Genomic DNA, 144,179 nt, shown 5'->3' on the forward strand with positions numbered 1-144,179 from the left:
TTTCCTGCCATTTCTTCTGTACTGTTATGGTTTTGTTGAATCTCTGCCATTCAAATTACAGTTTTGAATACTGATAAATTTACCTAGTAATTCATATGGTAATTAACATTTTTGTTCATAAGAATTTCCACTTTTAAGTCAGCCTAGGGGATAGTAAACCTGAAAATATTTCTGGTATATTTTTCTTAACCAGAGAAACTATCTTAGTAGGAGCTTCAATAGTTTTAAAAATATAAATGTTTAAGTTTTATCCTATACTTCGAATTACATGTTTTCATGTACCTGACCTCCCTTTGCTAAATAGAGCCATGAATATTCATAGAGATAATTATAAATTTAACATCACAAAAGTTTCCAATATTTAATTCTATTCATTTTCACTGTCATAAGTATGAGGAAGCCCTCAACATTTACCAAATAAAATTTAAGTTATAAAAAATATCAATTAGTTTTGAGTGCCTAATATGTCTTATAACTTGAGTTATAATAAGAAAATTATAAAGGTCTCATTTTTGTGTGCATTGTCTATTTGCAGTAAAAGTGAGACTAGTGAAAAGGCAGGAGACTTTCTAATGCCCACAGGGATCTTTCCCTATATGAAGACACCTTAAAACTTTCTGATACTTTAAGGAAATAGAAATAATTTTTTTAATGATTATTCATGGATTACTAACAAAATAAAACAACTTTATCTGCTTGTATTCTAGCAAATATGTTTTTCTCTTCTAGTACCAGATGTTATTGAAGAACATTATGTTAGTATACACAAATAAGAAAATTATAATATAATAATAAAAAATTTGGCAAGGTTAGTGAAGTAATAGGTGACCATTTTGGAAAGTACAACAAGAATTCAAATGTATATGCTCTATTTTATGTTTTAAATATGGATTGATTTTATTGGCACAAATCTTAAAAGTCCTAGTGTATTTTGAATAAATTGTACACGGGCTCCTGCCTTACTGATATTTATCAAATAACTTATTTAAATCATAGGTAAGGAGAAAAAAGAAAATGTTATTATATTTATTAAAAGTCTAATAAGTTAAATTCTTCACCACCTTTTTTCATATAAACTTATAATTAGTACACATGCTAATAAAACTCATGAATACATTATTTGGATTGGACTGTTCTTTCACCTTATCTCAACCCTTTCTTTTTTTACAACCTATTCCCAATACCAAATATTAATTTAAATACAGTGTGACCATGGTGAATTATTTTTGCCCACCTATGGGAGAAAAATAAACAGTCTGTGCAAAACTTTAAAAAATAAATAAATAAATAAAACCCAACTTTATAGCTACTGTTATTTGAATCTGCAACTGAACTCTTTAGAGAACTTGAAATTAATTGGATTTGCTTATGACTCAGTTATGAGCTTCAGAGGCTTAGCTAATATATACTTCTCTCCAAAATTTTATTTTACTAAAACTCGTACCTCATCCTAATTTAACAAAGCCTCTTTCTTGCCTTCTTCCTTAGAGGGCATGTAAAAATTATCTGTTCAATTGACATTGAGCATTAGAGGAAAGTGAAGCATAACAGTCAGACTATCAAAAAGTACCGGTCTTTACTCATTCTTATGGAAGGTATCAAAAAAAAAAAAAAATGGTACTGCAAGGATAGATAAGGCAAAACGGGACTGAGACATCTGGAACCAGAAATGATAGATAATAAAAGATAATAAACATGCAATCTTCCTTTACTTCATTGCAACTCTCTTTTCCAAAGTATCTGTTGCGGTGCCCATGTCTTGGAATAAGGTTATGAACAGTATTCAATGGTCAAATGAAAAAAAAAAAAAAGTTGTATAATATCCCTGTGAAAATGAATAAAGGAAAACCTCATTCAAAATGGAGTTGGGAAATCCTGAAAGGGGAGCACTCATGCATGTATTACTCCTCCCAGTTGCTTTATATACACCAGCAGGAAGAAGAAAGATATTCTTCTTTCTCAGCAACAACCCAGCTGCTTTTCTGGAATAAACTTGATTTTGCTGGCTAAACTGCTTACATTTTTGTTTTAAAGATTGACAATCCCCTTGTTATAGTTTCATAATATATACCCACATTATGAAGACCCTGAGAAGTAGTGCAGTCAAGAAATATATTTTTCTTTGTTTAGGTAGGGGATTCCCAAATTTATTTAAGACTAGAATATTTCTCCTTCCAACTCACCCACTAAACTATGCACCTAACACAGCTCTGTAAGACACCAGACTAGAAAAACTGATTTTCCTCTGAACTTGGCTCACACCTCTCATACTTTACACCGTTGGGTTGGGTGTTGCATCACTGCTAGTTTCTTAGCATGCCCCAGGACTTGAATGCACCCTTCCTAAAAGAAAAAAACTGTTCACAGTGAATGAGTCTTGAATACATGAAAAAGAGGTTCAGCTCAAAGCAGAAAAGTTTTCAAGTTGGAAATCCTTGCCGACTGTAAGATATAAATTGACTACCATTGCCAGAACATTCTAAGTGTAAAATTAGAAAATAAAAATAATGCTTCTAAAAATAAAAGTATATAAAAATCACAAACTTACAAGTCAGAATTTAAGTAACACTTTTATAGATTTTTATTTGAATTACTCTATTTTAAAACTAATATTGACTTTCTACTTAAATATTGGTATTTTTAATTGTTGATTTTGTTATTGTTTTTGAAAATAACTCAGTCAAGGCTTATCAAGCTCTGATGACAAAGCTCTTTCAGAGGACAAGATAATCACTTCTTGAATGGCAGCATACAGAAAATGAACATTGGCCTGGACGTTAAGAGATGTGGATTCCAGACTTGCTTTGCTACTGAAAACTTAAGTGACCTAAGGGAAATCAGTTAACTTTATCTGGCATTTAATATCCTCCCTTGAAAAATGAAAATGCTGAATAACCAGAGTTGTTGCTTTGATCTGTAATATCTTATGATTCCAAATGTAAATAAATCATATTCCAAAGCATATTTTAAGTAATACATGGAACTTCCACACTAGGAATGTAAATTGTCAAAGTGTGAAATTCCAATGTGGCTTGAATTTACAACTAACAAAAATTAGCATGTGTTAAAAATGTTTTACAGCTTATGCAAAAATTTTTCAAACCTCACATCAACTCCTAGAACAACCCTGTGTTTATGATATTACCATCCCCACTTTATGGACAAGGAAACAATAGTGCAAACAAGTTAAATTTCTTGTTTGTTGGTCACAGAGGGAGAAAACTCTGAGCTAAAGCTCAGATTTAAGCATCTTATTCCAAAGCCAATGGCTTTTCCACACGGCTAAAGGAGTTTTTCATTAGTGCATGCAATTATTCAGTTGTGTCAAATAGCACTGTGATAACTGTTTCTTGCTTACCTTTCTAATTATTTTTAAATGGAAGCAGTTGCATTTAGCAGGAAACGTGTTAATCTCTCTCTTTTCCAAAGAATAAACTGTACGTTTAAAGCCTTCCTGAGGTTTCTTGCTCAAGGTGGAGGCTTCTTTTTTTTTTTTTTTAAATATATCTTCATTGGAGTATAACTGCTTCACAATACTGTGCTAGCCTCTGTCGCACAACAGAGTGAATCAGCCATATGCATACATACATCCCCATATCCCCTCCCTCTTAAGCCTTCCTCCCACCCTCCCTATCCCACCCCTCTAGGTGTTCACAAAGCACCGAGCTGATCTCCCTGTGCTATGCTGCTGCTTCCCACTAGCTAGCTATTTTACATTTGGTAGCGTATATATGTCCATGCCACTCTCTCACTTCGTCCCAGCTTACCCTTCCCCATCCCCATGTCCTCAAGTCCATTCTCTATGTTTAGGTCTTTATTCCTGCCCTGCCAGTAGGTTCATCAGTACCATCTTTTTTTTTAGATTCCATATATATGCGTTAGCGTACGGTATTTGTTTTTCTCTTTCTGACTTACTTCACTCTGTATGACAGACTCTAGGTCCATCCACCTCACTCCAAATAACTCAATTTTATTTCTTTTTATGGCTGAGTAATATTCCATTGTATATATGTGCCACATCTTCTTTACCCATTCATCTGTCCATGGATGATTCTTTTGTTCTTCACAACTGATACAATCTTGAACTACCAAATTCCACTGCTGTAAATGTGTTAAGCACACTGCAAGGCTGGAAGAGTGCTACATTATTATCTTTGGATTGCTGTCATAGTATTAGTACTTATCTAATTATAATTATATTGCAAAATAAACCGTTTTTCTTTATAGTAGGCATTTTTATGTGGTAAAAAAATTCACTCAGCACTGTGTCTTGTTTGAGTATAACCTGTCCAAATCATCTACAAAATGTAGTTGAGAAACCTATGACTTTTACCAGCTACTAAGAGTTCAGTGATACATAGTCAGTGCACATCTGCTATGAATGTCAACCCAGTACACTCAGTTCTTCACTTGAGTTCTCCTTGGATACCAAGAGAGTGCTTTTAAACAGCCACTAATGAGTACCGATGCATCCCCTGAGACTGGATTTGTGCATACATACAGGACAAAGTAACCATTATATAAATACTTCAGTTACTGGAAGCACTTCAGTATTATTTAATCCACAATTTCAATACATTAATTACATGACACCCCCATGAAGTATGCAAGTGCTTTTATTTCCACAGGCAAACCAATGTAATTAAGCTAATTCTAAGTAAATTAAATGAAATGAGGTTGCAAGGGGAAGTCAACAAAACATTTGCCAAGATTGGAATTAAGGATATTTGATACCCATTTTTAAGCTCAAAATGTGGTTTCATAGACTATGCAGAATCCCATGAATATTATTCAGTTAGAAGACAATCAGAAGGCATAATCTGTTTTATAGGATCATCAACCTCACCTTTACAGAAGACTATTGTGTAGTAGCATCAATATACTGAATAGATGAACAGGATACTACTTGTATTTCAGAGAATTTATTTGGGGATTCATCCAAATATGTTTGTGAACATATGGGTGTAGGATTAAGTGAAAAGGAGTCTTACTTTTAAAGCTAAGGAATTAAGCCTCTATTAAAATGAAAGAAAGATTATTTCACAATAAATTTTTACAAAAATGTTCCTGAGTAGTTTCCTTATATAAAATTATTTTCATGTTATCATCATAATCCTGTTAAAAGAGCAAATTTGAAAGCCATCTGGCTATTGGTGGTGAGCATTTTAGAGCACAATATTTGCATAATATATATAAATGTATTTTGTTTATACTGAGTCTATTATGAAATGAAAGACTACTGTAGGGTGTGAAATTTAAACACTTTCATAGCATTATTTACAATCTATAATTTCACCCAATTATCAAGTCTTATTACGTTTGTTCAAAAAAAACAAATGGAGTGCCGAGAAGGACCTAAAGATGCAGACACACTAAATATAAAGAATAAGCTTAAGTGAAGTGCAAAGACAAAATCCATGTTGTCATTTAGTTTGGAGAAATGAGTCCATGAAATATTCTCAATTAAGTAAACCTGAATGGAAGCCTCCAAAGAAACAGGTATGAACTTGGCTGTAACGAAGATTCAGAACAGCATATTTTAGTCCTTTCAAAACAAGTACATACAAATCTTTGAAAAGAATATATTTTGGTTACAAATGCACACAGGGAATAATGATTTCAAAAATATTATCAACCAAAAAAATGTCTTTCTATATTTCCAGTTATTTTGTTCTGTTCTAAGTAATATTTCCACTGCTTCTACCAGTACTTAAGTGAGTTAAAGGTTATTGTCAAGAAATGTGAGCTCAATTTCTACCCTTAGAGACTCAAATGCTTTGTTCAAAAGAGCTAGTGATTTCTGTATGGTACCAGACAACTCTGAACGGCTCTGCTAAAGATTCTGAACCCATGCTGAGAACAAATGCCAAAAATCTCAAAGTTGACACAAGCAGAAGATGCAGAAGTAGTAAAACAAACAAGCTCAATTTTTTCAAACTCTCATCCAAATAAGAGTGAGGGCAGTGACTTCTCAATCAGATCTCAGTCTTGGCAAAGGAGTCATTGGTTTCTTAGACTAAGCAGAAAGAAGAAAACAGGGTAAAAAAAAAAAATCATACTCATTAGGCTGTCAGGATATTTGTGGTGAAAAGATAGTTGCTTGAAAAGAAGTAATAGATTGGGAAGATGAACATCTTTCTAAGCACCGCTCAAATTGTCTCTGGTCCTAGCACATTATTTTGCCTGTCTTAGGCCACAGGGATGTGCTGTAAAAGCAGACTCTATTTTTCCAAGGAATGGAATTGCTTTTTAATTATTTCTGGCTCAACAGAAGCACAAATCATAGCTAATTTTTTTATTTGATCAAGTGGCTTGAAAAATGGTGATTAAAATAGAACGATCTTCCAAACATATAGGTAAAAATACATAGTTATTCCAGAATTAAAACAGTATAAAGAAAAACACTTTCCCCTCCTCTTACCCCTCCACATCTTCCCCGCCGTGTTTTACTTTTGATCAAAATGGCTAAAGAGCAGACGTCTAAAAAAAAGAAAAGAAAAGACTCCCAAATATACAGCTAAAAATATAGATATCCAAGATTTCAATAAAAGAGGAAAAAGATAAACTCCCTCTGCAACACTATATAAACTTGTTTTCCCATGTAATTTACATTGATTCAAAATGGCTAAAGAACAGATGAATTAAAAACAAACAATAAAAGATATAAAGGTATTCCAGGATTAAAATGAAAAAGTGTAAAGATAAACCCTCTTACGCTTCCCCCAACACCCTATTTCTCTCTATGGGCTTTCTGTGTTCATATCCATGACGCTTTGAATTAATTCTTTCCCCTGAGGGATGGATTACCTTATCTAGTCTGGGCATTTCAGTAGTTGACAATGAACCCACAAATTAATCTGAATATAGAAACTAATTACAATAAAACCTGCCCAGTGTTCTCACTTAAAACATTTCCTCTCTCTAAATGTTAATCTTTAAAAGACCAAGGCAATTGGCACAGAGGCAATGTTTCCCATTTAAGGAACTTTATTCTTCCTATAACGACATGTGTTATTTCCAGTGAGAGAGTCAGTGAGGTGGCGTTATGCTTGAAGGTTATCGGTGCACTGTTTGGGTAATTGTATCCACATGGTCTAAAAGGTCAAAATGGCTAAAAGTTTTAAAGAGAATTTGAGGAAAAATGTAGAGAGAAAGTGGTTGACATAATAGCAGGAAAAGTCATTAAATTGAAAAGAAGTAATTGAAGTCATCTATCCCCCTGGGTGTCTCTTCACATTTTCCTGCAAATGGAGAAGTGTGTATATGGTTGATAATTCATTAGGAGTGCATATAAATATTTTGAGACAAATGCATATATATGTCCTCAAAATAGCATGAAAAATTACTGAATCCTTAGAATGAAGTTGATTTTTCAAAAGACGCTAAATATTGTTACCAAACTTTTTATAGCGTTAGAAAAATATTCTCTATGCATATTATGACTCTCATGTTTTTATTTCCAAGACCTTGTAATGCTTCGATAGTCATGGCCTAAGGAATATCAAGCTGTCAGCAGTAAAAAGTGATTGGCTTTTTTCCTGCAGAATCCCAGAATATAAAATTTACAGGAAATTTACAGTAGCCTTCTCCAATCCTCTCATTATGTAGATAAAAAAATAATTGAAAGTACAATGGATGAATTTTTCTATCTAAAGATCCTATGACTGAGACTTAAATTCTTTGTCTCCAAACCCATTCTTCTTCCCACCATGTCTCAGGATCTCACATAGTCTGATATACACACAAGCAGTGCAGATAATTATATCCAGGTGGGAGTGGATTTGTCTTTACTTCCATGGAATGTTTGGACTGAAGATGGTTCCAGGTGTAGGCCCTGCTTCAGCTCTAAGCCTGGCAAGGAAAAAAATAGTCATGGAGGAAATGCCTAGAGACTCCTACCCAGCTACTGATAAACTGCTCTCCTAAACCTGAGGGCAAAATAGAAATCACTATTTTAATTACTTTAAGCAGTTGCAGGAGATTGTGTGCATTAAAGCTCTGTTACATCATGTGTATCTTTGTTAGTGGTAGATAAAAGCAGCTCAGATTTTTTTTTTTCAATTCACAAATACTATCTAGAAAATTTAATAACTAACACAATGTTCTGAAATCGGCCTTCTGTTGCCACTAGTCAAGGACAGCTCTTGCTTTCAAGTCCTCTGTTCCCATGACCTCTTTTAAGGTATAAAAGTATTTGACTTCTGTATAACATTTGATATTGTTAAATAATAAGAATCTTGATATTTTGCTTCACTACTTTATTCCTCTCTTCGTATTTTGGAAATGCCTTTAAAGTGACAAATCTCTAGGATGCACTATGGATTTTTTTTTTTCCAGTTTTAAGGTATTATTAGTCACTTATACCTGAGAGTGAATGAGTTTATCAGATCTCTCCTGAGAACAGGTTTTCAGACAAAGCCTTGCTCCTGTCCTCAAGGAGGAACCCCTGATGGAGCATGTGTCCAGACTCTCCTTGCTCCTACTGCACTTTTGACAGCTCAGGTCTCTTCTCTCACTCCTTCATCTGCATCTCCCATTGGAAAGAATCCGAGCTCTGCCCTCAGAATAATTCTCTTCCCACCTTGTGATCATTCTTGGCATTGTTGTATATTTCCATGGTTTCAGCAAGGACCTATGTTGATTATTTCTAGGCATCCGTTATTGTTTCTGATTTTAGACTCCTGAATCTATGATTTCAACACTTACCATTGTTTGATCTTTACTTCCAAGTGTCCATTCAGACTTTGGAAATCTCTCTCTACTCTGGTGATTCCTCAGTCTTTCAAATTCACATCCCTAATAACATTTGATATGTTTCCTCTGAGGCTTGTTCATCTTCCTGAATTTCCTTCCATCCTCCATTGGTTATCTAAACCAGGTAATTCAGTCATTCTTGGCTAAACCTACTTCCTTAACCTTTTACACGCAATTGGTCCTTTAGTCCTGCCAACAAACCTATCTCTGGAATCTATGTATATTTATATATACTTCTAAATATAAGATTCTTAGGGGAAAATAAAACTCTCAGAAAGAATATATGCAGGGGAGTCAGCTTCCTTGTCAGAGAAATGGTGGAAATAATAATACAAAATAAATAGACAAATCCCTGACACACTTAAATAATTTAATAGTCATAATTAATTTTGACAGTGCTAGAATCAATTTTTCTGGATTACTGGAAGTAGTATTTATAAGCTAACATTGCATAAGCCTCATCTGCTCTGGTTAATGTTCTCCATTAGCTGAATACTCACTTATGTTGCTCATAGATTTTAGTATGAGTTGGTGTTGTTTATATTACTAATGTGGTATATACATAAATAGGGTGTTGAGTACATTAACTTAGACCTTAACCACCTAAAGGAGAAAGAAGTATTGAAAATTAAATCTATATTCTTGTTTTAGTTTGTCTAGTCTATGAATACCACATTTTACTTAAAAATTCTTCTTTCATGAAAAATAACTCTCATTCTTCGACTCATTCTGAAAGGACAAAGACAAAAGCCAAAATGATACTGTAGATAATTTTTATTGGAAAATTTCATCCAAGATTTAAGTTTGAAAAAGTTTAAAATCTCTAATAAAGACTGGAATCGAAACTTCTAAACATTTCACTAAATGTTGAGCCCTTAAAGTTTTCTCACTCTCATCTCAGAGCTCCCTCATAATGGCGCTAGTAATTCGTGTCAGAGAGGGTGGGTTGAGAGGCTTGTCATGGTTCTGCAGCGTCTCTCTTCAACTTACTCACATGCTCACAGTATAGTAAGGAATAAAGTCTTGCAGGTGACCACATTTGACCCAGAAAGCCAGTTCAAGAAACAAGTTTTTAACAGAAAAATGTTTCTGGTTACATATCTCTAGTCATAGATACTATATATTAAGTACAATTATCCCATGCCAAAATTTAAATAACTGTGAGTCTTAACCCAGTACATGCCAGCTTCTAGTAATGCTAAAATTGAAATTTAAAGTATAATTATATTAGTCATTTAGAGATAAAGATCCATTAAAATATGCATTTTAGAACATATTGCTTGATGTTTAACCACCTTCATCAAAAGTCTCCAGAAATATTTCAAATCCCTATTTCTTCTCAAAGCTCCTCCTCCAACACTTATTTAGTTAGGACAGCATTATATCACTCTCTTTTTACCTCAAGTAATATAGTTTTGGTCGAACTTTGCCATATTTTATTAATATACCTTACATCTAGTTTTGACTTTTCACTGTGACTTTCAGCTTATGAAAGAACTTAAGGCAGCAATCGGAGTGAGAACTTGAGAGGAGTTATTTTCCAGATCTCCCTTTGCTATTTGGAGGTCATTTGGAGGCATTATATCTGATCATAGGTATAACAATGCATGCTGTTAGGAGAGTGATATTAAGAAGGAATGGAGAGAAATTTTTTTTTTTTTAAAAAAGGAAGTAGAATACTATAAAGATTTGAAGGTTCTCTAACTAAAGCAACTACCCTCATAGACTGTAGGAATGGCTTAACAAGCAAACATTGACCTGGGGTGTCTGAAGTTTCAGATGTTAACCCAACGTGATTCTGAATTCTGGAGTACACCGAAGGGATCAATCCTTCTAATTTTCCTGTGAAGAAATAAGAAACAGGCTTTTTTGTGTTTCAACAACCTTGCTCATTAGGGAAGAGTAAATGAAATCCACATATATGAAATGATTTCACTCAGTGTTCCCTTTTTTTTCTCATGTGGATTTCTTGTCAACTGTTGTCACATGTAGGTTATCAGGATACCATTTAGCATGAAAAAAATTTAATGCATCATACAGAGTTAATTATCAACTAAGTAAGATGTCAATTAGAAGATCATGTCTTAAAAACCACAAGATAAACACATTTTAGTTACTATTTTTGTTATTTTCTAGATGGTCTTATTTATGTAAGCAAAGGAAAAAGATGTCCAATATCATTTTACTCATGCAAGATGGTCAAGAACCTAAAATGGGACAAGTCATAGAGAAGATGAATTTTCTTACTGAAACGACAAACAAAAATCAGAGTTATGAGTATTGATTTCTACTAGATTATTCTAAGCTAAAGAGAGAAATCTTTAACACATTTTTTTTTTTTTTTTTTGCTATTAGCATTTTAAGATTGAGAATTTCTGAGCACATGTAAGCATTTTGGGGGAAATTTCTAAAAAAAAAATCTCCAGAAAAGTTTCCCCCCAAAATGTTTCACTTTCATCCTTTTCTATTTTTCATTTTTCCAAATGCAAAACCCCAAGTGTTGGGCTGCAGCCCAAAGGCCTACAAGCCCTGTGCTTGCCCAACTTCAAGACCGAAGAAAGAGCCCAGAGACAATGACAGAGACATCAACAGTTTAATGGATGGGGGAGTTTACACATCTGAAGCAAGGTCCTGGAGCAACACCCTACTGTGTGCATTGGAGAGCGAGCAGGACATGGTGGCCGTCTTCACCTGGGGGGGCGAGGGGGTAAGGGGAGATTACCAGTTATAGGAGAATTGACATCAGGTGGGCTCATTAGCTACCAGGGAAACCAGTAGAGGGGCATGCCCCTCACCGCCCTTTTGATAAGAACAATCACTAGCTGGGGCTTGGGGCAAGTAGTAGGAAGGTCAGTCATGTGCTTAAGGTATAGGTAAAGCAGGCACTCGTCGGTAAGGGGACGTACAGAGAGCAAGAGAACAGCCATCTTGAGTGGCCTGACCATACACCAAGATAAATGATAAGATTTAGATAATGAATATTGTTATTTCCTTAGATTAAATCTAGGAATTAGAATTTTTGAGTCCAAATGTAAGGAAAATTTGGACTTTTATTATATATTACGATATATGCATACTCCAGCAGCATGTTTTTCTTTTATTCTTGCCTTTGCAACAAACAAAATTTCTTACTTTGTTTTCTTTATTTTTACCAATTTACTAATTGAAAGTGGTTTCTCACTGACCCAAGTCAGGAACTCTGGTATCATGGGTCATATCTTGTCTGTGACTTTTTTGAATAAAATTTTATTGCAATACAGACAGACCCATCCATTTGTGTCTTATCCCTGGCTGCTTTCCTGCTACAATGGCAGAGTTGAGTGTTAGGACAGAGACTTTATGGTACACAAAGCCTAACATCTTTACTATCAAGAGCTTTACAGAAACATGATTTGGTAACCCCTCATGTAAATGTAAGTTTGTTTTATTTTCTGAAAGTAGAATGATTTCATCTATTTTCACTTATTCCATTGTTCATTTATACAAACTGTATATTAAGGCATTTATTTGCCTTTTAAAAGGCAAATAAATTATTATTGACGAAGATTTTGTCATATACGAGTTTTAAGACAATATGTATACTCAATCTACCATTGCTTTATTGATTTATTAAATTTGTCATATTAATTTCTGGATATTTTCCCTTTGGCACCATCAGTTTGACTCTATGTACTTACTATAATGTATGTTTTCATTATAAGGGGGTAATTGCAATACATTTTAATATTTGCATCTATATTTAGAAATTTTCTTGGGTTTTCATTCATTTATTTTTTTAAATAGTAATTTTATGTATTAAAGTTTGTCCATTCCAAAAATTGTTCAGTTTTTTTTCTAATTCATTAATTGCAGAGATTAATTTTAGGGAATATAGCTCCTAATTTTTCAAGTTTTCAGGTCTTTGTGAGAATTATTTAAGGCAATGCATTAAATGTACTTGTCAAGTCCCTGATACATAGTAGGTTCTGAATAAATATTAGTCATTACATATGAGATATATATACTTATATATCACCAAGATAGATGTTAATTAAATTAAGACAATATAGTCAGATTAATCTGATTAATCTGTCTTTTTCTATATTTATTAACTGTGACTTTGGGCAAATGACTAGTACTCTCTAGGTCTTAGTTGTGTTCATCTAGAAAGTAGGGAAAATAAATACCTACCATGTGAGTCATTATGAAGACTAAATACAATGACGCTATTTTTAACATCATGAAGTGTTATAAATTATGCAAATATTCTTTATACTTCTGACTGCATATACTTTGTTATACTTAATATTTTTGTACTTAACCATTTTATCTTATTTTTTGATTAGTTTGAACCTTACCAGAAGTCTGGAAATTAACAAAAGACTTGTATAAGGAACATTTATTCAAGAAAACTGGCTATATCATGGTAAGGACAGTGAGCTTAGTGGTATTTTAACTTGTCCTATTCCCATCACCCTAACCCAAATATTTAGTAACCTTGAAAACCAATGGCCTTACGAGCCACTGGAGAGAACAAGATAACTTGGAGCTCACCCCAACACTGCATTTCCAGAAAACCACCACTGTTTGACCTGTCTGGCAGCTCCCTGAAAACCTCCATTTTCAGGACTCATTTTATTTTATTGAACTCAGATCTCTATCTGTGAGAATAGCCATTTCTGTATATAATTTGTTCCAAAAAAATCAGAGAAAATTGTTTAACATCACAATTTCCTGAGGCAGTTATACAAGTTAGGGTTGACAAGAGCCTAACCAAAAAACTTACAATGAAACACTGGGGACTAAAATGTCCAAGGTGGGCTTTGAAAAAGTCAAAAATATGTCTGGGAATCTAGAAGGCCACATGCATATGTTCAAGCATGGAACAAGATTCTGAGTTTCCCTTTGATTGGAGAAACTTAGCTCATGTGTCTAACTTTCAATAAAACTACCTTGACTGTTTTAGGGTAAGCCAATCAGAGCCCACCTTTTTAGCTAGGTTTAAAGGTAATCCAGACATATACAATGGAAGAGGTGTGGTTTGGATGCCTATTTAAATCACTAATAAGTTGCAAGCCATGAAAAAAAAAAAAAAAGATCCCATAGAATAATTCACACAGAGAACTTAGAAGTCTATGTATGGACCTAAAACAATTTTAAAAAGTACAAGATCTAAGGATGTAAAGTAAGATGAGTATAAATTTAGTTTCATCTTTCAGTTCCTCTCTCTGAATATTTTACACAAAATTAATTCTCTTCTGTATTTCCCTTTTTCAAAATGTATCTAGCAGCTTAAATTTGCTCTATGAGACACTAACACTTGATCAGACTTTATATGCTTCTCGTTTGCTTCATACACATAAGGCTTCCTGTTCATCTGCTCAAAAACATATTTTTCTCTGGAGAACAAAATCTATACCTGGCAAGTGTGCTCCACAGCGCAGCAAAACATTGGCCACTTCCTGAAGCTTAATAAATACTTGTTGCTTTGAGCTACGGCACCCAGCTAAAGGAAATACATAGGTTTACAGAGTAAGAGAAAGGTAGATTCCCCACTAGATTTTACACACTGTTTTTCTCTTTTTATATGTAACAATGCAAATTTTGCAAAATTACGAAGTCACCTAGCTTGCTCTTAGTGACAGTGTTCTGTATTTTTCCAAATTTATTTCAAGAGTTTTTAAACTCAGTGACTGAAAGATGTGAGAATAAAGAATATACACTAATTTCCACTTTGTGTATCTAAAATCATTTGAAGTGAGGCAATGCTTAAATATCTGTGTGTGTACATACATACATATACATTACACACACATTACTATATGCTAGATATGCTACCATATGGTCTTTTATTTTCATTTTTAGAAACATGTCTAAATCAGGAATCTAATAAGTAGCAGAGTCTAAACTGGAACACAGACTCACTCTACTGTATGATCACATATGTGTCATTTTGCTCACTCCCACCCCCGGGACCCATGAGTCCTACTCATTTATTTGCCAGATGAGGAACATGAGGACCGCAGGTCACATCAGGCATGATCTTACATCTAGGTTTCCTTACACCTAACTCATATATCTTTTAGATTTGTCCAAACCTCTTCACAAATATTTTTGAGTTATGAAATGTTTTAGAATCTTTTAGCGAAAATTAGCCTATGACTTAATCAAGGCCTAACAGTATAATGATTACATAAACTTTGAAGATGATTTTTTGTAAACTCAAAGTGAAAATTATTTTGCAAAGAGAATGCTGGATAAAAGACAATGGAAACCATCAAAGGTTTGGCACATTTTATTGCATTCTATAATTTTGTTGTGGGACAAACAGTTACCATTTTAAGGACTATAATAAAATGCATGTACTTTGGTTAAATATGTCACGCTATCAAACACAGACTCCACTTCATCTTTTTTACTCCAGAAGAGACATCCATGCCCTATAGTATTTTCAATAGAATTACCGACTATAGTTTGTTTTCACCCGAAATATGTGACTTTTTTCAAGTTAATGGATAAATTTGCTCATCTCTTTATTTATTATAAGGCAAAGATAAATAAGTCTTTTTCACTCAATCTGCTGAGGTAACTTGTGCCCATGCCGAAAGGTGATCTGTTCTAATCAACTTCACGAAGTCTGATGGAATTACACTGAACATATCTCATACCTGACACAACTACAGAATGATACAGTTCAGGACAAACATTGGTGACCTGAATAATACATGACAGACAGATGACCGGGTGAGAAAAGTAATTTTTCACCTACACCACTTGAGTTTCTTTATTAAAGGCTGAGACGTGTTTGATGGAAAGAAGGCTGCTTTGCCAGCTAAAAGCTGGTGTGTTTTATTAATAGCTCGGTCAGTATTCCCCTGCCATTTTACTATTTGAAACGTTATTTCGGCAGTAAAATACAATAGACATCTACTCTGCCTGAAAACTCGACATTTCAAAGACATTTCATAAGAATGTGAAATTGCTGGTAATCAGATATTACTACTTAATATACTTATATGGTCAGGAATATTAAGTTTACTGAATAGAAATATCAAATTTTAAATTGGGGGATAGATTATTTGTGAGTTGATGGTTCATAGTTGCTTATGTTTCCATTTTGCAACACAATTTATACAAAGAAAATGCATGAGAAAAAGTGGAGTCTATCATTGATAATAATCTTATATATTTCTAATGCATTATTTTAAGCAAAAGGAAATTTAATTACTTTAGAGGGGATTCTTTGACAAATACCCTGGCATTATTACTAAATTGTACAATTTAAAAGAAAGATATGATTTCGTGAAATGCTGAATCTTATTACTAAAAAATGCAGTTTTATCACTTTAAAGAAGGTAAATAAAACCATTTAATTCCAAAAACTGGTCTTGATAGACATATTTAAATGAAGAAATATGTCATTTATAGCTACAATATTTATCTCGCAGCATGTAGTAAATATACATAGTTTTTTTAAATAGCTTTTTTGCTCAAATTGATGAATGGTATGTCTCCCTTGTAATTATTAATTTATACAGGTATCTATAAAATACTTATTATGTTATAAGCCTTCTTTTAGGATCTGAGACAGCAGAGAATAAAGGATTAAAATGTGCTTCAGTGGGATATACATTTCAGTGGGAGAAGACAAATAATAATCAAACAAGTAAATTTTATACTGTGCCAGTTGGAGATAAGTCCTATGAAGAATAATAAAGCAGAGGAGGAGGAGGATTGAGGTTGTAACAATAGAGAATAGGGTGGTGAGGGAAGGTCTTAGAGATAAGACCATATTTAAACAGATGAAAATTAAACTAATCGTGAGATATGTGTAGAAAGAACATTTTAGACATAGATAACAGCAAACAAGTAGGCTCTGTGACGTATGTCATTGGAGTTGGGGAGGAGTTGGTAGGAGGTGAGGTCAAAGAGGTATGGGAAGTGGTAGGAATTGGGGAAGAAAAGTAAAGTAGATCATAGAGACCCATCTAGACCACGTTAAGGATTTTTGCTTTAATTCTGTCTAATGTGGAAAGCCACTGTAGGATCTTGAGCAATGAGAGACATGGTCTGACTCTGTTCTAACACATTTAGGATGATACATTCAGAATGCACAGCAGTGGGTGAAAGATGAAGGTGGTAGACCAATTAGAAAATTATTTCAGTAATCCAGATGAGCGATGGCAGTGCTTGGAACTGAGTGGTGAAAAAAGAGGTGTATAACATGGTTAGATTTTGGATACATTTAAAAGGTTAAACCCTTAGGATTTGTTGATGGTTTAAATACGGTGAATGTGAGTCAGAGGAGTCAAAGATGAGTTCTAGGTTTTGGTCCTAAACACCTGGATGGATGGAGTTACTAAACTGAAGAAAACTAAGGGAGGAGAAGGTTTAGGGAAGATAGAAAATCAGGAATTAGACTGCTGTATTGTTTTCCTAGGACTGCTGTGACAAAGTAACACAAATTGGGTGGCTGAAACCAAAGAAGTTTATTTTCTCACAGCTCTGGAGGCTAGAAGTCTGAAATGAAGGTGTCAGCTGGGCCATGCCCTCTCCAAAACCTCTGTGGGATCCTTCTTTACCTCCTTCAGCTTCAAGTATTCCTTGTTTGTGGAAGCATAAGCCCAATCTCTGTCTCCTGGCACATGGCATTCTCCCTGTAACTCTGTGACTTCACATGATCATCTTCTTATAAGGAAACCAGTCATATTGGATTAGGGGCCCACCCTATCTCTAACTTAACTAATTTTATCTGCAACCATCTTATTTCCAAATAAGGTGACATTCTGAGGCTTGCAAATATATTCCATCTTTTGTATTTTTTAATCACCATTAAAAAATGTGTATGTAGTCTCATATAGTATATACATAAATACTTTGGGACTTCCCTGGTGGCACAGTGGTTAAGAATCCGCCTGCCAATGCAGGGGACACGGGTTTGATCCCTGGTCCGGGAAGATCCCACATGCTGTGGAGCAACTAAGTCTGCGAGCCACAACTACTGAGCCTGTGTGCCACAACTACTGAAGCCCACTCGCCTAGAGCCTGTGCTCCACAACAAAAAAAGCCACCTCAGTAAGAAGTCCACGCACCGCAACGAAGAGTAGCCCCCGCTCACGGCAACTAGAGAAAGCCTACTCGCAGCAACAAAGACCCAACACAGCCAAAAATAAATAAATTTATTAAAAAATAATAATAAATAAATACTTTAATGAACAACTCTTTACACAAATATTGTTCTGGTATTTGGGAGTTATGGCAAAGATATAGCAAAAGAAGGAAAAAATTTATGCAAAAATTTATGAATATTTTTGTAGGTTTGCCAAAAAATTATGGACCAATTCATAGAAACTTTTGCAAAGGGTTTGAACTCCACTTTTATCATATTCACACCGGCATAAAATTTTGTGATTGGGGATTACAATTCAGTATTTATAATAAAATTGCATTTTGTATTTTTACATATTAGTACAACTAAGCTTTTTTTTTTTTTTTTTTTTTTTTTCAGCCATGCCATGCAGCTTGCGGGATCTTAGTCCCCAAACCAGGGATTGAATCCAGGGCCATGGCAGTGAGAACACCGAGTCCTAACCACTGGACTGCCAGGGAACTCCCAGCAATTTTAGAGTACTTTTTATATTTGTGGTTTCTCCATCCACATCTTTAATACTGATATGTATTTGTCTTAACTATATAAAATTGTGGTATTATTTTTTGCACAATTTGCTGGATTGCACTGTCATAACATTACATTTTCACTCAAATTAATAACCACAGTAAATTACACATTCCTCTTCATGTTTTTTCTTTTACAAAAACTTGAAATACATTTCTTCCCACCTAGATTTTAAGTAATCTATTTTTATTCAAAAATTATATAAATTAGTAAATCGGTGGTAATTTCTCAATTAATTCCAGATATCACATTAATATTCTAAAGCATCTTTTAGATACATGTCTATGTAGTTGTACCTATCGATGGTTGTACAAGGCATTGTCATGAAATGAATAATTTATATAAAATAAGTTAATTAACTCATAAGGCCAATTTATAACCAATTCAATCTCTTCCATTGAAGTTTTCTTTATTGAAAAATACCTTAGTATTTTTGGATACATTCTATACACACCTCAGAAGGCAGTATAGTCTATATTTCCCATATTTAGAATTTTAATTGATTAGAACCTTCTTTATTTTTAACTTATAACTATGTATTAAAATATTATAATACTTCCAGGGCTTCCCTGGTGGCGCAGTGGTTGGGAGTCTGCCTGCCAATGCAGGGGACACGGGTTCGAGCCCTGGTCTGGGAAGATCCCACATGCCGCAGAGCAACTGGGCCCGTGAGCCACAGGTACTGAGCCTGCGCGTCTGGAGCCTGTGCTCCGCAACAAGAGAGGCCGCGATAGTGAGAGGCCCGCGCACCGTGATGAAGAGTGGCCCCCCGCTTGCTGCAACTAGAGAAAGCCCTCGCACAGAAACAAAGACCCAACACAGCCAAAAATAAATAAATTAATTAATTTAAAAATATATATATTATAATACTTCCAGTTTCCTATCAGTTTTTTCTAGCACTTAATATTTAGTTTTTATTGTTATTTTTGACAGGTAAATGTTTAGTACTTGTAACAAAGAAAGATAGTGTTCACTAATATCAGTTTTTTCCTTTTCTCCCTAAGACAGTGCTTAGCTGTACTTATCCTGTCTGGCTTTTGGTGAGGCCATATGATGAGGCTCTGGCCAGTGGAATATGTAAGGAAATTATTAATGCCATTTAGGACTGATCTCTAAACTTCCTCTTGTAATTCTTGACAGTTTCTCTTCACTTGTGCATTGTTCATATTCTGAAATTTCAGTGGAGAATAGCAAGGCTCTAGAAAATAATAGACCAACTAAATTGTAGAGTATTTCCTAGAATGGAATGAAGAACTCCCAGAACCTGCAGTGAAGTGCAACATTAAAGACATTTATTGCATTAAACCATTTAAATGGTTTGTTATAGGAGGTGAATTATCATGTATAAAATAGGACATTCCTTTTCTCACTGCAATTGAATATTTTAGGAAGATAAAAAAGATTCCCTTTGTTCTGTTTAATGCCTTATATTTTAAATTTTCTATTATTTCTGCACTATCTAATAATTTATTTGCTTTCAACCATCTTGCTACAAAAAACGTTTGAGACAATTAATACTGCTATTTTTGCTCTTTTGAAGAAAATCTGACTCATGAAATTTTTCTCATGCTTTCATTTTTAATTTCTTTAGGTCTCTAATATGTTTCCTTTAAAAGTTACTTATTTCTACCTGGATACTTACAAAAGTTTTTTTTCTTTATTTTTGGAATCCTAGTCATTATTTTTCAAGAACAATCTGTGTAGATTTCCTTTCAGTAATTTTTCCCAGATAATAATGAGCCTTTGGGTAAATGGCCTTAATACTTTAAAAATTAATACTTTTTTATTATTTCTTCTTTTATATTTGTTTTTTCCTTCTTTGAGAAGAGTCATTATTTGTAGGTTAGACGTCCATAATTATCCTCTATCTATGTGATTTTCTTCTTTATAATTTTCTGTGCTCTGTGAATACTTATTGTTTGTCTTTTCTACAGATGATTCACTGTGTTTTATAGTTAAGCATACAATATATTGGTATTTTACTTATTTTATTTAATTGCACCTTCTTTTCACATTCTATGTTGTTCTTTTTTTTTTTTTTTTTTATGGCTGTGTTGGGTCTTCGTTTCTGTGTGAGGGCTTTCTCTAGTTGCGGCAAGTGGGGGCCACTCTTCATTGCGGTGCGCGGGCCTTGTGGTGCGCGGGCCTCTTATTATCGTGGCCCTCCCTTGTTGCGGAGCACAGGCTCCAGACGCGCAGGCTCAGTAATTGTGGCTCACGGGCCTAGTTGCTCCATGGCATGTGGGATCTTCCCAGACCAGGGCTCGAACCCGTGTCCCCTGAATTGGCAGGCAGATTCTCAACCACTGCGCCACCAGGGAAGCCCCCTGTTGTTCTTTTAAATAGTCCTCTCTTGCTTAATACATACATTTTACTGCTTGATTTATTTAACAATTAAAACACATATCTTCTTTAAATTTTTTTTCATGAATAAATTTGTATCAAAGGAGACTCTCCATTGAGTCCTGATGATATTCTTTTCCTTTCCATTTATCCATGCATGAAAGGAAAGCTCTTAAGGTTTAGATTGGAGAACCAGCAGGACTGGGGATTGACTTCAGATTGTTCACAAGTCTATCATACTCAGCTCAAGATGTGTTAGAATATGTCTCTGTGAAACGTGAAATTGGAGGACAGGTTGAGAGAAGTTTGCAGAGGAAAAGCTGACCTGCACAATGCTTATCAAATTTACAACTTACATCAGCTCTTTCAAAGCCCTTCATGATATGTAATTCCATTTCAGTCTCCCAGGCAATTGAAAGTGGTGTATTTAGTCCAACCAGAAGGAATATTTCCTTTCTCTAAGGTAGTGTTAAACATAGCAAGAAAAAAAAGAAGAGAGTGGACACATTTTCACTGTTGGCGAGTTTCTCAAAACTTCATTATAAAAGGGCAAAAGAAAAGTGCATATAGAGACTTCATAATTTAGTACTGATTTAGAATCTCTCTATTCCATAACTAAAAATCACTTCCCTATTTGACTTAGCTCCACTGTTAGTTCTTTGTAACTGGAGACATCTCAGACTTAGCTGGGATTCATTCACATATGTGTGGTGAACTGGTGGTCAGATTCATTTTTCAGAGTTAATTTACATAAGGATGTTTGGACAAATAAAGGAGGAGCAGTGAGCATGTGTAACCTGAGGGACAATATGGCATTGTAAGATCAACCAGGGGTGACAGTACAGGTTCTCCTGGTCTGTGTTGGGGAATCTAATGGCTGAACTTTATCAAGAGAGAGACTTCAGGTAGAATTTAAGAAGAGATTTTAGGAAATCAGGGAAAATAAGCAGTGATGCTTTCAATCTTAAATGAAAAGTGCAAATCAGAGCAGGAAGAGGAGCAATCTCTTCACTACTGTGGGAAGTATGTTAGAAGAGTCTTGTGAGAATAATCTTCCATTGTCTCCTTCTTGGCCTTTGTGCTGTTATCATACATTTTACTTCTCAATAGGTTGAAAATCCCAAACTTCATTATTATTATTATTATTGGTTTTAAATGGTAGATTATCATTTAAAAATATTTAAAACGAAGAAGCCTTTTATATTTACTCATATATATACCATTCCAATGCTCTTCATTTCTTTGTTTAGATCCATAGTGTATCTTTTTGTATCTTTTATGTCTTAAAATATCTCACTCAATTTCTTCTCTATTTTCCTGAACATATGGAATATGGTTATAATTGTTTTATCTCTTTTTCTACTAATTATATAACCTTTATCATTTTTCACTCTGTTGTTAGCAATTCAAATTTTCTTTATTGTTGGTTGTATTTCTCTGTTTCTTTACATCTCTGGTAATTTTTGATTGGGTGCCAGGCATTTTTAATCTTGCATTATTGAGTGTATTTCTATAAATATTCTTGAGCCCTGTACTGAGATGCAGTTAAATTGCTTGAAACAGTTTGATCCATTTTTGCTTTGCTTTTAAGTTTTGATATGCACGACCAGATCAGCCTTTAGTCTAGGACTAACTTTGTTCCACTACTGAGGCAATATCTTTCTGCACACTCTACCTGATGTCCTGTGAATTACTAGGTTTTCTGCTTTGGCTGGTGACAATATAAATTCCCTACCTTTAAAGAATTATGGGGGAATTCTTTCCTTTGTTGCTTCTGTTTGTTTATTTGTTTCCCAGCCTTGGGTAGTTTTCTCACATGTATGCACTGACTCGTACTCAGCTGAAGGCTTGAGGGTGATCCCCTACTGATCTCTCAAGTTCTTTCTATGTGCAATCCTCTCCTCTAAGATAATCTGTCCTGGGAATTCTAGGTGCTATGGCCTCCCTGGACTCCCAACTCTATCTCCTTAACTTAAGAAAATGGCTGAACTCCATGTTGGTGTCCCTCCAACACTGTGTCCTGGAATTTCTCTCTAGGAAGTAAGCTGGGACAACTTGGGGGTTTGTCTCAATTGCTAATCCTGTTTCAGTGGTCACTGTCCTATGTTGTCCAGTGTTCAATGTCTGTAAGCCATTGTTTTAGATATTTTGTCTGGTTTCCAATTGTTTCAGGCAGGAAGGTATTTCTGGTCTCTATTACTCTATGTTACCTAGAAACAGAATTCTCTCTCTCTCTCTCTCTCCCCCTATATATATACTTCTCTTATTAATGTGAAAAGTTGTCTTTACCATATTCTGTTGTTTAATTTCTGGACTCTTTTGTCTATGGATTGAATTGCCAGAATTACATGAATTTTGTGAATATCATGATATCTATTTGTTAGGCTTTACTTTATATCATTTGCAATCATGTGATCTTTTTTCTTTTTTATAATCTTATAGTTTTATTCTTCCACATAAATTTTACAGTCTTTGCCAGAGACCTTTAGAAATTTTGTTTGTTTTTCCATTAATCTTACATTTAGTATATAGATTGATTTTGAGACACTTGACATCTTTATGCTATTTTTCTTCCTTTTTTATAAAATTGTGTTTCTTCCAAAAATAGGGCATATCTTTATTATACTCTATTATGTCTTTCTAGACTTACCTCTCAATAGAAATGTGCAGTTTTCCTCACATAGTTCCTCAACATTTATGATGAGGTTTTACGTATTTTATTTATTGCTATTTTTGTCTATTTTATTCAATGATATATTTTAATTAGTCAGAATTTGTATATAGAAAGGTTTTGTTTTTGACACTTAAAATTTTAAATGGCTGCATGATCTATTATCTAGTGGTTTCTAATGGTTTCTTTGTTGATTCCCTTGGATTTATAAATTATGCTACTTTTAAGTTCTCCTTTCTAGCATATAAAACTTATAGTTTATTCTCATGTCCACTGCATTAAGTAGCCCTTCAAAATGATATTAAAATATATCATAGATAGTATGATAATGTATGAAAAAATCTGTTTTCTGATTTTCTTGGAAATTCTGCTATTTCACCATTACACATGATGCTGAAATTTGTTTTCTGATATATATTTGGTTATTTTCATATTAAGAAGATATTCACCCATTCCTATATATTTAGGGGAAAAAGAGATCTTACTAGAGGCCTAACTATTTTTCAAAGCTACAGTATCAACTAGAAAAAGCAGTAGGTAAGGAATAAATATATTTTAAATTATTTTTGGCTATAAATCTTTTTGCACAATGAAATTTGCATTGAAGCTATATAAAAAAAACAAGTAAAAGTTTATTTGCTTTACAGAGAGGGAAAAAAAAAGACACGCTTAACCAAGCTTTAAGGCTCCATCTCTCACTTGTTTTGCTGTCTCTGGGACATATTGGTACACTCTGGGGCCTCTCTATGCACACTGAAACCTGACAGTGATGATCAAACCTAACTATGCACAAGCATCTCTGGAGAATGTCTTTGTAATGCAGAGTCCCAAGACTGACTTCCCTGAGATTCTGATTCTGCAACTCTGGGGAAGAGAATGGGACTACATGTTTAAAATGTTCCCCAGGGAATATTGTGATTGAGTTTCATTTGAGTCATTGCTCTGGGCCATATGAGGTCTATACTGTATTATATGCTAAGCCTTGTTGAATTATGCTATCCTGTGAACATTAAGAATGTTGACATATGGAATTCCCTGGCAGTCCAGTGGTTAAGACTCGGTGCTTTCAGTGCCATGGGCCCGGGTTTGATCTCTGGTCGGGGAACTAAGATCTAAGATCCCACACACACACAAAAAAATATTGACATAAATATAAGCGTACCATCCTAATGTTTTGAATGCAAACTATGTAAAAAGTGAAATAAAATCATCTATATTGAGGTGGTCTACTATGTAATTTCTTTTTCTTACCATATGAAGATAAAATTGATGTATAATTTGGTCAGTGCTAATTTTTGGCCAGGGTCTCTGGGAAAGCTTTGGAAAATTACTCTAAAAGAATTTAGATTGTTTTATAAATCTTGACTCAATGTGTTCTAGAGAATTATGATCCATTGTGGGTAAGCACATATATCTTTTATTGAAGAGAGAACCAACAGTAATGACACTATTATTCAAATGCATTGTAATGCTAAAAGTATTCATGTTGCACAACTTTTTGCCCAGACTGTATATATGAATGACTGATTTATTTTGCCACAGGGAATAAAGGAACATTTTTTACTTTACTATGGGCTGTAAGAAGCCCTGTCATAAAATGTTGCTGGAAACTAATGTAATTAAGAGTCATTAGTGGAACTTTTCTTTCTACGTATCTTTATAAGATAGAAAAGAAATGGAAGGAACATATCTATTGAAAGTTTTATTTAAAATAGTAAAAGTACAGTTTGAAATACATGGAAAGACTCAAATAAGTTACTCACAGTCACTCAACAAGAAAGAGAGGCCAGAACAAAGAAGATTGGATTAAAAATATATCAAAATGAAAAATCAGTAAATCTTTTCAAATTCCAGTGGTTTAACACACTAGAGCTTGTCAAAAGCTTTATTTTTTATAAGAACTTCTATACACTAATGCCTTTTTTTCCATATTTCAACACATATTTGTTGCTGAAAATTATAGTAATATCCAAATTCAGCTACTCCACTGTTAATGGCATCAAGAATTGGCGTGATGAAATCCAGGCTCTCTTTTTCTCTTGCAAGATGTGGTAACTAAACTTCCTGCTGCATACAGAAGCTTACTTTTCTTATTTTTATGACAAATATATTTTCTAGTAAATGTGGATTCTTTTTATGTAGATGTTTTACTCAGCCAATCAACAAATATTTAATGAGTGTCTAAAATATGCCTGATATGAGTCTAGGACTTTTCTTCTAGGAGCTCTTATTGAAGAGGATCACACATGTTTGTCTGTTGTACTTTGTATCTCATGAGAGGACATATCAACTGTATAGATACCAATAGATGTAGAAAAGAGAGGCACAAACCTCACATATTTATTACTAGTTTCTTAGCTCCTATGTATCTTTTTTTTTTTTTTTTCAAACTTTGGGTTTATTTATTTATTTATGGCTGTGTTGGGTCTTCATTTCTGTGCGAGGGCTTTCTCTAGTTGCGGCAAGTGGGGGCCACTCTTCATCGCGGTGCACGGGCCTCTCATTATCGCAGCCTCTCTTGTTGCGGAGCACAGGCTCCAGACGCGCAGGCTCAGTAATTGTGGCTCACGAGCCTAGTTGCTCCGCGGCATGTGGGATCTTCCTAGACCAGGGCTCGAACCCGTGTCCCCTGCATTGGCAGGTAGACTCTCAACCACTGCGCCACCAGGGAAGCCCCCTATGTATCTTTATATATGTTTTCACAGAAGATATTTTCCAAGTAAAGTTATTAAGCTAACTTAAATAATCCAAAATTAATTTTCAAAATATATTCTGGATGAGTGCTTTAGTTTTCGGATAGTTATACCTTTTGTAAAATGAAAACTAGACACCATTTCCATAGTCAGCCAAAAAGGAGAGATGGATTTTAGGTTAACTATATCTGGTAGTTTAGGAGTTTAGGAAAATTCAGGAGCTTTCAAGCAACAAACCAAAGTAAGGGATGTTAAAATAGCAAAGCTTTGATCATAAGAACACTTTGAATTTTCAATGGTAATAACATAAACTCTACCTATTTAGAGAAAATATTTATTGAGAGACATGGTAAAATTCAGCAAGCCCCAAGAAAGAAAGCAGTTTGGGTGATAGTCCTCATGAAAATTACTGCCTTGATTCATTGATTTATGACTCAATTATTTTCCATAATACATGTTTTTAAAAAAGTCTTTATATTTAAATGACTTACTCCATACATCAAAACAGATCAGGACTCAGCATTCTGTTAAAACAACAATCGTATGGAATATACCTGCTTTAACCATCACTTTATTTAAAGTCTTGGAGGAAGTACTTCACAATTTCTAAATTATCACATATTCCAATATGATGTCTGTTTTGATTTCAATGTGTTACTTAAGGTTTGGTATTAAATTTAGAAAGTAAAATATTTGCACTTAGAGGACTAAAATTCTCAGCTGGCTAAGTGTCCACCTATACATATCCTGTGACAAATATATTTGAGACAATATTTTGCAAACTTTTATGTCTGGCTTTCTTACTCTGGCATTTTCCTGCAATTCACAACCATGACCTTAAATTGTGCAAATGTAGACATCGAGTATACATTAGTTATTTAGCACAAAACTGATGACATAGCAGAGTCAAGCCCATTAGAAAGAAAAATGTTTGCTGAAGAGAGATGCAGATTTAAGTGATATTGTAAATTGTTCCTAGTTACAGCAAAGTTGTGTGTTTTTATTTTATCTGTGGCATTTAGTTTCAACCAAAATAAGGAAAAGTGATATACAAAAGTAAATAATTGATAATAACAACAGCATTATCTACGAGCCTTAAAATTGTTGACGGCAAAATAGCTCAAATGATTCTTAATGCCTTTCAGGCACATCTGAATCAAATAAGGTAATTATTCTTTAAAATGCTTACACAAAGTCTGATTTGCATGCTAGTAATTGCTATGCCTTGTGGCCTCTAGCAATTGACACAGCAATGATTTTAATTATTGTAATTTCATCAGTATAAATACTTCAAAGTTATGCAAATACTCTCATAATCCACATAGACAGCTCAGAGTATTTGATTTACTAGTCTTCTAAGTTTCTTTGTCTATGCAGTTTACTCTCAGATGTGACTCTGCATTGCAATTGAAGCCTTTCACTCACATCAAAGCTCTAAATCATAACAAGATGAGCTAATTTTACAAAGACTGACACTTCAAACATTAAGTTGCAAATACAATTATAAGATGAAATATAAAAAGGACTTTGCTTGGATATCATGAAGCACAGATACCTGCAGCTAATCATGTCTAATGTTTTCTCTGACATGAGAAAGATACAACTCGAACAAATGCCTTTGAATGAAGAAGAATGGAAAAGATCCTCCCTGTTACCTGATTAATTTAAATGATACAATAGGAAAATATTACTGTTATGCAATAAATTATCATCAGTATTACAGTCACTCAGACCCTCAGCCAGTAGAGGGTACTGAACTACAAATAAGGCTTCCATGATGATAAATCTACCCACAGTTAGTAAATCTTAGACCCTGACTCTTGAATTCTCAGGGAGTGGAAACTCTAACAGTTGAATATACCTATCAGTTGGGAAACTGTGTTTTCTCAGAAGTGCTATTATTGTGGAAACTTACCCTATTATAGTCTTGGCTAAAACGAAAGATATTTTGCAGAAACAAAGCACATAAGGTAATGTTTAAGAATATTTTAAAACCCACCAGCACTCTTACTTTATATATACACATTCTTAAAAACTTATTGGTAAATATGATTTTAAATGTTTCAGAGTTGAAGACTTTTTATTCTTATACTAAAAAATATATATGCAGCTTATTTGGCACTAATTGTTACTTTTTACAATGTATTCACATCATCAGAAATGCATTAGTTTGCAAGTAGAAGAGAAAGAGCAAAAGGTGATGGCAAGATAAATTTTCAACAGAGAATAGTGAAAAGTGAAGCGAAAGCACCCTCAGCTATTTGCCATAGATGGACAAGGGAAAACTTTATTCTCCTCAAGAAACTCCTCTGTGTCAGATTCTCTACTAACTCCTCTGTGCCAGATTCTCTACTGTCAGTTAAGTCATTTTTCCCATCAGCTTAAATGGAAAGAGAAGGTGACACTTATTTTTTCCTCTTAGAAAATTCTGCTTTGTGAATTGATACGTTAGTCAGAATATAAGATGATTCCCAATCCATCATGTCCTTTTATAATCTCCTCTCCTTGACCGTGGGTAGAATTGTGACTTAACCTGTAGGCAAGAGAATATGGTAAAAGTGGTAGGGCAGGTGCCGTCTTGATTAGGTTACGTTATACGGCAAAGGTTTGAGGATAGTCACTTTGTAGTTGTGTTACATTACATACTACTCTGTCTTAGCAGATCAGAGTAAGAAATCCTCCTGCCAGCCCTGAAGAAGTGAGCTGCCATGTAGTGAGAGGGCCTGAGAAAGGGCAGCATGGCAAAGGAATGGAGGTAGCCTGGAGGGGCTAAGAGTAATCCTCTGCTGACAGTCAGCAAGAGAACGGGGACCTCAGTCCTACAACTGGAAGGAACTTATCTTTGCCAACAACCACATCAAGTTGCAAATGTGGACAAAGAATGTCACCTGCCATTTCAGTAAACAAAGGATGTGGCAGCCATCAAACCATCAGCCACTGCAGCTGTCCCCTACGATGCACTTTGGGGGGAATTCAGGATGGAGAAAAACAGGAGTTTAGGATTGACATATACACACTGGTATATTTGAAATAAAATGCCTTTCCATGAAAAATATAAACAAATAAACATGTCAAAAAATACATTTCTTACAGCTGAAATAATAATAATAAACAGGAATAACTTCAGTGAGCCCAGACTTTTGCATCTTCCCATACATAGGAACACTTAAATCATTAACTTGAGATGTCTGATTTGTGTGATTAGCAGTAATCTTTTGATGTCTGAATACATGTTGATTTTTTTTCAGCAAAAACTCCTATATATCCTGGCTCTTCCCTTACCTCTTTGGAACAGTCCCTCAGAGCTATCTGAGAGGCTGCATTCTGGGCTTAAGTCCTCAGTAAGTCCACTGAATAAAACATAATTCTCAACGTTTAGGTTGTGCATTTTTCTTCAGTTGACGCAAGACAAACGCAGGTCCAGAAGGAAAAACAACCCAGCTGACACTTTGATTGCAGTGTGGAGATCTATGGAGATCCTGAGCCGAGGACCCAGATTAGTCCTGCTTAGCCTCCTGATGCACAGAAACTGTGAGAAAATGAATTCACATCGTTTTACACTACTAAGTTTATGGTAATTTTTCCATAGCGATAGAAACAAATACAATTGATATCATTGAAATGTGACAGGTTGGACTTTGAGCAATGTATGTGTGTACATGCATGTGTTTGTGTGAGATATTCTGATCATTTTGTAACTATCTCAATCTGCATCTGGCCTCAGTGGTCACTTGGAGGTAGATCACTGTACATGAGTCCAAGTCACTGATGTGGTCACAGATTCCCTGATGCAAAAATAAGTATTAGAGAAGTGGATTTAGAGAGAACACTACCTGGCAGTTCTGCTGGTGATATACTGTAACTTATTTTTCTCTTTTCTTCCTTTTTAACTGAGTAACAGTTGTAAAATAGGTTTCCTAACTATAAAACAAAATGGTACTAAAGAATTTATCTAGAAATTATGTTGTTTAGCGCAGAAAAAAAACATACACACGCAGACAGATGTAGAGCAAGTTAAAATGCAAGACTCATGAGAATTCCCTGGTGGTCCAGCAGTTAGGACTCCCTGATTTCAGTGCTGAGGGCCCGGTTCAATCCCTGGTTGGGGAACTAAGATCCTGCAAGCTGTATGACACAGTAGAACAAAAAAGCAAGAGCAGTGCTTTTAGTTCCTGAGATAATAACTTTGGACATGTTATTAAAACTCTCTGACACCGTCTTCCTCGCCTATAAATTGGGATTAATTAGACTTGGATTATAGGTCTGCTGTAAGAATGAGAAATAATGTAAGTATGGTGGTTGGCAAACTATAGCTGTTATGATAATGGTGATAGAAAATATGAATGATTTTTTTATTCAAAGTCATTAAGGCAGGTACATACTATACACACTTATATCAATGGTTTTAAGTTTTGGTGGAAAAAAGCAATGAATTATGAATAAATATAGTGGACCTAAGTATTCCAGTTTCAATTCTTTTCTAGCCATGTGACCTTGAGAATGTCCAAAAACTTCTGGAAGCCCTTATGTCATCTATAAATAGGTGGAACAATATCTGCTTTACTTACTTCACAGAGTTTATGTGAATCTCAAAGAAGATGATATATGTGAAACTTTATTACAATTCTATATGAATACAATACATTAGAATTATTTTATAGAAGTACATATTTATATATATTGAGAAATCAAACAAGTATTTCATGAGAATTTAGCAGTACATTTGTTAAAGCAATGTCTTGGTTCAGTTATCTATTTACATGAACATAAATTTTGCTTTCAAAAATATCTAAGGAAAAAACTCAAAAATTTGGCACTTGATAAAAAGAGTTGTCAATATCATATGTTTCAACCTCACAAGTTGCAACTCATACTTAGAAAAATATTGCAAATTCATCTTGAACAAGGTGCAGAAAAAATAAAGACTTTAAAGGCAACAGGAACACCAGAAAACAGACAGCAGCATGAATAGCTAAATACATTCCATGCAACTAACAATGAAACACAGAAAGATAACATCACTAAGCCACCTTGCACCGTTGTCAAGTGACAGGAGTGACATAACAATGGAATCACATGCAAGAAATTGAAAGCACTAAAAATGCAGAATTAATTTTGCACTACCTGCTAGCAAGGTTATGATTTCTCCAAGGTCTTCTCAGACAAGCTTTCATTTACTGGACACACATCAAACCTCTACTCGTTAGCATTGGAAATATATCTGCCACAGAAAATTCTAGCTACCCACACGAATCACTTCCAAGCCTAGAATCTTTCTTTTGCCATGTATTTTATGTTATATAAACATTTATGTTCTTTACAAATATACTATCTACCTCCTTTAATCCACCTTGTCTGTATCTTCTGAAAAATAGTCATTTTTTATTTGGAAGAGGGGAGATTGGATCATAGCCAGGAGGAAGTGGCAAGGAAGGAAAGAAAAAAATAGATATTAGAGGAACTAAAGGCAGGGACACAGATAATAGAAAATGAGAGACAAAAAAAGAAGGGGAAATAGAGAATGAGGAAAATGGTCAAAGACGAAAAATGCCTAGAAAAGCATGGCAGAGTTAATGGAGAGTTGACAAACAAAGCAGCTATGGGAATATTAAATTAGCTAATTTAAGAAGAAGAACCAGATCTTGAGATTTCATAAATAAGATAAAAAGAATTAATATAGAGACAAAGGGGCAAGATATCAATCTTAGAATAATAAAATCTCTGCACTGGAAATGTATTTGGAGAGGACCAATGCTCAAATAATATATGAGAGATCGGTGTCTACTGTACAGCTGAAAGGGTGGATTAGGAAGAGAATATTTTTTCCTGTCTAGAAAAGAAACAACTACTGTTTTCTAAATAATCAGCAAGCAACCATGACATCGTGTTGGCAAATGGCGCTTGAAAAGTTAGAACACAAGAAGTTAAATGCCCTTTTTTGGGTCCCTCTGGATATCAAATTACATGTAAATTTAATAACACTCTTTCAGCTCCTAATAATAATAAGACCTGACATTTGCATAGAGCTTCATACTTAAAAAAACAAAGATGAAAGGAAGGAACCAATATCTATTATCTACTGTACACTAAACATTGTACATATTCTACCTGGATATCCCTTGTTTACGATATAAGAAAACTAGTTCAGATGGTAGAATAATGTCCCCAAAGTCACATAGGTTGCAACAAATTGGAGCCAGAAATTGAACTTAGACATCTATTTTACTCTTTCATGCCAGAGAAAGAAGATGGGAGGGGAAAAAGTAGAAATAAGGGAGGGAGAAAAAAACAGTAATAAAGTAATTTGCAGCTTTTAGTGCCAATTGCTGGGCAGCAGCTATGCTCATTACTGTACATCACTTCTGGGAATTTGGCCAGGATTAATTTTATATTTACAAAGAGGAGGAAATTCAGATTCAAAAAAGTAAAGCAACTTGTCCAAGTTTGTGCATTTAGTAAGGGGGCTACATCCACTTTGACTCGGAAAACAGGACTCAATTTTCATAAATGCTGTGTCACGTAGTTGAAGGAGAAACCAGAGTTTATATAGCAGATCTGCCATATCCTAGTTGGGTGACTAAGGGTACATCATCTATCTTCTCTAAGGGTACATCCTCTATCTTCTCTGTCTTAGCTGCTCTCTTATCTATGTTGGATGACACATGCCTCACTTACAAGGTATTGCAAGAATTGCATCTACTATAAAGTATCTTGAACATAGACATTCACAATAAGGAGTTGCTCTACTTAGGTGGATGTTAACTAGATTAGAATATGCTCAATTGACAACCAGAGTATGTGAGATCAACTATGTGTTAGAAGACTTATTTTGACCTACTTGGTGTTGCCAGTAAATAGGAATAACAAAATGAGTCAAGTGTTCTAACTAAAAGAGAAATTTTAAAAATATCATCATCATCATCATGGTGAATTGAAAAACACTTTATTAACTATACATTATGTTGTAAATTTTAGTTGATATTATCAGGGAGATCAGATTTCCTCTTGTACTCAATGAAAACAATAAATAGAGATATTTCAGATATATTATGACCATTTAAAAAAAAAAGAGTGCAAATAAAAACATAGAAAAACCAATAAAAGACCAGTAGGGAGAAAATTATATAACCACATTAATCAATGTAAAGTGAACATAGTAATGCAATTTCTATACTAACACTGCTTTGGAGAGATGGAAATTAGCCATTTTAGTTGGTAAACAATCCCAGAGTTTTTTTGTTTTTGTTTTTGTTTTTGATGTATAAAATTCTTATATGAAGTTTATCCATACATTCATTCCTGAAATTCTGCCTTAACTTTTCTTCAACAATATAAAAACACACTGAGATTTGCTTTGGAAATATTTTTTTAAAATATATTGTAATAGAAAAAAAGGCTGCATCTTAATATCCTTCCAGAATGAGAAAGGTAATTACATATTTGAGCCAGATAAAATTAAATGAAAAACTTAAGTTTTCCTACTGATCACAGCCCATAATTTTCTCAAGTATATTAATGAATTCACTTTAATTCCTACGGTGACTGTTCCAAAAGGCAACAACAAACCCTAAATAATGATTGGCAGTGAGACCTCTATGTTTAGATTTCCATACTGTTGTGGGCAAGATCAGGGACCTTTAATGAAGGCTGACCATGACACGTCTAGAGATAAGAGTTGTTTGGCACCGTAGTTTGACACCTCTCACAACCTTTCACAACCTAGTTCTTCCGCAGTTTGAAAAGTAAGTTCTGATATATGGAGACATGTCAGGTAAAGGTGTCAAATCAGAATATAATCCTGATTTGTGTATGTTTACAACCTTTGTCCTTTGCAACTCTTCAAAATGCAAAAAAAAAAAAAAATCAAATATAATGTTGTAGCAATTGAAGTGCTTTGCATATTATCATATGCAGATCATAATAGAAATGAATTTGCATTTTTATAATCTGCCTTTAGAATGACTATTTATAGTCATATCTGAAAAACTTAAATAAAGCATATTAAAACAATAAAATTTGCAAATTTTGCATCATAAATTGATTTGCACCATGGTATTAAACAATACTGGCAGACAATCAGAAGCCATTAGCATCCATTGACTTGTTAATCAGTTAAACCTACTTGACGCATTGTTGTTGAGTAGACAAGGTACCTTTATAGTGCTTAAGCAAAACACACTTTTAAAAAATGTATAACCTCTTTCAAAAATTAAATATAGAACCTAGCAAAAATCATGTAAAAGGAACTTGTGACAATTAAATGTACATATATTTGTAATTAAACTATCTGGTAAAGACTAAATTATTGATCATAATACTTAATTTAAAAAAAATTGAAGATTAAGAGCTAGCAATGAATGTTTGCTAAATAATATGTCATCTAATCCACACAACAAAATTCAGAGATAGGTGATATTTATATTTCCATTTAACAAATAATAAAATTGAGGAATGGAATGTGTAAATAGCATGCCTAAATTCACTCAGCTAGTAAGTGCAAGAGCTAATCAACTAACTCAGGTAGTCTGACTCCAAGCTTTTAACCCCTATGCTGTGCTGCAGGAAGGTACAGAATGCAAATCATAGTGCAGTAATTCAGCTTCACCCGTGGTGCTCCAAGAAAAACTGGGAAAAGGAGGTAAACTTATGCTAGATACCAAATTAGGAACCATTCCAATGGTGTGTTTGATTTTCATTCTGGTAAATTTTAGTGTCACATTATTGAAACTTATCCTTAACCAGAGTTTTTAGGGGTTTTTTCCTAGGTAAAGGAGAATTTCTTCAATTATTTAATTTTTCATATCTCATATATTTTCTGACCCCCAAAGTGATTTTAGAATGTTACTAATTTGAATCAATGTTTCCTTGCTTATCTGAATCTTATTTTCTAATATATAAAATAATTTTATTAACCTCACAGTTTTGAGGAATAAACTAAATGATATACAGAAAAAGGTATGTAATATATAGTGATAATATGTAATATATAGTGATAAATTTGTTGAATGTGCATATTACACAGTTTTGTTTTACAATATTAAATACCCGTAATTTAGAAACAAACTAAATAGTATCCTATCCAGAGTACAGCTCTGCATCATGTTCTTGCCAATAATTTATGGAATATTAGGGACAAATGAAATGCCACTGATTGTCATATTACTTTCCATAGTTGAGAACTTGAGTAGTTTCCTCACAAAAGAAGAGTGAAAATCCAAAGGTTCTGAAATCCTTAGATAAAGCATAGATTCTTTGTTAAAAATAATAAGGCAGCTCCTTATTATTATTAGTGCTGGAAGAGTCTTAAAAATGTACTGAAGTCAATTGCATTTTACTTGCTTGAGAAACCAAACTTGACCTTACTTTGTGCAGTACAGATTTCCAAATGATTGTGTTCTGAAAAACATTCCTTGCCATTATACTCATTTTGTAAATGGAATAGTAGTTCAATATTTTTAAAAAACTAATATTAACATTTTAAAATCAACTGTTGAGAAGGAAATACTGTGTAAAACATGGATCATTCCCTTTTGACACCAACTTTCTTTGTGTATATCATGCAACAGTTTTGCTACTTCTGAAAACTAGAATTTAATAGCTGAGAAAATGTTTAATGTTTACCAAAAACACACACACATAAAGCAAATAGAAAGCATATGTGTATTCTTTACAACAGCATGTGTGTATTTCTAATAAACAATCCTCTATTTTGTAGCTTTCTGCTCATTGAGGGCTCTAGTCATCCAACATTCTGAGGCAGTGAATGGCTCCAAGGATGAGTAATGAGATCAAATACCTTTCCCATCTAGATCATAGCCTTTTTGGCTGGTCTGTGTCACAAGTGACTAGGAGTCATCATTACCAGTTGATGGGTGTTTAATTGTCAATGAGAAATGTGTCCTGGCATCGCTCCAATTCCTAACAGCTCAGTGTTCAATGTTAACAGAAATCACTATAGTGTGCTCGCTTCTTTATCTACAAAGCATATTGCTCTATGGATTCAGACAAGACAAAAAGCTCAGTCAGCCCCGAGGAAGTCTATACAGAATGGAGATAAAGAACACTTCCTCAAAATTATACACCCTCAAAACCTCCCTCATTAAAATAATAAATTTAGAAGAAGAAGAGGAGGAAGAAGAAGAAAAAGCAGCAGCAGCTATTCATGGAACAAATGCTTTATTAGATACCTAGCATGTGTTAGGTGATGTGGACACCTAAATGATAGAATACTGCTGCTTCAGTTTCAAATACTACGGAGAGTGGCAGAGAATTAAATAAATGATTCTGCTTATGGGAGATAAATGCTGTAGAAGAGAGGTGACAGAGGCCCTATGAGAGCACAGAGAGGAAAGTTCTCCTCTTTATCTAAAGATACTAAAAAAGGCAATCTTGAAGAGGTGATCTTTGCCCTGATTCTGGAAGATACTGTAAAATAAGAACGGGTCAGAGAGCATCCAGAAAGAAGGTTGCACAAAAATCAGAAATTTATTAGAGGCAAAAGAGAATTCCGAAGAATATAGAGATAGAAAAGGTTGAGGGTAGCTACTACCTTTTAGACTGAGGAAAGAATTTAAGGAAGAAAGAAACAGAGGAGGGTTTCCTCCAAGACTGAGAGTCACTCTTCGAAGGAGAGGGAGTGGCTGCTGCCCACGAGATGGGAGAGAAGGTGGCGAGGATCCCACAGGACAGAGCTGACTAGCAGGAAACCACCTTCTGGAGTGCCAGCCAGACCTGCTGGGGAAGGAACACACCACTGGGACACACCTGTGACAACCTTGCCATAGAAGCCTGGAAGTAGCCTGAAAAAATAGCACTCAGAACCAGAAACAGACCTGCGCCTGATAATGACCTTGCAGTGTCCCTCCAGCACCCTCTGTTCATAATGCGTCACAGTGCAGCCACTGACCAGTGAGAAATGTTTACAGGGTTCAAGGCCAGTAGCACGAAGCAGTTCGAAGAAAAGTGGATTTGACTCTAAAGGGCAACCAATTAATAACCGGCAAAGCGGTCATTGGGAAATGAGGCTGTAAAAGGCAAATAGGGGACCTCATTATCAGGGTCTTTATAAATCATGCCAGGTGTCATGGGCAGGATCCTGTGCATCCAGGAGCAAAGAAAAGTTCCTGTGCAAAACAATCAGGAAGGGTGCTTATTAAAAATACGAATTCTAGGCAGCATCCGTGGGAATTTTACTCTGTTAGGAGTCAAGAATGACAGTTTTTAGCCTCCATCTCTGGGGATTCTGATACAGATAATCTTTCTTAGACCCCTTTAATAAGAAAGAGTGGTGTAGATTATGAAGAACTCTTGAAAGGTTTGAAGCAGAGGAAGGCCATCCATGTATTTGTGTTTCAGGAAGAGTTTCCAACTGGAGATAGATGGTAATTTACAAGTATTAAAGGTACAACTGTTGGATTTTTTTACTTTGTATGGATACCTTACTGAAGTTATTCTGACTTGATATGCAGATAATTTGGTGGGTATATAATCAGTTTAAAAAAATATTAGACTTAAAATAACAGAAAACTAACTAAAACGCCAAAACGGTATCAAACAACACAAATATCAAATAACACCTTTGTTATCGTCTGGCTTTTTGGCACCATTGGTAATATCAAGGCTATCTAACAATGTACAGTATTTTGTGCAAAGTGGATACTCAATTAATGTTACTGAGTGATTGTCTTGCAGGCATTTCTAACTGACAGACATATTACTGCAAACTAAAGCAGTAAGACTTCTTTTCATTTAGCCGGATAGGATGACTTGGACTCAGCCATGAGCAGTGTAAAGTACAAAATAATTTTCAAGATATTTGATAAGTCTCTATTTTGTTTCTAGGGAATTGGACATGTTTTCATTTGAATGAGAGTAGGAGAGTTCCTACACATTTTCATTTTAGAGCCTGCATACAAAAGTAGATTTCCTGACTATATTGTTTGTATGCCAAAATCACTAAAATTTGTAACCATATAAGAAAAAATAGATAAAACTTATGATGTACAATTCAAATTCAAGATCAAATATTGATTACAAAGAATCAATAAATCCTACATAAAATACTTAGACTAGTGCCTGACACAAAGTAGGTGAACAGTATATTTAATCTCATGGAATCAAGGAAGAGTAATAATGACTCTCATCTTGAAAATATAGGAGTTTCAAGTTGCTATGGAAATGGCATAAACTTTGGATTCACACAGTCTCTATCATTTTTTTTTAGCTGTGTGACCATGAGCCATTTTACTTAACTTTCTGCACCTCACGTTGTTTTATACATATGTGCATACATACATGTTTATAATTGAGAACTTACTATGTTAACATGTGTCAGACACTGTGCCAATCAGTGTATTTGATCTCACTTAATTATCTCATTTATTCTTTGAAATAAATCTTTAGCATACAGGTGAGGAAAGTAAGCCTCAGCCAAGTGAACTAAAACGTTTACTGTCACAGGACTCACAAATGTGAGCACTGAGGCTCAAATCCAATCATGCTATCAACTGTTGGGGATTTGGGGCAACATCACTAAATTCACTCCGCTCCGGCCCCTGCCCATGGGTCTACCAGGGGAGTACAGGCAGACATATGAAAAGCAGAAAAGACTCACATTTCAGCTTTGATTTCACAAAGTACAAGCAACCTTGTTAAAAGTGTTTGTAGGTACTGAATTACTTGATAAGTCCTGGCAAACACAAATCTATTTTTCATTGAATTTATTCTTTATCTAAAAAATAAATATGCCCAGAATGCATATAAACATATACATATATGCATGCATATTATTATATGTGTATATTTGTGTGTATGTATATCTCTTCTATAGATCAGCTATCTAAAATATGCCCTACATGCACACACAGAGAATATAAATGTGTAATAGTTATACCTCTCTCCTTTCTAAAACCATGAACTCCTGGCAGGGACCACATCTCATCTCTGGAACATAACACATGGAAATGAACTCAAAATATCTGTTCTCAAAAATATCTGTTGAATTAAGTATTTGAAAAGAGCCAAGTACACAATGCATTTTTCTTACCTTCTAAATAAATCAAAAAAATTGTGCTTAACAAGTACTAATTTTATTTGTATAATTCATGTCGATCTAAAATAGGTAATATCTTGATTACAGAAAAACTGTTGACAAGACTTCCCATGAGATTTTATTTGAGATTAAGTAGTGAGCTGGTTCTTAATACTATTAGGTAGAATTGAAGCTAGTTGATCATTTATACAAAACCAGTTTTAATTAATGGCTTTGTGTCAACATAAATCAATATTTCTGTACCTTGCTAAAGGGTTTTTACATGTTCAACACATTTAAAACATTTTTGCACCATTTTAATATAGCAAATGATAAAGAAAAATTTTAAAACACCTAAAAATCTCATCAATGTTAAAAGTAAGATTTCTTCTAGTTTTTTTCTTTGAATATGTTCTAAATAACTAAGATAATATTCTACAAACAATACTGTATCTTGAATTTGTAGTTTTGGTGTACTTATAGGAAATATTTGTCAAGTATAACATTTTTGTTTAATAATGTATATGTCAGCTTCAACATGAAATGATATTTGTACTTTACAGTTTCAGGAAAAGTCAGGCTCAACAACTTATTTGACACAACAGTTTCTAGACAGAACATCTTGCAAAGAACAAGTCTGAATTGCATGCCAGGTTTGAATGAATCCAAAATGCTTTGCTTTGCTTATATATGTGAAGCAACAGGGAATAGGAGGGAACATCTTCTGTGAAACGGGGTATTCTGTGCTGGATCTGTTCCCCCATGTTTTGAAGTATTTCAGTGTTTAACCTTTATTTTGCCCTAAAGGTGTATTCCTGGCTTATTGCTTATCTTACTTTGCTTAGGTATACTTTTGTACCATACTATCTATCCAAAATAATAATGAATTTCTTTTCTCTCATGTGAACCACATAATATGTCATACTACTCTGTAATATTGAAATATCACTTATAGACTATTTAGTGAGACTGAGGTTGGAAAAGTCATTATGCCAGAAAAATAATTGATCTTCAAAAATTGAATGAGACATTTCAAGAGACTTTCTGGTGAAAATCATCTATTAAACAATTATTACATGAAGTTCTTAATTAAAATTATCTAATATTTTTATGATTTTGCGTTATTAGAAACCTTGGACTTACTAACTTTCAATTATGTTTTTATGAAATTATATTATCAAGAAAGTTTGTTAATTTTTAAGTATTTAGACATATGATTCTTGATTTCCTTTTTGTACTCTTGCCTTTGGATCCAAAATGTTGGACATGGTGGTGAGAAAAACTCATTTTTCTCTGAAACTTTTTTCTTTTATATCTTCTTTTTATATTCTTTACTGGATCAAATATACTTTATCTGGAACGTTGTGTTTTCTTTTAAAGTTTTTCTTATGAAATTTTGAAATTTGCCTTTAATTCATTCTTGCAAGATGTAAAGAATCACAAAAATAAATTTTACATGAAAAAATCATGTCCTAAATGGAATTATCTCATTAAAAATTAAATAATGTACCTAAAATTACTTTTTGTGGTTTTGAATGCAAATATAAAAAACAATACTATAAAGATTAGGATAATTATATAATCAAATCTGTATTTCCTTATATTATTATTTTCATTCTAAAAAACATCTATTGCCTAAGCTATATATAATATTTCAGGGTGAAGTCAAGATGGCGGACTAGGGGGATGCGGAATTCACGTCTCCACACAACTAGGGCACCTACCAGGCACCAGTGGGGGACCATGGACACCTAAGGGGATGGAAGGAACCCCCAGTGACCAGGTAGGATGTGGGGCGTGGGGGGGGGGAGTGAAGGGGGAGGAGAAGTGGAGGCAGGATGGGACTGGTGCCCCTGAGGGGTGGCTGGGGGAGGGGAAGGGGTCCCACACCCGAAGGGGTAAACTGGGGGACCACTGGGAGGGCAGAGGATCAAAAGGGAGCATGGCCAGGCTTCCCCCACCCACTTGGACCCCTGGGAGCCTGCTGAGATCCCAGGCCTGATCCTCTGCCCACCGAGGCCCCCTCCAGCCATGTGGGTCCTGAGGGAATGGGAGGGAGGGAAGGGGGAGCAAAAGCAAAGGCCGGAGCTCCAGGACCAGCACCCCTGAGGGGTGACTGGGGGAGGGGAGGAGTTCCTACACCCAGCGGGACCCACCCACAGTTAGGGGTCCAGCGGGGACAGGGGAGACCCTGGGGGAGATGGTGGGGGTGGGGAGGAAAGGAAGGGAACAGGGCCAGCTCTTTCCCTGTCCACTTAGGCACTGGGGAGCCTGTTGGGCTCCCGGGCCTAATCCTCTGCCCTCAGAGCCTCCCTCCTGCCATGCAGAGCCCAAGCCCCGCCCCTACACCCCCACCCAGGGCCCCACCTCTACACTCTGAGACCCCTTCTGAGACCTCGTCCAACACGCTGGGCCTAAACCCCACCCACACATCCTCACCAGGGCCTTACCTCCAAACTTCAGAACTCCACACTCCAGAGGCCCCCCTTTGGAGGTGCTGCTTCTCCCCGCAGGTCCTAAGCAGAAGCCCCACCCCACGCTTGAATATCATGCCACCTAGGCCTCTCCCCCAAAGCCTTTTCCAGCTGTGTGGGTCCTGAGACTAGGCCCCGTCCCATGCTCAAAAGTGACTCCCCCACCCGCCTAGGTCCCGCCCCACGCTAAACCCCACCCCTGCCTAAGTTTCACCCCAGCCTACACTCTGCCCCCATAACCAAGGCTTTTTTTTTATCTTCTATCTTTTTTCCTCTTTTAGACTGGGGTTCTGTTTTACCTTGCTGATTCATTGTTGTTGATTCATTTATATTTATAGTTTTCCTAATAAATCTTTATTTTTCTAATTTTTGGTTTATTCTTTATACTTTGTTATTGTTCTCGCCTTTTGGCTTGTGTCTACCCCCCCCACCTTTTTTTTTCTTTTTTCTGTTGTGGTTTCATTTTACCTTGTTGCAGTTATTTCAATTATATTTTTATTTTTCATAATATATTTTTTATCTTTCTAATTTTATTTTGTTTTTTATTCTTTGATATTGTACTGCTCCTTTTTCTCTGATCATTTTCTTCTTTCTTTTTTTTAGCCACACCATGCATGCAGCTTGCCGGATTTTGGTTCCCAGGCTGGAGGTCGGGTCTGAGCTCCTGTGGTGGGAGCTCCAAGTCCAAACCACTGGACTAACAGAGTCCCGCAGACCCCAGGGAATATTCATCGGAGTGAGGTCTCCTGGAGGTCCTCATCTCAGCACCAAGACCAGGCTCTATCCAACTGCCTGCAAACTCCAGTGCTGGACACCTCAGGCCAAACAACCAGTAAGACAGGAATACAGCCCCACCCCTCAAAAAAAAAAAAAAATGAAACAACAAAAAAATATGTTAAGACTAAGGAGCAAGGTAAAAACCTACAAGACCAAATAAATGAAGATGAAATAGGCAACCTACCTGAAAAAGAATTCAGAGTAATGATAGTAAAGATGATCCAAAATCTCGGAAAATGAATGGAGAAAATACAAGAAACCTTTAACAGGATCTAGAAGAACTAAAGAGCAAAAAAACAGTGATGAACAACACAATAACTGAAATAAAAGATACTCTAGAAGGAATCAATAGCAGAATAACTGAGGCAGAAGAAAGGGTAAGTGACCTGGAAGATAAAATAGTGGAAATAAATACTGCAGAGCAGAATAAAGAAAAAAAAATGAAAAGAATTGAGAATAGTCTCAGAACCTCTGGGTAAACATTAAATGCACCAACATTTGAATTATAGGGGTCCCAGAAGAAGAAGAGAAAAAGAAAGGGTCTGAGAAAATATTGGAAGAGATTATAGTCGAAAACTGCCCAAACATGGGAAAGGAAATAGTCAATCAAGTCCAGGAAGCACAGAAAGTCCCATACAGGATAAACCCAAAGAGAAACAATGAAACACATATGAATCAAACTAACAAAAATTGAATACAAAGAAAAAATATAAAGAGCAGTAACAGAAAAGCAACAAAAAACATACAAGGGAATCCCCATAAGGTTAACAGCTGATCTTTCAGCAGAAACTCTGCAAGCCAGAAGGGAGTGGCAGACATATTTAAAGTGAAGAAAGGGAAAAACCTACAACCAAGATTACTCTACCCAGCAAGGATCTCATTCAGATAAGACAGGGAAATTAAGACCTTTACAGACAAGCAAAAGTTAAGAGAATTCAGCACCACCAAACCAGCTTTACAACAAATGCTAAAGGAACTTCTCTAGGCAGGAAACACAAGAGAAGGAAAAGACCTACAAAAACAAACCCAAAACAATTAAGAATATGATAATAGGAACATACATATCAATAACTACCTTAAATGTAAACTGATTAAATGCTCTAATCAAAAGACAGAGACTGGCTGAATGGACACAAAAACAAGACCCGTACATATGTTGTCTACAAGAGACCCATTTCAGATGTAGGGACACATACAGACTGAAAGTGAGGGCATGGAAAAAGATATTCCGTGCAAATAGAAATCAAAAGAAAGCTGGAGTAGCAATTCTCATATCAGACAAAATACACTTTAAACTAAAGACTATTACAAGAGACAAAGAAAGACCATAAATAATGATCGAGGGATCAATCCAAGAAGAAGATATAACAATTGTAAATATTTATGCACCCAACACAAGAGCACCTCAATATATAAGGCAAATGCTAATAACCATAAAAGGGGAAATTGACAGTAACACAGTCATAGTAGGGGACATTAACACCCTACTTTCACCAATGGACAGATCATCCAAGATGAAAATAAATAAGGAAACACTAGCTTTAAATGATGCATTAGACAACATGTAGTTAATTGATATTTATAGGACATTCCATCGAAAAACAACAGAATACAGTTTCTTCTCAAGTGCTCATGGAATATCCTCCAGGATAGATCATATCTTGGGTCACAAATCAAGCCTTGGTAAATGTAAGAAATTGAAATCATATCAAGTGTCTTTTCCAACCACAACACTATAAGACAAGATATCAGTTACAGGAAAAAAATCTGTAAAAAATACAAACACATGGAGGCTAAACAATACACTACTATATAACAAAGAGATCACTGAAGAAATCAAAGAGGAAATCAAAAAACACCTAGAAACAAAGGACAATGAAAACACGACTACCTGGCTTCCCTGGTGGTGCAGTGGTTGAGAGTCTGCCTGCCAATGCAGGGGACACGGGTTTGAGCCCTGGTCTGGGAGGATCCCACATGCTGCAGAGCAGCTGGGCCCATGAGCTACAACTACTGAGCCTGCGCATCTGAAGCCTGTGCCCTGCAACAGGAGAGGACACGATGGTGAGAGGCCCGTGCACCACAATGAAGAGTGGCCCCCGCTTGCTGCAACTAGAGAAAGCCCTCGCACGAAACGAAGACCCAACACAGCCAAAAATAAAAATAAATAAAAAACCCTTCCCTCTACTTTAAAAAAAAAAAAAGAGGAAGAAGGTCTTAAAAAAAAAAAACAAACAAACCATGACTACCCAAAACCTATGGGATACAACAAAAGCAGTTCTAAGAGGGAAATTTATAGCAATACAATCCTACCTCAAGAAACAAGAAACGTCCCAAATAAACAACCTAACCTTACACCTAAAGCAATTAGAGAAAAAATAACAACAAAAAAAAAACCCCGAAGTTAGCAGAAGGAAAGAAATCATAAATATCAGATCAGAAATAAATGAAAAAGAAATGAAGGAAACAATAGCAAAAATCAGTAAAACTAAAAGCTGGTTCTTTGAGAAGATAAACAAAATTGATAAACAATTAGCCAGACTCATCAAGAAAAAAAGGGAGAAGACTCAAACCAAGAGAATTAGAAATGAAAAAGGAGAAGTAACAACTGACACTGCAGAAATACAAACGATCATGAGAGATTACCACAAGCAACTCTATGCCAATAAAATGGACAACCTGGAAGAAATGGACAAATTCTTAGAAAAGCACAACCTTCTGAGATTGAAAGAGGAAGAAATAGAAAATATAAATAGACCAATCACAAGCACTGAAATTGAAAGTGTGATTAAAAATCTTCCAACAAACAAAAGCCCAGGACCAGATGGCTTCACAGGAGAATTTTATCAAACATTTAGAGAAGACCTAACACCTACCCTTCTCAAACTCTTCCAAAATATAGCAGAAGGAGGAACACTCCCAAACTCATTCAACAAGGCCACCATCACCCTGATGCCAAAACCAGACAAAGATGTCACAAAAAAAGAAAACTACAGGCCAATATCACTGATGAACGTAGATGCAAAAATCCTCAACAAAATACTAGAAAACAGAATCCAACAGCACATTAAAAGGATCATACACCATGATCAAGTGGGGTTTATCCCAGGAATGCTAGGATTCTTCAACATACACAAATCAATCAATGTGATACACCATATTAACAAAGTGAAGGAGAAAAACCATATGATCATCTCAATAGATGCAGAAAAAGTTTTGACAAAATTCAGCACCCATTTATGAAAAACTCTTCAGAAATTAGGAATAGAGGGAACCTACCTCAACATAATAAAGACCATATAAGACAAACCCACAGCCAACATCGTTCTCAATGGTGAAACACTGAATCCATTTCCTCTAAGATCAGGAACAACACAAAGTTGCTCACTCTCTCCACTATTATTCAACATGGTTTTGGAGGTTTTAGCCACAGCAATCAGAGAAGAAAAGGAAATAAAAGGAATCCAAATCAGAAGAGAAGAAGTAAAACTGTCACTGTTTGCAGATGACCTGATACTATACATAGAGAATCCTAAAGATGCTACCAGAAAACTACTAGAGCTAGTCAATGAATTGAGTAAAGTAGAGGGACATAAAATTAATGCAAAGAAACCTCTTGCATTCCTATGCACTAATGATGAAAAATCTGAAAGAGAAATTAAGGAAACACTCCCATTTACCACTGCAACAAAAAGAATAAAATACCTAGGAATAAACCTACCTAAGGAGACAAAAGACCTGTATGCAGAAAACTACAAGACAGTGATGAAAGAAATTAAAGATGATACAAACAGATGGAGAGATATACCATGATCTTGGATTGGAATAATCAACATTGTGAAAATGACTATACTATCCAAAGCAATCTACAGATTCAATACAATCCCTATCAAACTCCCAACGGCATTTTTACAGAACTAAAACAAAAAATTTCACAATATGTAGGGAAACACAAAAGACCCCAAATATCCAAAGCAATCTTGAGAAAGAAAAACGGAACTGGAGGAATCTGGCTCTCCAACTTCAAACTATACTACAAACCTGCAGTAATGAAGACAGTATGGTACTGGCACAAAATCAGAAATATAGATCAATGGTACAGGATAGAAAGCCCAGAGATATACCCACGCAAATATGGTCACCTAATTTATAACAAAGGTGGCAAGAACATACAATGGAGAAAAGACAGCCTCTTCAATAAGTGGTGCTGGGAAAACTGGACAACTACATGTAAAAGAATGAAATTAGAACAGTGCCTAAGACCATACACAAAAATAAACTCAAAATGGATTAAAGACCTAAATATAAGGCCAGACACTATAAAACTCTTAGAGGAAAACATAAGCAGAACGCTCTATGACATAGATCATAGCAAGATCCTTTATGACCCAACTCCTAGACAAAGAGAAACTAAAACAAAAATAAACCACTGGGACCCAATGAAACTTAAAAGCTTTTGCCCAGCAAAGAAAACCATAAACAAGGCAAAAAGACAACCCTCAGAATGGAAGAAAATATTTGCAAACGAAGCAACTGACAAAGGATTAATCTCCAAAGTATACAAGCAGCTCATGCAGCTCAATATCAAAAAGACAAACAACCCAATCCATAAATGGGCAGAAGACCTAAACAGACATTTCTCCAAAGAAGGTATACAGATTGCCAACAAACACATGAAAGGATTCTCAACATCACTAATCATTAGAAAAATGCAAATCAAAACTACAATGAGGTATCACCTCACACCGGTCAGAATGGCCATCGTCAAAAAATTTACAAAAAATAAATGCTGCAGAGGGTGTGGAGAAAAGGGAACCCTCTTGCACTGTTGGTGGGAATGTGAGTTGATACACCCGCTATGGATAACATTATGGAGGTTCCTTAAAAACAGAAAATAGAACTACCATATGACCCAGCAATCTCACTACTGGGCATATACCCTGAGAAAACCATAATTCAAAAAGAGTCATGTACCACAATGTTCACTGTAGCACTATTTACAATAGCTAGGACATGGAAGCAACCTAAGTGTCCATTGACAGATGAATGGTAAAGAAGATGTGGCACATATATACAATGGAATTATTACTCAGCCATAATAAGAAGTGAAGTTGAGTTATTTGTAGTGAGGTGGATGGATCTAGCGACTGTCATACAGATCGAAGTAAGTCAGGAAGAGAAAAACAAATACCGTATGCTAACACATATATATTTGGAATCTAAGAAAAAATGGTTCTGAAGAACCTAGCGGCAGGACAGGAATAAAGATGCAGATGTAGAGAATGGTCTTGAGGACATGGGGATGGGGAAGGGTACGCTGGGACAAAGTGAGAGAGTGGCATGGACATATATACACTACCAAATGTAAAATAGATATCTAGTGGGAAGTAGCTGCATAGCACAAGGAGATCAGCTCGGTTCTTTGTGTCCACCTAGAGGAGTGGGATAGGGAGGACGGGAGGGAGACGCAAGAGGGAGGGGATATGGGGATATATGTATGCATAAAGCTTATTCACTTTGTTATATAGCAGAAGCTAACACAACATTGTAAAGCAATTATACTCCAATAAAATTGTTAAAAAAAATTTCAAGTAAAGTTATTTAGCTTTTTCCCACTTATTTATTTTAATTTTCTTAATAATGTTTTTGTATATAAATTTTTTGTTGTTTTTTAAAATAATTTTACTCTTATAATGACAGTATGCATTCATACTTCTGCTGACTTTATATTGACAGTTTATCAGATTTCTGGTCCATATGTTCTGAAGGTGAATATTCAGCCATTCTGGTATAAGCAATCACTCTAAATTACTTACGATGCACCTTGTTTATTTATTTATTGATACAGTTCTTGGCTGAGAACTGAGGTCAAATTATCCTTAGAAATTATCAACATTGTATTTCTGACAACCTCCAACCTTTTGACCTTATCTTTTCACAAACTTCAAAACTGTATTAATACCAGGAAAAGGAAACTGAAATGAACTTTCAGTGGTGTAGCTCAGTGGAGAGGGCCTTACCTCTGAAGGCCAATTTTTGTTCTGCCTCTCACTCTAGAATCCTGACAATGAGAAAGTCACACTATTTGATTTTCTTATTTTGTAAGGGAACATTGTCTTGTAAAGCTTCTAAAAGTCTTTCTAACTCTAAGGCTTATGAGGACAGATGTTCTGTTTGTATTTTATCTGCAGTGCCCAGCATAGTGTCTGGCACATTGTAGGTGCTCAATAAATCTGTGTTGATAGGCTACATATCAGATTACGTACATTTAAAGCATCAGATAGATGGTCTTAAAACAAGGTAGTTTAAGTATTGACTAACCCAGTAGAAGAGGAAGCCAAAAGAGTTGTTGGAATCATTCTAAAATTCTGCATTAGCAATTCTGGAAATATATTGTTTATTATTGGTAACTTTATAAATCAGATGTGAATTCTGTGGCTTTCAGATCACAAATTATCTCATTAATTGTCTGCATTTTGATATTCTTTTATACTATTTTTCAGTTTTCTACAAGAAAATTGCATTCTGACTAAATTTTTAATTGAAATTGATATTTATATTACACAGAAGCAAAACAACCCAAAAAAGTTATTACCTTCCCCTCCCCTCCTCCAAAATCTCTCTAGTCCAGCTTCATTTTTCTGAATAACAGCCTAAATTTTGCATTTTGATTTTCAAATGGAGAGCTGGCTTCAAGGATTTGTTTTGGCTGCTTAAAATCAATGATCCGCAATCACTTCACATTGGCTCAACTCAGCTCAGAAGTTCAATATTTGCATGACTTCTAAACTGATAATCACGACCAGAGGTATATATGCAACATTATGGAATTATTCAGACATTCAAAAATTTAAAGCACTCTGAAGAGGAAAGACTGAAAACTCTTCTGGAAACATGAACCACTTGAAGCACTTCAGTAATTTTCAATTGCTTTGCGATGTGCAAGCAAAGAAGCTCGATCACTTTCTCACTGATGCACTTAAGCTCTCTGATAATTTTATACCCTAGCAGCCATTTTCTGAACACCATCATTTCCCTCACTGAAGTGGTTTTTAAAGTATGTGAAGTGTTTCAATAATTTTAAATTATCTTCTACCGCAAAAGCTCAAACCCTGATCACCTCCAAATTTAACAGCTAAATAAAATTTAAAGTAGTCCACTATTTTTTTCAAAACCTATGTATTGTGATTTCAGTTGTTTTGTAAGTGACTTCAATTTGTATTGGATAGACTACAGAGCAATGCAATTCAAGATACATGTAATAAAACCAATTGCATCAAAAGCCAATGAAAAATGCAAATGTTAGAAAATGAGCCATCTTTCTGGTCTCAACTCCTGAATAAAATATGTGCACAAAACACATTTCAATGCTTTGATTTTTAAAATATCAACCAAAAATTGTTTACAAAAAAAAAATTAAACTGTGCAAACTAGTGTGTGAAATAGCAGAAAACAGTTCAATAATGCTCACTGGAAAATAAAATGACCATATTTTAGAAATATAAAGAGATATAAATATAACCTACATATCCTATGTAGAAAGTGGCAAATATGTGGTTAGGCATACCGATAGTTTCCAAATTGAGGAAATTTTAGATCCTTTGGAACAATATCCAGAAGGAGTATTTTAAACCAAATAATTCATAACTGCAGAAAAGAATAAATTATTTGATATCTTGGGGGTTTTTTTTACTATTAATATTCCTTTGATGTGTATTTAAAAACATCCATTTTCCCCTAATATTTACAAATAATATTTTCTCCCAATCCCATAATACTTGGATTAAAATTGATACTTACTTATGTTTTAAGTACTTCCTAGAACATTGCTAGAATTATGACAACACAGTATGAGGAGCAGGGAACTGGGGTATTGAGGAGAGAAGGGAAAATGTAAAGTCCATATAGACCCTTGAAGATGGCTATTGTCTCCACAATGATAAGTATCAATAACCGTAAAAAAAGACCAAGGAGATACATTTAGTTATCACCTAGTATAAAAGTTTCCTATACAAATATGGAGATCAAGACCCCAAAATTTAAATGAATTTAAATTTAAATGTGGGCAGGGACTCATATTTTCACGACAAGCAAACAAAAAAACAGATTTCTTCTTTTGAGTCTCCCTTGTATATACTATTCCCTAGTCACTAACTAATAACTTAGGATGCTACGGCATGAAACGAATGGACTCTTCCTTTGTTGACAATATGAATTAAATGGAAAATCATGAAATTTTGGTGCTAGAAGAAACGTTGCACTCCATCCAGTGTGCTTCAACCCTTCCATTTTATAGAGGAGACTGTGAGTCTTGCAGACCTGAAGTGACTTGTAAGGCAGAGGTTTGACCATAAGCAGGGTCTCTGACCTGCTTTTTTTGATGACTGGCATTATAGATGCACCTTGTACCAGTCTGTCCTCTTAGCAGAGTTTCTTTGTTGTATGTCACTGTGAATGAGAAGAGAAAAACCATTCACAGGCACTTGGATGAGAAGCTTTTTTTTTGTAGAGAATGTATTTGAGAGGCCTTTTTACTGTGTACTTTAAATTATTTAACCAACGAAAGTTTATTACAAAAGGATGAAATGTAGAAACATTGCAAAATATCATTTTGAGATATACATAATTATGATACAAATTTTAAAGTTAATGGCATTTGGGGAATAATATTAATAATATATCTGGGTTTGATGCCAGAAGGGATTTGATGATTGGAAATTTGAAGAAATAAAAATATTGTTTAAAACTGATTAACAGGTACTGATTAAATTAGCATTGTAATTATACTGTCATTGCGACTTCCAGTACCTCTCTAATTTTATTTTTAGCCTTCCAAGAAAAACTGCTTGCAGAATCAGATTATGATCATGATATAATATGAATAAAGGTGAGAATTACAACATTCATTTTTCCACATGATTGACAAAAAGATGAATTAGGATACCACTGCTTCCTACAGCTCTTATCCTTTACAAACCAGTTTCTGTAAGCAAAGCCCACTGGATCATTACCTATGTAAGAGGTCATTTTAATTATTGAGGATTTTACTCTCAAGCCTCCAAAACCCTACTATCTAAAATTTTATTACATAAAAGCAATATGTACTTCTCTTTTGGGTACAGTAAAAGGCAAAACAGAGTCAGTGGTACAGGTCATAACAGGGTGGCAGCACATGAACCTCTGTGCTTATAGAGAAGGCTCAAGAGACTATTATGATGATGAGGTATTGGAGAAAGTCAAACTCCCAGTCTCACCAGGCACAGACATCAGGCAACTTTTGGGCACCCTAAGCAATGTATTCTATAACAGAAGCAATATGTACTAAATAAATATAAGGAAGTCTAGACAAAGCTGTCTATTCTTGCCACATCCAGATTGCCTGTAACTCTCTTAAAGTCAGCCTGTGAGTCACTCTTCTAGGGAAGAGTTCCCATTAATGCAACTGGTCCAGTCCAGAAGCAGAAATAGTGCCTACAGTCTCAGATATATGCTATTGTAGTCCCCAGTGATCTTTGGATACACATTCTGGGAGACACTCAAGAGTTTTATTGTACCCTGAATAGATTACACAGTTTGCCTTTTTAAAAAATTTTCCTTTCTAATTTTTCTTGACTGGGAAAATAACTATTTTGTTTGTGGCAGTGGGTGAGGGTTCAGTCTCAGAACTTCTGGAACTGCTTCTTGGTGCCGGCAGCCTTAGTGACCTTGAGCGCATTGAAGTGCACCATCTTGCTAAGGGGCCAGCACAAGCCCACTGTGGCAATGTCATCGATCTGGACATCCTTGAAGCTGGGCGAAAGGTGCACAGATATGTTCTTGTGATGCTTCTCGAAGCAGTTCTACTTTCGGACGTAGTGGAGGCAGTCTTGGTGGATGACATTGGTCTGCTGCATCTTCATCTTGGTCACCACACTAGACAGGATCCACCCTTAGACGGAGACATTAGCAGTAAAAGGGCACTTCTTGTCAATGTATTTGGATAGAAGGGATGACCAGGTAGGTAGATTGAAGATGGCTAAGTGGTTAGATAGATAATAGGTACAATTATATAAAAATGAATTTAAAAATTAAATTTTACCTGAATTTATCTGAAGAAAAATAAATTTAACTAATGCTAAATTCCTCTTCTTCCCTGAAATTCAAATAGGAGTTCTTATCATTGTTAACTACTATACAGATTATTTTCAAATGCCTCTTATTTCCTTTAAGTTTAAGATAAAATGGTTATGAAAAATATTAAGTTTAGAGTCATTATTTTTAAAGTTAAATGTTTTAATTTTAGGTCCTACTGACCATCTGCTATGAAAGATGAGATGTGAGGAGGTTAGCACAATTATTTGACAATCTAGTAGTCCTCCTTCCACCTTTTCCTTTATCTCAACTCATTTAATCCATCAAATTTATAACATTTTCAATCTCTTCTGAAGTTTGTTTTGCCTTGGTCTATTTAAAGATCCTTTCAAAAAAAGTTTTCTTCTGTTGTATTTATAAATATTTTTCAATTTTCCCTAATCTCCCAAACATCTAATTATATCTATCTATATTTAACTTTTCCATCTCTTTTATATACATATATTTTCTAAAATTATTTAAAATTTTCTATTTGTTTCATTTTGTTTTGAGTAATTATCTCAGTTCTTTTCCTGCTGCATCTTTTATGTTTTCAGGATTGTCCATAGTATTTTTTTTTCACTTAACATATAAGTTTCATCTTTGCAGTATTTTAATTCTTCTTCAATTATTTTGCTAAGCTCTATAAAGCCTCTTTTCAACTTACTTTATTGTCTTATGACATTGTCTTTCAATCCATGTATCCTGTTTGTTTGTTTGTTTTTTTCTTTTTTTAAGGGAGATCATTATTTACATTTTTTGTTGTTGTTGTTGTTGTTTTATTTATTTATTTTTTAGCCGGGCTGTGCAGCTTATAAGATCTCAGTTCCCTGACCAGGGATTGAACCCAGGCCACAGCAGTGAAAGCACCGAATCCTAACCACTAGACCACCAGGGAACTCTCAACATCACTTCTTTAAAACAATGAAGAACTTCTGTTTTCAGAACTCTTGACCCATTTCCTTGTGTGATTCTTCATGTGTTCAACTTATCTTCCTTCTCTGCTTTAAGCTTGTGTTTCTTCTCTTTGATTTTACATTCTATTTATAAGTATATTATTGCTATGTTACTAATTCTTATTGTGGTAAACAGAATGGTTGCCCATAAATGACCATCCCCTACTCTCTGAAACCTGTAAATGTGTTACATTACATGGTAAAAGGAACTTTGCAGATATAAGGTTACTGACATTAAAATAGGGATGTTATTATGAATTATGCATGTGAACCCAATGTAACCATATAAGTCCTTAAAAGCAGGGAACCTTCTTCAGCTGGAGTCAGAGAGATGCAGCAGAAGTCAGAGAGATTTGAAATGTGAGAGGATCTCCATCTGCTATTGCTACAGTGGGGCAGATGGAAAGCATGAGAAATAATACAGGCAACTTCCAGAAATAAAGACCAGCCCCTGGCTCACAGCTAGCAAGGAAACAAGGACGACAGTCCTACAACTGCAAGGAACTGAATTCAGCCAAAAACCTAAATTAGCTTGGAAGTAGGTTTGTCAAATTATATACATTACAGAATGTAGCTCTGCCAACATCTTGATTTCAACCTTGTGAAAGCCTATTCAGAGAGCCTACCAAACACACCCAGAATTCTGACCTATAGAAATGAGATAATTTTTTTTGTTCTAACAATACTTGGCTTTTAAGTTTATGGTCATTTATTATGACAGCAATGGAAAGCTAATATACTTATATATAGTTTTTCTGAAGAAGAGTACTGAGATGAACAGCTTACAGCTTCTAGCCATTTCTTTTTTCTTGAACTTTCATTACACATGCAATTTCATTTACTCTGGCAGATGTATCTCCCCTCCATTCTGTCATGTGAGGGTTTATGGTAGCAAAGACCCTCCATCTTGCCATGGATCACTACCTTCCTATTTCCTCATTTTTAGCCAAAAGAGTAGGTTGTAAACAGAAATAATATAAGGTTAACTTGTTTCCAACGTTATCTTTATCTTCTTTTACTTTCTTCAAAGTTAAACTGGTTCTTTACAGGGATATTTGCTTTTTCTGAAATGCCAGACCTCTAGACACTATCTTCTCTTAAGAGATCCTTGAGAAAGTCTTTCAAATTCAGAGAAATCTATAAACTGCAGGAATTCTAAGAAGGCTATAGCCTTCTACAGCAACCAAGACCAGACTTCACGATGCCTTCCTAATTACAGCTTCTGGTTCTGGCATTTTCTTGTTTTATTGTGATATAGGTTTTCTTTTGTCTAATATTTACTCTTTTTTCCTTCCCTTTTTAGGAGTAGTGATGAAAGGTAAAAGTACCTTCACTTTACAAACTTTAACCAGAGAACGTATGCATTTTCGTTTAGTGGTTCAATATGGGAAATGAAAAAGAGAAGCCCTAGTGCAAGAAGGAAGAATAAGGTGGAGAAAACAATATGAAAAATAGGAAGTACAAATCAAAAAGAATCAAATTTGAGTTTAATTTCTCTTATATTTTAGACTGAAATTTTCCCAGATTGAGAGATTTTCTTCCAGAGGTTAGCTCCAATAAAAATGATTATGACACACATACACAAATATAAAAATAGTGGAAAGTGCTATCAGAATCTGAGAAAAAGCATGAGCTAAACAATCTATTTGCTTGAAGAGAATAGAATTCTAATATTACTGCCAGACAATTTTTTAAAGTTTTAATAAAATTGAATAAAACTTGATCACCTTCTAAGTATCAGGATACTATTTTCTGTTTTGAGGTATATCAAGGAACAAAACACAGTGTCTGCTCCATGAGGGTAATGGTTCAGGGCTGTGAGGGAGACAATAAACAGATAAACAAATGCATGTCAATTGATGATAAAGAAGAGAGGGAGAGATCCTATTTCATAGAATGTGTTCAGAGAAGCCCTATCTAACAAGGTTGCATTTAACAGACCTAAAGGAAGGAATAATACCAAGCAGGCAGAAGAACAAATGAAAGTCCTGAGATGATAGTGTCCTTCACGTGTTTAAGGACACAAGGAGTTCTATGTGGCTGAAGCATTGGGGAGTGACAGACAAACACATGTTGGAGATGAACCCAGAAAGGCAGTGAATAGCCCAATCATTGGATCCTTGTAGACAATTGTCAGGACTTTGTCTTTTACACTAGTGTGAGATGGGAAGCCATTGGAGGGTTTTAGGAAAAGGAATGTTGTGATTTGATTTCTGTTTTCAGGATCCTTTTGGCTCCTCTGTGGAGAGCAGACAGGAAGTGGGCAGAGGCAGAAGTAGGAAAGTGATTGAAGATGGTCAGCCCAGGTAGGAGGAGATGGTGACTTGTATTTGGGTTGTCACAGTGATAAATGGGGCAGATTCTGGATATATCTTCAAGGTAAAACCAACAAGATTAGGGTTGTGGCATGTAAGGAAAAGAAAGAAATCACAAAGTATTCCAAGGTATTTGATGGCCATGTGGAGACATCAAATCTTTCCATTCCCTAAAGGATGATGTGCATACTCTTTAGTATGACATTTAAGACTGCGCTGAATGTCACACTCCTAGGTCCTTTTCATCTTCATCACATATAAGAGCTTTATTATGCTCTGCAGAGTGCTTGATGAGAGGTGATCTGTAAAGGCTGAATGAATGAAGAATTAATTTAATAGCTATTGACTGTGCTAGAGAAATATTTTGTATACACACATATATATAAATACATGTAATATTATATACTATACATTGAGAGATATTCTTATTATAGCAGTATGAAATTTTATAGCATTTGAGACAATTCATACACATACATCACACAAAAAAGAAAATGTTGTGTGATGTGGCATAATTCAAATCCTGCCCGAAGCATGCCACACAGAAATAATAATGACAATATTCAATCCAGTAATACAGAATCAATAGATGTCATTGAATTGCCATCTGAAGGAAATTTAGAATGCCATTTTGTTGACTATTAATTAAATTGACATGTCAAATTAAAACTAAAAATTTTTCTTTTGCTGGAAGAATTATTGATAATCCTCTTTTCTTGTAAAATACTGATTGAAGTTAAGATAATGGAGACATTAGCAAATAATCCCATCAGATATATTTTTAACAATAGGGTTTGACTTTTCTTAAAAAAAAAATCTGATTGTATAAATTCCATAAGTAAAGCATTTGCAAATTGTCTTTTAACTCTTATTGATCACAACTTTGGCATTCAAAGTCTAATTATACTAAAAACTGCCCATGTCTCTTGTGTACTGGAAAATCATTATCTGAAATTAATCAGTTCTTCAAACATACTATTCCTAATTATCATGTGGTTATTGAGATAGTATGCAATTTAAAATATATATGAGATAGTATGCATTTCAAATACCTTATTTGTATAAATCACTGTATTAATATGAAGGTAAATGCATTATACATATTTTTATCTCTTGTACTGCAACTATAAAAGACAAGTCAAACACCACTCACTGTTTCTGACTAAACATTACATTTCAAGAATTAATAATAATTTTAAAAAGATAACAGCAGCTAACATTCTTGAGTATTTAGTATGTGCCAGTAACTATTTTAAATATTCCATTTTTTTAAACAATACTCATGTAGCACTTACTAGGTTCAAACTCTATTGCAAGCCCTTTGCAATTATTATCTCACTTAATCCTTACAATCTTATGAAATGGAACTATTATCATAACCTCTATAGAAATGAAGGAAAATACGTACAAGAGACCAGAACTGTCTGTAATCCCACTGTACACCAATATATATTACATCAGTATTGTAATGTGGTAGCAGAATTCTAAGATGAACCCCGAGATTCCTGCCCTTAACTATGGGCAGGACTTGTGAATGTGGTGGGATTTCACTGCCATGATTGGGTTATGTTATAATGGCAAAGGTGAAGGAATTTCAGGGATGTAATTAAGGTCTCTAATCCAGTTGCCTTTAAGTTAGTCAAAAAGGAGATTTTCCTGAGTGAGCCTGACCTAATTACGTGAGCTCTTTAAAACAGAGTTTAACCCTTGCCTGAGTGAAGATTTCAAGTAACTGAGATGCTCACCTCTTGGTCTTGAACAAGCAAACTGCTGTGTTGTAGAGAAGAACACGTGGCAAGAAAATGTGGGTGGCCTCTAGGGGCTAACAGCTCTTGTCCTACAGTTGCTAAGAACTGTATTCTACCAACAACAGTAACTTGGAAGAGGACCCCCAAGCCTCAAATGAGAACTGCAGCCTTGGTTAAACACCTTGATTTCAGCCCAATTAGACCCTGAATGGAGAAGTTAGCCAAACCATCTGTGGTCTCTGCACCCATGGAAACTGAGATAATAAATGTATGTTGTTTTGAGCCACAAATTTATTATTCATCAAAGGAAAACTAATATATGTAGTGAACCCAGGTCTTGGATTTCCCTAGTTATTAACTTATCATCCTTATATGCATACCGGTTGGTTTCTTCCACACAATATTTTTACCAGTGGCAGTGAAGTGTAGGTTTGCCTAAATATCTCAATGATAGAACTGGCTTCAGCAAGATACTGCTCTAAAATACTGCTCTTTATACTATTTAGATCATTCAAGAAACTAAATGATTCCAGCAGTGTTCCTTAACTTTTATGACTTTAAAAAGAATACAACATACGAAATTGAGAATAGCTAAATATAGAGACTGGAATAGACTACGTAGAGTTTATAGATCACTTAAGCCAAATTCCAAATATAATAAATTACAAATAATATGCAGCAGGTCTCTTTTTTCCACAACACCATCTTGCCTCACAGGGAAGTTGATGAGTCTGCTCAGTCTCTCATACAAGGTCTTTTTTTTGTTTTTGGCTGCATTGGGTCTTCGTTGCTGTGCACAGGCTTTCTCTGGTTGCAGCGAGCAGGGTCTACTCTTCGTTGCGGTGTGTGAGTTTCTCATTGTGGTGGCTTCTCTTGTTGTGGAGCACAGCCTCTAGGCACACGGGCTTCAGTAGTTGCAGCACGTGGGCTCAGTGGTTGTGGCTCGCAGGCCCTAGAGCGCAGGGTCAGTAATTGTGGCGCACAGGCTTTGTTGCTTCATGGCATGTGGGATCTTCATGGACCTGGGTGTGAACCCGTGTCCCCTGCACTGGCAGGCAGATTCTTAACCACAGTGCCACCAGGGAAGTCCCTCATACAAGGTCTTTCCAGCTCCTTTTTACCATTTATTATTCGTTTTTATTAATTTTATTCTGTGCCCTACATTATTCTTATTCTATAATATCTGCTGATACCAGAGTTTTTAAACACTAAGCACAAAATTATGTTTTTATTTTTTATTTATTTTTTAGTCTCTCTGTCTACACTAGCACAACATCCACACTGAGTACAAGAGTCCTTGACAACATTTCTCTGGTTCCATGTATATTCCAACTACCTATGTGCAGGCCCATGTATCCTGAAGCACAAGAACTTTGTTCTCCTTTACTGTTTTCTCTCAGAAATGTTAGAGCAAAATGCCAAAGAATGTGTTGGCTTGTTCCACTGCTCTTCATTCTGCTTTGATTCACCTTTCATTTCACTGTATACGCAGGAGGGACTTTTGTTTAGTACCTGAAACATTTTTATGCATTTTCATATATTTGCAATATATTAAGGATTTAACCTCATTTCTACTTGCAGTCATCAAAAGTTTTACCATTAATGTTATCCACCAATCCTATTTCTTCCCAAATGGACCTCTTGGCTAAACCTAGAAAGGAAAAGTTTCTGTACTGGTGTGGGACCTTTGAATCCATCTAGTAATTAGCTATGCTTTGACTGGCATAGCTCTGATACTATTATCTTCAAATATCATTTAAATAAATATTTTATTATTATCAAGTTGTATATGTGTATGTCTGCTTTGCCCAAACAGATTGCTGGGTGTTTAACAGTTCATCAGTGAGAATTCCTTTTCTTTGAAACAAGGTGAAGATGTGTATCCATTTCTCTCTTCTTCCCTCCATATTTACACATTTCATAATAATTACTGCTACACCAGACAGACATTTAATGTTTAATGCCTAATTGCAAGTACTGATGGCTGATTCATGTTTATGTCTAGGATTCTGTGTAAGGACACACCTTACTTTTCTTTGTCCCTGATTCTTCACATGAGAATTTCAAGAGCTTTCTCCCCCTATTTTGACCTCTAACCCAGTGAGACTATAAAGATAAGAGCTATGTTTCCCTTCAAGATCTCTGAAGAGAAAAACACTCCACGGGGTCCTTTATGATACCCTCCAGCATCTTTCAGTTGTTATAGGCAGGGGCTAGGCTGAGTACAAAGCAAGGCTGAATCAAGAGTTCCTTGGCAGCCTGGGTCTTTTTTAAGACAGGAAGGGGAAGATGCTAGAAAGACAGTCTATTCTCATCTAAGACTTCTGCTTCTATCCTGAGAATACCATAATACTAGTGCTAAACGCCAAGAAATCCCAGAAATCAAAGGTGATAAAAATGTCTGTTCTATTAAGTGAATGTGACAAAATTCTGAGCACACTGAGATTATTTTCTGTGCTCAACTTAATGTGGTTAATTATTAAAGAGTCTGTGTTAATGAAATAGAAAACTCATTAATCCCATTAGGTATAAAAATGGGAAATTTGGTACTTTAGGAATGTGTTTCCTGAACATAGTTTACCTCCCTTACAAAGATAATACAGTGATTTACACTATCAACACACATCAAATGGCTATATTAATTCACTGTCACCCTTTAATATAAACAAAGTCATAACATCATAGTATTACACAAAAATTTATAAAATATTATGATAGGGCTATTAATGCTATTAATGACTTCACCACGACTTAAAAGCAAGCTGAACTCCTTGCATTATTAAATAAAACACACTATATTGCCAGTTTGAAGTCTTTATAGTTAATTGAATAGAAACATTTAAGGATTTAACATAATGAAAGGAAGACTTATTAATCGACTCTGACCGTCATCATAGCTCACACTGTTTACTACATCTGAATTCTGACTAACCATTTTATATTCATTTCCTAATGTCATCTTTACAAAGATCATACGAAAATGACTATCATCAATACCATTTTACATATGAAGAAACTGAGGCCGGGAAATTAGTAGATTAACCAAGGCCACACACTTCAAAATTAGGGGTGGGGCAAGGTCTGAACTCCTGAGTCCCCACGTGCTTACCCACCATATTGCAGTCATAAGGATAGATTTTTATGTAGGCAAGAGAATTATAAACATTTGTATTTTACATGGACTCCAAAGAAAATTATTCCTTAATTTAAAATTTGAATTGAATTTTTAATATTTTATAACCATTTGCAATAAAAGCATATTGCAATTTATATTGTCTACAAAGATAATTAAGAATAAAGCTCTAAATTAAAACTTACATTATAAGTCTAGGTGCTAGATCACCTAATTAAAAGACGCCAAGGGCCCATATAAAAACACAATAATTATCTAAAATATCAGTCAAATAGGAAATATTGGGGAATTTTTTTGGAAGGAGGCAGTTGCATCTATTATTTATGAGTTTTATGTTTGCAGAATAGAACCACTATCTAAATAATATTCATATTTATTTTGTCAAATGAATTACTATAATTAAATTTGTCATCTTTGACCATATTTTTCTAACTTTATTTTGTTGAATTGCCATAGTGGGAAACAAATTGTAACAGTTAACATATGATGGTCCATTTTGCATATTTTTCTTATATAGTAATGAAAATGAAATTGAGAAGTCTGCTATACTCACTGTCATACTTTTAAATGGTACAGCAATAACCTCAATATGTAGGTCCCTTCCCAGAATTGTGGTTTTGGATACAGAAAATAGTGAGAAGAAAACACTTCCATGGCTAACATGAAAAAAAGAAAGTATTTTAACAGATTTAAGTTTCTGGTAATTTTCATGATCATTGTTACATGTTTAATCCCAGAAATGTTCAATTCTCATTTAAATATCATTTCCCATCAATCACTAGTGCTTTCCTTCCTGGGTCATTGAAAACATAATAATTCATCGTGTCATTTGAAGGTGTGCTGTCCTACTTTCCCTCGTTAATTTCAAGAGAAGGATCAGATGTTCCATTGCTTTTTGTAATTGATTTGACGATAGATCTTTACTAGAGCCCCATGACATGATCTGAGGGCATTACAGGCAGCAAAGGCTCAAGGTCATTACTGAAATGAAAATTCCACAAGTCAATTAGTTCTCTTAACACAATTTTCTGTTTCTGTTGATTGTTGACTGTTCTAAGTCAATCAAGACAGAACTGGATAATTTAGAATTTCAAATATGGAAAATATTATTTTAAAAAATCACTTCAGAGCTAGATACCTTAGCTTTATAGTCCATACATAATATATGCTATTTTAGCCCATATTTCAGATTCTGTTGATTTCCTTACCCACTTCCAAAGAAAGTAGACAAACACTTGGAATAATATTTCTTATATTTTATAATAATCTTCACTCTTTTCATTTTAAATAGTCCTAATATAGTAAGGTTCCTATATTTTGAACATATTTTCCTGCATGAATTAATTTCACTCCATAACCTTAAAAACAATATTAGAGAAAACTAGTGAAATAATCAGATGTTTTATCAGCCACAAACAAAATCAGTCTACATACTTAAAAAAACTGTAAGAAGTTACTAGCAATGATAAATTTAAATGCTATTTGTCTTGTTGGTTTAGTAAAAAGGACTGACATGTAGAGAAATTAGCAAATGCATTTATTTATTCTGGAAATGTACGTTTACCCTTTTCCTCATGTCATGCTTCAGGTTGGAAATGCCCTCCTTGTCCAGTCGAACAAATAACTTTGATAGCACCAATCAATGATTGCCACTCTCCCCCATGTCACACAGTGCTTCCTGTGGTATCACATTAAATGTCTGAGAGGCTCTACTTTCCAATATTTCAAATACTTCTTTATTCTCGTGCAATATTCACCTCCATACTCTTCTTCAATTGTAAGACCTTATGGCTGGCATGCTCTCTTTTCTGGTGCTAGTTCTACTTCTTATTTACAGTGCAGTAGTTCAATATTTCCCCTTTGATTTCTGTAAATACTATATAGATTATATAAGCATTATATATAATAATATTAATACATGTATAATGCATGTATTATATATAATAAATATAAAACTGTATATATAACACATATGTATGTGTATTACATATACTTATATATCTAAAACAAATATATTTTAAATCAATAGGAGAACAAAGCATATGTGTTTCCCATAACATTTGTCTTAGATATTAATCTTCATGGATAGGATAAAGTAATGTTAACAACTACAATGGTTAAACCACAAAATCTCAGTTGTTTAATAAAATAGACATTTTTTTTTTCTTCCTAATATAAGAGAGAGTCCAATGCTGGCCTTTCCAAAGAGGTGGCAAGCACCTAAAACTCTTTTTTATCTGGCATTTCTACCTGTAACAAGTTACTTCGAAAGTCATCAGTGTTCTCCATTCCAGTTTACCAGAATGGCCAAAGAGTCTAGAAGATCCAGTATGAGAAATTGTTCTAAAGAAGCATGGAAGTGGCACCCATCACTTCTGCTTGCTTTCTATTGGTTAGAAATCAGTCACACTGACAACTAATCACAAGAGAGGCTGGAAAATGTATTTTATTTATGTGGTTTAATTTCTTCTCCAGGAAGAGAGAGACAGAATTGGTAAATAGCTAGTCAGTTCCTGCCAGAGAAAGTCTAATGACTTCACTTGCTCAGTATAGAACCTATAACTCTTCAACTGCTAGATAGAAAAATCTTCAGAATAAGAGAACAGGAGAAGTTCCCTGAAGTTCTGAATAAGGTGTTAGAAGTTTGCTGAGAAGATAGGAAATACAAAACACAATGAAACATCCTAGTGCAACTTCATATTGTAGCTTGATAAATGCCATTCGAGTCCTTTTATAAGAACCCCCTTCCATTTTCAATTTAACCTCAGTTGTGTCAGTTGTGAATTGCCATAATAATGAATTACCATTCTGAAAACAGAGGACTGGACCAAATGATCCCTGTGTACCTTTATAATCTTAAAACCTACCCTTAAATGGAATAAAGATTAAATCTATGAAGCAAAAGAAATCTACCTCCATATTTCAGGAGAGTGTACTTCGGAAAAAATTGTTCCTCAAGTTCTTCTTTCCCTCTAACATGAATGCCAGTTATTGAGATTTTTTTTCTACTAAGAAAGTAAAAAATATTTTCAATCCTATCTAAAGGTTTCCATAAATATACAATATATTTACTGTAAAAATACTGTGTTTAAAACATTGCCTCTAGACTTAAGTGAGGAGAGGAAAATATATTGCCACAGCAAATACAGAATGGGGTGTTTTCAGTTTTAATAGTGATTAAAAAGCGGACATGAATTCCAGGTGCCAAATGTGTAGTGGTACACTGGCTTGGGCTAGGATGACTCAATGAGAGGAGGAGAAAGAGAAGAAAGTGTGGAAACTAGCACATAAAGAATTTCTGTTATGTAACAAATGCTTTACATTGTACATTTTATAGACACAGAAACAGGTTTGAAGCCGTCAAAAAATTTGTTCAAGGACACAGAGCTAGAAAGTAGTTCACCCTGAATTTGAAATGATGTCTGATTCCTAAGCCCATATTTTTTCTATTTAACAGAATGTGAGGACATTAGCATCTTACTTACCATCCTGTCTTTTAGTAAAATATTTCTGTTCTTTGTATTATAACCTATATATTTTGTAGGCATGCTCTTTATCCCCTTCTGGTATCATACTTTTTGCATCCCAAATGTCTAGCAGAGTATTATGTAGAGATTATGACCGCAAATTCTTTTTTTTTAAGATTAGTTACATGATCTGTCACGGAAAAAGATAAAAGAACTAAATTGCCATTCATATAATTTCCTATTAGAGATACGTCACTTTGCTCCTAACCCATAATAACCTTTATTTGGAGTTCCTCTTGTATGTACAGATCAAACTGAACAAGCTAAACACAATAAATGCATAAATCAGAGCATAAGAACTTATCAGACTAAATCTTAGAAATATATTCCCTTCAATAGAGGCAATAATGTCTAGTTTTAAAACATCAGTCAGCATTGGGACCTTTGTTAGCTCTTACGGTAACGCAATTCCAGGCATTTTAACGTTTTAAAATATGCTGTAATGGCATTTTTCCAACTTAAATGTATTGTTTTTAAATAGAAGCCATTTCCCTCCATTATCAATATACATTATAAACTGTTGAGCACAAACTAAAATATGACATTTGTAATTTTAAGTGAAACTATCTTTGCATAATTATTTGGTTGGCCATACAACGTGTGGAATACAAGTCTTTCCAAATCACATAAATATTCATGATCTGTGTATTCTACTTAAAATGTAATCTGAATGCATGTTGCTGTTCTTTGTATTGATTTCTTTAAAAATATGTGTGTTTTGATATATGTATTTGAATTTTAAGAAGACAAAAAGAAAATCGTATTCTAAAATAAGTAACTATCCTGAATATTGGGGGTTTTTTTTTGTATATTCTGTACAGAAAACTTTAATGGCCAGACCTGACAGTATTATTACATCTCATGATATATTCCATATTGAAATCATTTTCCAAGCTTCTACTATACAAATTTTAATGGGACAATCTAAAAGAGTAAGAGTTTAGAGAATGCGAAAGTAAATTATGAGGGGCTATGTAAATATAATTAAAATCAAGCTCCAAGATACAAACTAATAAACATTCTTAAATTTGGAAGTAATATTAGAAGTCATCTGGTCCTACCATCTGTCCAGCGCATCAATTCTCCCAATGGCATGGGGCCAGTAATCCCAGATCCCAGCTCCAGTGATGGGATGAGAGACAGTAATCCCAGGCTTAAGCAATTCCTAGCTACTGGGAAAGCACTGGTTTATGAGGATTATTGTTTTTCTTGTTCATTGTTTTTTTCTTTTTGGTTTTGTTTTTTGTTTTTTATGCTCTAAGTTTCAGAACATTACTCCTTCAATTGAACCAACCTCTTTTCATTGGAATTTTCATTTATAGGTTAGAAGTATTTGGTCTTTAGCCCCACCAAAAATACTGAAGATTTCTTTTGCATAATGAAGCCTCCAATGTGATGTAGTCTCATCATCTATATTTTTTCTTTAGGTCTTTTAAAAAATCTATTTCTATATGAATGTGAAATATTGATAGCTTTCATATTCTTATTATTATATAAACTCATTTTGAGGAAAACAATTTCATCAATGTCCGCACATTAGCAGCAGTTCTCAGATAGAACACTCTATTTCAGCTAAGAGTCCTAAAAGCAAGTAAGAAATATTAATTTCCCTTTTTTTAGACCATGCACTGCTGTTATGCCTGCTTAAGCTCAATCAGTTTTTTGTCAGCTATATTATACAAACAAATACTGGAGCTTCTAGTCAAGTAAATTTCACCAGACATTTTTAGTTCTTGGTCATTTAAGCAGATCTGCTCATCTTGGCTAGGTTTTCTTACATATGTTACAGACAGCTGTGTTTAGGCTGGTCTAGGCTGTCCTCAGCTGAAACAGTTAAGCTCTGTTCCACGTGATCACTCATCCTCCAGTAGTTTATCTCAGACTTGCTCTCACAACTAGAGCAAAGATCATAGGAAGAAAACAGGATACTTCAAAATGACAAAACATTTCATCTGCCTTGTTCTATTGATTAAATTGGGTCACAATGCAGATCAGACTCAGAGTGGAAAATAAACTCTTAATGGAAGGCTAGTCCGTCAGTGCAAAGGGTGTGAAAATAGGAAGGAGATTAATTGGGGCAGTTTTTACAATCAATCTACAGCACCCATTATGTTAGTGTTTTTTTTGCTGTGTAACACATTGCTGTAAATTGAGTGGCTTAAAACATCATCCATTTATTATCTCAGTTTCTGTTGGTCAGAAGGCTGGGCACTTCTTAACTAGGTTCTCTGTTCAGAGTCTCACACATCTAAAATCAAGGCGTTGGTGGGATGAATTCTCAACTGAAGAATTGATTAGGGAAGGATGTGCATACAAACTCCTTTGGATTGTAGACAGAATTCATTTTCTTGTGACCATATAATTTATAGAAGCTTGTTTTTTCAAGGATATCAGGTAAGAGAGTCTCTGATACTTTGAATCTTTGACTTCAGGGATGTTCTAGTGGGTTTTTAAAGGGCTCACCTGATTAGACCAGGACCACAGAGAATAATCTCCTTTTTAATTAATTAAAAATCAACTGTAGATGAAATTCTGTAGATGAAATTACAGAATCCCTCACTTTTGCTGTATAATGCTACACAATCATGGGAGTGATATCCCATCACTTTTGTTGCATTCCATAAAAGTGGGTCATAGGTCCTGCCCATCCTCAAGAGGAAGGAATTATATAGGGTATGTGTCATTTGATGTCCTCTTAAAATTTTGCCTACCACACCACAGAGAATTATATATAGTTCTACTAATGAGTCATACTGTCTCATGCTTTACTCTACTTCCTCTGCTTCAAATATTTAGAAAATAACTTGTTCTCTGGCTGATCTGGAAATTACATATTTGACTTTAAAGCATGTGAGAAGTAGTTCAGGAATCTCATTGGATGGTTCTTTCAGTAGGCTGGAATGAAATTCTTCTGAGCTTGGAGTTGTGAATACTTTAGAATAGCAAATTCTCTCTTATACTTCTGACATATCTAGGGCTTCAAGTTCTTTCCATTAACATTTGTTTACCTTTTAAAAATCTCTGGAACATTCTCCTTGGCAGAGTAGACAGAAAAAAAATTTGTGAGTTCAAAATTTCTACTGTTTTTTTTTTCTTTTTCTCCAGCTTAATATTGAGATATAATTGACATATAACTACTGTTTATTTGTGTGTGTGTGTTTCTGTGTGTGTGTGTGTGTGTGTGTGTGTTTGTAATCCAGGAAGATTATTCTGTTGCTCCCAAACTTGTGTCTGTGTCTTCCTTGTATGTCTTCATTCTCTAAATTACCAATGAATTCCTTTTTATTGTTCTTTGTTGGTGGTATTCCGGTATTTTTTTAAAAATCATATGCCTCTTTAATGTTTGTCTTTAATTTCATGCCCACTAGTCTATGTTGTGAACACACATTCAAAAATCTAAGCTGAAGATAAAAATATGCTGAGAAGAAGCACTTGTTATTTTAGCTATTCTCTAATCAAATCGAACTTTTCTTTTCAAGATCATTTGAAACTCTAAATGTGAGGACCTACCAAACTGTTGATATATTTTCTTGCCTAAAATACCAGTTACGGGACAGTATTGATATATTTTCTTGCCAAAAAATACCAGTTATGGGAGAGTATCTATCTTTCCTTGACATTCTTAAAAATTATCCTATGATACTATAGAGTACTCCTTTAACTCTTAGCAGTAATGTTTGTCTGGTTATAAAGTCTGAAATGGTATTTATTTTTCCATGTTATCAATCATTCCTATTTCATAGACCAGTTACTTCTGACTAACACTAGATGCATAATAGCAATTCTCATAATTGAGCTCTTTACATTTTAAAATTTTACAAAAAGTGGAAACTGTTCTTTTACATTAATGAAATATTCAGCAATTGTTGAAGCTCCTATCTCTACTATATCTTACCTCTGTATCACTTTTGCAATTTGGATTAAAAAAATGTCCTTTATTTTGCCCACTTGGCCAGGAAATCTATAGCTTAAATGCACTTAGTAATCAAATGAATAGCTAAGAGAAAGGTAGCAAAAGTTAAAAATTCAAATTACTAGCTATTTACATTATTTGTGATTCAAGTTAAAAATGCAAATCAGTAATCACAGATCAAATGAATTTCCTACATGGTATATCTAATCAGTAACAAGTTGCCAGTAACTACATATTTCTATGGGATTTAATCCAGTCTTCTTCCTTGAATCCAATCAGAACTTATAAGGTATTAGGATGATTTGTATTGTTAAGTATATTGGTTTATTTTTTTTACTTATTTATTTAGTTCTAATGTATATTCTAGCCTCCAACACAAGTTGTAGACATGTTAAAATTTTTTATTTATTTATTCCTTCATGCATGCATGTATTATTCTACAAATGTAGACTGCTGTCATATACTATGCTGTATTTGAGGTTACCAGGGTTATTAAAATAAATGAATCATAACAATAAAAAAAATCCTTGCCCACTTGGAACTTCCACGGTGAAGGGGATAAACAGAAAATAAGCAAAATAGATACATAAATTATGTACTAAGATAGACATTGATAAGCATTATAAAAAATAAAATAGAAAAGAGAGTTGGGTAGGACCACAGTGTTGGGGAATGTTTGCAAGTTTTAGTAAGAAAAGTCTCTGTATTAGTTTACCTATGGTAGTATTAAAATATTACCGCAAGCTCGGTAGTATAAGACAAAAATTTTACCTCACAGTTTCCATGGGTCAGCACGTTTTAGTAGAGTCCTCTGCTCAGGATTTCACAGGCTGAAATCAAGGTATTGATTGGCCTCCTATACTCCCATTTGGAAGCTTGATGAAGAAAGGATTCACTTCCAAGTTCCCTCAGGTTTTTGACAGAATTAACTTCCTTGCAGCTGTAGGACTGAAGTTCCATTGTCTTGCTAGCTGTTGGCTGAGGACCGATCACAACTCACAGAGACCTCTTTCAGGTCCTTGCCCCATGATCCCCTCCATAGTCCTTTTCACGCTTCCAATCTCTCTGACTCAGGAAGGGCCAAGTCCCTTTTAAGGTTCATCTGATTAGGTCAGGCCCACATGGGTAATCTTCCTTTTGATTGGCTCAAAACTAACTGATTAATAACTTAATCACAGGAGTGATGTCCCATCATATTTACACTCAAAGGCAGGAGATTATACAGGATGTGCACATCAGGGAAAGTGGGAAATTTGGGGGCAATCTTGAAAGAGATTTATTTATTCATTTATTTATTTATTAAAATATTTAACTCCTTTTATTGAAGAGTATTACCCTTAGTTCACAGCAGACTGAGGATACAAAGTAGAGGAGAAAGACAGACAGATAGGTGATAATGACTGCTAGGTCTGACATGAGATATGTGATGGACACATGGATGCTGTGAGAGCCACATGAGGGGATCTAAGCCAAAGGGGTGAGTTGGGCAAACCTTCCTGATAGAGGATAACCTTGGGTCTCAAAAAAAAGAGCAAGTGTTATCTAGGTGAAATAATTAAAATAGGGGCAGAAATTTATCTATTGGCTTGATAATATGATTCTTCTTTATTCATACAGACATAGACAGCAATGGTTACCTTGCTTCAGGATTGCTGTACATATACCTACATTATAGTGAAGAGGTATTTAATAAAAGTCCAGAGGTTGGTCTCATGCTTCTATTTTATTTCTGTTAATTTATCCTTCTCAGGACAAGTTGATAGTTTTTCTAGCTTGTCTGTATGGCACCTCATCAGTACTATGGATTGCTGTTATGGCCCTTTGCAAAGGTAAGAGCAGGGATTCCGAAACAGTGGAAGGTTAAAGAAGTAGATTTAAGGATGTGTCTTGGAAAAGTAAAATATCACATACTATTTTTATTATTTATTTATTTATTTATTTATTTATTTATTTATTTATTTATTTATTTATGGCTGTGTTGGGTCTTCGTTTCTGTGCGAGGGCTTTCTCTAGTTGTGGCAAGCGGGGGCCACTCTTCATCGCGGTGCGCGGGCCTCTCAGTATCGCGGCCTCTCTTGTTGCAGAGCACAGGCTCCAGACGCGCAGGCTCAGTAGTTGTGGCTCAAGGGCCTAGTCGCTCCGCGGCATGTGGGATCTTCCCAGACCAGGGCTCGAACCCGTGTCCCCTGCATTGGCAGGCAGACTCTGAACCACTGTGCCACCAGGGAAGCCCTCAAATACTACTTTTAAGAAAAATAAGTTTTTCTTAAGCAGCTGATTACAATCTCTGGTCAACCAAAATCTACTGGTGAAATTTGAAGATACATCTAGATTATCCTAGCTTTTTATTTACCACCAGGACTTGTGGAGTGTCTCAAATTGGAAGAGGAGCAACCTGGTACCATGTCCATTCCCAGTTTTAATTTATGCTATAAGCATCCTCATAACCCTAATAGGAATCTGGGAAAATCCAACACAAGTCATTATCTGGGAAAGATTAAAGTCCCCTGTATTAGTTTATTTGAATGCCACTTTTTTATGATCATATGCCTGACACTTGGCAGAGTTTTTGGAGGCAGGGGAAACTTGAAAATTACCACTTAGAAGCACCATGCTCACGTCTTTAGAAAGGCTACATTCAAATGTGACTTGTGTTCTTTTTATTACATTATAGGGCCCTATTCTTCTGCCTCATACTTAAAATCTTCTAAGTTTTGTACAGATAATAAATAATTTTCATTACAGATTCAGATTAATGCTTCATAAAAAAACATAAGGCAATCCAAAATATCAACTAGGTAGTGTAGGTCAATTCCATGCTGCTGTAAAGTCTATCATTATATTGGAATCCATTTCCCTATACTTAATAGTTCTAGGGGTCAGTAGTAGCAATCAGTCAGATACTAACTTCTTTTTTCTCTTTTAAAACCTTGAATATTCTTCTCCATCCCTCACTCCTGCTATGTTCTAAGTCAGCCTCTCTTCACCACTAAAATATTGCCCACATAAAATGATATCTTAGTTCTGTTTAAATTCTCATGAATATTTTTTTCCTTGCGCTGACTCTGTAAAATGTTCACACAGAGCAGACATGCCTACTGTTCCAAGGAATCATTCAAAAAACTAGCAGACTGTAAACTGAATGGACTCATCGCAAAAGGATGAAGGACAGAGCTGGCCTGCTGGGATTTGAAGTGTTGGTTCCAGGGAGTCTAGATATTTCAAACCAGACGCTTACACAACCCATTTCTCTCTGGCCTTATGACTGAATGCACTAATTCATTTACCATTCAAAGTGTCCTTCTATAATTTATGCCACATACTGACATGTATTTAACTCTCTAAAATGCCTTGAATATAATTTGTTTGAAAGACATTATACACAATAAACCATAATGCATTTTTTAAGAGGCATCTTGGAATAAAAATAAATATAAATTGAAAAAAATGCTTATTAATAAGCATTTGTATGGCACTTCATGTTTACAGATGGTTTTACAGTCATTTTTTATTAGTTTAATGTGCCAAGTCTCTTTGGACTCAAAGTGCTACTTAAGTACATCTCCGGACTTTATCCCCCTGGGGTCTAGACTTGTGGGGTCACATGTTGTAAAGACAGTCTTTCTGGAAAAGTTGTATCCTAAAGCTATTAAAGAAATTTTAACGTGATGAATGAGAGTACATCCAAGACACAGTTTTCACTGAAACGCCTGGTTCTGAGGAAATAAGAAGAATAAATATGTATGGCTAGTAATAGCTTTAGATGCTAAGCTCTGTCTTATGTTAACATAAGGGTCGTGGTAGCCCACCTGGCTTCTTGCCCGTATTTGTAGGACTAGATCTTACAGAATAGCATCCATGGGATCTATGAAGAATTTCCTGTGGTCCAAGTACGAAAGCACACCTAAACAGCCGCGTGTTTTTTTCCCTGTCAGGGCTACTCCTGGAAATTGCCACTGTTCCACAAGTGTTCCAGATTCCAGACTGATGACCTATATTTTCTGGTCTTATGGTCCAACTAATGTCACTCCTCCTTCTGAAGACTGTCAATTGCCAGTAAATTCTGCAGAAAAAAAAATGTTTACAGTTTCAGGAAAGTTTATTAAGTAGAACCCGAGGGCATTTGGTAACACAGGAGTGCAGGGTAAATTATAATGTCTCAATCAGATATGTATATGCCAAGATTTCAATATTTGCATATCATCTATATTCTGATTTTCATTGCTGACAAAATTGTTGATATATTTGACATTATTTCAATGGTAAATCTGAGAAGTTTTCAAATATATTTTGGTTGAGGAAACTTTTCTAGGAAATTTTCAAAGAAAGTCAGTATCATTAAGTAATATACACTGACATGTGATCTTCATTTGTTCAATTTATCTTTCTATATTCTTACAATCACATTTTAAAATTTAAGCAAAAAGAAACATATTGATTCTATGATGAGTGAGAAAAATAAAACCTTCAAAAATTGTTTCAGGATTGCATTTTAATTTTGTAATTTTTTTTCTGAGGATCAAATTGTACCCAATTATCTCTCTGTAAACCTTGAAACTATACATAAAGTGTTAAAAAATAATATCTGGTATTAGCTGTATGGAAATAAGCAAACGGAGGCAGAAAAATTGAGGGATGGAAGTTTGGGGAATCTTCGTAAAGAAACCTTTAATAAAAAACTGACTCTCCTGCCTCTAGTTTCATCAGAACCTTTTTTTTTTTTTTTTAGATACTATATATATGTGTTAGCATAAAGACACAGATGTAGAGAATGGACTCGAGGTTATGGGGAGGGGGGAGGGTAAGCTTGGACGAAGTGAGAGAGTGGCATGGACTTATATATACACTACCAAATGTAAAACAGATAGCTAGTGGGAAGCAGCTGCATAGCACAGGGAGATCAGCTCGGTGCTTTGTGACCACCTACAGGGGTGGGATAGGGAGGGTGGGAGGGAGATGCAAGAGGGAGGGATATGGGGATATATGTATATGTATAGCTGATTCACTTCGTTATACAGCAGAAACTAACACAACATTGTAAAACAATTATACTCCAATAAAGATGTTAAAAAAAAAAATAAAGATGATCCTGAAAAAAAAATTCTACATTCTTTAATATATTGAACTCTAATAAATAAATCTCTTTTATCTTAAATTTGGCTAGTTGTGTGATCCTGAATATTTGTTACATACTATTTAGACTATTACAACTAGGGCAAGAAATGGAAAGAATTAGTGTTAACTGAGGAAAGAGGCTCTCTTTATATGTTGCTCCATGTAGCTCATCCTTGCAACCCTGATACGAGGTAGGTAGCAATCGTCCCCATGTTATAGACAAAGAACCTGAGACCAAGACAGTTAAGCTGTATCATTACAAGTGGGTAGTGGAGTCAGTGAAGTGGGACTTGGCTTTGTCTGATTCCAAATTTGTGATCTTTCTGCAATGGCTGCTGCCTTCCTTAATTTGGAGTTTTTCTCAGGCTGCAGGATCTCCTAAATTCCATCATTTTTAGAGAGGCTACTCAAAAGCATTAATACAAATATTGTGTATGTAGAGAGAGAGAGAGAGAGTGAGAGAACTAATTCCAGGGGCTTCAGAACAAAAGATGCTGATTCCTTTAATCTGGGAAGGAATCCATAAATATGTGTTTTAAAAAGCAAGTGCTTTAAAAAATACACTACATTTAATTTAAATGTAATTTAAAATTTAAATTACATTTAAATTAAAAATTTACATTAAAAGGAGCATCTAATGCAGGTGGTGGGATAACTTTCAGAAATCTTGAGAGTCTTATTTTTCCATTTTTTTCTGTAGTAACTCGTACATGTTTTGGTTACTATAGCTGTGTAACAAATTGTTCAAAAGCACAGTGGCTTAAAACAAAAACAAAAACCTATTGCTTGTCATGATGTCCATGAGTTAGCAATTCAGGAGAGGTTCAGCTGGGTGGTTCTAGTTTGAGGATGCCCATGCAGTCACTGTCAAATGATGACTGTGATTGGGGTCCTCATGTCTTTCCTCACATGACTGGCACCTAGTCTGGGAAGGCACAAATAGATGGAGCACGTCCTGCAACTCTATCTTTGTTGTTTCTTCACATGATCTCTCTAAGATGGCATCTGTAGGGTGGCCAGATTTTCATGACATTCAAGTTTCCAAAGGTTTATGTCTGAAGAAACAGAGCAGGCCAAAACCTGAATCATTTTTATGAAAAAACCTAGAAATCTCTAGCTTCATGGTATCACTTCTTTTCACTGGAGCAGTCACAAGCCTCTGCCCAGATTCCAGGGGAGGAAGCGTAGACCCCATCACTCAAGTGTTATTGACAAACCTAGTTACTATGATATGTAGGAGATAATAAAATTATTGAATTATTTTATCTAAGGTGTTATATTTTGGGTTACAAATAAGTTGAGATGAATGAATGAACAGTAGCTTTTTAATAGGTTATTAAAGCAAAGTAAAGCTACATAAGACAAGGGCCCAAACTTTCTGATTTTATGTCTCATGAAATATAATCATGACTTGTAGCCCTTCCCTATGCACTGCTTTTATTGACAGACCACCTGGATCCATGGAAGACCCAATATGACAAAGTTTATGCTCTTCATCAGTGAAATGTAGATACGCTGAAGGCCTGCTTTCAAAGCATTGCACATACATACTCTATAATTTAAAGCTTGATGTTATAAATACCCCCAATGGTACAATTATCATGTCTTCATAAATTAAGGAAATAATCTTGTTCTCAATTCAAAAAGATAATAGGAACATGCCTCAGCAACCCTTAAGTACAATATGTGTGTATGATACATTTAGATTTACCAGGCTGGATCCCAGATGATTTAAATAGAGTCTATTGAAGAGACAATTTACAGTGGTGCGGGTAGAGTTAAGGGAATTAAGTAGGATGGTGAATCTCTGAAGAGGAGCAAGAACATGCAGCCATTACTACTCCAAGCCTGAAGATGTAGGAGAGGAAATGATGTCAATGGAACCCGGAGAGAAATGGAGCCATAAGATTAAGGTCACCAGACAGGGGCTGTAGCTGTAAAAGGTGGTAGCCACTGCTTATAACATCCAGGGAGAGAAGGAAGGAAGGAAGGAAGGAAGGAAGGAAGGAAGGAAGGAAGGAAGGAAGGAAGGAAGGAAGGAAGGGAGGAAGGAAGGGAGGAAGGAATCGAGTCTCTCTCAAGTCTCTCTCCTCCCACCTTCTACTCTCCTGCTGCTGCCTTACATTGGCCAAACCCAGTAAAAATCCAGAGAACAAGAGAGCACAAATGAGAAATTTGTAGATATAAGCCTCCTGGGGCACAGAGTAGGGAAGAGAAGAGCAGTGAATGGTCCCAAAAGACAAATGGAGAATAATCAGCCCTGACCAACTGAGATTCAGTAATAGTGGACATATTTTAGATCAACTTTTAATCACAACTTCCATACTTGCCTGGGAAAGTAATCTAACAAAGATAACAGCCAATGACAAGATGTTTCTCATAGGCTGTAATCCAGCTAAGATTTTTCTTCACCGTTCTTTCCTTTCCTGATAACAATTAGAGGCAAATTTTGTATTATGCTTGAACTGGCCAACACCCAGGGCAAAGCAATAATAATTATACGTCTCCTTAGAAACTACAAATAACTTCACCAAAGAAATTGGAAAAATTTGCCTGGGTCCAGTATTATAAAGCTGATTTCCCTTTTTAAATGTAAACTAGACCATATATCAGGCTATAGAAAACTGAAGGTTTGTGTTGAGATTCTGAGCTATGGAAAGCTATTGCAAGCTGAACTTTATATTTATTGATGCCAGTATCATTCCTGTTGATGCCAGCCTCTATTTTTTTTAAAAAGTGAGAGCTGTTTTCTAAAGTTTTGTTTCTATAAAACCCATTATAAAAAACTTCATATATATGAGGCAAGGGGGGATGGGTCAAATGGTAAGATGGGATCCTAATTTTTGGTCATGCAAAAGCTAAAATAGTAAATCCACGCAGTTCAATGAGTAGGACCACAAAAGTTTAGAGACCAGCACAAGAAAATGTATGTTCTGAAAGCTTATATCAAATTATAAGATAATATCCAAAAGTTTTCAAATTAATAATTATTTTTAATATAATGATGGATCAAAGGATAATTTGGACCAAAATAGATGTAATTATAATCTTTTTGTTGACTGTTTCTGAAACATGTGAGGCCTCTGGCTTTGGTGATATTAGTATAGTCTAATCCAGATTTATTTGTGATCTCTTCATAAACTTTGTAGACAAGGCCCATATTTAAAATAGAAAATATAATAAAATCAGAAAGTAGAAAACAACAACAAAAAAACAAATTTTGCCAAGAAGTTTATTCGTATCTAATTCTAATGGAAATATAAAAACTTAGATTTTGACTTTGAAAATAGTTTTATCAAATTAGTGGGATTTGTTTTACGAAAAATGTAAAATGCAGTTTGATTGTTTTGTTTTTTGTTTTTTGGGGTTTTTTTAGTGTTTACATTGTACTTACGACTATTTACATTGTATTTACAACTATTTACATAATATTTACATTGTAGTAGTTATTACAAGTAATCGAGAGATAATTTAAGGTGTACAGGAGAATGTGCTCAGGTTGTATGCAAATACTGTGCCATTTTATATAAGGGACTAGGGCATGGATTTTGGTATCTGGGGTGGGGGTGGTGAGTTTGATTGTTATATATGATTAATTAAGAATTATTCAGATCATGATGGCATGGATGTAGATTTTATTTATGTAGATATCCATACATTATGATGTATTTGCATACAGAAAACTGATATATAACTGGCACATACACATACACACACATACCAAATAGGATATAGCATTACTGTAGTCTTTACATTGTCCTACTGGTCAACTTAATGTCACTGTGAGTCCTTTAGCAGGATTGATGGCCTGGGTGGGGGAGGAGCATCTATACTCTTCTAAAACAAGTCCCAAGAGGGCAGCTACTACAACTTCTAACACTTTATTATTGGTTAATTTGGGGCTTCTTTCACTCAGATGACATAGTTAGAAGGATGTCACTGCACAAATCAATACCTAGTGCCTTGCCATTGATGTGCCCGCTACCTTAAAAAACAGCTGTGTCTACAGCCATCTCCTGAGTCGTCAGGATACTAATTATTGAAAGCATGCTATACTTGGAAAGTGACTCTCCAAGAAAATTCTGACCTCTTCATGTAAAACTCGGACAGCTTGCTGCACACTCAGCAGGAGCTTCCGTGGATTGTTTTCCTGACAGCCTTGACTTTGTCTTTTTGCTGTCAAGGGTATGCAAAAGATTCCATTCATAGTGAAATTAAAATGCACATGTAATGTACTTTTAAGCAATAAGAATAGATGATGAATTTATTAAAAGTAGATGATGCCTGCAATTTTGATGTTTTCTAATTATAGTTATGTTAATTTTGCCCACAAAGGCTTCTACTTATTTTCTGGAATTGACTTTTATAGAAAAAAATTTTATACATACTTAAGGAGGTATCTGAAAAAAAATATATTGTAACTTTCTTAAAATTTTTCTCTAAAGAGCTCTTTAAAGGATCTATCAGTCATTTTCCTAATGCATAAGAACTCAATCCATCAAATGCAACAACGTGGTCTAAGACTGATCAGATGATTCTGTTCATAGCTACCTATGCTTAAGACTGTATCTGTGCTTTGTTACATTCTCTTAAGTTTGATGTAAACTAAAATAAATATATTACTATATATTCTTGGAATATCAAATATAAGTTGCATAGAAAGGAATGGGGAGGAAGCAAGAAACATAATTAGTTCCATCCCACAGAAATTTTGTGGGAGTCAATTATAAGCTGTTGAAAGGATTGCATCTTTAAAAGTCATACAAAAATAATCAAGTGTAAGATAGAAAATATAAAAGATTATTTAATATCAATTAAATAACATTTAAATATCAATTAAATTGGGTTTTGAGTTGTCTTTCACTTCGTCTTTTTTTTCAATTTAAGAAAGTATACTATATGATTTCCAAGTGACTATTATGCTAACATTTTATATACTTCCCTTTTAGCCAAGGATTCTAGCTGTCAAGATTCTCACATTAATATGTGTTAAAAAATTGTAATATATAATCTTTATGGCCTATCTATTCTTGGTATGTTTCCGATTGATTTATAAATTATTGTGGTGTAATTTACATAAAATTAAATGCACAGATATGAAGTGTTTAGATGATTTTGGACAATTTTATACACCCATGTGACTGTCACTCAAAACCAGGTATATAACACTTCCACTGGCCCAGAAACTTTCCTTATACTTATTTCCAGTCAATACCCTCACCCCTGAAGGCAATCACTTTCTGATTCCTATCACCGCATATTAACTTTGTCTGTTCTTGGACTTTACATAAATAGAATCATAGACTATATAGTATTTATGTGCCTACTTTCCTTTGTTAAATATATATTTGAAGCGTTCTCAGGGTTTTGTGTATTTTTTTCAACTCTTGTTATTACTTATTAGTATTTCATTTTTTGAATAAACTACAATTTGTTAATTTATCCACTTGATGGACATTTGGCTGTTTTCAGGTTTTTGGCTACTATGAATAATAATATTTTAAACATTCTTGTACAAATCTTTTTACGGACATTTATTTTTTTGGACCACACCCTTGCCCTCGGCAGTGAAAGCTCGGAGTCCTAACTACTGGACCGCCAGGAAATTCCCTCTTTATGGATATTTTGAGTATCTATGTAGGAGAGAAACTTTCCTTTCACGTGATTTCTCTCACTCTTTCTCTTTTTTTGATTCATTTTGATCAGGTTAATCAATTATATTAGTCTTTCCAAAGAACCTACTTTTGGATTTGCTGATTTTCACTATTGTTTTCAGTTTCCTATATTGTTTATTTCCACTTTTATTATTATTATTTTCTTTTTTCTAAGTACTTTTGGGCTTAGCTGGCTCTTCTTTTCCTAACTTTCTTTTTTTAATATATTTATTTATTTATTTATTTTTGGCTGTGTTGGTTCTTCGTTGCTGCCCGCGGGCTTTCTCTGGTTGCGGAGAGCGGGGGCTACTCTTTGTTGTGATGCATGGGCTTCTCATTGTGGTGGCTTCTCTCATTGTGGAGCACGGGCTCTAGGTGTGCAGGCTTCAGTAGCTGTAGCACGTGGGCTCAGTAGTTGTGGCTCAAGGGCTCTAGAGCTCAGGATCAGTAGTTGTGGAGCACGGGCTTAGTTGCTCTGCGGCATGTGGGATCTTCCCAAACCAGGGATAGAACCCGTGTTCCCTGCATTGGCAGGCAGATTCTTAACCACTGCACCACCAGGCAAGTCCCTCCTAACTTCTTAACATGGAAAATTAGGTCATAGATTTTACACTTTTCTTCTTTATTAATAGAGGTATTTAAAGCCATACATTTTCTTCCAAGTACTGCTATAGCTGAATTTTAACATGTTGTGTTTTACATTATCAATCAGTTAGAAATGTTTTCTATTTCCTTCATAATTTTTTCTTTGAATCTTATATGTAACTCTAAGATCCACTTAGAATTATTTTTTGTAAGGTAAGTTTAGAGAATCATTTCTTTATATGTAGATATCCACTTTGTTGAAAAGACTAGTCTTTCCCCCATTAAATTACTTTGGCATATTTGTCGAAAATCAGTTGACTATATAGGTGTGAGTCAATTTCTGCACTCTGTTCCGTTGATCAATATGTCTATCCTTATACCTGTGGTACTACTGATTTTACTACTTTAACTTGAGTAACTTGATACCTTACTGTAACTTGATACCTAATAATGAAAGTCCTTCATCTTTGTTCTTTTTCAAAATCGTTTTGTCTTTTCTAGTTATTTTGCATTTCCATGTTTTTCAATCAGCTTAATTTCTGAAAAGGTTGCTTTTATTCTTTGAATGAGAAGAAAATACTGTGTGAAGAAAAGAACTCGAGCATATTTTTCCCTGTCTTATAAAGCTAGAAAAAATATATATTTTAAGAATGGATTTTGCTAAGGGGGCAGAGAATACTCCCTCCCTGCAGTTTTGTCTACTTCTTCACACTACATAACTATAATTTCATTTAAATAAATGTAATTTATTTTTTAAACTATTAATGTTTTTATTTAGTTTATTCATATAATCTATAATTTATATGTTATATATAATACATGAAAATTAATGTGATTTTATAAGTCAGGGAACAAATCACAATATTTTGCCATGAAATAAAATGGTAATAGCCTTTTCATCTTAACAAACACTTTTCTGTATGTTCTACTTCCTTATAAAGAATTAGGGTTACTAAAGAGGGTTAGGTATATTATGTTGCCCATGCATGAGGATCTTTTTCTGAATTTTCTATTTTGTTCATTCATCTGTCTTTCTACTTACATATCAGCACCAAAATGCTTTAATCACGTTACATTTTAAACAGTTTTAAATATCTCGTAGAGCTAGTTCCTCCAACACCCTCAATTCTCTTCTCTTTCAGAATTTCCCTTTCTATTTTCATTTATTTAATTTCAAATATATATATATATACATACACATATATACATAAACACAAGCACACAGAAGTGTGTTCATGATGTGTACATATATTTTTATTGCAATCATATTAAATTTATATATTACATTGGGAAAATTAACAGTTTTCCAACATTTAGGTCTATTATTCATTTTAAAAAGTATGCCTTTCTATTTATTCCCATATTCCTTTATATTTATTTCTTTAACAGAATTTTAAAAGTTTTTTTATATACACACTGAAGGTTCTTGTTACACTTTTTCTAGGCATTTTTACCCTTTCTGTAGTAATTTTAAAAAGAATTCATTCCTTTGAATTTTTTTCTAGCTCATTGTTTCACTAAAAAGTAGCTTTCCTTAGAGCAGAGACTGCTCAGTCTTGTTAATGTAGTATTTCCAGATCCTAGCAGAGTACACATTTCCTATTTTTTTGTATGTGGTCATACTGTATAGATTTTGACTTGATGTTGTATTTGTTTCATAGTTTTATGAAGTGTAGTGTTCCACTCCACATTTTCCACAACTTTGCCACTGATGTTTTATGATGTAGCAAGGAAAGTAAGATAAAGATATTTGAACATTATTAACAAAACCCCCAAGATGCAGACTTTTAATAAGGGCTTTAATCTTTGCTTAGGATATCAGTATCGTGCTATCATTTGAGCAAACTTTATTGACAACCAAAAATTATTATATACTAGATGTTCATCGATCTATGAAAGACTGAGATGTTTCTTTTGAGAGGGAATCAGAGCTGAGTAGACTAAAAGGCAAGGCTAGAATTAACCAACCTGCCCATGAAAGTTAATTCTAATAAAAGCAACAAGTCCCTCCTGAGTACAGTACTCAAAGTACTAAGTCAATTTAAATGTGATTCAAGAGCCATAACAAGCTATTTTGGCCATAGCTTACAGTCCTAAATCATCAGGCACTACTCTTAATCATGTTTATCACTAGACTAAATGACAGTAGTAACAAGGAAGCAGAGGAGAGTGGGAATTTTGCAAGTCTGCATTCCGAGAAGTTACAAGTAACAAAGTGAGTCTTTGAGTGGAATCTTTTTTCTACCATTCCTACTCATTAAGCTTTAGTATTTAGACTAAGCAGCATTTAAGTATTTCAAGATCATTTAAGTTTACCTCTGTTTGAATGAGTAAATTTTGTACTAAAACATGGTGTGTAAAATGTCCAATAAAAGCTACTGAGTGTTTGTGGGAAATAAAATTAAAGAACTAACAGCAGAATTTTCCATGTGCTTTTCAAGGGACCCATGATGGAAATTTCCCAAAATTTTTGGTGAAAAACTCCAGTCAATAAAATGTTTTTGAGATAATTCTGCTAACATATCTAAAGTTATATGTTTATTTATGACATACATTTATTGCCATACAGCATTTATTGCCACCTAAATGTATAGATTTGATACAAAATGTGCTCAAAAAATTTAAAGGTATAATGAATGAGGTAAGAAAGGAATACAAATTTAAATAATGTTATTTAATTTATTTAAAAATGGAATAAAAAATTGCTGCCAAATTGAAGAGTGGGGCATGTTTTAGATATTTATATGTTTTAGATGTTTATTTTGAAAATATACTCCTCACTATTTTGCAACAAACATAATTATTGCTTTAGGCAAGAGTCATCAATGGCTGCTAAATCTATTGCATGAAAGTTTGATGAGGAACATGATATTTACATAGCCTCAAAATATTTCTCACAGATTATCCATTAATTACAAAGAAAATGGGTGACTTTATAGTGGATATATCTGGTGAACAACTATTTAATAAGATTTAATATCACCATATTGGGCAAAGCAACAGTATGTGTCTCGTGATATGATTTACCAAGCAACAGGCATCACTTACGTAGTATTTCTGCCAAAAATGAATAATTTGAACCTAATTATGATGAAATATTGGACAAAACCAAAGTGAAGGGCAATCACAAAATACTGGCTGAACTTTTAAAAGAAAAAGGCCGAGGATCTGTTCCAGAGGAAAGGAGATTAAATGTAATCCACAATCCTACATAAGGGGCAAATTGTCACAAAAGGTATTATTAGGAAAATTGTCATAAATTGAATATGGAGTATATAGCAAATAATATCATATGCTATATAGTGTTAGATTTGTATCAATGTTACAGTTCTTGAATTTGATAATTGCACTCTGGTTATCTGAGAGATTATCCCTGTTCTTAGAAAATACATGCTGAATATTTAGAGGTAAAGGTGCATTACGCCTGCAACTAACTCTCAAGGAAAAAAAAACAACATGTATATGCATATATAGAGAAGGAGTGGTAAAGCACATCTCACAAAATGGTAAAAATCAGTGCATTTGGGTCAAGGTTAAATAGATTTTTTTGTACTATACTTAAAACTCTTATATAAGTTTGATATTATTTAAAATCAAGTTAAAATACACAATGTTTTTCTATTGGCATCATGCAATAAATATAGTGAACTTCTTCATTACAGAATATAACTCTAAACTCTAAATATTCAAAAGTGTTTTTGTTAATTTCTGTTTCTTTCTTTCTTTTTTTTTTTTTTTTTTTTTTTTGGCTGAGCGGCATGTGGACCTTAGTTTCCTGACCAGGGATCGAACCCATACCCCCTGCATTAGAAGAGCAGAGTCTTAACCACTAGGCTGCCAGTTAAGTCCCTCTATTTCTTTATGAACAAACTGTTCAGAACTTCTTGGATCATCATTGCTTAGTACTTAACGTGTGTCTTATCAGGATTTCTGACTATGGGGAGAAGTGTTAGCACTACCATTTACTTCTGGTCTGATTTTACTAACAATGTTAAAATAAGCTTTAATCTATATTTTTTTGCAAGATTTCTTTGTCCTTTTTGCCAGGTCAATTTAGTTAAAACTAAGTAGTAAAAGCTAATCTCCATTCACCCTGAGATATGCAAAGTTTAATTTATCAAGATATACACAAACACAGTGGTGCAGACATCACTACCAACCTATTTGACAAAGTTGGCCTGAATTCCAGTGTTAGAGCTGTTTGGATCCCCTCATATAGCCATTTCCCTCTATAACATGGCCAAACTGGTAGAAGGTTCCACCAAAAAAAAGTTGTTCTTCCATTGGCTGTATATTTATACAATGAACTCATCACCCTACTCAGCTACTTTTCAGTAACGCTTCCATTATGTTAAAGTTTGAAATCCCCCATCCTTGGGTATTTTGCTAAACTGAGGAAAAAAAACCTTGAATCTGACACCTGAATACTGAATAAGAGTTAGTCAGGCAAAGAGGGAGGAGTAGGTAGAGCCTCAAGCAGATGACAGAACCACAGGGAATGCCTACATATTGGGATTGAGTGGATGAAAAAGAAAAAAGAATCAGTTAAGGAGCCATATAGAGGGTGGATACAGAGGTAGTAGTTTGCGTTCTGAAATGCTTTGAAATCTAAAGGAGATCAAATCAAGATCAGGAATGCAAGATCAATCAATCAGGCCAAAGTGCTAAAAAGAGGTCAAGGAGGAGAAAGTTGTGAAGGAAAGGTTATATTGTGTCATTTACAACTTTTAAGAGATTTATTTTTATTTAATGTTTGAGCTGAAGCCAGATTACAAATGCTACTTATAGGTAGAAAAGGAGTAAATATAAATTACTCTTTGAAAAATGTTGATGGTTAAAGGAAGTTAAGAGTTAAGTTATAGCTTGAAGAATTAAGATGTTTGTAAGAAGCATCTTTTCTTTTTAGTATGCAAAAGACCCAACCATACTCTAAGCATTGTACAAATAGGTAGAGCAAAGAGAATGCAAAACTGAAACAAGTCTGAATAATTGATAGACTGAAGAAAAGGAAAGACGGTCTTCAAAATGAGAAGATCCTTGGTTTTTAATTCTACGTGGGGACACAGCAAGAATACAGTCATCTGCAACCAGAAAGAGAGACCTCACCAGACCCAGAAGTGACCAACATATTGATCTTGAATTTCTCAGCCTCCAGAATTGTGAGAAAAAAATTTCTGTTGTTGATAAGCCATCTAGTTTATGGTGTTTTGTTATAGCAGCCTAAGCTGACTAAGAAACTACCACACAGAGACATGTATTTATAATAACGTGAATGTTCTCATTCAAATACCCCTAGAATGTTTGAATCTCCACCTATTAGAAGAGGTAGACTAAGGTATTATTTTTTACTGTTTTAGGTATAGACTAATAAGACTAACAGATATTTTCAGGTTAGCTTAACTAGTTAGATCATGGTTCTCAGCTAGTAGAGCACAGTGGTTTTCTGGAGTCCACCTGCCTCTGTTCATACCTAAGTTCTGTCTGTTACTACTTATGTGAACTAAACCTCGCAGTTCTTCAGTTTCTCCATTTGTAAAGTTTAAAATACTGATAGTGTTTATCTCCTAGGGATATTGTGACAATGACATCAAGTATTCATGCAAACCATTTTAGAAGTATAAACTACTATTACTATTACCAGTTATAGCTACTCTGTTCTCTGACCCAAATCACAACTCTAAATTTTGACACAAATATCAGATTTGTGCCCTTGATTTCAGGGAGTCTAAAGGAGCCATAATCATAGCTACTAACTAAAAATTATAACAGGAGAAATGAAACAAATGTTTCTTTGAAATAATCATGAGTCCAAAATCAGTTTCCTCCTAAAAGAGTCTTAGAGAGGTTCATTGACTCACCTATGGACATAAAACAAGTAAGTAGTAAAAGGGAAATTAGAATTTTAAGTGACATGACCCCCTGGTTCAGTGTTTTTTAAACAATACTGCCATGTAAATAGCAAAGTATTTCATGTGTGTATTACTTTAGAATTTACAAAATGACCTAACACATGATCTCATGATTTTCACAACAAATCTGTGAAATGAGTGTGCCAGCGTTTCTTGTTAATATATAAATATTTTGAAAGTTCAGAAACAGAGACTCCCAGGACCCACCCACGTTACCAAAGCTAGTAAGTGGCAGATCCAATTAGAACTATACACATGCGCGTGCACGTGCGCGCACACACACACACACACACACACACACACACTACTATGGTTTGAGCATTTGCGTTACCCCAAACTCATATGCCGAAATCCTGGTGGTCCAGTGGTTAAGACTCCACGCTTCCACTGCAGGGGGCACTGGTTCGATCCCTGGTCAGGGAACTAAGTTCTCGCATGCTGCTGGCTTGGTCAAAAAAAAAAAAAAAAAAAAATCCTAATGCTCAAGGTAATGATATGAGGAGGTAGGGAGGGACATTGGGAGATGATTGGGTCCTGAGAATGGAGTCCTCCTGAATGAGATTAATGCCTCTGTGAAAGAGGCCCTTACCTCTTACCATGTGAGGGTGCAAGGAGAAGTCTGCAACCCAGAAGAAAGTTCTCACCAGACCCTCCTGGCATTCTAATCTCAGACTTCCAGCTTCCAGAATTGTAAGAAATAAATTCCTGTTGTTTATAAACTACACAGTCTATGGTATTTTATTATAGCAGCCTGAACAAAGACACACACACACACAAACAGACAAATATAATTAATAAAAAGCCTCAGTCATATGATTCCAAATACACAGGCTTTTGCATTTACAACATGGCCTTAATTGCTGTACAATGCTTGGGACTCAAGAATTAAATTCTGTAATTAGCAAACATACATGAATCATGAAGAGCTGAATTAAAAAGAAAAAAAGAAAGAAAAGAAAAGAAAAAAGAGTGCTGAAATGTAGAATTCAATGGAATTTCAAATAATAACAGCTTAGGCCTGCAAGCTGTCACTTCACATCTGAAACAATGATTCCCACTGTTTTTCTGGTTGACACAATTTATTAAAACCTCTCAACATACACAAAATAAAATTATGATAAGCCCCCAAATCCTACACAGAAAGCCTAACATGAGAGATTTAAGTCATAATTTACCTTAGAGAGTCAGGAAAAAGAAACCTGAGAAAAAATGAGAAAAGTTCAAAAAAAGTCATTTCAACATCCCAGTAGAGTTAAAGATCATTTTCAAGTATCCCGTTCAGATGTTTTTGTAATTGTGTGGATCCTACAGTGCTACACATTCTACCAGTTCTCAAGTGGCTGTACCCAGAAGGTGGTGACTCTTTCTAACTGGCTGATGCTTGCTTTTATTTTCATTTCCTGTGCGAGAGTGAAATTGCCATTTGGGGACAGTTAAATCTACTTCAAGCATAAGAATCATTTGTCCCATGTGGAGGCAGCTTCGATGAATAGCTTTTCATTTCTTCTTATTCATCCTGACTTTACAATTGTGATGCTTAGCATGATAGGATTTCATTTAGATCCCCCTCTGCATCACACAGCTTTCTTTTTACCTGGTCACTCTGGCCAAAATTTGGAGCATCGTGGTTCAGATGGCACTTTGGCAGGGATTGTCATCCGTAGACTGGATGTGTCTCTGCCTAGTGTGCTTCTTGATTATTTGCTTGTTGCTAAATATATATTGTAGCTCTCAGGTGAGAAAAAAAAAATGTCAATACAGCACTGATATAAGGCAAAGCTTGTGTCTTTTATTTTCTTAGTAAGACAAAATAAAGAAAAAAAATTGGATCAATTTCTTGATAGTGATTTCATAGTTTTGTTTCCAGTCAAGAAATGCCTCTTTATCTAATGGCTGAGCATCTGATACAAATTAGGTCTAAGCAATGCATTATGGTACAAATGTATATATTTGGCTTTTCCAGAGCTATGGGTTTTCATTTAATATTAGCAGTGAAACAAATGCAAACACTCGTTGAAAAACTAATAAGGTTAAAAAGACGTACACATACCAGATGAGATAATTCAGAGGGCAGAAAAAATAAGTAGAGGTAATTTTCTTTTGAACAGACAACCTTTATTAAGATCACAATTTAAATGGCTGTCACAGATATAAATTTGTAAGAATGCATAGCTTGTAACTACAGACCAGAGGCTTGCATCTTTGAAGAGTTGGATTTAACACTTTCAAATCTGAAAAGATTTCCACAAAAGGGGTGCCATTTAAAACAATTCTTCAAGGAGAAGCAAATATTCTCCAAAAAGTAACTTTAAGTGGACAGGGAAAGAAAATTTCAAGATATGAATACAGATTCTACAAAGGCATGGAAATATAACAAGGTATATTGAATTTTTTAAAAATTGAGAATTTTTCTATTTGTTTTTGTGATGTGGAAAAAGCACTTAAAGATGATGATACTAAAAAATATAGTTGCAGTCATATTTTAAGGGTCCAAGTTTAAGATATTAATGAATTTGGAAATTTTTCTGTGATCACTGAGTTAAGATGTTTTTATTTGTTGTTTTTTTTTTAAAGCAGATGAGTTTGTTCAACACTATAATTCAGAAAATTATCTTTGGATTAGGAGAAATTGTGGTGAACATACCTGTTTAAGTCTACTGCAATGATCAATAAAACACATGCCAACGAACTGAATGAAAACAGTAGAAGTAGATATATTGTACACCTGTAACATATAATATCGTACATCATCCATACATCAATAAAAAAGAAAGAAAAAAATTTTTAAAGTTAAAACAAAAACAAATGAAATAAAACAGTGGAAGCAGAGATGGTTGTGGAGAAAATGTAAGATATTTAGAAGGTAGAGCTGATGAAACTTGGTGACTGACATGAAATGGAATATAAGAAAGTAGAATATCAGAAAGAATATAAGAAAGAAATATGTTTCAAGCTTATGAAATAAAAAAAAAAATTACCTTTAACAAGATCTATAGAATACAGGAGGAATAGGATGAACACATTTGGGAGGAAGGCAATTTTCATTTTGGAAATATGGACGTGGAATAATCTTGCTGAAAGCTGGATTGTAGGATTGGAGCACAGTAACAAAGAGGGCTGGAAATACAGACTTGGCAGTCACAGTGTTATAAATGATCGTTTATATGCTAGAATTGTAAGTAATAATTGCCCGGGGAGATTGGACGGAGTGGGAAGGGAAGCAGCATAGGATGGAAATGTGGATGACAGCAGTGTGTACATGGTTATTAGAGAAAGAGGAAGGGAACACTTCAGGCTGCCGAGAAGAAGGAAGAAGCAACTTGTGTCAAGGAGAGAGTGGTCATAGTTTAGTGCTTTCAGAGGTAAAGTAAGTAAATAAGTCTTCCTTCTTAAAACATTTTTCCCTGAAATGTTACTCTCCTTTGATTCTTTTATGATTATGCATTTCTTAATACCCTTCACAGTTTTATTTACTTTTATCACCTTTTGTCAAATTTTTTTCCAGATCCTCTTTTTTCTTTACTCTAAATTTGGACATACCCCACTGCCACAGCTTTGACTACCATTGTGTATTAACTATTCATAAATATAAATATTTTTATTCATTCAAAAACCCTTAATGATTAGTGCTCCAGAAACTAATCATGAAAAAAATAAAACAATATCATTGCTCCTTCTTTAATAGAGTTTAACATATGGAGAGAGTAATAGGTACATAAACAAATAGATTGCAATGTGATTAAGTGTGAAACGATCTTATTGGCATTTTACCTGTCACTCAGGTAGTTGTATGGGAAAGGGATTTGGCAGATGGTCTAGAGGCAATGGCTCCTAGTAGAAATTTGTCTCAGTAATCCTAAAAAGAAAGAATTAGGGCCTAGACTAGTAATATCAACATGGAGAAGAGTCAAGCATGACTCACAAGTTTGTGTTTGTATGTGTGTTTTGTGTTGCTGTAGTTCAAGTTGTTGACATCTGGGTTGATAGTAATGGCAGTCACTGACATGGTCATTTCCTTGGAAATTGGAACAGGTTTGGCTGGAAGAATAGAAATGATGACATCAGTTTTAGAAATGCTGAGTTTGACATATTTTTTTCGACATCTCTGGGGGGGCAACAAATAGGTAATTGAAAATGTAGGTCTGAGACTCAGGAGATACGTACAGGAAGTCACTCCTGTGGGCATGGATGGGAATCCTTTTGGCAGATCATGAACTGAGGCCAAAAAACTAAAAACTGCTGTATTTACAAGACTCAGCCACAATTGCAACCTCTCTCCTGAGCTGCAGACTCAAGAAGACTTTATGTATACAAGTCCCCACATACATTTCCAATTCAATATCTTAAACTGCTTGCCCTCTTTGAAAATGTATTTCACGTATTGTGTTCTATTGTGGCCTATTAATATTGCTTTCATTTTCAGTTATGAATTTCTGAAACCTTGAAAATGTTTTTGCTCTGTCCACTAGGGACTCTCTTAGTTACTAGATCTTATTGATTCAACTCCTAGAATGTTTTTCTTGTTCATCCATATTTTCCATTCTAAGCACGCAAAATTTCTTGTCTGGTCTAGCCTTAGTCTCTCCACCAATATACCTTCCAAGATACTCACACATTTACCTTTCCAAAATAGAGGGTGAATAGCATTGGGTACCTATTCAACACCTTAAAATGATGTCTCTTTACCACCATTTCTGGTGTCTCTTTATCAAAATAATACAGTCCTGTAGCCTCAAGGTCCAAATCTTATGTTTTATGTCTCAAATTATCTTCCCAGACATATCTCACAATCCATTCCACTAGGAATTATCAACTCTAGTCCACACCAACTGGCTCTCCAATCATCTTCTCCATTCTCCATCTTCTGTGACTTTGCTTGTATTGTTTTCTCAACCTGGTATACTCTTCCTTTGGTTTTTAACCTAGTTAAACATTCCCCATATTTTCATCCCTGGCTTAAATGTGATTTCAATTAGATCTTCCCCAATGCTTTTATCAGAAGTAATTGTTCCTTCTATTTTATTCTCATAGCCCCTCTCTTTTAGCACTTATTAAATCTGCATCATAGTATACATAGTTCATTATACGTGTCTATCCTTCTGGCTAATACCTTTATCTTTTATCATTCCCATTAGGAACACAACAAATAGAGTAAAGCTACTCAAGAAAAACTATTTTCATGGTTTAAAGTAACCTGGTTTAATCCTATACCAAAAAATTGAGTTAACTTCCATTACAATTGTAACAGCTACAGTTAGGGGCAAAACCTCTGAATCCCATGTATTTTCAAGGAGTAACGGGCATCTTTAAAATTGCTTAGCTACCTCTATATTTAGACAAGCAAAACTATGTTAGACAGAGATCATTTAAGAGATCTAATAACTTGTGTTTTTTCCATCAAATATTTAATATATCTTTATTCAATGTTCCAGAATATTCTGTGGGTTAAAAGTTAAAAGTTATGACTTAAAAAGAAGGTTAAAATTTAGAGGTAAGGAGGCCAGAAGAGTCCTTGGCCCTCAGGAAACGAAATTTCTCTTGAGGTATATAGCTGACAAGTCATAATAAATTAAGAAGAGCTTTTGCTTATCCCAGATCTCACCTGACACTAGCCTCTGCATCTAAATCCTTGGATGAAAAGGTCTTTGGGGAAATTGGGTTACTTCTACACCAATAATCTCCAGTTGCAGGTTGAGTTATTTCCTGTCCTACCATATGTAACCAAAATTTATCCCAGATACATACAATGGTTTGTGGAAGGGTCTCAGTGTCCTAATTTTAAAGAGAGCTTATATTTATCTTTTCCAACCCAGGAAATGAAATGTTTTGATGAGGTTCTCTAGATCCCAAGTTCTTAAAGCAGAAGGCTGTTTATTTGGGGGACATGGAATCAACCTTTGTTCTCTTTTGCAGACATCATTCCTGGAATTGGATACTTCATACAATCAGAGCTCACAAGCTTGTTATACCTGAAATAAGGAAGACAAAGGAAATGTTAGACAGTGCTCCTTCCAGGACAAAATGTAAATACCTGGGTACAAGTAACACTAGACCACAGTGGTTCATGGTTCTGGGAGAAATAATAGAAAAATGGTTTGGGGTCTGGATAAGTGTCCCCAGAATAATCATGAGACACAAAATAGAAGTGCCCCATCATCACGAGCTGTCATAGGAGAAGAAAGCATGTCTCTGATCCCCAACTTGGTGGCCTCCATAGGTGGGAGACAGTCCCAGATTGTTTTAGTTCCTTGTTCAGACTGAGGGCAGAAATCGAAAATCCTCAGTAATTGGAAAGTTCCTTCTGATTCCTTATTCTAATCCCCTGACCTTAATGTTTATCCAACAGATCCCTTCCTCCTCCCGTTACTTGTCTCACTCAGGACTTTTGGGATTTCTTTGCCTTCGGTTCATCCATACTCACTTGGCACATGTCCCCTGAGCCACATAATATTTTCTTAGTATAGGACGTTCCACATTTGCCTACAAAATGTTTGTTATAACATGGTTGTTTAATAATCCATTAAATCTATCTAACATGTCTTACAACTAAAACACCTTAAGATTCTAACTAATAATAAGACACAACTTCAGAGCATAAATGATATAAATATTGAGATGCATCAGAAGGGTAAACATCATCAAAGATTTTTCTTTATACCCTTACTTTCTGATAATTAATGAATCTCAACCCATACATATGCATTTAGAAGTTTCACAGTAGCGAAAGTGAGGAGTGAAAACCCAAGTATCAATTAACTGGTGTATCCAGGATATTACATTTGTGTTTTCATACATGGTCTTTATTTAATACCCCAGAACACTATTAGGTTATTGGCAAAGAAACTGAGACTCAGAGAAGTAGCTTCCCAGCATCACAAAGCCAGTATTTAAAGCCAAATCCATGGCACTCTCTAGCAGTCATCGTCCAGTATATTCTGTGATCTAAGAGAACTTAATACAGAAAAGTGGATACACAAGTAATGGAAATGCTCAGGAACCAAACCAACACCTCAAAACAGTTACCTCTGAGAATACCTTTCTCTTAAAGCTAACTCCACCCTAAAGTTGGAGGAGAACTGAAACAGCTTAATCAGAGCCTAAGGTACAGAGTCTACTCCAGTAGAATATAAGACCACAGTGGAAGACGTGGACTTGCTGAACCAGGGAACATGAAGGAAATGCAGGTATTGTGACAGACTGCTTGAGGGAAAAGAAGAATAAAAAGGGGAGAAATACTTTTACTTTTCCCTTCTTTGCAGTTTTCTTTAAGTGCCTCCCACTGATTAATTTTACTCAGAAATGAGATCATCAAGGAATCTGGGAAATGTAGTTCTCTGTGATGCCGGCACAGAAGAGAGGAAGGGCAGAAAATTGATTTGAGACAAAAAGGCAAATGCCAGCACAGGTTCCATGACACTACACAGCACACTAACTTGGGAAGTGTTAACAAAGACATACAGGTGAGAGAAAGAATGAAGTATATATTCTGGAGTAAACAACAGTGCAATTTGGTTGTTGCATTTGGAACTAGTGCAAAAATTAAGCTGGCAAAATAGGCTAAGGTGAAACATAGGGAAATATGATGGTCAGAAAAAGTAATTTAATTTTTTTAACATATTTATTGGAGTAAAATTGCTTTACAATGGTGTGTTAGTTTCTTCTGTATAACAAAGTGAGTCAGCTATACATATACATATATCCCCATATCTCCTCCCTCTTGCATCTCCCTCCCTCCCACCCTCCTTATCCCACTCCTCTAGGTGGACACAAAGCACCAAACTGATCTCCTTGTGCTATGAGGCTGCTTCCCACTAGCTATCTATTTTACATTTGCTAGTGTATATATGTCCATGCCACACTCTCACTTCATCCTAGCTTACCCTTCCCCCTCCCCATGTCCTCAATTCCATTCTCTAAGTCTGTGTCTTTATTCCTGTCCTGTCCCTAGGTTCTTCAGCACCTTTTTTTTTTTTTAAATTCCATATAGATGTGTTAGCATACGGTATTTGCTCTTCTCTTTCTGACTTACTTCACTTTGTATAACAGTCTCTAGGTCGATCCACATCACTAAAAATAGCTCAATTTCATTTCTTTTTATGGCTGAGTAATATGCCATTGTATATATTGTGCCACATCTTCTTTATCTATTCATCTGTCGATGGACACTTAGGTTGCTTCCATGCCTGGGCTATTGTAAATAGAGTTGCAATGAACATTGTGGTACATGAGTCTTTTTGAATTATGGTTTTCTCAGGGTATATGCCTAGTAGTGGGATTGCTGGGTCGTATGGTAGTTCTATTTTTAGTTTTTTGAGGAACCTCTAAATGTTCTCCATAGTGGCTGTAGCAATTTACATTCCCACCAACAGTGCAAGAGGGTTCCCTTGTCTCCACACCCTCTCCAGCATTTATTGTGTGTAGATTTTTTGATGATGGCCATTCTGACTAGTTTGAGGTGATACCTCATTGTAGTTTTGATTTGCATTTCTCTACTGCTTAGTCATGTTGAGCATCCTTTCATGTGTTTGTTGGCAATCTGTATATCTTCTTTGGAGAAATGTCTATTTAGGTCTTCTGCCCATTTTTGGATTGGGTTGTTTGTTGTTTTGATATTGAGCAGTATGAGCTGCTTGTATATTTTGGAAATCAATCCATTGTCAGTTGTTTCATTTGCAAATATTTTCTCCCATTCTGAGGGTTGTTTTTTCATCTTTTTTAAGGTTTTCTTTGCTGCGCAAAAGCGTTTAAGTTTCATTAGATCCCATTTATTTATCTTTGTTTTAATTTCCATTTCTCTAGGAGGGGGTCAAAAAGGATCTTGCTGTGATTTATGTCATGGAGAGTTCTGCCTATGTTTTCCTCTAAGAGTTTTATAGTGTCTGGCCTTAAATTTAGGTCTCTAATCCATTTTGAGTTTATTTTTGTGTATGGTGCTAGGGAGTGTCCTAATTTCATTCTTTTACATGTAGCTGTCCAGTTTTCCCAGACCACTTACTGGAGAGGCTGCCTTTTCTCCATTGTATATTCTTGCCTCCTTTATCAAAGATAAGGTGACCATATGTGTGTGGGTTTACCTCTGGGCTTTCTATCCTGTTCCATTGATCTATATTTCTGTTTTTGTGCCAGTACCAGTCCTGGAGCTTGCTGGTCATCGAGTGGAGCTGAGTCTTTGCATTGAGATGGAGATCTCTGGGAGAGCTTTTGCCGTTTGATATTATGTGAGACCAGGAGGTCTCTGGTGGACCAATGTCCTGAACTCAGCTCTCCCACCTCAGACGCTCAGACCTGACACCCGGCCAGAGCACCAAGACTCTGTCAACCACACGGCTCAGAAGAAAAGGGAGGGAAAAAAAAGAAAGAAAGAAAGAAAGAAAAAGAAAGACAGAAAATACAATAAATTTATTAAAATAGAAAAAAAATTATTAAAAATAAAAAAGTAATAAGAAAAGAAAGAGAGAATGAAAGAAGAGAGCAACCAAACAAAAAAGCAAATCCAGCAATGATAACAAGCACTAAAAACTATACTAAAAAAAAAGGACTGTCAGAACCCTAGGACAAATGGCAAAGGCAAAGCTATACAGAAAAAGTCACACAAAGAAGCATACACATACACAGTCACAAAAAGAGAAAAAGGAAAATATATATATATAAATAAAGGAAGAGAGCAACCAAATCAATAAACAAGTATACCAATGACAACAAGCTGTAAATACTAAACTAAGATAAACATAAACACAGAAACAAATTAGATGCAGAAAGCAAACCCCAAGTCCACAGTTGCTCCCAAAGTCCACCGCCATTTTGGGATGGTTCGTTGTCTATTCAGGTATTCCACAGATGCAGGCACATCAAGTTGACTGTGGAGATTTAATCCGCTGCTTCTGAGGCTGTTGGGAGAAATTTCCCTTTCTCTTCTTTGTTCACACAGCCCCTGGGGTTCAGCTTTGGGTTTGGCCCTGCCTCTGCGTGTAGGTCTCCTGAGAGTGTCTGTTCTTTGCTCAGACAGGATGGGGTTAAAGGAGCAGCTGATTAGGGGGCTCTGGATCACTCAGGCCAGGGGGAGGGAGGGGTACGGATGCGGGGGGAGCCTGTGGTGACAGAGGCCAGTGTGACATTGCAGCAGCCCGAGGCGTGCCATGTGCTCTCCTGGGAATTTGTCCCTGGATCACGGGACCCTGGCAGTGGTGGGCTGCACAGGCTCCCGGGAGGAGAGGTGTGGATGGTGACCTGTGCTCGCACACAGGCTTCTTGGTGGCTGTAGCAGCACCCTTAGTGTCTCATGCCCGTCTCTGGAGCTCGTTTAGGCGGTGCTTTGAATCTCCTCTCCTCGCGCACCATGAAACAATGGTCTCTTGCCTCTGAGGCAGGTCCAGACTTTTTCCTGGACTCCCTCCCAGCTAGCTGTGGTGCACTAGCCCCCTTCAGGCTGTGTTCACACAGCCAACCCCTGTCCTCTCCCTGTGATCCGACCTCCGAAGCCCGAACCTCAGCTCCCAGCCCCCTCCTGCCCCAGTGGGTGAGCAGACAAGCCTCTCAGGCTGGGGAGTGCTGGTCAGCAGTGATCTTCTGTGTAGGAATCTCTCTGCTTTGCCCTCTGCACCCCTGTTGCTGCGCTCTCCTCTGTGGCTCCGAATCTTCCCCCCTGCCCACCTCCCATCTCCAACAGTGAAGGGGCTTCCTAGTGTGTGGAAACTTTTCCTCCTTCACAGCTCCCTTCTCGAGATGCTGGACCCACCCCTATTCTTTTGTCTCTGTTTTTTCTTTTTTCTTTTGCCCTATCCAGGTACACGGGAAGTTTCTTGCCTTTTGGGAGGTCTGAGGTCTTCTGCCAGTGTTCAGTAGGTGTTCTGTAGGAGCTGTTCCACATGTAGATGTAGTTCTGATGTATTTGTGGGGAGTAATGTGATTGCCACATCTTACTCCTCTGCCATCTTGAAGGCGCCACTCAGTAATTTAATTTAATAAGAAGACAATTTGGACCAGGGACATGATGCAATTGACATGTTGTTTGGAGAATATTAATTTGAAAATTGCATGTGTAATACTATTGAGAATACTGGAGAACTTTGACTGGCAAGGATGTAATTACAATTGTTTAGGCATAAATGATAATAACAATGTGATGAAGAGCTCTAATTTATTGTTCATCTGCTATGCACCGGTTGCTGTTGTACATAATTTATACATAAGCATTATTCCAGGTGATTCTCTTAACAATTTCTTCAAGGTAAATATCCTTATCTGACCATAAAGACAAAGAACGAATCAGAGCTCTTGAAGTGAGAGTCCCACAGTTAATCCTGCAGTTATTCTCAGAATCAAAGAACTGAAGTGAAATTCCTCTGATCTAAACTACTGATAATGAAATAAAATTATTTTGGATGATGCTGAATCAATGTGGTTATGAACTCAAAGCTTGATACCAAAGTTGGTATATGTAGTTACCATACCAGATATCAATTATCTGTGTTATTAACCTTAATTTCTCTAAATGTTAATCCTGGAAAACATTTCTTTTGTCTGTTGATAGTTTGTTTTTTTTTAATTTAGTAGAACAAGGATACTATTCCAAATTGCCATAGACTTTGAACTTGTTTGCTTTGCAGGTTGGATTATTCTTTAATTCAAAACTCTTCTGTCATAAATAAAATATTTTATTAGAAATATGTTCATGTTAAAGTAATGTCTTCAAGGCCTATATTAGAAGCTTTCATAAAGCTAGAAGAATGTTAGCACAGATGTCAAACATATATTGAATGTCTAAATTTTATTTCTATGTTGAAATGCTTTATATTGCCTCCACATGCATATTTAATATTTTCTCCAGTTTTTCATTAATTGTTGTTTATTTATCACTCTCAACAACTGGCTATTTATAGATAGTCCTTTGAATTTCAATAATTTGATTGCCACTAAGTGAACACATCTATCAAGGTGAGATATCTGTTCAACATTGTACTGAAGTGTGTCACTAATTTCAAATCATTTTTATAACACTCCTGAAATTCTTAATAACTTGTGAAGTGATGATAGCTTAAAAAAAAAACTATAGCATTTAAATTAATCTAAGTATGTAAGGTGAATAATATGAGGCTAATTTTGATATTTTTGTTGAAAGCCATGGTCATTATTATTTGGTCTAGTTTTAATTTTTTTGTTGTTGTTATTTTTGTCAATGGATCAGTAACCTTAAAGAATCACCAAAGACAGACTAAATCTCCCTAAAATTGCAACTAATATATAGAGATCTGAACTTGGAAGCTGTTTCATCCATAAAAATAATTAGATGCTATTCAATCTGCCCCCACCCTACCTCTCTAAATATCAATTGAAAGTTGGTCTTGAAAACTCATAGTATTTTAATAATACAAACCTGAGACTGAGTCAGAAGTATTGTTAGAATCAAAATGACTCATTTTTCAATTATCATTGCTTGGTTCAATCTATAATGACCCAGTATTTACATTCTTGTAAGAATTTCCAATATTATACCCGTTTCTTCTCAGAATGTTAATCTAATGGAAAGAATAAGTCATCCTTTCTAAAAGGGTTGGCAGTGCTGTATAGAAAGTAGATAGACGTATTATTCTCAATACACTTGACTCATTGTTTCCCACATGACATAAAAGCACACATTATCACCAGTTTGAGGATATTCATCCTTATGAAACATAGGCCAAACCACTAAAATCTATTATTATCTTGGTTTGTACCAAAAGTTCTGCACTCAGACAGAGACCTATACTTTTCAATTGCTAAATGCTTTGTTCTAACAACCTCTTGTTCAAAATTTTCAGTAGATGACATTTCTATAATTTCTGTCTATACAAGTTCTTTCTTCCCTATGACATTTGTGACCTTCCCAAATATTTACCAAGAATTCCAACTACCATTTAAACTGGTAAGAACTAAAGTGAAATGGTATCTTATAGGGCATATGAGGGCTTAGAACCTTCAGGCCACAGAGCAATAGATTAAATGACCTCTCAAGACCCCCTCCAGTTCTATATTCTATGGGGACTGATAAACCACAGAGATAGCCAAACAAAGAGGATACAATGAAACTAGTTCTATTATCGCAGCATTTAATGGTTGTCTGTGTAGGAAGTTCAAAGCTGAAAGTTTCAACAAAGATTCCACCAACACAGTGTTTCCTGCACTTACCATTTTTCTGCTTACAATACTTTCTTACATTTTTCAAAGGCCAAGAAAATGTGTTTTCTTTGTAATTCCAAAAGTAGTTTAAGTTACAGGAGATATTATTACAGATAAAAAAATACGACAGTGAAATCAGAGTAATAAAGTTGGATTTTTGGTTAGGCCATCAGAGCAACCAAAGGAATATTAAAAAAAAACCAAAAGTATGATTTTTAATAGAAAGAAAAGTAAATTTTGAGTAGAGACATTACATGCAAACCAAATGAAAAAGAAAAGGGGGAAAGTTAAGGTACTTTGAGGAAAAGTAAATGAAATATACTGAAAGATGAATTAAAGTGTGTTCAAGGGCTATGTGTATCATCTAGAAATAAATATGGCTTTTGTTAGAATAAAAAGTCAGTGCAGAGGAGGAGAGTCTACAACCAATCAAAGCCAAGAAAGAAGAAAATGTACCAGATAAAATATGAAGTATAGAGAAGCACTGAGATGATGGAATGAAGTTAAAAGTGTAAAAAATATGATAAGAAAATTAAGGGTAGAAAATGAAAGGAAGATTGCACAAGAGTTTGAGATAAATCAGGATCCTTTCAAGTAGAGAAGTAAGAAGGGGTCAGGGCTGGAGATAATGGGACCTCCATGAAATGGAAAGTGTAATGTATTCACTGAAGTGGTAGATATTGCTATCAATTTTAATGACTTCTTTGCATCAGCTTTCAGACTAGAGAATTGAGAAAAGATATTAGCAAAGAGACATATATTTGCATATCTCAGGGAAGGAGGATGAAATATCAAGCTAGGGCAATGATTAAGTTATTAAACTATTTAATTTCTGGCAAACTACAGAAAAAATTGAAAATCAACTGGATTTCAGAAAGCAGTATTAATAAATAAGAAGACCTTTATCAGGTACCTTTTAAAACTTTATAGCATTTAAGGAGCTGAAAAAAATAGCCAAGATTTCTAGACTCACTTATTTTTATACCCACAGTCTGAAATAATTTTTAAAAACATAATACTCTGGCAGCTATGTATATACATTTAGACAATCACAGAAAGCTTGATTACCTTTCTCTGAGAGAATTTTAGTGCAATACACACACAATGCACACATACACACACACACACACACACACACACACACATATACATTAATTTTAACTCCATTTTACTCTGCCATGGGAAGGTAGAATTTTTCTCCTCCAGGAAGTCTTTTCACCTCAACAGAGTATAAGCACTCATGGAAGTGCTTGGAGGTAGTCATTCATACACCCACCGCTGTGTGAATGACGAAAACACACACAGAGACAAGTGATGGAGTACAGAACATGCTGTAACCATCACTGCCTCATGCTGCCTAGCAGCTTGAAGAAACCAAAAGCCTCACATCAAATTATCCCAGCCAGAGCTTCATACTTACCATCCCCTGATAGGGAATACAGATAAAAATCATCCTTTCCCCATCCTAAGCAGGGTACAGCCAAGTGATTCATTAATGGGCATGAAATCAAAACAGCATCTGTGCCAACTAAAAGAACTTCTAGTAAGATTTTTGTTAAAATGTTGTACGATTTGATCTCAGAAAATCATCTGTGAAAGATCTCCACCTCTGAAGATCTCATCAAATGCTGAAGTTGGAACTGATTTCAGCACTGATGAGCTTGGACTTCACAGGAGAACACAAGATTGCCTGGGAATTACTGCATTGAATGCTTGCTTCAGTCGTTTCTGATGGGCATCCCAGCTGGAGCTCCGCTGCTATGAAGGTCTTTTTTCTCATACAATGTGAATTTGACTTCTTTCAAAGGCACAAGGCCACCAGGCCTGTGTTTATCTAGATAGTAAAAGTTCAAATAATTAAAATAGTAAATCAGTGTGACTCAGTGTAATTGATATGCACAGACTCAGGAGAATACAGAATTCTGCCACTAAGTCAACAAACAAACTTAGAAAAATCTCTTGAATTTTTCTAGTGTCATGTGTCCCCAAAGGGGAATAGAGAATAAATGTTTTAGAATTTCTGAAATAAAACAGAGTTCACATTTGGCTGGGACAATCAGGAAATTATTGAGAGTGTAGATGAGATTTAAGGATAGACCAAATTTAGATATGGAGGTGGAAAGCTAGAAAATATGCCAGGTAGATCAAAGAGCATGAATTAAATCACAGAAATTGGGAAAGCGCTAGATGTTCAGGACAAAGTACTGAACTTAAAGGAGAACTAAAGGAAAGAGGTGATGAGCCTGAAATTTTTGGAGAATGATTTATAGTGGGAATTGTATACCAGGTTATATTCTCTAGAATTTATTCAGTAGAAAATTATTGGACATTTCATTTTAAGCAAATAGGTATGATGTTCTAACAAAATTAACTTTGGTTGATGTGCAGGATTGGTGAAGCTATTCTAGGGGCTAAATTTGGGTAGTATAATCAGGAGTGGAGAGAGTTTGGCTGGGGAATCATTGGGAAGGAAGAAGCCACAGGGCATGGGAAGTGATTAGGTAAAAGACAAAGGAGATACTAGATAAAGGAGTTGAAGATTACCTGGAAATAGGGTGATGTCATTCATACAAATAAGTCTACTATGAAGAGGAACAGGAGAATAAATAATAGGTCTGATTTTAAAATGCCGAATTGCTGGTGATGACCAAATACAATAAGGAGAAAGGTAGATTGTTATGCTGTTATATTATTGACCAAAATTGTCTAACAGCTATTTCTACTCAATACCAACCAAACTAATGATGATTCTCTAAATTATAAAAACAAACAAACTTTACAATGTTATTAAATAACAGTCTGTTTATTTGAGCTGTCTATTTGAGTTCTTTGAGGAGAAAAACACAAAGTTCAAAAACATTCACAAGAAATACTCTAAAGCTGAAATGAAAAGAATGTGATATAGTCAGTCATTAGACTAAATCTGATATTCACAAAAATAACATAAACTCAGGACTATTAGGAAGTAATCTAAAAACCCACTACTCCTGACACATACACTCAAGTTCAAATGTAATTGCTTTGGAACAAGATTCTGGAAAAAAATTACTTCCTTCTAAACTCTGACCCAACCTCTCACATGTCTAATTTGTTTTCTGAGTCAAACATCCAAAAATCTTTGAAAGACTCCAGCACTAAGTAGAAAGGTTTCCTATGCATGATTCTGGCTGTAGAAGTGCCTCTATTTGTCAATTTAGGAAGCTGAGAGTATGAAAAATTGTATCAACAGTTTTCTACAGAAATAAAGTCTAAAAAATTACTTTAGCAGAATTCAACATTCAGTATGTCTGTAAAGTAAACCTGGCTACGTCTCCTCATTTTACTTTCATGCAAACTCAACTGTTGTCATTTTACAGAAATGATCATCCCCTTCAAAAATGACCATTCACTGATATAGAATTCTTCATTTATTTGGTTTGTGATGGCTTAATTGATACCAACTCTGACAACTTTATTGTTTTATTTTTCTTATTATTTACTCTTACCTCTTGTTACACAGCCTAGTTTTAAAATTATCTCTAAAAATGTCTATTATGATATGCATGTGGTTCATCTTTTATGCATTCTGTCTTCTCTTTTGGGGGGTACCTGAAGAGTAGAAGAAAGAAACAGGAGAACCTTAAAACAAAAGCCTTAGCAATTGAATTACTCACAAATTTGATCAGCGTGTAATACAGGCTTCAATTAGTATTTCTCTTTAGTAGATGAGACACCTCACAACCTCCCATTCACTGTCTGAGGCTGCCTCCAAATCAAGCCACTCTGATCTAGTGCTGTGATCAATATAATTCTTGGCACACTTAAATGTGACCTCCAATAAGACACAAGCTCTTTGTGTCTCTGGTTTTCTTATTTGTAAATAGGCCTGATAATACTTCTGCAACAGAATAATCTGAAGCTAAAATAAACTAAAGAAATACAGACCATACCTGCTACAAAGTAAGTGCTTCATAGTAAGTAAAACCAGTTAATAAGTAAAGCTTCTGTTAATCAACTTGTCACTTTTTTGATGCAATGTCAAATAAACAGCTTCATATATTTGGTAGCAGATGTACTGATTTTACTAGAATGTACTGATTTTTACTATCTCAGTTCTAGTAAATTCTAGTAATTTTACTAGAATTTCAGTTCTAGTAATTTTAACTACTTTGAAATTACTTTGTTAAAGTAGTTTATAAAGAGCTTAAGTATATCCATAAGTTGTGAGGGCAATGAGACATTAAAAAAGAGACAGAAGAAGGCAATTTGCCCTCTCCACCCTACTAATATTGATAAAATTGATCATTGACTAATCAATAGCATTTCTGACAGCCTTTAGGGCACTTTGGCTACTGATCTACCTCCTAATTTGCTAGCTACTACCGCGTGACCTCCATTTATCTGCTATAAACTGTGGCCTTTATAGCATGCGTCCTTACCTTCTATACTGGCCCTCACCTTGATATTATTATATTTATTCTACTGTTGGCAATAAATCAAATTTTCCTTCATAATTATTACTTGTACTTCGAAACTACATTTTTTTATTTGCAGGACCCTTTTCACCTCAAGAAATATTCATGATCTTCCACATGATAATAGATAGTTGTGATTATTTCTGAGCTAACCAAATATATAATCAAAAAATTTGCCACCGATCTTAAATGATTTTAAATTTAGTGTTATTTTATAAATTATAATAGTTTCTACTATATACATTTGAAAATATGCAAAATTTTCATATTATACCACACGCACTAATACATACATGCACATTTGTATATATAAAGGCTATTTGTTGAAACTATGGGTTCAAGGATCTTTTGTAGCAAATAAAGCTCTTCCCCTCTGGTCCTCAGTAGACAATTTGGGTGCATACATTAAACCAACAAGGATCTCAGAGGACCTAACATAGTGGATCTCAACCACTATTCTCAGGAAGTAGTTTGGAAATCTATGGAGATACTGAATTGTAACAATGATGAGGGATGCTATGCCACTTAGGTGATGGGGGTCTGAGATGTTGGTTGCCCTGCAATGTAACAGATAGTCCCACACAATTTTTAAATGTTCTACCAGACATCTATATATGTGAAGAATCTGTTTTAATGCACCTTATCTTAGAAACCAGGTCCATTTTACATATAAATTCAAAGCTTTGGGGGCAGGTTTCTAATATATATTGAAACTTCCAGAAATACATCTACTGTGTAAACCAAAGGAAGGTCGTGTGTACTTTGCCTTACTTGAAATTTTGCTGAGAGTTAATTACCAGTTTTAATAACAGGTGAATATAGGCAAGGTTGCACATGGTATTTGAGTTGTCAGTAAACATGCCTGTATCAATCTTGGTCTGTAATTGTCATATTCATAGTATTTCTACATATAAGTGCTAGCCTCTGTCTTTCATTACAGTCATAACCAAGCTTTTGCAAATTAAAAATATATTACTTTGTTAAAGATTATTTTCTTTTATATTTATCTTTTAGAGTTAAGATATTATACAGATTCTTTTTTGTTTAATCATGTGTATTGGTAAGTGAAGATATGAATGAATTGTATTTCAGAATAGTAAGGGTTATTTCAAAATATTTATTAAAAAGGAAGTGTTAGGTCTGATCTACACCAAATGACACTGTATTGGATTATATTAAATAATTTTTGTAACTGAAGAAGTTTCTCAGGGTTCTCTGATCCAGATAATTTAGATTTACTCCATCAAAATATAGACGCTCAGAATCCATCCCATGGCAGATATTCATTTCTCCTTTACCAAATGGAGGTGAGTTGATGTTTGGAGAGGTTAGGATAAGGAAGTCTTTTGTCATGTAAACTCTTGCAATAGCACCCTCAGATAATAGGGTAACTCAGTCTTAACTAGTGGAATATGAAGAGAATGGTGCTCTGCTTGAAGACAAAAGAAAATGAATCAAATGAGTAACTCATCATGGGACACTGCATTTTCACACAAATGTAATTGTACAACTATTACATGGTAATACAACTCTATAGAGCCTCAAATATGTTCTCAAAAAACAATAGCACAGCCTGGAGTTGCCACTAGAATGATGGTCCTCTAGTTTTGCTGTAGACATAAACTTGAGTTGCAGACTCCAGAAATGCATAGGAAATTTGGGTAAAAGTCACAGTTTACTTATTGAGAGCCCTAAAAAAGAGAGCAAGAAGAAGCCACTGTGAGGTTTTCCCGTGATTGGGATTCACTTGTACAGATAAGTAATCTGAGCCACTGCTAAGAGCTAATGGCTACCCCCATGTGGAGCATTTGTCAACCTGAATTTCTGTATGCTGGCCTACGGCAAGGGAGCATACTCATGGACAGAACCACCTCAAATAGCAGGCCCTACCTCTTTCCTCCTGCCTAGGTGGGTCCATCACTAGAACCCAGTCTCAAAGAAGTAAAAAGTAAGACTCCGGCTACCTCACTCCTATGCTTCTTATTGCAAATGTCTTCATTCTGGCCTCTTCCACCTTGCTCAAGTTAGAAAAGTAAGAACAATTTTCCCACTTCGTTATCACCAGTAGTCCTGTGTAAAAAAGACCTTGATTCATTTAGCTTGTGCCCTGTCGAGCTCTTATAAGTTCCTTTCTATTTATACTGCCTTTACCATGTACGTAATATTTTACTTGTTTCTGGGATCTAATGTTGGGCAAAACTCAGACACTGTCCATCATGTTATGGAGTGTGAGACCTAGCCTAGAAGACAATTAAATTAACTCACAAATAAACTGAACTGAAAGTCTGATAAATGCTACAAAGGGAAGGTGCATGGTGCCTTGAGAGCACATAAAGAGGATTTGATTTAATTATAAGGACCAGGGAAGAATTCCATATGAAAATGACAATTGAGCTGAACTTGGAGGACTAAACAATGCAGTGGATGCTCTAGAACCTTGCCCAGACCACCCCTTCAGGACTAAGGCACTAATTCCCACCAGTAATGGGAAAGTCAGTGGTTGACAACTTGCAGCTAAATTGTTCTCCAACTGGAAACGGTTTGGGCTGGGAAGGGACAGGTTAAAGACCTGACTGGTATCTTTAGCCATTTCTCATCCATAAAATAGAGTTAATAATACTACTCCAATTACCTCAAAAAGTTTGGGGGAGAATTAAATTAAATCACATATATGAAGTACCGAGTACAGGACCATCTACGTAAAAGATAGTTTAGAATAATTGTGAAGAACATGGACTTGATGACAGACCATTCTGCCTTCAGATTATAACAATGTTATTTATTCAATGTGTGAGCTCAGGCAAAGTGAGAAATGGTTACAAAATTTTCAACCACATAAATTTGCTGAAGTACTATAACCCGGCACAGAGTAAAAAAGTAAGCCCATAATTTTCTTATTAATACTAATTACTACCAAGTATCTTAAATTGTCAAGGATAATTGTTAGTTATTATTAATCTTTATATTTTAGTGCCTAGAATAGCATTAGAATTTCATAAATATTTTAAATGAATAAATGATCATTTCCCACTAGTAATTTATTCAACAATACTTATATCCATTAACCATATTTATGAATTGCTTTCTATGTATGAAGCCTGTTGTAGGTAAAGTTTCCCTGGTATGCCTGGAGAACTGGTGGATATTTACGATTGTCAAAGAAGATTTAAATAGTAATGTAAAATTCCGGTTTCTTTTGAAGGATATAGGCTTCTAAAAGTGGTCAACTCCAAGATTTGAACAACAAGAATATGCTTACCCATCCATATCCTATACAATTCTCTAGGCTTTTTTCATATCCCTGTTTGTCTTTATTTCTTTCTCTTGTTTGTATAGAAGTAGTTTTAAAAACTTCTGTGAATTATTAGTTATTAACTTCTCACAAGTTGCTAGGTGGTGATATATATCTGCTACAGACTGCAGAAGAGATGTTCAAAGCCATACCTATTTAAAAGTTTTGTGTCATAAATTTGGTGTAAAATATAGCAGTATCAAATCAGAGAGACCCTCTATAGCCTATCTCCCTAAGTCTAACATCATTCCTTTATGAAGTTGTCAGCCTGAAGAAAATTGTCAAAGAATACAGGTAAGAATCGGCCCTCACTCTCTCCTATAGAGATCCATTTAAAGCAAAGTTCAAATCACTATTTTTCTTTCAGAGAAAGCAAATAGACTATTTGAGTAAAAAGGCCTTTGAGATCTTTTTTTTTTTTTTTTTTTTGTCATTGTTCATTCTGCATCTGACCTTGGTTTTTGTTTTTCTTAATATCCTATTTATTTATTTATTTATTTATTCATTCATTCATTCATTCATTCATTTGGCTGTGGTGAGTCTTAGTTGCGGCACACGGGATCGTTGTGGCAGGTGGGCTCTGTAGTGGCAGCATGTGAACTCTTAGCTGCAGCATGTAGGATCTAGTTCCCTGACCAGGGATTGAACCCGGGCCACCTGCACTAGGAGTGCAGAGCCTTAGTCACCGGACCACCAGGGAAGTCCCAGGCCTTTGAGGTCTTAATAATCAAGATGAAGAGGGTACATTGGAAGACATTATGATATAAATGTAAAAATATCAAAAAGAAACACATTATCAAGATTAATCTGCAATTCATTTTGCCCAACACAGCTACAGAGTTCCGAGTCAGCCACTCTTAATTTGAGTGAGTTTATTTTCATTTAATTGCACAGATTCAACATTGAGAACAGTAATAGCTCCCCGTCATTATTCAGTCCCTACTACCGTTTGTGACATTAATGTTTTAATGCTGGGAATGGCTGCCCCATCCCGGAGAAGTAGATTTTATACTTGGTATACTAGTAATATTTATCTTATCGTAGCAGGTTATGGCTAGGGCAATATTAAAGTTATCACATGAGTAAAATTCAAGCCTTAATAAGTCTTTGAAAGAGAAGGATGACTGACAATGTGTCACTTATTTCAAAGTCTAGACTTGAGAGAAAATGATTTCTTAATTTCTTTTAATAACCATGGAAATCTCAATAATATTTCATAGCATTGTATAGCATAATGAACAACCAGAAAAACTGAGTGTTCTCAGGCACCATTCTAAATGTTTTACATTCCTTCCTTCATTACTACCATAATAGCAATAATAAGGTAGGCATTGCTATTACCATCAGTTTACAGATAAAAAGACCGTGCCTTGGAAAACTTAATAATCTGTCCAATATCATTATTTAAGCGATAAACTAGGATTTGAGCCCAGATTGTTCAACTTCAGAGTTCTTACTCTTAACCTTTAAAAATTAATAAGGATTTAGCATATAAAATATGGTATAATTGTAGGATATTAAGTTCAAAAGCCCACATGCACAGCATTTGTTGAAAAACTGTATTGAGTCAAATTTTCAGCTTCAATTTAGAGAACCACCTGCGAAAAAACATCTTCAGTACATCTTCCCAAACATCTCTCCAGATTTGCTTTTCAAAATCAGATTTCCAAAAAGTAGAACTACTTCAAAAATTTAACTTAGTGAAAGAAATTCCTAAGGAAAAATAGCTATATAAATGCTTATACTTGAACATACTTTTGAATATTTCTGACCACTATCTTCTAGAGATATATATTCTCAGCTATTTTCCTCAAAGTTATCTATTATAGCAATTGTATAGAAAATAAATGATAAGCATAGGAAGACTGTTTTCCATGTACTTAAAACACTAAGTAATATTTCATTCTGTTATACCAAATCTACTCGGTAAGTTAAAACAGGCTCAATTTGATGAAGTATGTAATTTGAAATTCTTAAGCTTGTAATATGAATGATTACTTTCTCCCATAATCTGCTTAGGGATTTTTTTCATTTGTAAAGCTAGAACATTTGGCTACCTAAACACAACATCAATAGAATTTGCCACGCAATCCATTGTTTATTAATCATTTTCTCCTGATAATCTAAATGATGATTAGACTTGCCTCAGTGAATTCTTTACTCTTCTTTTTTTTTTTTTTTTTTATAAATTTAGTTATTTATATTTTTGGCTGTGTTGGGTCTTCGTTGCTGCACGCGGGCTTTCTCTAGTTGCAGCGAGTGAGAGCTACACTTCGTTGCAGTGCATGGGTTTCTTTCTCATTGCAGTGGCTTCTCTTGTTGCAGAGCATGGGCTCTAGGCACGCGGGCTTCAATAGTTGTGGCATGGCGGGCTCAGTAGTTGTGGCTCGCAGGCTCTAGAGCACAGGCTCAGTAGTTACTTAGTTGCGGGCTTAGTTGCTCAATGGCATGTGGGAACTTCCCTGACCAGGGCTCGAACCTGTGTCCCCTGTATTGGCAGGTGGATTCTTAACCACTGCGCCACCAGGGAAGTCCTCTTTACTTTTCTAAAACACATCCAGTTTAACCCTCTCACGTACTCTGATTTGTCATAATTTGAGAAGTGAAAGTGAAGAACATTTCTTTCAAAAACAAATTAAGGCAAAAGAAAATATTTTAAATGTGAAAGAAATTGCAAAACTAATATTTTTAGCAAGGGCAGATATCATAGATAACAGAGAAAATGCCTATGTATTTTACAGTCACTAATCCAAAAAATACCCAATAAGTTGAAAACGTGATTCAACAGGGAGATTTCCTTTTAATTTAGATACACAAACTGTTCATTTTCTTACTAAATATGAAACTTTTTTGAATTATAATAAATAGTAATAAAAACTACCGAAAGAGTAGGGCAAGCTATTTTTCATGCACATGAAGTTTCAGAAAACATTCAGGTAAACAAAACTTCCAAAAAATATATTTTATTACATGTTTTTCAAAAAGTCACCACTGTTATTTGTTAAAAGGGCATAATAGGCAGAACTGGATAACCCTCAGACAGATATAAATTCAGTCTGGCAAACCATCCTTTTCACTCTGGAGTAGACCACGTTTGCATGTATTGCTAAATCAGCTCTCAACTCCTCCATTCTCAACATCCCTTTTATCTATGTAGACATTCGTTATACGTTTCATCTCTCCAGATCAGCTCTGTGTTGCTTTCTGTATTTCTCGTCACACTTGTAACAATCCATCTTCCTCTTCTCTACATCCAGTCTATTTTTACATTCACTTAAAAAAAGTCTCTTCATAAAATCAAATACTCTATGATTCTTGTCAGGGGCAAGGCCTAACCTAATCTTTTTTTTTTTTTTTTTTAATTCTGGAAAGACAGAAGTATGAGGAACAAAAGTATAGAATGACAAAATAAAACTAGGCAAATTTTAAAAAAATATTTAGAAAAATCTCTATTTTGAAGCTAATCAGCTGCTTGGCTAATACAATTGTCCATGCTGGTTTAATACTATCTCTGAGCCTCTGGGACAAGGACAAAGTCCTTCAGTACAATGTATAAAGTATTGGGCTCACCAGGCATTCAGCAAACAGGAATAATGAGGACCTTGACCTTTTGAAGTCCTTTTACCTTTAGTATTTACCAGAATTCACTCCATTGCTATTATTTGCTTGAATTATTTCACTGAGTTTGGAAAGAGTATATAGAAAGCATTGCATTTTCCATTCTCTAACTGCCATCTCATACCATGTATTAATAAGCTCTAGAGAGTAAATGAGTATGAACATTAAATTTTATTTCAATTTATTCTTTTTCATTCAATGAAATTATTCAGATACAAGTTTTGGTGCCAGAAAGAATTCTGATGTCTTAATTATGCTGGATGCTGGTCGCCTCAATTAATTAGATTATGGTGGCAATGAAGGCCATATCCTGTGCTGAACAATGGCTTTGCTTTTCCTAAGCTGCTAACTCTACCCATAACATACGCAGATGCCTAACATACACCTCCGTTAGTCAGCAGGGTAAGTGAGCAACAGAGTGTGAATAGATCTGCAAAATCTATCATCACCATTGAGAAAATTGTTTGGTATGCACGTACTACCAATAGTGAGTGAAAAGCATCTATTTGGTTAAAAAAGATCTGCGTTGCTAGCTTTCAGCTATGGCTTAGTTTAACAAGAGCAATGCCAATGGCTTTGCTATATAACATATAAATTGTTTAAAATTCTAAGAACCCCTACGTAATAGCAAGCGGACATCAATACATAAAAACATTAGGGTCACATTTTCGAGATGAAATGTTTATGCACCTTTAAATGAAGAAGTATTTTTGTTTATTATGACCAGTAGGAATACTCTTCTGCAATTGAGAATAACCAATGGTGAAATAGTCCAATAAAGTTTCATCATTTATGCTGTTGTTAGCTGATTATTTTTAATATTATTTGTTTTACACAGTAACTTTCATTAAACAAACCCTACCTTTATTATTATGTTATATTGATAACAATAAATATATCTTATGCTGATTATTCTACAGTTCTGATGCAAATAAGACATAATAGTACAAACCCTCGAAGATATTTTGATACAGTTTTGTCATCAAGTAAAATCCTCCAAGGATTGTTTCATTTGTCATTGGGACCCTGGAGACTAGTTCAATGCCTCACACAGAGACAACTCTTGGAACATGCTTGTGGAATTTCATGGACCCACTGAAGCACCGTTGTACACCTACAGGTCAACAATACATCTATGAACTGCATGGCTGATACTTCTTTACAGTCCTAGATCCCCAGAGGTGTGAAAACTGGGTCAAATTTTTCAAGTTTTTATCAGCTCACTTGAGAAGCACTTGGCTATAGAAAAAGGATGCCATAAGTCAAATTTCTGTGGGAGACAGGCAAGTAACAATCAGTAATACAGAGAAGAGTGTGAAATATTAGAGAATAGTAGAAACTTGTCAACTGGAGAGATCAATCTCTCTAATGTGGGTGCTTCTTAGATGTAGCCAAGCACTGTCATTAAGTCATGAGCATCAAGAATTATCAAATAATCTGACTTCTAAGAGAATTTGGAAATCCAAAGTTTTATATGAAATCTCAGATTATTAGAGTTTGGAAACAACTAAAAATATTTAAAAGTCTCTATGAGGCCCAAACAAAGCACATCTGCTGGTTGGATCTAACCCTCACACCATAACTTTATGATCTTTTGTAAACTGCAAAGAAAATAGAATAAGAGTTGTGAAGACCTCTTTCTAAAGTATAATCTGAATTCCTTTTTTATTTGCTTATGTACAATAAAGATTGAATTACATTATTTTTAAGGTCCCTTTCTGTTGTAACAACTTACCTCTTTATTATATGCCGAAAGATGTATGAAACACAGACCTATACAATAGGTCTATACAATAAGGATGTTTACCTGTATAGCCCTTGGAACATTCCAGAAATGCACTGTGTAGTCTATCATAGAAAGAGGCAGGAGGAAGTTATGGGGAGAATTGAGAGAGAAGAGTAAATTGGGCATCGTTTACACAAGGAGGTTCTGAGGTAAGTATTCACAAAGCATGACTGAAGTCAGTTTGCTGCGGCAAGAGTACATGTATACAGTCAGGGACGGAAAAGGTGAGATTACTTGGAGGGCTGGTGAGAGTCTGTTTTGGTCCTTAGACTTTAGAAAAAGAAGGTCAGAGGATTTCTTTTGAAAAAGAGGTTTAGGGAATCGGCAGTGAGGCTCAATAGTATGAGATATATTGTCAACAAAAGACGTGGGAGGGAAAAGTTAAGAACAGGATTGTTGCATATGCTAGAGCCAGAGGAAGCGTTTTAGTTCTGGGACAAGAAAAGTCTTATTTAGAAGCAATGGCCGCAAATAAATCAGAGGGAGAACAAAACAACAGGAGCTAGCTAAGTGATTTTAAAAGGCTCACTCAAAATTGGCAGGCCTATAAAAATAGTCTGTTTTGGCAGTTTCTGAACTCAGAAGAATTTTTGACAGATCTATAATATGATTTATTCCCAAACATGATCATTCCTTACACAGACCTGAAATATACTGGATATTTTTCTTACAAATTAAGAATCATAGTCAGAACGATTAAGAATTAATTAAGGATAACGGAGAACAAACAACATACTCCCTTCCTACTGGCTAGCTTTCATTCTTTATAATCTTCTTTATCTAATTTTGAATTAAGAATGTGAAAAAAGAGTCCAGTGTACAGATAAATATACATGCTATTTGAGGATTAACAAATGAACACATACTGGGTAGGTAAGCAGTGCAGTTCCACACCACAGAGGAGGAGATGATTCAGAAGAGGGTAAAGTAAGCTTTATTAACTGCTCACATTTATGTTGGGCACTCTACTAAAAGTTTTAACACTGTTATATCTGAAACAACTGACAGAAATTATCTGATATGTATGGTATCACTACATTTTCGAGAAGAGAACATTGAGGATTAGAATACTTAAATAATCTGCCTAAGGTCCCTGACTGGCTGGCCAGAATTTGAATTCAGATTAGGTGGACACCAGCTTCTATACTCAGAATTACTCCACTGTGTTATTTGCCTCCAACTGGTAAAGAGAAACCATTACTGCAATTCTCAAAATGTTTTATGTTAAAGTGCCTCAGGCTTTTGTGCTTACTATTCTTTCTTCCTGAAATGCCAATCCTCCAAATCCTCGGGTAGCTCATTTCTTTTCCTCAACCAGGTGACAATTCATTTGGCCCCTTCTCTAGAGAACTTCTCTATGTGAACTATGTCAAGTGGCTCCCTTAACCCAGTCACTCTTTCCCCTGCACTGTTTTTTTCACCAGAGCACGTTCACTACCTTACATTAACTTAATCATATTTCATCTCTGGAATCTATCTCCTTCCTCTAGAATGTAAGCTGCATGAGAGCAGTCTTCTCATATATATAGTGGATCCTGTAAATCTAACACTTAAAACCATGCCTTGGGGCTTCCCTGGTGGCGCAGTGGTTGAGAATCTGCCTGCCAATGCAGGGGACACGGGCTCGAGCCCTGGGCTGGGAAGATCCCACATGCCGCGGAGCAACTAGGCCCGTGAGCCACAACTACTGAGCCTGCGCGTCTGGAGCCTGTGCTCCGCAACAAGAGAGGCCGCGATAGTGAGAGGCCCGCGCAACGCGATGAAGAGTGGCCCCCAATTGCCGCAAATAGAGAAAGCCCTCGCACAGAAACGAAGATCCAACACAGCCAAAAATAAATAAATAAAAATTCTAAAAAAAAAACCATGCCTTGCGTATAGTAGGTGCTTGATAAATTTGTGCCAGATTCATGAATAAGGAGTGATTGTCTAACTTGATTTTTTTGATCATTTTTGAGTAACAACTAAACTGATAATTTTGTGACTTTTTTTTTAAAAAAGGACTTCATCTTATCATGTCAGAGCCTCAGTTCTCATGGAAGTAAGTAAATATGACTAAACAAGGTGTGCAATATCCTTGAGGAGCTTCAGTTCCATCCACTGTCATGACCGCTTCCACCAAATGTAACACGACAGTCAGGAACACTGGGTCCCAGACCTCTAGGTCTTACTCACTTTCTCAACTACTCTCACGGCCTTACCTTCCTAGTGCTTTTCACATCACTCTTCCTGAAATACCCCTACTCTTCACTGGCTAAAAAACTGCCACTAACTTAAACCAACAGGTTCAGTTTTTCCTTTCCTTTTCCCCAGAACTTTGCTTTCATTTCAAGTACAGCCCTTACTTTATAACACTGTAATTGTTACTTTCATTTCTATCTCTACCACCAGATTTTGAGCTCTCAAAGGCTAGGAACATAAAATAATTGACTTTAAAATGACTATTTTACTGTGTCATGCCATTCTTAATGACTGGTTCATTTTGTTTACATTTTAGACTGAACTGATCACTAAGAATGGCAAACCAATATTTGTATGCAAAGTAAATTTTCAATTTTTTTATGTCTAATGTGAATTGAAACACTTTTCTGACTGCTATTCACCCATGATTAAAAAAAAAAAAAAAAAAAGGCATGAAGATTGCTACGATCAGGGTGAAGTAAAAAGAGCCAGTAGCAATGTGCAAATAACATTCATGAGGTGGGTTAGTCATGGAATTTCTGGAAGCCTTTGATATATGGCAAACCACAACTCAAGATTAAAACCACAGGAGCCCTAAAATATCAACAAGACCTAATGCAGGACAACCATAGTCCTGCATTATATGTAGGGGTGTGTGTGTGCACGTGTGTGTGTGTGTGTGTGCATGCGTGTGTATGTGTAGTGTGTACATCAAATCTGTCGCTGCTCTAATTTGTCTTTCTATTTAGAAAAGAGTTTCTGTGCTCCCCTAAAGTAGCTTTAAGAACGATCTTGTCTGTGGCTAATAATCTTCCTATCACTTGATCTTTAAAGAATTAGAGTGACCCCTACTGCCCAAGTTAAGTGGATAAAGTCATCACTTTTCCTAAGGAAATTTCAAATGCAAATTTTAACTTACTGCTTACGATTTCTAATCAAAGTCAGAATCCTTCATTTCACCTTAAACCCATTATTAAAACAGAATGAAAGGAGACATTTGATGAAAGTTTTTCTCCAGTAAAAATGTATGCACTTAATTTAGTCTCACAGCATATTCTACTCTTTCCAGCATGGCAAGCATTTTTTTTTTTTTTTTTTTTTTTTTTGTAAAATTATAATAAGCAAAGAAAAGAGGAACTGAGGTGAAATGTCAACTTGGCAGTAAAATAGGCATTTGAACAATTGCAATTGATTTGGAATGTAAAAGAAATGCATAAAGATCTGAATGCAGCATTGCCTAAAATTGAGATTTTAGTAATTCTCTATTTTTAAAGACCAAATTAGAAGTACTGGTTTTCTTTCACATTTTTGGATTTTAATGGACATTAAAAGTTAATAGATGGCTTGGCTGTAGATAATAAAGATTTCTGTCATTTGTTGAAGTAATACAAATCAATATAAAAGCTAGAGACTGCAGTCACAACAAAGACCTCAGTATGGGGCTACCAAGAAAGATGACATCTCAAATTTTCACAGAAAAAAAATTATAAAAGAAGCTGTTCTTTGAACTGCTAGAAATCCATTCTACCTTTTTAGATAATGTGCCTTAACTGAATTTTTTTTAAAAGCCACCTTTGGAGACCTTAAGAATTTTTTGGAGCCCACTTAGGTTCTAGTACTGAATGTATCTTTTTACAAAATGTAATGTACCACCACATTGACTTGCATTAAAAATTAAAATACTTTGAAAACTTTTTTAAACATTTCAGCCAAAAAGGCTTCCAAAAGAAAATAAATGGGCTACAAAATACTGCTCTAGAAACCTATGTCTGCATCCATGGTATCAATAAAGTATTGATTAATGTCAAATAAAATTAGTTTTACAAGATCAAAAATGATTTTTACAATTATAGAAGTAACTACATTTTGGATATAATTTTTTCAGTTATTTACATCATAAGATAGTTGAACCCCAAACTCTGTGATGGTTTAACAAATGTGCTATAGAGATTAAAAAAAAGTATTTGTATAGAAAATTCTTAACACATAATGTAACATCTCAAGCTAACTTTGTAATGAGTAGTGTTGGTTTCTGCATGGGTCCTCCTGAAATAAGAAATCAATTTGATTTGTTCTGTCCATTCATTTTTAGCCTTGATGTTTAGGGATCAATTTGCTTCAGAGGATAGTTCTAAAAAATCCATGCCACGATGAGTGAGGCTAAAGTAGGATTTGGAGTATTGAGAATACATAGCTTTAAGGAGAAAAAAAGGTGACAGAGGTAGGGAGATGCTAAAGGATAGAGATATTAATGCACTCTATATTACTGTTACTAAATGCATTTGTTCAGCATGGTTTATTTGGTTTCTGCTTAAATTATATTGATTGTTATAAATATGATATTATACAGTTCTTTTACTTCTTACCATCACTAAATAATTTAAGACCTGTCATAAAGAAAAATGCCAACTCCTCAAATTTAAGACAGTTTTGCTTTTATACCAGTACATAAAATTAAAATAAATTTCCTATTTAACAATATATATTTTAGGTAGAGGAATATTATTAGCAAATATTGCATTATTTCATAAAAGTTATCAAATTCTTATGTTAAAATTTATATCTGTAAAAGGAGGCTCAAGAACAGAAAATTCACACACTTGCTGTCAGCATAAACTTTAGTACAAAAAAAAAAAAAGAAAAAAAATCCATAGACAATATACCATCTGTCTCCTAAACCATGTGAAAAGAAAAGCTTTGAAAATTCAGCCGCTGCTAATGTGACATGTTGAAACATTAATCACCCCCTTAGGCCAGTATAATTGTAGCTCCATGTTAATTACCTAACAATTAACAGCAGTAATTTCCAAGGGGCAATCAATGAATTAGCTCGTGATTTTCCCACAGATTTCAGTCCCACACTGCCAATCTGAATGCATTTCAAATTCCTCACTGTGGTTCATCAATGACACTTCTGGTGTATGAAATAAAAATTCATCTGCACCCTTACTAATTAGGCTCAAATATATCCCTATGTGTATTGCAAACTCTATTCACTAGCACAAAATCTCTGCCACAGGCATTTTTCCCCATTTAAAAATTCATTTTCTATTAAATTAGAAGGTCACCTAGCAGGAAAATGTACTAATCAAGATTTTATCACTAACGAATTAAAGGTTTTTAATAAGCAAGTTTAATTAAGTTATCCTAACAAGTGATAACAGCTATTTACAACTTATGGGGATATGTGTATGTGCACTAGAGTATTGAGCGTTTGAAATCATATTCCTTGAATTCAGATGCTACATATTCTATACACAGAGGGAAGTTGCCTAGGTGCATATATATAAGATTGAAATCTTTTCAAGTATAACAATTTTTTGTGGGGGATGAGGGGTGCTTGCTTGAAAAAATTAGTTTTCTATATTTTAAATAATAAAGGACAGAGAATATTCAATTTAACAGAATATTATCTTCTTTGCTTGATGCTGTACTTGTATTGGTGTCAATTACTTCTATGTGTTGATAATTTGCCTTATATCCTAAATGCACAAATATTGTATTTGATTATTCTCTCTTGAGGTAATGATAAAACTTGTACTTCCAGGCGATTATATATGATTTTAACAGACTCTCCATAAAGTAAAAGTGAAACATATATATGACATGTAACCATCTATCTGTTGAATTTACTAAAACTTTGTTTTTGCCTTTATTATTGTCATGTACATATACAAAGGTTTCTGTTCCCTGAAGAATATCCCCTTTTATTTTATTTTTTTTATTTTTTTAAATTTTTATTTATTATTTATTTATTATGTTTATTTTTGGCTGTGTTGGGTCTTCGTTTCTGTGTGAGGGCTTTCTCCAGTTGCGGCGAGTGGGGGCCACTCTTCATCGCGGTGCGCGGGCCTGTCACTATCGCGGCCTCTCTTGTTGCGGAGCAGAGGCTCCAGACGCTCAGGCTCAGTAGTTGTGGCTCACGGGCCCAGTTGCTCTGCGGCATGTGGGATCTTCCCAGACCAGGGCTCGAACCCGTGTCCCCTGCATTGGCAGGCAGATTCTCAACCACTGCGTCACCAGGGAAGCCCCCCTTTTAAAATAAGTGATGAAGAGAGAACAGAAGAAAGATTAACAATATGGCAATGGCAAAGTTCCAACAAGACACCCATAAGCAGTTTTGCAATTCCACCATTGGATTTTTCTTCTTTTAAAAGATTATCCGTCAGATTCATCAACCCATAACTCAGTTCATTCACTCATAAAGCACACACCACTCTGAATATTATATCTAACATAAATCATAAATAAATATTTCATGTTATTTAATGGTGTCTTGAAATCTAGGTGAGGCATGCAGAAAAGTGTAATGTTAACTGTTTTAAAAATGGAGCGGAGAATTCAGAATTTCCAGGAGAAAGAGCAAACCCACTGTCCTGTATGCTGCTCACAATGATTATTAATGAACGCATGCATTGGGGTACAGATAATTTAAGGAGACTCAGAAAATGCAACCTGGAATATTATCAAATGCAAATCACTTCACTCTCAGATTCTCTTTCTTTGAGCAAGGTTTGACACAAATTATGACTAAATCTTGTTACAAGACACTCATCATTAAATCATACAATTTTTAAACTCAGAAGAACCTTAAGAGGTTAATTTAAAAATGAAATAACTGAAGTTAAGTGATATAAAGTGACCTATTTATGGTCATACAACCAGTTAATGGCAGACATAGCTTTACTGACCTGCTAGGCTTATGCCCTTTACACCACATTATGCTGCTACACTGTTAGTAATGTCATTATTTTTGTCATTAATGTCATATTTAGCAATAATTAACACATTTTATAAAGAATTTTGGGAGTTTGCCTCTTGCGTCCCTGACCCATTCATTCTTTTCCACCATTAACTGTTAAGTGGTAATACTGAGAACACAATAATACCTATTTAGGCCTATATAATAATAATAAGTGCCGAAGAAAGCCTCATTTACTGGCTTTGAAGTTCCCCATTAAATTGACTTCAGTTCCCTATTATCCATCTCTATTTCCCACCACTCCCTAATAATCTTATATATGGGCAAGGATTAGACCTTTCAAGTGAAAAAAAAAAAAAACAGTAATATAGCCCTTTGTTAAATTTTACTTTCTGCAAAACGAACATACAAAATAACATTACTGGGATTACCAAATCTACAGTGACAATTCTTCTATTCAGTTTTTTTTTTTTAATTTACAAAATATCTTGATATAATATCCAGAGACATGTCATAGTCATTCCTACATCTATGCTTTAATTCCATTGTCGGAAACACTATACCTTCTTCCTATTCAACTCCAACATATTCTCAAGACTCACATACCCCCCAAAATCTGCCTTCACTGCACTAAGCTTCGCCTATTTTCTTTTTGAAATCACTTACACTTTTTAATGAGTGTATGCCACAGGTTAGCTTTAATTACTAAATTTCAATGTTTTCTCTTATTTTTATTTTGATGTGTGGTGATTGATTTATATATATCCCAGCTTAAATATCACTTCCTCAAAGACATCTTATCTGATCTGATCAAACAATCTAAAATAATACACCCAGCCAAATTTCTATCAACACCATGATACTCTTTTATTATTTTGATTTCATTTAAAACTCTCTGAAATTATCTTCTTTATTTATTTACTCATTTATTTAGTGCCTTCCCCTTGCATAATGTAAATTTTATGAAAAAAGTGACCTTATCTTTTTAAATACTGTTCCCCTGGGTCTAGAACAGAGTTTGCTTCAAATCTTGACTCAACAGTAAAATATGCAAGTTTTTTTTCTAAGACAAGAAGAAAAAGACATGGATATCTACTCCGATTACTTCTATTCAACATAGTCATTTATGGAAATCCTAGACAAAGCAATTATTCAAAAAAAGAAATAAAAGTCATCTAAATTGGAAAGAAAGTAAAATTGTCTCTGCTTATGACATGATCTTATGCATAGAAATAAAGACTCGACCAAAAACTGTTAGAACTAATAAATAAATTCATCAAAATTGCAGGATGCAAAATCAACATGTAAAAATCAGTTGTTTCTACATACCAACAACTATATAAAAGGGAAATTAAAGGAATAATCCCATTTATAATAGCATCAAAGAATAAAATACTTAGGAATAAACTTAACCAAAGAAGAAAGACTTGTATACTGAAAAACTATAAAACACTGATGAAAGAAACTAAAGCAGACACAAATAAATGGAAAGATATTCAGTGTTCATGGATCATAAGGTTAATATTGTTAAAATGACCATACTACCCAAAGAGATCTGTAGATTTTATGCAATCCCTATCAAAATTCCAATCACAATTTTTACAGAAATAGAAATAATACCCAAATTTATATGAAACCATAGAAGATCCTAAATAGTAAAAAAAAAATTCTTAAAAAAGAATAAAGCTGAAGGCATCACACTTTTTGATTTCAAAATACATTACAAAGCTACACTAATAATAAAAAAAAAAAAAAACAGTATGATAGTGGCCTAAAACAGACATATAGACCAAAGGAACAGAACAGAGAGTATAGAAATAAATCCAAATACATATGGTAACTGACCTCAACAGTGGTGCCAAGAATACATAAATGGGGAAAAGATAGTCTCTTCAATAAGTGGTGTTGGGAAAACTGGATATCCACTTGCAAAAGAAAATTGAACTCATATCTTACACTATACGTGAAAATTAACTCAAAATGAATAAAAGACTTAAAAGTATGTTCTTAAACTGTAAGACTTCTTGAGAAACATAGGAGGAAAACGTCTTGATATTGGTCTTGGCAATGATTTCTTGGTTTTGACACAAAAACTGCAGGCAACAAAATAAAACATAGACAAGTGGAATACATAAGACTAAAAATCTGCACAGTAGAGGAAAAAATCTAGAGAAAAGGCAACAAACAGATGGGAGAAAATATTTGCAATCTACCTAATAATAGATTAATATCCAAAATATATGAGTCTTCTACAACTTAATAGCAAAAGAAACAAATAACCTGATTTTAAAAATGTACAAAGGACTTGTGTAGTATTTCTCCAAAGAAGACATCCATATGGCCACCATACATAAAAAAAAGGTACTCAAAATCCCTAATTTTTAGGGAAATTCAGATCAAAACCACAATGAGATGTCACCTCACATCTGTTAGGATAACTCTTATCAAAAAACAAAAGATAACATGTTGGCAAGGAGGTGGAGAAAAGAAACCCATATATGCTGTTGGTGAGAATGTAGAATGGTGCAGCCTCAATGGAAAACAGTATGAAAGTTCCTCAAAAACATGAAAAATAGAACTACCATATGGTCCAGCAATCCAACCTCTGGGTGTATATCCAAAAGAATTGAAATCCAGACCTCAAAGGGATGTCTGCTCTTCTGTGTCATTGCATCATTTGCAATAGCCAAGATATCAAAACAACTCAAATGTCCATCAAGAAATGAATGGATGAAGAAGATATGGAAGATACAATGTATATCAGTGGAATATTATTTATAATAGTCCATCAATGGAATATTATTTATTCCATAAAGATTAGTTCTTAAAAAGGAAAGAAATCCTGCCATTTGCAGCAACATAGAGGAAACTAGAGGACACTACAAAGTGAAATAAGCCAGTCACAGAAGAACAAATACTGCATGATTCCATTAATATGAGGCATTTAAAATAGTCAAACCCATAGAAGCAGAGAATAGAATGGTGGTTGTCAGGGGTAAGGGGTGGGTAAAATGTGGAATTGTTTTACCATAGGCATGAATTTTCTGTTGCACAAGATTAATAAGTTATAGAGACCTGCTGTACAACAAAGTACCCATAAGTTAGCAGTATGGTATTGTACACTTTAAAATATGTTGAGAGGATAGATTTTATGTTGTGTCCTTATCAAAAAAAAAAAAAAGAAAAGAAAAGAAAAAAAGAAAACCAAACATAAAAGAACACAAGGAAATTTTTGGAGGTGATGGTTATGTTTAGTATTTACTTTTGTTGTGGTGATGGTATTATGGGAGTATGCACACATTCAAACTCATCAAAATGTTTACATTAAATGTATGCAATTTTTTGTGCATCAATTATACCTCAATAAAGTTTAAAAGATATGGTTGACTAGCAGGTCTGGGGTGTTCAAGCCCTATACATTATCAAGAAACGTCTGCCCCTTGACCTGCTCCTAGCAGACAACTTCTAAGCCCTTGGAATATGCTACCTCATAACAGTATCCTTGTTTAACCTGGGTCTTGATACACATCAGATAGTTTATGATGACAATGTGATTTATGGTGGGAGCCTTGAGCCATGCAGAATCAGTCTGACCTCTGGTGCGACTGGAGACTGAATACTTAAGACCAGCCATGTTGGTGCTCCTTGCCTACCACAAGTAAAATCCCTAGACACTAAGGCTTGGATTAACTTACCTGGTTGGCAGTATTCCATATGTGTTGGGACACATCACTACTTGAATCATTAAGTATTATTCATATGGCTCCACTGGAAGATGACAATTGAAAGCATGTGTCTGGTCTCTCCTAGACTCTACCCATATGCCTTTTTCTTTTGCTGATTTTAATCTGTATCATTTCACTGTAATAAACCATAATCATAAGTATAACAGCTTTTCTGAGCTCTGTGAATGTTTCCAGTGAACAACTGAACCTGAGGTTGGTCTTGGGGACCTTGGACACACTATGTCATCCTATGTCATCGGTAAGGTAACACAGCTTCTTGTTTTTTAGGAGTATTATAGTGTACTACGAGCTTTTGAAACTTCATATTTTCTCCCTGCTGCCTAAACATCCCTGCAAACAGGCTATGCACACCCTGCCCAAGTGATCAGGTATACCAGCGTGATAGGGATGGCCCCTCCCTACAACAAGTTCTCCTTCCTGCCCTCCCCTGTCCATGACCTAGTAACACACCAGTGAAATCCTCTCATGCCTTTTCTTGTGTACTCCACTACCACCTTCAATTAAAGTATTTGCCCATGAGTCCCGGATCTGCTTGGTCGAGCCCTACTCCTTGGTACTCCCCCCCACCCCATGTGGTTCCTCCTGACCTGTGGTAACTCTGTTTCTCTAGGACCTGTGAGTATAATAAACTTTGTTTTCTGGTGCCTTTCTTGTGTTCTTTCTTGTGGCCACATCTGACTGACCATCCCATAAAAGAACACAGAACGTTTAAGTAGAAGCTCAGAAATGTAATCTCAAGTATTTTTATTTGCATTTTGTTGGTGGTAGTTTATTTGCCTTTTTTTTTTTTTCTGAAAAAGGGTGTTTTAAACCCTCACTACAGCTTTTGTTTTCACAAGTAAATAGAAAGGAATTACATTGAAACAGCTTATTGGCTTTGGCTGTTTATCATAATATGACTGTTTGCAATTGTTTCAAATCCTAGAGATGTTTCCTCAGCACTCCCCGCATAACTATCCAAGTGTAAATATAGCCTCAGGGAAAAAATGATAATTTAATGAGTGACAACTGAACAAATGGATAACCCTAATTTTTAGCATTCTTGCTTTTCTTTTAAAACCTAATGTGAACCTACATAAAAACACATAATATATGCATAAAATCTAGGATTTTTGGATTTATAAATGCCAATAGAGGTAATATCACATATTTATTTTATATACAAATTATCCCTCAGTTTAAATGTGTTAGTATTCAACTTTTAAGCCTTCCAAGCTTGTGAACATCATGGAGGTTAACAAAATTTAAAATATATTTAATGGAACAAGGACATTATATATCTTTAAGCTTGGGTTTCTATATACTCCAGTAGCAGTTTTTACTATTGTTGTTGAGACAGACTCCCTGGTTTTCAAAGAATTTATAAATCCAATTATTTTCATCATCAATTTTTAAAATTGTCACTCTTTTGAAATATACTCCCAAGATGAGCCCATCGTTTTGGGACCAGCATGCTAAATAAGTCCATATTTAGAAATGTCAAAGATGGATGACATAAAAAAATACATATTTTATGTATTCAAATGTATGTACACATTTTATATCACCTGCAGGGATTTTCCATTACAATCTGATCAAAGATTACTCAATAAAGCAACACAAATCCCTAGAGAACTTTCAGTATTGTCTTTGAAGTATAATGTTTTGAGCCATGATAAAAAGTAAAACTAGGTATAAAGAAAAAAATGTAGCAACAAAAACAACTTCTTTAAAATGTAAAATGCTAGGAAATGGGAGAGATGTATATATTAAATGGAAAAATGAATCCCCCAAATAACCATTTTTTTCCTCGATTTGATTTGAACTTAATGATTCACAGAATTTCATTCCACCCAGAAAACTAGAGAGTACCTCTCTCACTTGTAAAAGTATTGCCAGTTCTGAAAAGTCTGTTCAATTATCTGTCCTTTAATTTTTTTTAATCACAGATAAGCTCAGAAGCCTTAGTTCGTCATCTCTCATCTTAACCTAGTGGATATGGGGCATGGTTTCAGTTTTTCCTCATGCAACAGCCATGAAATGGCTTAGGTTAAAAAATTGAAAAGTGTCGTTTACTTTCCCCCCTGTCGCAAGTCCTAGATACACGGCACTCTGTCTGTAACAGAAACTGGACCTTAACACCCCAGGTACTAATCTCTGAAGCATCCAGGGCACGTTTCCCAATGCTCTGGTTGTCTCTTTCAACACCTAGGCAAAAAACATTTTCCTAAGAAGAACTGAGCATATTGAACAGGTAGCAATAGTGATGGGATGTATGTGTCCCTAGGATAGATTCTATCGATAGAAAAATTCTTGGAAGCAGGGGTTACTGACATTGAAGTTTACTATAAACTTCCGAAGTTATAGCAATTAAATCATCAGATGGTTGGGGCAGGAGTCATCACAAGAGGGCACAGTGGTGCTAAATGAATTTGATTTTCCACTCAAATCAGGAAATCGTATAAGACACTGTGAAAATTGTTACCTCTCAACAGTAGACTTGAGAACAATCTGACCAAAATGTGATTAAACCAGAGTCTGAGGAAAATATTGTGACCCAAGAATTTTATACTTAAGTAAGTTATTTTTATTAATTTTTTATATCTTCTATTTTCTAAAAAAAATATACGGAGATATGAATATCTACAGTGAAAACGTAAAGTCCCTTGAGATCCAAAATACAATTTGCATAACCTACTGAAATAAAAGTATTTTATTCTAGTAAAAATATTTGAATATTATAGTAAGACTATTCAAAAAAGTGTCTACTTTCAAATAAGTATGTAAAAATCAATAGCTTTTTTGTGCCAGTAATAACTAATTTGAACATATAATAAAACAGAAAATCCATTCAGAATACCAACAAAAATATGACATAGTTACAAATAAACATAACAAGAAACACACAAAAATTTACATAAAAAGAATTACAGGGCCTTACTGAGGGATATCAAAGAATTGAATAAATAGACAAATTATATCACTGAAGAGTTATTATAATATTGTATAGATATAATGTATCAATATTAATCCATATTTTAATGCAAACACTTAAAAATGTTATATATTCCTTACCTGGTAATATACTTTGAAATTTTTATTCTAAGATGCTACTTATTACTATATATAAAGATACAGATGCAAATATGCTTATTATGGTGATTTTTATAGTAATAAAATTATCAAAAACAAATTAAATACCTAATAATAGCACACTAGTAAATCTATGATAAATCTATGTATTATTATGAAGCCATTATAATGAACATAACAATATAAAAAGAAATAATAGTTTCTTATGTTTGAACATCATGGTCTGTCTTACCATGTACTATACAATTCCGTATTTTAAAAGGAAAGGAAGGAACTGGGTAATGACAACATTCTTTTTTAAACTAGAGAAATGTCATTTGGACATTATTTTTCTCATATAATAGACATTCTTCAATTGAGGAAAACCACTAGAATAAGTTCTCAAGACATAAAAAAATGATAAATAAATAACCAATGATTATCTTTGGGGAAAATTATAAAGGCGTGATTGACCTAAATACAATAATTCAAGTGAGATGTGAGTCTGCTCTGCTTATTAGTGCATTCCCATATTTCTTTCTCAGGCCTGGACCTAAAAAGAGCACTTTGGGAGAGATGATCAAACTAAACTTGGCACCTCACACTGGAGAATGCCTGGTGTTCTCAATGCATCATTGACTCTAGAGCAGGCATTCAGGGCCCTACCTCTGCCCCACACCTTAGTGATCCCTTCTCTCATCTTCCCTCAACTGTGGCCTTGACAGTGCTGCAGCATAACCTGATGAAATGGTCATAGCCTAGCAGGTCAGCAAACGTGGGTTCTGCTGTTGACTGTTTGCGTGACTATCCATAGGTCACTTTACATTCCTTATACGCAGTTCCTTTATTTTTAAATTAAGATTTTGAGGTACTTCTGAGTTTAAAAATAGTATAACTTTTACAGTAATATTGGCATAGCTGCTGCCGTCTTTACTTCTATAGCTGGTATCAAGGGAAGTTGATAATCAGAGCTTCTTTCCATCCTGTGTTTCCCTTGAGCTCTGCCAACGCCTTGATTCATCTGTGTTTTTTACCTAGTGGAGGGACGCAAATTCTTACTTCCAAAGTTCTAGATCCTCAGTCGTTCATTTACTATTGACTTAACATATTTGCTGTTAATATTCGTAAGCAAATAATCAGGTTAAATTATCCTGGCCAACTTAGTAACACTCCTCTCCTGATTTATAGGCACGAACAGCCGTAAATGGCCGGGGAGCAGTCTCAGCTTCCAGTTTAATGGCGCTGGGACTATGTTCCTTGATGGAAGCTTCCTCGTTTGGAAACAAGGGCCTTCGTACCTACTGATTCCAAGGCTGGGGAAGTATGAAGACTCAAGCTGTGAATGGGTTGTTATATATGAGAGTAAAAGGTACTCCTACTCTAATTCCTTGGTTTCCAGCCCTGGGTTTTGTGGCCATGGTGGAAATAGCACCATATATATTGGTTTCTAGTATGAGGCATATACCATACCCCATAGGAAAACTCCCACCTCAAATGTACTCTTCAGAATTCTACCCACTGGAAAGATCTACCTCAGGGTTGTCTTTCAGGATTACCCTGCCTGGAACTGTTGGAAAATACGGACAGTAGATAGCCAGTTTTGCTTAGTACCAACAAACCATGCAGATCCATCTGTAACCCAGGCCTCCAAATATTTATCTTTGGTTAACTGGTTATAAGAACTATCCAAAGGCCAAAGGAGAGGTCAGAGAAGGGTAACAAACAACAAGGGAAGGTACCATGGATGTCTGAGCCAATTATTTGTGCAATTTGCATGTGTCTTCTGGATCTAGTTGGACCTAGTCTCTCCTATACCATCCCAATTTAATGGCAGTGCATGCCAAACTTATTTATTTATTGGAATAGAAAACTTTGAGTTTGCAATAGGCAACTTAGGTTTAATATTTCCTTGATGTCCTACAGTCAGATGTTTAGTCTTTAACAGGGCCCATTAACCAGGAGCTGCTGCTCAAATGGAGAATCATTGTTGATGACTTGAAGAGCTCTCAGGCAATGTCAAAGAGTGTACTGCCTATATTATCTTCTAGGAGTTTTATGGTTTCAGGTCTTACATTTAGCCCTTTAATTCATTTTGAGTTTATTTTTGTATATGGTATGAGAAAGTAGTCCAGTTTGATTCCTTAGCATGTAGCTGTCCAGTTTTCATAATGTCACTTATGGAAGAGACTCTTTTCCCCATTGTATATTCTTGCCTCCTTTGGTGTAGATTTACTGACCATATGTATGTGGATTTTTTTCTGGGATGTCTGTTCTGTTCCATTGATCTGTTTCTGTTTTTGTGCCAATACAATATTGTTTTAATTACTGTAGCTTTGTAGCATAGTCTGAAATCAGGGAGCATGATACCTCCAGCTATGAGTGTGTGTGTGTGTGTGTGTGATTTTTTCTCTCAAGATTGCTTTGGCTATTCAGGGTTTTTGTGATTCCATACTAATTTTAGGATTATTTGTTCTATTTCTGTGAAAAATGTCATGGGTCTTTTGATAGGGATTGCATTAAATCTATAGATTGCTTTGAGTAGTATGGATATTTTAACAGTATTAGCTCTTCCAATCCATGACCAGGGGATGTCTTTCCTTTATTTGTATTGTCTTCAATTTCCTTTATCAATGTCTCAGAGTTTTCAGAGAATAGGTTTTTACCTCCATGGTTAAGTTTATTCCTAGGTGTTTTATTTTTTTGATGCAGTTTGAAATGGAATTGTTTTCTTGCTTTCTCTTTCTGATAGTTCATTATTAGTGTATAGAAAAGCAACGTATTTCTGTATATTAATCTTATATCCTGCAACTTTACTGAATTTATTTATTAGTTTTATAGTTTTGGGCAACATTTTTAATGTTTTTATATATTGTATCATGTAATTTGCCAACAGTGAGAGTTTTGTTTCTTTCCTTCCAATTTGGATGCCTTTTATTTCTTTTTCTTTGTCTGATTGCTCTTGCTAGGACTTGCAATACTATGTTGACCAGAAATGGTGAGAGTGGACATCTTTGTCTTGTTCCTGATCTTAGCTGAAGGCTTTGAGTATGATGTTACCTGTGGGTTTCTCATAAATAGCCTTTGTTATGTTGAGATATGTTCCCTCTATATTAACTTTGTTGAGAGTTTTTTATCATAAATGGATGTTGAATTTTGTCAAATGCTTTTTCTGCAACTATTGAGATGATGGTGTGATTTTTATCCTTCCTTTTTTTAATGTAGTGTATCACATTGATTGATTTGCGGATAGAGATAGAGCTTATGCCTCATCAAAAATGCTAATTCTGATGGAACCCAACCATGGCTATCATGGATCAGAGTAATCTCCTAGCTAATATTCTAATTATTCCTAATTCTCTCCCCACTCCCCATCTAGAGAATAAAAAGCTAATTGATTCATGGACCTTAAGGAGGTTTAAGAAGTTTCATGTTTCAGTACCACGCCACTGGAGGTTAGTTGCAGACATACTGTCTATAACTGTTTGACTTTCTCTTTTGGGAGGGAAACTCAGTTGATTATCCCATTCCTTTTCCAAGAATAGTCCAACACTAAAGGGCCTCTCTTGCCATTGATGGGAAATTTGTTTTCCTGTGTAGCAATAGGATCAAACATCCTTAGAATCAAGCATCAGTACAACTGATGGTTGACCACAAAGTTTTGAGGAACTGACAGTATGGCAGACTTAAAATAGGAAGAATAAATGAAGGCTAAGTTGGAGTTTTAAAAAACTGTAAAACACATGTCCAAGTGATTTATTTAGATCTTTTTGTAAGTGATCTAAAATTATTTGCAATACTTTCTTCTCATGCTTCAAATAATGTTCAAATAATCACATAAAATATTATGTATCATATTATCTTCATTCATCTTTTGGAAAATAGATGGAATTTTGTCTGTTTTTCTTCAGATGTTTCAGAGAATTTTCTTGCAGCTTTTAGTTTATGAATGTAAAATCTAGATTGCACTACTGCAACTATAAATAACTTTCCAATTTATTGCATGTTTAATGAAAGACAAATCTTACTGAAGATACTGGTTAACTATTCCAAATCAACTCCCCTTCTTCTTAGCCTTGATTTGGCTCAGGAATCTGTCCCACACATAGAGTCATACACCTCCAGAGAATGTTTTCATCCTAAACCTGTGTTAATCATGATTGGGACTTTAAGCTAATTGTGATTGTCCCATTCACTTTGAGAGATTAATGAAGTAATAGTAATTTGATAAAATTTTGGTCAATGAGGCAGGAGGGAAAAAAGATCTAGAGGGTTTCTGGTAAAAGTTTCCTTTCTCTTAAAAAGAGATGCAAAGGAAGAAATGGTCCTTTTCTTTTGATGAACATTTTTCACTGCTATGTGAACATAGCAGTGTCTTGCAATCATTAAGAAAATACTGACACACTGAAGAGGACAAAGTGAAAAGATAAAAAACAACAATTAAAAAATAGAACCATGTGTGATTGAATCACTGAATTAGCTAAACCTGGAGCTGCCCCAATTTATTACATTTTTCTTATGATTTTATGATTTTTTTTGTTGTGATTTACCCTAATTGTAGAATAAAGCCACCCCCAAATATTTTCAAAGTTGTATTTCCTCTAATGATAATCTACCTACTAAGAAATATGATATATGGAGCGGAGTGAGTGTGAAAAGAAAAGATATGATGACCTGAATTTATTTTAACTGGAGACTATGAGTCTTTTTATCAAATTTTTCAAAACCAGTTTCCTCTTTGACATTATGATTAATGTAAATTTTAATACATTCACTTAAGGAAACTTAAAATTACATTTTTAAAAGTTTGATGTGTTACATAAAACTAAAATATGTTTATTTTATTCTTGTACACACGAAATATAATTTACTTTTTCCACATTCTTTGTAATATATTTTTATATACTCATTACACATAATGTTCTGACATGTAATGTTATTATCAGAGTTTCTTTCTCCATTTTAATCAAAAATCTCCTTATCTGTGAAAAGTTTAATTTATTAAAACATAATAAATGTACATCCAACTTTAACCCTAATTTATGCAAATTAGATATGTTTTTGACATTCATAATATCAGGTTTTGCAAGTTTCACATTTAAAATGTGAAAATATACAAACATCAAAACTTCATTAATCATCTTCTATATAATGTATGTTTTACTTTAAAGAGATAGGTATATGTAATTTTAATGTCAACCTCAGAATCAGCAAAAAGTACCCTGGCAATCAGTGGAAAGATTTAATAGGTTTTCTGTCTTGTTCTTAATTTGCTGAAATTACAAAATCAATACCTTCAGTTGTAGCTGCAGTTACTCGTTTTACTGCTTTAAGATAAAGTCTACCAGAAAGTAACCTTCACTTTCAATTTGTAGCTCAGAACATCAGGTTGCTCTTGGCCACTAGTTAAATAGCCTGTTCTCGGCCATCCTATGTAAGATATTCCAAATGTGCTGTGGTTCCATTTCCAAGGAGATACATACTGAAAGGAACTGTGATTAATTCAGAAAAAGCAGAAATTCAGAGTTTTACACTTTCCCTCTTCCTCTTTCTCTTCACAACATACTGATGTCTTTATTTATTTATTTAGCTTGAGCTCATCTGAATTCTTACTATAATCTTCAACTCTGGATCTTAGATTGGCATCAGATGTCCACAGCACTCTCCACCAAAATAGGAAATACTCTTATTCTGTCTGAACTCTATCTTACCTCTAAGATTCTTGTTACAAGGGCACATTCCTGCCACTTTTAAGATAAGGGAATGCTACCGAGTAAAGTCAGGTTAATACAAAATAGACACGTAAGTAGATTTCTAAGATTTTAGTTTGGGAAAAATGAGATAGATTAAACAATCACTTTAAATGTCAAAGACACTGGAAATGACAAAGGGATTTTGAGTATTAAAGCTATAATGTTTTTTCATTGTAATAAGTCTCAATAAACATGGGCAAAGTCACAATTGAAACTTCAGTTTTCCAATGGTATCACATAGTCTTCGATGTACACACTTTTACACTATTTTTCATATTAATACCCTCTGTGTACCAGAAAAGAGGCAAGAATTTGGGCTTAGCTCAAATGTTGCTGTTGTTGTTGTTTTTTCCAGTCTCAAAATTTAGAAGTGTTCTGCTCCAAGCTATTTGGTAGAAATGAAAAATTTCTAGGCACAAATGAAGATCTTATCAAGTTTGCTTCTGTGATACCACAGATGTTTTACTATCAATATTTTCTTTGGCTACAAACACATGAGGTTTTGCTGTTTCATCATCTCATGACCACTGTGTCTGAGCTACAATAGTAATAATTACATTCTATTTTAATTTATCTGTTTACATGCCTGTCTGTTTCAAGAGATTATAGGTCTTTGAGGATAATAATTTCTTATTCATCTAGCACAAACCCTATTAACATAAGGCATGCAGTATATTCTCTAGAATATCAGGAAAAATTAAAATTGGAATTGGAATTGAAATCACGATAAGCTGCTGATAAACTCAACATATGAGAACTAATAACAATTTTAAGGTTGCTACTTCTAAAAGATTCATAGCATTCTATTTAAGCAAGGTCAAAGGGTGGGGAGAACTTTGTTACAGAAGACATCACACAAGTAAATTATTTTTATCTTGCATTAGTTTAACACTGTTTCTTAGACTATAGATTGTGACCCATTAGTGAGTCATGAAATTGATTTGGTTGGTAGTGTCCAACATTATTTATCTTAATAGAATGGAACAGAATAGAAGAAAGTAGAATAGAATAGAATAGAATAGAATAGAATAGAATAGAATAGAATAGAATAGAATAGAATAGAATAGAATAGAACAGAACAGAATAGAATAGAATAGAATAGAATAGAATAGAATGGGAAAGCATAGAATGCAATGAACTACAATAGAGTAAAACAGAAGAGAAAATATCAGAATGTACATACTAAAGAAAATTATAGTTTTCTAAAGACTTTTGATTATGTATTTGTGTATGTACTGGTTGCAATTTTAAATGTGTTTTAAATTGAGGGCACTGGTCAAAATGGTTGAAGAAACACAGAGTTAGAGTATGAGTTCAGCTATTCTGCCAGATACTAAAGACAGTTTTGGTTTAAATTAAAAAGGAGTTGATTTATCTTTCATCTAAATGTCCTGAGGTAAATAGTCTGGGACCAGCATGGCATGTCCACAAGATCAGTTCCTGGCCTCCTCCTACTTTGTTGCCTTGCTCTCCCTAGAAGATTTCTTTCATCCATGTGATCCAGGATGGCTCACCTCTGTAGCCACATTTCAATCATTAGGAGAGAAAAAAAAGGGAAATAAGAGAGCATGACGCAGAAGTTACCCACAGTTCTTCATCTACATCAGACGCTATACCTGGTTTCGAGGGAGATTGGGAAATACGGTCTTTATTCTGAGCAGCCATCTAGCTAGCTAAAACCCAGGTTTCAATTATTTTGTAAGATGGGGAGAAAGGAGATGTGGGGACAAATAGCACTCTTGCCACATTTATGTTTGGTAGACATAAAGGAAGGACTTAATACAAATTTTACTGTACACAACCAACACAATCAGCCTAGAAATTCATGTGTGCCTTGGCTAGCCTTTCTTTTCTCTCTTTTGATCTTCTGGTTAGTTTTTACCATGTTTTAGTAAGCAGCCTCCAAGATGACCCTCAATGATGCCCACCTCCTCGTGTCTACACCCTTGTGTAATCCCTTCCCATTGAAGGCTAGACATAGTGACTTACTTAAGACCAATAATATATGGTAGAACTGATAGTATGTCACTTCCAAGATTTGGTAATAAAAGAGATACAGAGGTTTCTGTTTCATTGTTATCTCTCTCTCTCATCACGCAATCTTGGAAAGCCATATCATGAGCAGCACTATGAAAAGGCAGCATAGTGAAGAAATGATGCCTCCTGCCAACAGACATGTAAGTGAACTTGGAAGCATATTCTCCAGGCCCATCAAATCTTCAGAGACTGTAGCTCTGGCTGACAGTCCTACTGCAGCCCCATGAGATACTATGAGCCCAAACTGTGCACTAAGCTGAACCCAGATTCCTAACCCCAGAAACTGTCTGACATAATAAGAGGTACATATTTTCTAGGGAATCCACAAAATGAATCCTAGTTTTGCAAATGTCAATCAGTGAAAAAATGAGAAAGAAAAAGAAAGAAATAATAAAGGGCTGAAACTCTGAGTCTATCTCTTCTGTTGAAAATAACAAAAACTGATCATGTGAAACATATAGAATTATTTATATTCTAAATATTTCAAGTGCGTGAAGATGCACACCATTATTTATCTTGAATGTGCATGGGTATACTTTGATCAGACTCTTAGACATCAAAAAATTCTAGAACATCAATTGTCTTCTTTATATTGGAGGAAGGAGTGGATCAGGTTGGACAAAACTGAACCTAGATATAGTACTACTGAGGTCTCATAAATGGTACTATTTTTAACTACAAAGCAAGACATGTAGAACCTATTGATCTCAGATTATTATGTCACTGAGGTAACTGAACATAACCACACAGTTATTTTTAAAACCAGGTTTTCCTTTGTAATAACTAGACATTATAAATGCAGGATATTGCCTATCATTACTTGGCCTCCACTCCCTCCCCTTTTACATGTTTTCCAATACCACAAGGGCTAGAGAGCTGAGAACTGCATAGTCCAGACTCCCTTACACCTAGGATTCCACCAATTAGTACACAAGTGCATATTCATAAGGCTAAGTGGCATGAAACTCATTGTATTATTTTTACTGCTATATAACAAATCACCACAATTGAGCAGCTTAAAACAGCACAACTTTATTATCTCACAGTTTCCATGGTTGAGGAGTCTGGGTACAGGTTAGCTGAGTTCTCTGCTCAGTATCTCACAGTGTCGAAATGGGATACAATCAAGGTGTCCAAGGGGGATACAATCTTCTCTGAAGCTCACTGAATGTGGGCAGAGTTAATTTCCTTATGGTTGTCAGACTGAGGTCCTTGCTTTCTTACTGGCTGTCAACTTAGGGCTGTTGCCAGCTCCGAGAGGCTGTCTGCTACCTCCTGCCATGCCACACTCTCCACAGCAGTTCACAACATGGCTGTTTACCCCCTCAAGGCCAACAAAGCAGCCTTTCTGGGAAACTCTCTGACATTTTTAAAGGCTCATCGAACAGGTTAGACTTCCTCAGGATAATCTTCCTTTGATTAACTCAAAGAAAACTGATTGAGGGCCTTAATTTCATCTGTGGAGTCCTTTTGGCCCCATAACATGACATAATTGTGAGAATGATATTATATCATATTCAACAGTTTCCCTCACACTCAAGAGGAAGGTGTTATACAGGGCTTTTTACACCATGGGGCTGGAATCTTAGGAGCCATCAAAGAATTCTGGCTAATATAGCTAATTTCTTGTTTTTTTTTCTTGTGCCAAGGAAAGTCACAGGGACATGGATGTTTAGAGAAAGTTGTGGTGGCCCAGCACAGCATTCCCGTGTCTAACCACCAGTTTTGTGAATGTTAAAAGGCAGTTTTGTCAGCAGTGGTAGTGGTAGCAGCAACACTATTCTAACTTCTGGAGTTCATTGGATGCGGTACATTCTTAAACACATTAATCCAGTAGCTATACTCTGATTCTCACTATGCCAGTCCATCCAGAGATGCTCTAAGACCTGAATTTTCATATTAAATCTCTACTTAAAATACTGCAATGTTTCTGAATCCTCCACCAAAACCTGACTGATACATTACCGCTGCCAATTTTCCTGGAAAGAGGCAGGTCATAGAGAAGAAAGTAAAAAGGGAAAAGGGAAGCCTTAGACGAGAGGAGGAGAGAATAGCTCTTTATTTCTCCGGCATGCAGATGCTTGAGCGCATTCCTGGTACTTGAAGGAAGCTGTCATCTATTGGGTAGTGGTAGTTTAGGAGTAGGAATGGTAAGGATGCATGACCATGAACCTAAATCTGTGGATTGTGAGAGCAGCCAGGACTAGGAGGTTGTACGTTGCTTAAAATGACAATTCCTGTTCCTCATCCTCACATTTTCAATAAATTCTTGTTGCATGTTATACTCTGGTCTCAGATAAATGGTAGAGAATTAAAGTGAGAATCTGTAAACATTCTTGAAAGAAAGTAATAAGGGGAAAGCAATATCTCCTGTAAGGCCAATATGGTGGTAATACAGCACCATAAGCTGTGTAACAAGACTGATACTGCAGAAGTTTCATCAACAGCAGTGCAAAAACAGAATCCTAGTGAAGCTCAGAACTCCAGACAGAGCCACTCTATGGCACAGACTAATGGTGACCATACATGGTACTCTCTCTGGATAAATCAGAGGGTAAGGAAACCAGAAAAAGAGGACTGGGACAATACTACTACAATATGTCGAGGCTTAGCCACATTTTGGTTAAACTATGCAAACTCTGAAAAAAGTTGGACTCAAAACATAGCACTGTTGAACATTTTGTTTTCAACTGACATAACTCAGAAAATAAATTCTTCAAATATTTTGTGATCTGATTGGTCTTTCACTATATTACATGACCTCCACTGAACCTATAGAGCTATAACTGTAAGGTGAAGGGTGAAATATGGTGAAAGAGTCCTAGTACCCATAATATTCTGGCTATATATCCATCTTAAGTTTGGGCATGAACAGTGGAGGTGAAGGGATGACACTCTTATGATAATGTGACATTATATGGTAAAAGGGATTTTGGCAGATGTAATTAAAGTACCTAATCAACTGAGATAATCAAATGGGACATTGTCCTAGGAGGGCTTATTCTAATCAGATTAGCTCTTAAAAGGAGTCTGGAGGACAGAAGCAAGAGAAATTAGAGAGATTTGAAGCATGACAGGGATATAGTGCTCTCTGTTGAGAACATTTGGACATTTTCCTCTGCTGGCTTTGAAGATGGAAAACCCATGTGGAAAAGAGTACAGGTGGCCTTTAGGAAAGCAGCATCTAGTTGATGGGCAGCAAGGAGAATGGGATCTCAGTCCTATAGCTGCAAGAATTCAATGCTGCCACCAATAATATGAATCAGCTTGGATGAGAACGCCAAGCCTCAGATGACGACCCAGCCCCAGCCAACATCTCAATGGCAGTTTTGTGAGAACCTGAGCGGAGAACCCAGATATGCCATGCCTGGACTTCTGACCTATGGAACTGTGAAATAATAAGTAGGTGTTGTTTTAAGACACTACATTTTAGGCAATTTGTTACATAGTCATAGAAAACTAATACAATTAGTGTTACTAGTTAATTAAAGAAAGTCCATTCTTAGTAAGCAGCCATTGGTGATGGTATGGGAACATATACTGAGCTGCATCCGGGAGCATTGTTTCAGCTGAGGATAAAGTAACGGCATGATTTTTTTAGAAAAGGTGCTCTGTGCTGAGAACACTATCTAAGGAGGGTGAGAGTTTGGGAAGAGAAGTAGGACAGGACTTGCATTAACACTGGACTTCCATGACTCCCATGGGAAAAGAAGAAAGAGAAGTACAACCCTTCTAACAAGAGAAATATCCTAAAATTCTCTGCAGGATCTGCCTGCATATCTCATGCTCATATACGCTAAAGTAAAGCCAACCAATAATGCGCGTGCAGCCGGGTGCATTCGCCTCACAATCAGCTCCTACCTTTTGGCAGTGACCTTTTGGAAAGTAAGGTATACGACTCTAAGACATACATGCCTGCTAACTGTATTCAACACCCAAGGATATGAATGACACACAGACATCTCTAGATAACTGAGGAAAGTATTCCTCACTAAAGATAAGGATTTGAATGAGCAACCAAAACACCTGATCCCAGAGAAAACAGAGATTATTCATGGAACAGAGATGAATTCTAATCCATGTCTTCAGAGAAAGTCAAGGAGATATTTTATCCATAAAGTAATAATGATGAGCTGCCTTGGAAAAGGGTTAAGTAGAGGACAAAAATCAGTGTTTCAAAATTTAAGATAAGATTGTCAAAATTATAAAAAATTAAAAAAACCAAATGTATGGCCTTAATCATAAAATGATTTCTGACTTAAAACAAAATTAATAATTTACTAGGTAAAGTCAAGGAAATCCTCAGAACATAAAAACAAAAAGCAGCAGAATTGAAAAAAAAATGTATATCTCAGAATTTAAGACTTGCAAAAATAGGGACAAATAATCAATTTATGATAGAAGAAAAAAAATTCCTGAGCCCCTTCCAAAACTCTTCAAAACATAAAAAGAAATAAATGTTATAAATTTAAATAGAAACTAATATTTACTAAATATTAACTGGATTGAAGGCTTTAGTCCAACTTTTCCAGAAATGAGTATAATTAGAGGGCAAAATAAGTATTTGAAATAACAAAATTTTAAGGGGAAATGTTTATACAATCTGAGGAGTACACAGACCTTCTTAAGTAACACTTAAAAGAGAGAAACCATAAAAAGGAATATTGATGAATTTTATTTTATGATATTTTAAATTTCCATACACTGAAAGGTAGCATTAAAAGTTTATGACAAATACAGAAAGAGAAAGACAAATACCATATGATATCATTTATATGTGGAATCTAAAATATGACACAAATAAACCTATCTACAAAACAGAAACAAACTCATGGACATAGAGAACAGACTGGTGGTTGCCAAGGGGGAGGAGAGGGATGGAGTGGGAAATTGGGGTTAGCAGATGTAAGCTATTATATATGGAATGGATAAACAACAAGATCTTACTGTATAGTGCAGAGAACTATATTCAGCATCTTATGATAAACCATAATGGAAAAGAATATTTAAAAAAAGAATACATATATATATATAACTGAATTACTTTGCTGTACAGCAGAAATTAACACATTAAAAATCAACTATACTTCAATTTAAAAAATTAAAAAACAAAACAAAACAAAAAGTTTATGACAAATAAACGTATTATATATTGGAAAAATTATCAGTCTCCAGAATTTGTAATGACTTTCTATAAATGAGTAAAGACAAATAACAGTAAAAAATAGAAACTTTACTAAAAAGAATATAATGGTCAATAAATATTTTAAAAGCCTATAAACCACTTCATTAGTTAGCAAGATGGTTATTTAAATAATAGAGTTTTTTGTTTAGTTTTATTTTTTCCCAACAGATAGTAAAAACTAAAACTATATAGATATTTATCATATCATGTACTGACATGAGTATGAGGAAAGAGAAATTTCCATATGGAGTTGGTAGAAGCTAAACTGGTAGAACCTCTTGGAAGGCCATTGACCCATACCTATCAAAAGCTGAAATGCACAAATCAACCTGCTCCTTCATTTAACAGCTATTTACTGAGCATCTACTTACTAATTATAGACACTGTTCTAGGCACTGAGGATAGAGCAGTTAATAAATGATGAAAGGTGTCTGCCTTCATGGAGCTTACATTCTTATATACACTGCATTGTATATTTTTAAAACTTCATATTTTCCTGGGAATTCCTTGGTGGTCCAGTGGTTAGGACCCGGTGCTCTCACTGCTGAGGCCCTGAGTTCAATCCCTGATGGGGGAACTAAGATCCCGCAAGCCACGTGGTGCAGCCAAAAAAAAAAAAAAAAATTATATTTTCCTGTTGCCTCAACATCCCCACAAACAGGCTGTGAACGTCACACCCAGGCAACTATGTGCACTCATGTGGAAAGGATGGTCCTGCCAATTCCCCCTGCTTATCCTCACCTGACTATGACCAAGTGACATGCAAAACACCAATGAAATCCTCTCATGTCCTTTGCTGTGTACTCCTTTGTGACCCTCAACAAAAGCACTTGCCCACAGGTCCTCACTGTCTCTCAGCTTTGCACCTGCATAGAATAGCCCACTCTGTACAGTGCCTCTTATGTGACCCACTGGGTGGCAAACTGTGCCTCCCTCCTCTAGGACCTGTGAGGAAAAGAATCTCCCACTTTCATGTGCTTCTCCGTGGTGTTATTCTGTGTTTACACCAAACTGAGCATCAGAAACCCGACTTTTAAGTAACATAATTATTTCTCAGAACACATACACCTTAGCAAAATAATCACAAATGTTCATAAAGTAGCATTTATAAGGATGTCCATTGTAGCCTTATTTATAACAGTGATAACCCAGAATGCACTGAAATGTCTATCAACGTGGGAAGAACTAACCTAATTATGATTTCTCTATATTAAGGATAATAAGGTTCTGTTAGAAAGAATGAGGCAGAGCTATGAATACTAGCAGGCAAAAATCTCCAAATTATGCTATCAAGTGAAGAAGACAAGTTGCGGAATAACAAATTAAATGACTGCATGTACTTTTCAACAAATATTCTCATGTATTTCTTTTTCAATCTTTATCTCCCTGTGCTTATATATTTATTATATTATATTTGTATATTCTACCTCCATAGGAAATGTCTGAATCTATACATACTAATTAGTCAATGAGTTAGTAGTGGTTATTCCTGGGGCAATGAGTGGGATCTGGGAAGATGAAAAATAATTTTATATTTTTATTACATAAATTTTATTTTGTTTAAATTTTAAAGGAAAATGTCTACAATTTGTCAGGCAAGCAAAGTCAAATAACCAAGGAACACATACTCTCTTCCTCCTAGAGCAATATTCAATGGAGAAAACTGCCAAGACCAGAAGAGTAGCAGGTAAGCAGGTCCCCAATTCCCGTGTGTCTTATACAACATGGAGAGTTCCATAAAGGATCTCCATCAGACTCCAGGTGAGGTACCCTGACACTCGGGTTGTGTGATTTTTTAGCTGCAGGTGTAGGGAAACCCCAGCTCCTTACCTGGTCACTCAGGACCAGGATACAAGAGAAATATGATCTGGCAGAATCTTTAATCCAACACTAGCCTGGAAGCTAATAAATTGCAGTAGGGGTACCACTGGCCCCTCTTCGGCCTGATTAAGGGTTAGGGTTCAAGCCTCGCTGTTGCAGCTAAATGATACTGGTTGCTCTGTTTGCCATATCAGCATTCTTGCTTAGGGAAGCAACAGCTTCTTCTCTGGCATGATTAAGGAGCTGTGGTCCTAACCTTGAGGTTAGTCAAGTTTGATTGCCTTAAGCATGGATATGTAGCCAACCTCCATGGAGTTTTGTAAAAGATCATATTTGTTTTTGGAAGCTAACCTGCAGGAAATCAGTCTTAGGCAATATTTTTCTTAAGAATTAATATATTTTAAAATGTGAGTTAGAGGTAATACAATAATTGCTAACATATTAAATTTGTATATAGTAGGGACGATGGTAATCTTGGAGAAGGTGGTACTGTTTGAGGTAAAAGACTGAGGTCATAGGGGAAAAAATGGATGGTGAGTATATAAAGCTTTCTGAGAAATATGACTTTGAAGGAGGGGTAAGAAGCAGACAATTAACTGCTACGGTGTATGAGTGGTTGAGAGCAGGTCCAGAAAGATGATTTAAATTGTGTGTAATGAGGGTGTGGGGAGCCTGTGGGGAACGTCATTGAGAGTGAAATGAGAAGGAGCCAGAATCATGGAAGAGAGAGCATGATGGGCGAGTGCTCACAGCCCATGAGCTCGAGAATGTAGCGGGAAGGATTGTCCCTGCTTGGGAGAATGAACTCCTTTTCCATTATAGCTAGAGGGAAGGGAGAAAGGGTGGTGCACAGGACAACATTTTTGGAGATTTTTTATGATGAAAAGTTGAGGGAGGTCCTATCTGATAGTTTCCAGTTTATCTGAAAAGTTGAAAGGAATTAAACATTTTTTCTAAGAATCAAAGGAAGAATACTCAGTTTGAAAAAAAAGAAGATACCTGAAACAGTTGTCATGGAGGATAAGAGACAGATTTTTTTCAGCAGTGCTCCACATGAATACAAGTGACAACAACTTGCATATTGTGTTGTTTCCCCAACAGTGCTAAACAGGCTGGGTGCGGATGTGAAAAAGACAGATATTTGGATTGATTCAGAATTGGGAATTTTCCAGTTAGTGTGAGGGGAAAACCATGAGCTAATGCTATGCATAGAACCCATTACATATAAAACATTCAATAAATCTTAGTTATTGCAGCAATCAATGGGTTAGAAAAAAGGCTCTCCCAAATGATCTAAAACTCAGGGTGGTGGAAATACAATCTAGAAGGTTAGAAAGTGGGAGATGTGGAATTTGATTTCAGGAGTAGAGTGGTTTCAAATAAGGGCAAAGTAATCTAGGGCAGAGGGTCACTGAAGATGAGGTTGGACACTCGGTACACTTAGAATTTAACTGAGGCATGTACAGGAGGTCCACTTTTGGGTGACAAAAAGTAGCAATTGCCAGGGAAATGAAGAGATCCTTGTGATCTCGGTATTCTAGGCTTACCCATAGTTTGAGGGCATTGGATGTGGAGAACACAGGGTCCCATCTTGCATGCTTATTTTTTTTATTTTTATGATCTTTACTCCAAATTTGGTTTCCTTCTCAGAAACAGTTGCTTTCTCAGAACGTTTGATCAAGAAGTGCCGTGCCCTTTTGAGTTGTTTCACACCGGAGTATTACTAGTATTTCAATACTCAAAAGCAGCTATTGAACTCTTATTGTGGGCAAGAAGTAATGCTTTGTCCCTGATGAGATACGAATTCCTGGTCTCTGCCCTCAAAAAATGTTCAGTCTAGCTAGTGTAATACACTTATATAATATAGGATATATAATATAATATATATTATAACTAGGATAATATAGTCTAGCTTATGTAATATATTTAGAAGTAAAACCAGTTTATTAGTGTCAAAAGTAATTTTAATAATCCACTTTTTTCCTGAATTCTCAAGGCATTTTATTTGTACTTCCTTTACTAAATTAATGCATGGTATCATAGTTTTGGGAGGCATACTTCTTAACTATTCTGTTATAAAATAAGTTAATCATAGATGGGATCATATATTTTCATATGTATTTATTTAAATTTAATGAAGGTCTAGATAAAAAGTATGGTTCTATGGGATATCAATCTATGTTCGACAGTGAAGGGGAAAAAAAGTCCTTTAAAAGAGTGCTGAGCCACAATGAGCTGGATTCTTCTGCCAAGAGTTATAGCTGTGTAGACGTGACTTTTATACCTGGAGGTATAAAAGATTAGAGTCTCTAAACACATAGTCCAGGCAAGCAATAATGTTTCTGATGGACAGCTTTAAAGACTGGGAGTAGTTGTATGGATTGACAAAATTAGTTTTGGACTTGGAGATGACAGTACTAAAAATAGACTGAGGCTATAGTTTGGTTCATTGTGCTACAAAATTCCAGTGGAAAAGCAAGTAGCAATGACAAAGTTTATTTTTTAATGCCACTTCTATTGTAACTTTAATGGAACCCAAGAACTGACTTGCTTAAGATGTAAACCCTGATTACATCATCTAATCTTGACACCACCAAAGCCATTTGTTTCAGTTTAGGCTAAGAAAAAGTCAAATTGTTTGTCTACAAAATAAACAAATGCCAACCAATTCAACAACCATCATTCCAGTTTGTTTTGACTGGTCCATTCATGTTTTCAGCACACTCATCTCAGCAGACTCAGAACCCCAAATCTATATTTAATTTAAACATTGCACCATCACACAGAAATCTTTCAATAAACTCACTGCCATTTAAAGGGAAAGGGAAAAAGCGACTCCTTACCGGAAGTACTTTATTGTCTCAAAAGAAATAATAATTCCAAATATATAATTTTTTAATTCAAGAAAAAATTATTTTTAAAAACATAATCCCTTTTCTTTCATTCTGCATCTTAGCAGAGTTAGGAGAAGTTTGCATTTTAACTTAAAATTTTAACTTCATGCAGAAAATGCAAGAAAAATATTACATAAGATTTGAGAACCAAAAATAGACTTAGTTGAGCATTTGAATTTAGATTTTAAACTTTAATCAACAAAGCTTCCCAGTTTTTAAGTGATCATTTTATCTATTGTTCATTTCTGTTTCCTGGTAAGAAAGAGACTACAACTCAGACACTAGAAGAGATTTTAAAGAAAGATCTATTAACAGAGGTGTAATTGGGTTTAAGAGAACAAAGGGGCCAGTCTAGTCCTGAAAAGGGAGGGGGAGAAAACAGAGTTACTGGAACCAAGTGGGAACTGAAGGCATGAGGAGGAGCCCTAGGTTATGGGGAGACACAGTAAGTACCACAAACTGCAGTGCAGAGCAAAAAGATCAGAGAAAAAACATGCACACTTTTCCCCATCTTCTCTCCCACTCTCCCATATTCTTCTGGTACATCCCATTAGCTGAAACAACCAAAAGTCAATAGGTGAGGGAGACTGGGTGATGCAAAACAGGTCTCATATCACAGGGAACAAAGTAGAGTCAGGGAGGGACAAGATGGGATCCAGATGTTCTAGGAAGGGAGACAGAGATGACCAGACAATATCACCCCAGATGAATAGGAGTTTCCATACACCATGAAACAGATGATAGCTGTTCAATTGCCGAGTCTGCCACTTAGTCTTTTCATAGATTTGTGCAATCCACTTCCCTTCTCTGACTCCTGGTTTTCTTTCATAAAGATATCTGCAAGGGGACTGCATTCTTAAACAAAGGATTTTCAAATTTGCCTAAGTTAGTTTAAGGGTGGGTGAGTTAGCATAAAAAAAGAAACTAAATCCTGATCATCTGGGGCTGAAAACTAACATGAAAAAGAAAATAAGAAAGATTAAAAATGGTCTAGAGATGGAATTAGTTGAAGGAAGCACAACTTTGTCACTGCTTGCCAGACAACAGGGTATCAATGACTCCATCAATTTCGTGAACACACTGATGTAGCAACCCAGGAAAGGAGGGAAAAAAAATTTTTTTTTGGTGCAGATTATGTACCAGAGGCA

This window comes from Balaenoptera musculus, chromosome 17 (assembly GCF_009873245.2).
Source record: "Balaenoptera musculus isolate JJ_BM4_2016_0621 chromosome 17, mBalMus1.pri.v3, whole genome shotgun sequence".
In the NCBI taxonomy this organism is placed as follows: Eukaryota; Metazoa; Chordata; class Mammalia; order Artiodactyla; family Balaenopteridae; genus Balaenoptera; species Balaenoptera musculus.